The 144,179-nt window shown below is 40.8% G+C and overlaps 1 protein-coding gene across 5 annotated transcripts; it reads left to right on the forward strand.

The window, feature by feature from the left end:
* The first annotated feature begins 42,351 nt into the window (after positions 1-42,351).
* usp7 (ubiquitin specific peptidase 7 (herpes virus-associated)) lies at positions 42,352-120,221 on the forward strand. 5 transcript variants are annotated; one of them, XM_068003351.1, is made up of 32 exons: positions 42,354-43,050; positions 63,028-63,132; positions 69,968-70,166; positions 77,512-77,650; positions 78,696-78,784; positions 79,102-79,210; positions 80,792-80,922; positions 81,645-81,699; positions 83,285-83,365; positions 83,455-83,545; positions 83,631-83,713; positions 86,064-86,173; positions 88,797-88,953; positions 91,706-91,850; positions 92,706-92,836; positions 94,268-94,402; positions 96,345-96,446; positions 104,707-104,812; positions 105,015-105,107; positions 105,187-105,254; positions 105,975-106,075; positions 108,562-108,715; positions 109,688-109,755; positions 111,189-111,297; positions 112,386-112,463; positions 113,495-113,595; positions 114,434-114,533; positions 114,633-114,752; positions 114,938-115,009; positions 115,255-115,345; positions 115,543-115,578; positions 118,748-120,221. In XM_068003351.1, exons 1-32 carry the CDS (start codon positions 42,981-42,983, stop codon positions 118,852-118,854), a joined length of 3,336 nt encoding a protein of 1,111 aa, XP_067859452.1. In that variant the 5' UTR covers positions 42,354-42,980; the 3' UTR covers positions 118,855-120,221. The 5 variants fall into 5 exon arrangements, with proteins under 5 accessions (XP_067859457.1, XP_067859452.1, XP_067859453.1 ...); XM_068003352.1 differs by having other exon boundaries at positions 111,195-111,297; XM_068003354.1 differs by lacking the exon at positions 115,543-115,578.
* The last annotated feature ends 23,958 nt before the right edge of the window (positions 120,222-144,179 follow it).

A 144,179-nucleotide genomic window follows, 5' to 3' on the forward strand; every position in this document is an offset into this window, starting at 1 on the left:
AAGTGGCCAGGGAAAGGGAAGGAGTCAGGGCTAGAGAATGGAGTTTGTGGCAGCGACTGAAGACAATAGCTTTGGTCTTCCCAATATTTAGTTGGAGGAAATTTTTGCAATGGACTTTGGAACGAGGACAATAGGAGAGGAAAACATCTTTGTTAGGGCTCCCCTGACAAAGTTGGATTGGCAGTTTGTAAAACAACCTACATATTATTATAGACACCTTTATGTCGCTGCGCGCTTAGTTCGATCACAGGAGATCAGCCTCTGTGCATCAGCACCTTATATTTACATTGCTAAAACCAGGCCCCTTATCCCAACCACAGAATCACAGGTGCCTAAAAATGTAATGAATGCTTTTGGCGCTGAAGCAAGGGAGCCAGTTTTAGCAATGTAAATACAGAGAGTCGGCACATCGATGTTGCTCTTCTACAATCCAAACAAAAAAAGCGGCAATGTAAAGGAAACAAAGAAAGAAAGAACTAACTTGCATTTATATAGCACCTTTCACGACCTCAGGGTGTCCCAAAGCGCTTTAAAGCCAATGAAGTACTTTTGAAGTGTAGTCACTGCTGTAATGTAGGAAATGTACCACCGGGAACATACTGCATTTTCCTGGGGCAGTCCTCATTTCAAACCCAGAGGGAGTTTCCAGCAGTATTCCTGCTACTGACTGGTTTACCGCCATTAGAAGAGAAGGAAATGCAGTTTAAGGTGTAACATTTAAAAGGCCGCAGCTGTTTAAATGACCAGATTCACTTGAATTGGAGGAAAAGAGGCAGAAAATGCGTGGGAAAAGAGCGAGAGATTGAGCAGGAGATAAACAGTTAAGCAGAACCTGGTTTGCAATGGCAGAAGGAATTATTTCAGTGGGCACCTGTTGTGGCAAATGCTGCCAGATTTTCTGATGAATCAGTGGATGTATTATTGGCAGGGATTAGAGAAAAGGGACACCGGCTCCTTGCCACCCAAGAAGAGGGTGGCGCAGGCAGTCAATGCCACCATGACCACCCCACGAACAGCAACACAGTGCCAGAAACTGTTTAACCATAGGAACATAGGAACAGGAGTAGGCCATTCAGCCCCTCGAGCCCGCTCCGCCATTTGATAAGATCATGGCTGATCTGTGATCTAACTCCATATACCTGCCTTTGGCACATATCCCTTAATACCTTTGGTTGACAAAAAGCTATCTATCTCAGATTTAAAATTAGCAATTGAGCTAGCATCAATTGCTAATTTTAAATCTCATTGATTTTAAATCTCAACGATCTCAGGTTGAGGTTGGCCAAGTTGAGCCAACTCATGAGTACCCATACATATACCAAAGGACTGCAAGATGTATGACATACCTCCATACTCACCGTGCCTTCGCAGTGTAAATCAATAGATGGATGAATATTCACAAGGCACCTCACACCCCACAAATGCACCATTCCGCTGTGACTTATCCTTCTTCCTGAGACCAAGGGTGGAAGTGTCAGAGTGAAAAATGAAGCAATTGCTGTCTAGCCTACATTTGAAAGCATTTTCACCATGGAGGATCTGCAGACACCTGGGTTAAATTAAATTATTTCAATCAGGTGCCTTTCTCAATCCGTATTCTCCTTGTATATGTTTTACGATGCAATTTCCTCATTTACATCCTATTAAGATACGTCCGCTCCAAAAGTGCCAGGGTCTTTAATGGGGCTGAAAAGAGGCAAAACCTTGGTACCTCTGATTCTGTTCCAAATTCCACCACTTCCCATCCCCTGCTGGCAGTTCGCCATGAAATCTCCCTCCCCGGCCCCCAAAATGTCACAGCCAGAGGGTGTGAGGGCCAGGATCTCCATCACATGTCCATATAACCCAGATACAAGTTATCCACATCATCTATTTGCATAAATCTTGCTAATCCCCATTGGCAGATTCCATTTAACTGCTGTTTACTGCATTGGAAACAACCCCTTCACAGGATTAATAACATAAGAATTTTTAGGAGGAGGTGATGCAGCTTAGAAAAATAAAATAACAGACCATTTACTCAAGATGAGCATATGAATAACCTGAGGAAGGATTTTAACTTAAAATAAAAGTTTATAGTGGTTGTAACTGTCCTCTGCTTAAATAATGTAATGTAGAGCCTTCCTTGTTATGATTTGACATTAAAAAAAAATGAATACATTTACAATTTAGATGTCGATTTTGGTGACTGATGCTCATATCTGTAAAAACACTATTGCTTAGGTCTTTAGTCCATTTATGATTAGAAAGCTTTTATTGCATCATTAAAATGAAATGATAATGCACCATTTGTGGTTGCCCCTGTTAAAATGGCCAAGGACTGGCTTTTTGATCATATTCATCTCCAAGTAATAGTGTGTCACCAAAAATTAGAAACTACAACAGTGACTGCACTTCAAAAGTAATTAATTGGCTGTGAAGCTCTTTGAGACGTCCTGAGGTTGTGAAAGGCACTGTATAAATGCAAATTCTTTTTTTTTTTTCCTTTCTTTCTGTCATTACAGCCAGAGTGTGGAGGCTCTTCACTCCACCCCCTTGAAGCTGATCAAGACTAGTTTTGGCAGCGGCCTGAGAATAGACAGTTCTCTTGGCCATCGAAGCTGTATGGTCTGGCAGAAGTCGTGGGGGAGAAAATGTACATGGTCCCTCCAAAATGAAAAGAAAAGGAAGAAGAAGAATCAGTCGTTGAAGGTAACCACTGTTGAACCAAAGAGATAACCGTGTCATGAAGTGGTACTCAACATGGTTGAGTTCCACTGCATTAAGGTGGAGGACTCAGTACAGAGTTTTGTGAACTGTGAAGCTCTCTGAGTAATTGGGTCGAATACAGGCCGAGCAGGAAACATTTTTATAAATCTGTTGGCGTTAGCTCTGTAGTTGTAACCTCCTCCAGCCCAACAACCCTCCGAGATCTCTGCGCTCCTGAAATTCTGGCCTTTTGTATATCCCCGATTTTCTTTGCTCCACCATTGGCTGCCGTGCCTTCTGCTGCCTAGGCTCTAAGCTCTGGAATTCCCTCCCTAAACCGCTCTGCCTCTCTACCTCGCTCTCCTCCTTTAGGTTGCTTCTTAAAACCTACCTGTCTGACCAAGCTTTTGGTCACCTGTCCTGATATCTCTTTATGTGGCTTGGTGTCAAATTTTATCTGCTGCACACCTGTGAAGCATCTTGGGATGTTTTATTACGCTAAAGGCCCTATGTAAATGCAAATTGTTGTTGTTAGTGCAAAATTAGATGCATTGAAAGGAATAAAATAGATTCCAATCAGTCTATGAACAGGCCATCTATGTGGAACACAACGGTAACTAGTGTACATTCCCCAATATGACATTCATAGGATTGTCCTCTTGGAATGCCAGTTCAATGAAAGATTTTCCTTTGAGGCATCACTGTCACGTTTATAGTGAAATTATGTTCATTCTTTTTTGTCTATCTTTGCCATTTCCCCTTTTCTATATACGTGAACACAGTTAGACACATTTATACTGTGTTCATTCTTTTCCATATAACAAATATATGCCATAATTTGTATCTAATTTAAGTAACAATTAAAAACAATAGTTTTGTCTACTTTTCCAAAATGTGTGCCGTAGCACATGACATTGCACTCAGACTGGCAATCCAGGAGTATTAAAGGTACCACGGAGGCTTTGAAATACCCCAACGTACCTCTTTTAAAGTTGTTTCCGATTTTACCAGAATAATTTTTTTAGCCTCGTACTTCATAAAAATAGTATTAACTACAATGGCCGCTTATCAATATTGTACGTGACGTAGGACACTATCCAAGAGGGACCTTTTCTTGTTCCTTCAGATGGAGACCAATCTGGTTCCTTTTGGGAGTTGCAATTTAAAGTAAATGCTCGCCAATGAAAGGCAAAGAAATGATGATAAACGTCACACAAATGCGATGTATGTGTCTCCAGTCAGAGGAATAGCTGTTTCTCGATTTCAGTGCATAAATTGGAGCTAATCCTCATCATCTGCATGGAGAGTCAAACATGGTGCAGTAGTATAAGAAAGCCTACAGTGCTTGTAACAATGCTATCTGGGATATACTCAAGGTGATCCAGATAATGGGAGTGATTTTACATTTCCTGTGGAGTTTCAGTTCCACCACTGCGCCATATTGTGGCACCACCTGCTCTTTCTGCCATGGTTAGTCTAATCTTTTGGTCCAAATGTTTCACATCATTGCCATTTGCAAGCGCCATGTCGTGATGGCTTATTCTGTGAATGGATGACGGGTGACACCTTTTCTCAACATCTAATTTTCTGGAAAGCATTGGCGTAACTACGGCATAAGAGGAGATTGGTACCGGGTTTTGCTTTCAAGGAAATTCGTGCGTAATTATTTTACCCAGAAACATTGCCCTGCGCAAATTTCCTCCATCATTTGCACCGCTCCCGAGTTACGACCACCGAAACCTCACTTGGCTCATTAACATAGTACTGTCCCCTCATGCAAAAGACCAAAAAGTGCAAGTTTCCTGTATTCACGCCCGTTCTGACTTTATGCCCAAAATTTAGGCGCAGCAGGACCCAAAGCCACTATTTCTGGCATTTCATGGCGATTTTTTAAATTTCTCCTTACTGAGATCTGCACTGTATTTTCTACATCTTTGAATGCTTTTTATGGCATTAGAATCTGTTACATTAAAAAGAGAAAAGCTTGCACAATTGCATTTTCTTAAACATTATGCTAAATTTCAATAAATGATGGTTTCACGGCCTCAAGCTTTAATTTTCATAACATCAATAAGATAAAGAGGGAGATAAAGAAGGAAGATGGTGTATATTCCACTCTTTCCTCAGGCCTCGAATGTTTACACTAATTTCTGCTTGTTTTATGCCAGTTTTTACATTTCAGCATACGTTAATGCAATTCTCAGGAAATTTGGGCAAAAGTTCCCATCGGCAAGATGATTTAGAAACCGATATAATTTCCAACGTAATTTCTGCCTGAGTGCGAGCCAGGAAATTACGGCGTAACCCAGTTCAGAGTCAAAAATAGGTCAATGCATGCGGCATTATTCAGATTAGGTTTTTTCCAGGCTTTAATCAAAGAAATAAAAAATAATGTACAGTCCACTCTCAGTCAGCAACACACAATCCAAAATGATTAAAGGCTCTCTCTCTGCCCCTGAGACACAGGAGGCTGAGGAGAAAAGGATTTCCTGGAAGTCAGAGTCTCGCTGACTGGTTAGGTACTCGTGCATAGATTGGGTTAGATTTTGGCTTTGTGCGATAGTGTAAAATGGGTGATAGCGAATCGGCAGCTGAATTTTTATTTCCACTGAAGTCAGGGGAAAGGAAAATCGGGAGAGGTGTACAACGGGCGGCAGATCCAATATCGCCTGTTTTAAACTATCGTCAAAAGTGAAAATGGCCCACTTGAGTACTGCATCTAGTTCTGGTTGCTGAGGCACGTGGAAGACATTTAAGCACTGGAGACAGTGCAGAGAAGAGCCATGTGGGCTCAGTGACTGAATTATGAAGAAAGGCTGAAGAAACTTGGGCGTTACTGTCTGGAAAGGAGGCAACTGAGCTGCGATCTTACAAAAGTATAAAAGATAGTTAAGGGCATGGAAAAGGTAAATGCAGAATACCACTCTATGTTAAACTGCCGGAATAGGACAAGAAGAGTTAGGCCCCGATTTTAACTCCCCCCCCACTTGGTGGAAACCGGGTTGGCGGGTGGGAATTTAAAATAAGACTTACCCACACTGATCCCACTGTCTTCCCGCTTTGCCCTGATGTTAACTTGCTCTATTTTAAATATGTCAACGGGACCCGGCTACAATTTTAGTCGGAGGCCTGAGCAGGGGAGCAGTGATGGCTTCCCCGTCAGGCCAGACCTGCGGAGAGGGGGATCGTGGGCCAGCGGAATCATATAAGAGGACCCATAAACACTGAAGCAATAATGGCGATATTTTATTTCAATTTTATTATTTCATGAATTTGGTTAAATGTTTATGCTCATCAAAGTGAAGGATGTACTGGGAAATGGAACAGTTCACTACCCCAGTGTCAGCATCAAGTGTACACCATCACTCGTTCTATCCCTCCCAAGCACAAGGTCAGATGCATCCACCCCGGGGGGAGATTTAGATAGTGAGATAGGAGGAATTGCACTGGGTGAGACACAGAGCAAGAGAGAGCAGAAGCAAATTATGGTGGGAAAAGAGAACCCGTCCAGAGGTCTTCCTCGACTGATGAGCCCAGAAATGTGGACTTCACAAGGCTTGCTTTCAAAAGATTCTCATTGATGCAGCCACTGAGGACTTTGCTAAGCAGCACATTGGAGATGGTGACTCGTGGGGAAGAGCCTGTTAGCCGCAAATGTGCAGCTTCGCATGGCGGTTTCACAACATTGCAGTCTACGATAGAGCATATGGAAACTCTAGGCATATCTGCACCAAAGACCCCACCCCCCCACCCCACCGCCCCCACGTACCAGAGGCCCTAACATCCGTCAGTGATTCTCCCACAAGTGCAGGGTGGATTGAACTACCTTTGAAGGCTTTAATAAGCTTGGGGATCAGCTAGAGAAAACCAGAAGGCAGGGCTTCACTCATATCATTGGCGTCCTTTTTAGGGTTTTACGCTACATAATCTACACAGCTTCCGCATCGTTGATCATTGCTACAAAGAGGCCCCCACAAACCCCATGATCTGGACTGTACCTTTATCCGCCCAATATGATAAATGATAGCAAGATTCAGGGATTCAAACAGAGCCATTGCCCTGTATGCCGGCTTAAATTACTGACTGGAATATATCACGAGCCAGAATATGATTTTCCTTGTCTTTGGTAGTTGGATTGAATAGACATTCCATCAAATCGAAACTCAGGCTATGAATCAATGATTGACAATGAATTTAGTCAATTTATTTAACACTGAACAGGTAAATGAACCATAGTCAGTACAAGGCTATGTATTTACGGTAATTTGCAACATTGCTATCCTTTATGATATATTGAAACAATGCTTCCCCAACATATCAACACAAGGGGGTATATTTTCAACTTATCATCCAAGTGTAAAGCAGGCACTGTGAATTGGCTGCACATGATAGAAACTACCTGATTTCTATTTGGAAATGAAATTCAGGTGGTTTCTATATCTTGCAACTGATCCACAACACCAGTTTTACCAAGTTGAAAATCTACCACATGGTTTCTAATTTCTTACATGGCAAATTGCTGCCATGCAGCCAAACTAGTTGACTGGCTGTAGGCTGTAGATTGACTAGCTGGGCTCGGGCAAATGCAGATAAACCCCTAATTGGAGGCATCTGGCCAAAGAGTTGTCCATCAGGGGTCCACAGCCAATCATTGATCCTGCCCCTTCTCGTGGCTGTCAATCACTCCAGGATGCTCAGTGCTTTCACCTGCCAGAGGATGTCACCAACTTGTTTCAAGTTCCTGTGAAGACGAGTCAGAATAAAAGACATTCTTTAATTGCATAGATTGGCGGCCATACTTTGAATGCCTGCGATCGCTGCCCATTAGTACATTGTCCAGGCAGTTAACAAAGCCCCTGTTTGACAGAATTACACCAATGAGTCTGCATTCAGTCCATTTTAGCATGTTAAACTTTCTATTATTCATCAGGAACTGGCTATAGAATTATTAACTTATGTCGACACTGATATAGACAGCTTGTCCAGGTTTAGCTGCTGTATATCGCCTGGCCATTTTCTGGGTGAGCCTAGGCTTTTAACCTCCTCATCTCCAAATCAATAATCAGTTATGGACAAAAATATATTTTTGTCACAGTGCCATTAGATTTGCTGTCACATTTATCAGTGGCCACGGTGAGGTACAAAGTAAGACATCTATGCAGTTGTAGAAGTGGTGGAATATGCAGCTAGTCCATTGCAGGATTCAGCCACTGAAAGGCAAAGACAAACTCAATCCCAAAAGGCCATTATGTGCAAATGGCACCACCTCACAAACTCTGACTACTCAGGCAGCTCATAGACAACACAAAAGATGCAGTTTAAAGTACATGCATCATACACTGTCACCACGAGGTACTTATACACATCATGTTTGATTCTTAAAACGTTTGAGTTGTTATTTTAGATCTAGTATTGTGCAATGAGAAAGGGTTAATTAATAATCTTGTTGTAAAGGAGCCCTTAGGGAAGAGTGACCATAATATGATAGAAGTCTTCATTAAGTTTGACAGTGATGTAGTTCAATCTGAAACTAGGGTCTTAAATCTAAACAAAGGAAACTACGAAGGTATGAGGCACAAGTTGGCTGTGGTTGATTGGGGAACTACATTAAAAGGTACGATGGTAGACAGGCAATGGCTAGCAATTAAAGAATTAATGCAACAAATATGTATTCCTTTAAAGCACAAAAACCCAACAGGAAAAGTGGTCTAACTGTGGCTAATAAGAGAAATTAAAGATAGTATTAAATCAAAGGAAGAGGCGTATAAAGTTGCCAGAAAAAAGCAGTAATCCTGAGGATTGGGAGCATTTTAGAATTCAGCAAAGGAGGACCAAGAAATTGATAAAGAAAGGGAAAACAGAATATGAGAGTAAACTAGCGAGAAACATAAAAACGGACTGCAAAAGCTTCTATAGGTATGTAAAAAGGAAAAGACTGGTGAAGGCAAATGTGGGTCCCTTACAGATAGAGATGGGAGAATTTATAATGGGGAATAAGGAAATGGCAGAGAAATTAAACAAATACTTTGTGTCTGTCTTCATGGAAGAAGACACAAAAAACCTTCCAGAAATACTAAAGAACCAAGGGTCTGGCGAGAATGAGGAACTGAAAGAAATTAGTATTAGTAAAAAAAATAGGTCTAGAGAAATTAATGGGACTGAAAGTCGATAAATCCCAAGGACCTGATGCTCTACATCCCAGGGTTTTGAAAGAGGTGGCTATAGAGATAGTGGATGCATTGGTTGTCATCTTCCAAAATTCTACAGATTCTGGAATGGTTCCTGCAGATTGGAGGGTGGCAAATGTAACCCCACTATTTAAGAAAGGAGGGAGAGAGAAAACAGGGAACTACAGACCTGTTAGCCTGACATCAGTATTAGGGAAAATGCCAGAATCTATTATAAAAGATGTGATAACAGGACACTTAGGAAATAATAATAGGATTTGGCAGAGTCAAAATGGATTTATGAAAGGGAAATCATGTTTGACAAACCTATTGGAGTTCTTTGAGGATGTAACTGGTAGAATAGATAAGGAGAAACCAGTGGATTTGGTGTATTTGGATTTTCAGAAGGCTTTCGATAAGGTCCCACACAGGAGGTTGGTGAACAAAATCACAGCATATGGAATTGGGGATATATACTGGCATGGATTGGGAATTGGTCAACAGACAGAAAACAGAGAGTAGGAATAAATGGGTCTTTTACAGGTTGGCACATTGTGACTAGTGGGGTACCGCAGGGATCGGTGCTTGGGCCCCAGCTATTCCACAATCTATAGCAATGATTTGGATGAGGGGACCAAATGTAATATTTCCAAGTTTGCTGATGACACAAAACTAGGTGGGAATGTGAGTTGTGAGGAGGATGCAAAGAGGCTTATATAAACAGATATATAGACAGGGGATATAGACAGGCTAAGTGAGTGGGCAAGAACATGGCAGATAGAACATAATGCGGAAAAATGTGAAGTTATCCACTTTGATAGGAAAAACAGAAATGCAGAGTATTTTTTAAATGGTGAGAGATTGGGAAATGTTGATGTTCAAAGGGACCTGGGTGTCCTTGTATATGAGTCACTGAAAGCTAACATGCAGGTGCAGCAAGCAATTAGGAAAGCAAATGGCAAATGGTATGTTGGCCTTTATTACAAGAGGATTTGAGTACAGGAGTAAAGATGTCTTACTGCAATTGTATAGTGCCTTGGTGAGAATGCAGCTGGAGTATTGTGTACAATTTTGGTCTCCTTACCTAAGAAAGGATATACTTGCCATAGAGGAAGTGCAGTGAAGGTTCACCAGACTGATTCCTGGGATGGCGGGATTGTCGTATGAGGAGTGATTGAGTAGACTAGGCCTGTATTCTCTAGAGTTTAGAAAAATGAGAGGTGATCTCATTGAAACATACAAAATTCTTACAGGGCTCAACAGGGTAGATGCAGGGAAGATGTTTCCCCTGGCTGGGGAATCTAGAACCAAGGGTCACCATCTCAAAATAAGGGGTAGGACATTTAGGACTGAGATGAGGAGAAATTTCTTCACTCAGAAGTTGGTGAATCTTTCAAATTATCTATCCCAGGGGGCTGTGGAGGCTCAGTCATTGAGTACATTCAAAACAGAGATTGATAGATTTCTAGATATTAAAGGCATCAAGGGATATGGGGATAGTGCAGGAAAATAGCATTGAGGTAGAAGATCAGCCATGGTCTTGTTGAATGGCGGAGCAGACTCGAGGGGCTGGATGACCTGCTCCTGCTCCTATTTCTTATGTTCTTATGTTTGGGGAGCACTCTTAAATAGGGTTGTGAGTTGTGTGTAATATTTAGGGCACTGTAGGTGATATTTGTGGAGAGTATGGGGAACATGGGCTAGATGGGACTATTAATGCAGAGGGCACATTTCCAAGTTAACAGCAACAACAACTCGCATTTATATAGCGCCTTTAACAAAGTAAAACATTCCAAGGTACTTCACAGGTGCATAATCAGACAAAACTTGACACCAAACCAAAGAAGGAGAGGTTAGGACAGGTGACCAAAATCTTGGTTAAGAGAATAGGTAATTTTAACCTAACCCACCCGGCGGGACACTTACGCAGTGAGATCAGCCACCCATTTTACACGCTGCCCGATTTTACTTTGCATTGAAGTCAATGACTGCTGTTTGGGAGCTTGCCAAATGGCTCTTGCAGCACTCTTCTGCATTCTCTTTAGGCTGCTCCTGCTTCCTCCTCCAGGGCCTCCAAGGTGATTTGCCTTTTTGCAAGGCAAAGTTGTGCACCAAGCAGCACAGGCTACATTGCAGGACGCCCCCCAGATTTATCCAGAAATCTGCAGTGTTGCCCAGTCATCACTCAGGTGGATGCATGCACCTTATTATAGAGGTGTCCTGGCATACTGCAGTGATGTCATGAGCCTGTTGTGTATGAGTAGGCATTGGGTGTGACCAGGATTGGGCTTGTTTGTGATGCCCCTCATGGTTGGATAATCTGATTATATTTACAGTCAAGCCTCACACATGAAGAATGGCCACCTGGTTCAGGAGGAGGGTAACAAATGTTTGTAGGAAGCGTACCTAAGTAAGGAGTTAACGCCTTTAGGAGAGGAGGGGGTGATGGTAGGGGAGAAACCAAACAACAGAAAAATTAGCCCCGATTTTAACCAGGAGCGAGAATCAGACCAGCAGGGGGTGAGACAAATGCCAAACTCCCTTGACCTTGGCAGAGTGACCTCATCTGCATGCTGCCAGTCAGCTGCCCACCCGAGACGGGCTGGAAGTGGCAGCTGGCCAGCGGGCAGGAGCGAAACTTCAGGCGGCAGGAGGCCACCGGCCGGCATCACAGGAACAGTCACCGGCAACTAGGTAAGTTGCGGGGAGGGGGTAGGGAGGGTTTCGCGGGAGGGAAGGAGGGGAGCCCCGAGCAGGGAAGGCTTAAACATTCCTTGTGGGACCTGGAGGAGCAGTTAAATTTATGTCAGAGATTCTGTTATGACACTGGAAAGAATTAATATTCAGATATTTACAAAAATATATCTGAATGGATTTTTATTTCCAGTTGCTGTTTTCAACTAAACCAATTGTTGTGATCTCCTCAGACTAATACTTGGCTCCTAACTGCTACGTTTTCTGTAAATAAATAATTTCTGCCCACCCCCACGTCCTTGTTTAATCCCTCGTGATTGTGTGAAACAACTTTTTTTTTTTTTAAATATTTGGAATGCATGCATTTGTTTGCAATCTGGACTCTACATCAAAGATTGTTCAAGAACAAAAGGATTTTTATTCAGTTTTAATGGAAACAAATTAACCTAAAAATGTTGGCAAAATCTGATTCACACAGTTGGTGGAGGCAAATTTTACTTGTGACTCAAATTTGAAATCCTGGAATTCCACACTAAATATCATCAAAATTATCAACACTTTGCTGGTGATTTCTAGCACATTGGATGAGTGTGACTGAAACATTATTGAAAGATCACCACTGTGGGGCAGAATAACTTTACATTATTAGCATTCTGAGTAAATAGTAAAACATTTTTTAAGGTTTATGGAGGCTACGCAGCAGCTGTTTCAGTTACACAGTGACAGACTGTACAATTTCCCCATTAGGTACAGTTGAACAGCTGGAACAGTTACTAAGGCTGGAACAATTTGTAATACTGGCATGTGACGCACAGCAGAAACAGTGGTCACATTGGACCTAGCTGACTGTATTGGCACAGTTGACCCACACAGGACATGGTCATTTTACTGTAATGTAAATGTACTCTCAACCGAATAGTAAGACCTGTTTTCAAAGAACATGAAGCTTTCTGACAGATACAGGCCATTGAAAGGGGTCAAAGTACACGTGCATGAATTGAAGACAAAAGACAATGCACCTCAGGTGCTGGAGTTAGGGCGGGAGTCTGGCAGAACCCCCAAGGAAATTTGAGGCCAGGTTGTTTGGACACTCAGCTTCCATTTTTGGACAATGCCTCTGTGAAGCACTTCTGGATTTTTTTTCTATATTAAAGGTGCTGTGTGAATGTAAGTTGTTGTTGTTTCACAATGATGTGAAATGTTATGGTTTTGGAAGATGTGAGAGTGGCAAGGCTTCCAATTGAAGGTGTAGTCTTACTGAGGTATAGGTATGCATAAGATGCAAAGAGTGAGCTGTGAGGTTGCGTGAGGGCTTGGCACGGTGAGGAACACATGTAAACGGGCAACACTTTGTGACATGTAATCTTGAGCCATCTACAAGGTAGATGGTGTCATTCTATATTGTTTCCTTCTCAGGTCCCTTTCAAGTGTGCAGTCGTCTTCTGCATCTGTTCCCAGGTCCTGCAGGTATTGAAATAGCCTTGAACCCACTTGACCCCTCCTGCCTGGAACGTTGCACTGTTGCCCTCTGGGGAAGGTGCCCTGAGGTGCCAAATTGGGGCAATCCCTTTGCAACTACCTCAAGCAGCTCCAGGTTCATTTAGTCATCTGTCAACCAGGGGCTCAGATGCTGGATCATTTTGTTACTTGCCCACAGAATTTCTTTTGCGTCTCCACATTGGGTTTCCATTCACTGCTTTTACTTCCCCCTGCTCCAAGGCTGACAAATATTGAAAATTTACTGTGGAACTTAATTAAAGCTGAAATGAATATTTGTCCCCGTATACAGCCACTTACCTTTAAGAGTGCACATTCCTTTAATTTGAACCAGCTGGCCAGATGTTCTACTTTCTCCAATCGGATTGCTCCATTACAAGCCCAAAACTGCACTAGGAGCAATGACTAAGTATTAAAACAGGCTGAAGCACAAAATTAGGAGCAGTCAGTTCACTCACTATTGGCTCTCGTTGCTTCAACAATTGGGCAAGAAAGCCTCAATTGCACTGAGAGCAGAAAATTGTCCCTTATGTCTTTCCACTGTCTAATGTAACTAGCTGGAATGGGGTGGAACATCTTTCCATCCACTAGTTGTGCCCTTGACCCCATCCCAGTTTCCAGGGTCAGGGACATTTGCAGAGATCAGGTGGGCACCTGTGCCATTAACAGCACAACTGAGGCGCCCATCTCAGGAAACTCGCTGCTGCATCCGGGCGCATCGTAATGATGGCGGTCAAAATGAATTTCAAGAAAAAGAAACTGTCCCTTTCTTTTAACTTTAGTGCCCCTGCCACCTGAGGATCAAGGATGTCAGCGATGCTTTGGTGTGTTCTATTACCATGAGCCTCTTGAGAAGGAGGTGGCTCTCATCTCAGGGCTTCTGAGTCTTGGGAGAACTCTTCAGCAGGCTACATCGCCACTGTGAGGGCAGCCTGGATGCATTGACTTCAGTGGAAATAAAAATCGGGAGAGATGGAAAATGGGCTGCCGATTCACTATCAGACATTTTACACTATCGCACAAAATTAAAATTACCCCCAAAAAGTGAGAAAGAAGCGATCTGGAAGCTAGAAACTCTCCTGGCAATCCAAATATTAGAAAGATCCTCTGATTCAATTAGCTGCAAGTGAGTGCCCCTTTTAAATATTGTTTCGGTGGCTCTGAGACATCAACCTCGACAGGTTTTACTGGCTCGTCTGGCTTCGGGCGAGACTTTTGCGATTTTGGATTAAAATGGCTTCGGGATCCTAATTGCGTCACAGGAACCCAATTTAAATATATTCATGATTCCCCTACCTGTGTGTGGCAAGCACCTCGGAGGCCTCCAAAAGGGACACAGTTAAAATGGGGCGGACGGGAGCAGGTAGGGAACGCAGCAGTAAAATATACGACCGCTATTTTAACTACCACCGCCCGTCTCGTTCCCAGTCCCGTTGGGCAGTCGGGCTAAAATCGAGGCTCAGAATCAATAAGCAAATGTTGGATGACCAGTGTGAGCGGTTAAAAAGGATTTTGAAGATTATGCTGACACCAATTAGCCTTGTCAGTTCCAGTAAAGTTGACTGCAACAGACCCTACTGGAGAAGGCGTGGGCACCAGTCAGTCAAAATAACTTCTCAAATGCCGTTGCTTTGCTGAGAAGCCTCTGTTATTACTGCAGGAGTGTTCACCCTCTGAACACTCCTGCAGTAATAACAGAGAACCAGAAAGACATTCAATTAGCCATTGCTGTTTCCTCTCCCTAGAGTCACATCGATTTTTACCTATATATGCATCTGCGGAGAATGCACATATTTGCTATAACCATAGAACTGGAAAGGCTTTTCTTATGTAAATAGCGTGGGATGCTAAGAATATCACAGATGATTGTGCCAATTGCCCTGCAACACCAATCACTCTAATCCTTGCCAATTCTGGATTTGGCTGGAGGTTTAGGGAAGTGCATGGCTGCAAAGTAAAAGACCAGCCTACAATCTTAGTGTCTGGATTCTATACGTGTTCCCCTTTAATTTGTGCCAGTCTCTCTTTTGCTGGTGGCAGAGACTATTGTCTGAAACCGTGATCTTCCTAGCAATTATGTGATGTTCAGAAAAGGTTCAAATTGCTGATTTACAATGCGCTGCCACTAGCTGTTATGCAATATTTATGGTTGGGACTGAGCATCCAGCGATGATGTCAGGAATGAGTCATGATGGTCATCCACAATACCGGAAATATAAATGGTATTTCATCATTCCCCAATCTGCATTTCAGGTCGCACATGATAATTCGATTCAGTAAAATTTTAACTCTCCTTTTGGAACATGGAAGGCTATTAAGCTGCTTTACAGCAAGGTTTTATTATTCTAGCCCGTAAGATAAAACCTATTGAGTACATTGATCATGGCACGGCTTCCATTTGTGGCATATGGCCAGTACTTCTGTAGGACTGTTTAAATCACCTCCTTGCCTCATCAAAAGCCATTGTGAAAAGCTGCAAAAAGCAGTAGATCAGTCAGAGTCATTCCCCATTGCCACCCTACCCAAACAATGTTCAATAATCATCTGGAAAAGTTCAGCAAGTGAGGCAGCATCTGCAGAGAAAGAAGCAGAGCTAACGTTTCAGGTCGAAGACCTTTCGACAGAACTCGATTTGAAATAAAAACAGAAAATGCTGGAAAAGCTCTACTAGTGAGGCAGCATCTGTGGAGAAAGAAACCGAGTTAACGACAGAAGAACTGACAAAAGATCTTCGACCTGAAATTCTGTTTCTTTCTCCACTGCCTGACTTGCTGAGCTTTTCCAGCATTTCCTGTATTTACTTCAGATTTCCAGCATCCGCAGTACTTTGCTTTTGATTCAATAATCATCTTCTCTACCAACTTTATCCAGCTCAGACGTGCTACCAATCCTCTTTTCCATCACTACTGGCCAACACTGATGTATCTCTAATGTTTTGGCCCATTGCTGTTACTCAGACCAGACGCACCACTAATAACTTCTGCCCCAGTACTACTCAGCCCAGACTAACATGTTACCCACTACCCACATGTTATCCCAGAACCTACCACTGTCAGAAAAATAAGACCTGCGATCAAAATTCAGGTGTAAATATTGAAAATTACAGCTTTAACTACTGGTAGTAAGCTCTGTGACCATTTCAAATGATGTTTTCCGCTCCACCCCAGTGGTAAAGAATGGATAATGGCATCCGTAGAAGAAAATGGAATTTAAATCTAAATTCTTAACATTGGCTTTCAGCGTGCTTGTCAAACAATTTACAAATTACAACTCTTTTAGATGCAAAAGTCGAAATGTCTAACCATTGAAATTCATCATGGAGGTTTAAATATAACAGCGAAAAAGTTATTAAATGTTTGTCCTGTTACTTTATACATGTTGCAGAGTCAGCTATTTATGTGTACTGAATTATTACACATGCAAGTCTTCCAAAAAGTATGTGCCAGCAGTAGTCGTCTACGAACCTCCGTCATTGACCTTGCCAGAGTATTTGGGGTCAGGAGCAGATTCCTTCATTTGAATTTTCCTGGTGGGCATCCACGTCACTGTGGACACATCTCAGGCACCTGCCAAAAGGGAGAAGCTGTGCTGGGCAGCCGTTTGGTTTTTATCCAGTCTCCCAGGCCTACTGGTAAATTTCCAGACAGCCTATTGCAAATGGGCCAAGCAGGTCAGGACTCTGACAAGATTCTTTGCAGGTCTAAGCCTGGATCTAGGCATGGGCCTCCAATAAGTCCTATATCCATCGGTCGGGAGACAAGTACGCCTTCTTCCTCCAGATTTACTAACCACCCAGAGGAACCAGGCCAGGGCCAAGGAAACTCCCAGCCAGGGAGTTCCTGTCACCGGCCATGCTGCCTCTGACGTGAGGGATGTGTTTTGGGCAGACAGAGGTTCCGCCCCAAACAAAGCCCTCCTGAAATTGGTAGCAGAGGCCAGGTCCCAGCATGTTATGTCCCAGCCTAATTTACGGTCTGTTTGCTGTACTCCCAACCAACTTACTCCAGTAGTGCACTGAAGGGCCCACAGATTTCCGAGTCCTGGTCTGTGTGTAATATCTGCTAATTTGGTAATGTGGCGCGATACTATATTAAGTCCATTAATTAGATTACTGCAAGCCCTGAGATATCAACTTTTGTAAAATTGTTATGGTGCATAACTTGGTTTATTTAACTTATGACTATTCTCAGAAAACTATAATGATACTTTGAATTTTCCCATTCATTAAGCTGAGTAACATCAGTTCTGAGCTGGAGTTTGGTGCACTTTTTGTTTATACTCCTCTTTGTATAATGTCCAATGTATATGCTCTTGATTGGGCTTTAAAAAGCTCTTGATTACTGTCAATAAGCAAAAAAGTTGATCATTCCCCCCCGCCTTAATTTCCGTGAATACATTTTAGAATGGTAGCAAGATTCAGAGCAGTACAAACTGACAAAAAGTCTGTACCACTTTCTACGATTCTGTTTATATTTTTTGTTGTCAAAATTAACATACAAAAGAAAATATGGCTCTAAATGTTTTGGTGGAAAGAAAGGTGAAAGTGTGGTCAATGTGGATATAAGTGTGCCCTATCTCCTTGACCAGCACAAGGAGAAACCTGAACAAAACGTGAGGAAAAAGATCATTTTTCTTCCCAATTATCACCAATATTAAAGACATGCATTCCATGAATATTGATTCCACCAGTGGCTCTAATAAGGGCAGCTTTTGTGGATGCTGTTTGCAGCAGCAAAAGAGAGTCATGGATAACACCGTTAATAGAAGTGTCAAACCCCTGAAACTAGATCCAGGATCTAGTGTTAACATGTACACTATAGCTAACACTGAGACCTACATCAATTAAACTGAAAGCATATTCTGGTAGTGAGATATCAGTGATGCAGCAGAATACCATGAAGTGAAATACAGAATGGAGGAACACCATGCATTGTTGCTCCAGAAACATGATGACTAGAAAGCTGTAACCTTTGTCTCTCACTCTGCAAAAGGCACTGGTTGGAGATATGTGCAAATAGAGAATGAAGCATTAGCAATGATATTTGCGAGTGAACATTTCCATGATACTGTATATGGTTAGACTGTTGGAAAGTCAGGACTGCTCATAAGTCTTTGGCTGCTATTTTTAAGAAATCAGTCAATAGTCGCCCCTTAAGATTACAAAGATTACTATCTAGATTGCAAAAAACTGATCTACATAATTTACACAGCTAATAATTTGTCACAAGCCACTAGTAGAGATTTTTTTTTTATTCGTTCATGGGATGTGGGCGTCGCTGGCGAGGCCAGCATTTATTGCCCATCCCTAATTGCCCTTGAGAAGGTGGTGGTGAGCCGCCTTCTTGAACCGCTGCAGTCTGTGTGGTGAAGGTTCTCCCACAGTGCTGTTAGGAAGGGAGTTCCAGGATTTTGACCCAACGACGATGAAGGAACGGCGATATATTTCCAAGTCGGGATAGTGTGTGACTTGGAGGGGAACGTGCAGGTGGTGTTGTTCCCATGTGCCTGTGCTGTTGTCCTTCTAGGTGGTAGAGGTCGCGGGTTTGGGAGATGCTGTTGAAGAAGCCTTGGCGAGTTGCTGCAGTGCATCCTGTGGATGGTGCACACTGCAGCCACTGTGCGCCGGTGGTGAAGGGAGTGAATGTTTAGGGTGGTGGATGGGGTGCCAATCAAGCGGGCTGCTTTGTCCTGGATGGTGTCGAGCTTCTTGAGTGCTGTTGGAGCTGCACTCATTCAGGCAAGTGGAGAGTATTCCATCACACTCCTGACTTGTGCCTTGTAGATGGTGGAAAGGCTTTGGGGAGTCAGGAGGTGAGTCACTTGCCCCAGGATACCCAGCCTCTGACCTGCTCTTGTAGCCACAGTATTTATATGGTTGGTCCAGTTGAGTTTCTGGTCAATGGTGACCCCCAGGATGTTGATGGTGGGGCTTTCAGCGATGATAATGCCGTTAAATGTCAAGGGGAGGTGGTTAGACTCTCTCTTGTTGGAGATGGTCATTGCCTGGCACTTGTCTGGCGCGAATGTTACTTACCACATATCAGCCCAAGCCTGGATATTGTCCAGGTCGTGCTGCATGCGGGCTCGGACTGCTTCATTATCTGAGAGGTTGCGAATGGAACTGAATGCTGTGCAATCATCAGCGATCATCCCCATTTCTGACCTTATGATGGAGGGAAGGTCATTGATGAAGCAGCTGAAGATGGTTGGGCCTAGGACACTGCCCTAAGGAACTCCTGCAGCAATGTCCTGGGGCTGAGATGATTGGCCTCCAACAACCACTACCATCTTCCTTTGTGCTAGGTATGACTCCAGCCACCGGAGAGTTTTCCCCCTGATTCCCATTGACTTCAATTTTACTAGGGCTCCATGGAGCCACACTCTGTCAAATGCTGCCTTGATGTCAAGGGCAGTCACTCTCACCTCACCTCTGGAATTCAGCTCTTTTGTCCACTTTTGGACCAAGGCTGTAATGAGGTCTGGAGCCGAGTGGTCCTGGTGGAACCCAAACTGAGCATCGGTGAGCAGGTTATTGGTGAGTAAGTGCCGCTTGATAGCACTGTCGACGACTCCTTCCATCACTTTGCTGATGATTGAGAGTAGGCTGATGGGGCAGTAATTGGCCGGATTGGATTTGTCCTGTTTTTTGTGGACAGGACATACCTGGGCAATTTTCCACATTGTCGGGTAGATGCCAGTGTTGTAGCTGTACTGGAACATTGCGATTGTGAGAGCTCCAGCGACGATGATGAAGTAACAGTGTACGCACATAATTCAATAGCATCAGTAGCAGTGCCTGAACAGGGACTTGAACACGATCAGACAGGAAACCACTAAGGACAGAGATACGCAAATTTGCCAAGACACTTTACAAAATGGATGACCAGAGCTAAACCAGCCATGCTTCTACGAAACTCTGAATTACTGGAAATACAGAGGAGAACCCTCAGCGATTAAGGGACTCGTTTTCAAAAGCAGGGGAATTGTACTTCTTTGAGGTGTGTGTAAAGAATGTTACAGAAAACTCACACTGGATGTCTTGGTATTGAGAAATGCAAGCAAAGAGCCCCTAAGGTTATGCGTTGGTCAAGACTGAATCAGAGTATAAGCAACCTAACAAAATATTGTGCTTCATGTCTCATTTATCAGCATAAGCAGCCGGCAGAGCCATTCAATCTGCATCTGGTTACACAAGATCTTGGCTGAAAGTTGCTTCAGATCTCTTTGAATGAAAAAAAGAAAGTACCTGGTAGTTGTAGACTATTATTTTAATTATGTAGAAGTCCACGCTTTGGCAAATGCTAATAGTAAATTGGTCATTCAAGCAATGAAATTCATATCTTCTAGAAATGGTATAGCAGAAGGGATAATGGACCTTGTTATGATAGTTTGTGGAGGAATTGAACTTTAAACACGTTGGGGTAGATTTTCCTCTTCGCTGCCTGGGCGGTAATCAAATGGAATGAAAATCGCGCGGTATCTATAAAGGACAGGAGTTCCGTTCCGTCAGGTTACCACCTAAGCCTACCCCCTACCTCGAACCTATTATGTCCCAAATTAAATGGTGTTGCTGAACAAATGGTATGGACAGCTAAGAAAATGATTAGGAAGACAAGTGACAACGGCCCAAATCCACAGAAAAGTTTACGGCGGTAATTTTGGCGTTGTGTAAAGTGTAGTGTAAAATGTGCATTATTGGCTCGGCCACCCACTAAACACCTCTGCTGATTTTTATTTTTGTAAGGAGTCACACAACACCAGATTATAGTCCAACAGCTTTATTTTAAATCACATAATTTCAAATAAAGCTGTTGGACTATAACCTGGTGTTGTGCGACTCCTTACATTTGTCCACCCCAGTCCATCACCGGCATCTCCACATCATGATTTTTATTTTGATTGATGTCTTTGAACTGTAGGAGTGGGTGACACACAGTGTTGTGAGGTGCTTATTTGGGGATGACCTCCTTTTAGGTACTATGGGGGAACAGAAAATCTTTTACAATATAAACAGTAAGACACCCCTTGGGGCACAGCTTTTCACATTGCAGTGCTGCAATGCTCGTGTTGCAAGAGACTGAATGAGTATTTGATTAAGAGATAAGGAATGAAAAGCAAAGAATACTAGCCATGAGCTTGGAGCAGACCAGAGGCCTATGTCTTCCAGTGCCTCCTGGTGTAGAATCTCCAATGCCCTCCCTTCATAAGCAGTCAAGGCTTGTAATTTAGTTGACCCCTCCTCTGTCTGCGTGCACTGCCTCCTGTTATGTGCAACCTTCTCTCACAAGCATTTATAAAAGGGGTATATTCTGGGAAGAGGAATGTGGAATGTGATTATGCACTACCCAAGTTCCAGGCCAGCAGTCATATTATGTACTGCCTCTGATACTGCACATACTGCCTCTGATCTGTCACGCTGCCCGTCTCCGCCCCTGCCTCAGCTCATCTGCTGCTGAAACTCTCATCCATGCCTTTTGTAATCCAGATGTGGAGATGCCGGTGATGGACTGGGGTTGACAATTGTAAACAATTTTACAACACCAAGTTATAGTCCAGCAATTTTATTTTAAATTCACAAGCTTTCGGAGGCTTCCCCCTTCGTCAGGGGGAAGGGGGAAGCCTCCGAAAGCTTGTGAATTTAAAATAAAATTGCTGGACTATAACTTGGTGTTGTAAAATTGTTTACAATTTTGTAATCCAGTACTAGATGAGCAGAAATTTCCTCCATCTAAATATTGTGAAGACCGAAGCCATTGTCTTCGATCCCCGCCACAAACCCCCTTCCCTAGCCACTGACTCCATCCCTCTCCCTGGTCACTGTCTGAGGCTGAACCAGACCATTCACCACTTCGGCATTCTATTTGACCCTGAAATGAGCTTCTGGCCCTAAGTCTGGTCCACTATCAAGACCGCCTACTTCCACCTCCGTATGGCACCTTTAATGGCCCCTGCCTCAACTCATCTGCTGCTGAAACTCTCATCCATGTCTTTTGTTACCTCTAGACTTGACTATTCCAATGCTCTCCTGGCTGGCTTCCCATCTTCCACCCTCCATAAATGAGCTCACCCAAAACTCTGCTGCCCGTAACCTAACTCGCACCAAGTCCCATTCACCCATCACCCCTGTGCTCGCTTAGGTCCTAGGCAGCTGAAGGCACCTTTGGCAGCCATGCCTTCAGATGCCTAGGACCTAAGCGCTAGAATTCACCCCCTAAACCTCTCCACCTCTCTCTCTCCTCTTTTAAGACGCTCCTTAAAACCTACCTCTTTGACCTAACTTTTGGTCACCTGTCCAAATATCTCCTCATATGGCTCGGTGTCCAATTTTGTTTGATAACACCCCTGTGAAGCGCCTTGGGATGTTTTACTATGTTAAAGGTGCTATATAAACGCACGTCGGTGGTGGTGGTGGTGGTGGTGGTGGTGGTGGTGGTGGTGGTTGTTGTTGTTGTTGTTGTTGTTGTTGTGTGAGCGGGCAAGATTCGGGGACCTTGTGCGAGCATCTTGCTTGCCACCTTTAATGGGCCACAGGCTAAACATCTTCCTATGGCAGCATTACACAATGTTCTGGTACAATATGAACATACTTGTGCATGTATACAAAATGGGAATAGTGGCAAAGTGCAGTGCTATGCACTTCTGTGGTGATACACCAAGTATAATGTGCAGCACAATTAAATGTAAAATGAAAGCACATACCAGGACAATTACCTTGTCAACATTATGCAGTCCAGCAAGTTTCTTCTTCACCTACTCCCAGGTTTGGGCGGCAGGTGTGACAGCATTTATCCTTTCTGCCATCTTCATCCATTGCTGCTTTGTGCTGCTTTTGATTGCAAGGTGGCCCTCCAACTAGAGCCCCCCTCCCCCTGTTCTCTGGAAGAAATCCTGTAGCAGGACCACCAAAGCAGTGTCACTCAATGGTGCCATTCTCTCTCTGTGTCTCCCTCCAGATATTTTTAATTCCCAGTAGCAAGACAGCTTTATGAGCACTCAGCAGTTTTCTAAGAGCTGCTGGTACTAAATAATCCAACACTAATGCTGCGGCACTCCCAATACATCATGCATCAGGCATCGATGTATTTAAGGGGAAGCTAGATAAACACATGAGGGAGAAATTAATAGAAGGATATGTTGATGGGGTTAGATGAAGAGGGATGGGAGGAGGCTCGTGTGGCATGGACCTGTTGGGCCGAATGCCCTTTTTCTGTGCTGTACATTCTATGTAATTCTAAGTAACCAAGAGCTGACATAAGTTCTGATAAGGCCGTAGCTAAGACCGAAACCTTTAGCAGGCAAAGGTAATTGACTGGATGGAAGTGATTATCTTTGTTGTGTCTGAAAATAGCTCCCTACAGAGCATAAAGATTTTGTACGTAAGGTTTCTTCTTCCCAGGGAGGGCTTTCAAAGGTGCACTGGGATAAGGGTCTGCTGAAGTGACCTTGCAAGCGTTGGTGGCATATCCCGTCCATGGAAATGACCCAGTTCCCTAAGTTGGGATGGGGTCCATGGCGTTGTACTTGCGTGGACAGTGCTTCCGGAACGCTCCTCTGCAACTTGTGTTCCGACCAACTCTACTTTCTGATATCCAGCTTTGAAAAGAAAAATGATTCCATGGATACGACATCATAATGACAGAATGACAACACCAAGCATTTTCAACTCGCTTTCATGAGTTACAAAATCAATTAAAAAAATACTCATTTCAATTCCATTTTGTTGGCTGACAAACCTCACACAGGTGTGTTGTATAGAAAGCATCATGCTGGCTATGATCAGTATAATGTGTGCTAAATACTACTGAGATGACCTTAGCTCATTCATGACTTTGCTGTTTTGGAGTTATTCAGTCTGCCTCGCCCATGCAGGTATTTTCCCCTTTGTTCCCTGCTGCTTAGGGCAGGTTTTAGTAGCTTCAGAAAGTCAGTTAAAACTGCTTTGTGATGTCACCACGTCATTGTTATATCACACCTGTAGAAATGATTTTTTTCCCCCCTTACTGGCATTTCTTTTAAATGATCTCCACTGATACTGCGTCATCTTCAACCCTTTTACTGTACATCCTTCATATTCCAGCTTACATCGTGTTTGAGCAATCTCAACGTATTGAAAGGTCGCAGAGGAAGAGAGGGACAGGCCTGTGGTGAACAGGGGATCCGGTGCAAAAGGGATGATTGGATTACATGGCAGGGCCCTGAAGATTTTGATGGCATCTGAATCTGAAGAGATAAAGTTTGCATTAAGACAATAGGTCCAAAGATTTTCAAAGTTTCCGATAGCATGAATTTCTATTTGATTTCCTTGGTGCATTCAGGCAATCAAAGAGCCTGAAAATGTCATTTTTTAATATTCCTTAATATGTATCAGCTGAGAGTCTAAAATTTGACAGAGTGTGGCCTATTTATGTGTCACGGGCCAGAATTACAATTCTGAATGTGCCAATGGTATTGCTTATGGACAAGTAAATTACAGTAGATTTTATTTTAATTTTTGGTCATTTTATGTCAGTGTTTATGTTTTTAATGCTTGTTTTGGGACCAGTATAAGTTTAGAATTTTTTTAATAATACATTAATTATTTTATTTGTATTCATCATTTTTAAGTGAATTTCGTTCCTCTTTAGGTTCCTCTACCCCATGCGCCATTCCCTGACTGAGAGAGCAGGCTGTCGACCTGCTCCTACGCCTCTGCCAATGTTGCTTTGTAACCAGTTGCTAGGAGATGCACCAGAACTCGGGTTGAATCACCTTCAAGTTTTTCCTTGCTTCCCTGGGGAGAAGTGCTTCCCCAATGAACTGGCTGTAATTAGTAATTCAAGGTATGAGAAATGATAGCCATAAATCCCATATAATACCTTTCTGTGAAGTGGGACACCAAAACATTTTGCTAACAGATGCTATAAAGTGTGTGTTTAAGTTTGACAATGGGAGCAGATGTTCTGGTAGTGGGTGTTGGTTTAAGACAGCATTCTGATACTAGATGTTGATTTATGACAGTTTGTGCAGATGTTCTGGAAGGGGGTGTCGGTTTATGATAATCAGTACAGGTGTACTAGTTGCAGATCTTGATGTATACAAACATTCTAGTAATAAGTGTTGGTTTATGGCAGCAGTGCAGGTAACCCATTGTACTATCCAGTCTCAAGCCTTGTATCTTTTGAACTGGATGCCAAAACATTTTGACTGCCATTCAGTGGTATTTTTAACTATTATCTCCCCATCACATTTTGCAATTCACTCATGACAAACATCTAACAATCCATTTGTGTAGAATGAGGCACGAGAGAATGAAGAACATAAGAAGATGGAAACAAGAAGAGGCCACTCAGCCCATGAAGCTTGCTGTCTCTTATAGATTCGCAGACTATTTTCATTTTCCTCCTCCTTTAGTCTTTAATAGAATTCAGGAACTGTCCCTCTAGATTGGAAAATAGCACATGTCACTCCGCTTTTTAAGAAAGGAGAGAGGGGGAAACCAGGGAATTATAGACCAGTTAGCCTAACATCTGTTGTGGGGAAAATGCTGGAGTCTATAATTAAGGATAGGGTGACTGAACACCTCGAGAATTTTCAGTTAATCAGAGAGAGCCAGTATGGATTTGTGCAAGGTAGGTCGTGCATGACAAGCCTGATTGAATTTTTTGAAGAGGTGACTAAAGTAGTGGACAGGGGAATGTCAATGGATGTTATTTATATGGACTTCCAGAAGGCATTTGATAAGGTCCCACATAAGAGCCCCATGGAATCGAGGGAAAAGTACGGACTTGGTTAGGAAGTTGGCTGAGCGAAAGGTGACAAGGAGTAGGGATAATGGGTAGGTACTCACATTGGCAGGATGTGACTAGTGGAGTCCCGCAGAGATCTGTCTTGGGCCTCAATTATTCACAATATTTATTAACGGCTTAGATGAAGGCATAGAAAGTCTCATATCTAAGTTTGCCGATGACACAAAGATTGGTGGCATTGTAAGCAGTGTAGATGAAAACATAAAATTACAAAGGGATATTGATAGATTAGGTGAATGGGCAAAACTGTGGCAAATGGAATTCAATGTAGACAAATGTGAGGTCATCCACTTTGGATCAAAAAAGGATAGAACAGGGTACTTTCTAAATGGTAAAAAGTTAAAAACTGTGGCTGTCCAAAGGGACTTAGGGGTTCAGGTACATAGATCATTGAAGTGTCATGAACAGATGCAGAAAATAATCAATAAGGCTAATGGAATGCTGGCCTTTATATCGAGAGGACTAGAGTACAAGGGGGCAGAAGTTATGCTGCAGCTATACAAAACCCTGGTTAGACCGCACCTAGAGTACTCTGAGCAGTTCTGGGCACCGCACCTTCGGAAGGACATATTGGCCTTGGAGGGAGTGCAGCATAGGTTTACTAGAATGATACCTGGACTTCAAGGGTTAAGTTACGAGGAGAGATTACACAAATTGGGGTTGTATTCTCTAGAGTTTCGAAGGGTAATGGATGATCTAATCGAAGTTTATAAGATATTAAGGGGAACAGATAGGGTGGATAGAGAGAAACTATTTCCGCTGGTTGGGGATTCTAGGAGTAGGGGGCACAGTCTAAAAATTAGAGCCAGACCTTACAGGAGCGAGATTAGAAAACATTTCTACACACAATGGGTGATAGAAGTTTGGAACTCTCTTCTGCAAACGGCAACTGATACTAGCTCAATTGCTAAATTTAAATCTGAGATAGATAGCTTTTTGGCAACCAAAGGTATTAAGGGATATGGGCCAAAGGCAGGCATATGGAGTTAGATCACAGATCAGCCATGATCTTATCAAATGGCAGAGCAGGCACGAGGGGCTGAATGGCCTCCTCCTGTTCCTATGTTCCTAGAATTAGAAATCTATCTGTTTACTCCTTTGCATGTTTCACTGTGTCTGCAATTACTTCACGAGGTGGTAGTTTACTCCTTAGGATAATGGTGCCAATTTCAGTCATTTTTATGTTCCAGAAACAAGCTCAGAAGGGATGTAATGATGTATGAAATTAGGTGATCAGCTCAACAGATCTCTCAATTTCTGCACATTTTATTTTCTGGTGAATCTAGGCTAGGCAGGCAGAAACTCCCATCCAAAATAAGTAGGAGCTTCAAAATCATAGTACATTCAGCAGGAAGTGATGTCATTCAGACAGTTCCATGAGTTTGTGATGCTTACAGCAGGATTACACTCACTTTTTAATCGCTCCCAGATAACCTGGGCGTCCACAGATCCAAAGCATATTGTTAGAATGCAAATGCATTTAAAGGGACATGCAACTGTTCCCTGTTTGGAACTTGCTTCTCTGGTTCTTCTGATTAAATTTTAGCTACTGTTCTGCACTATATGCAAAAGGAGGAAGTATAGTGACTCCACTTTTGAAAGCTTCATATCTCTTTCAACTATAGGAGCCCCTTATGGGAAACCCTCTTTATTTGGTTTAGAGGACGACAAGGAGGAGGAAGAATACAAGGATGATGCTAAAGGAACACCATGTAGTAGAAGGATAGCTCTTACCCACCTTTACTTTCCCAATTGAGTATACAGGCCAAGGCGCATATACGTGGAGCTGTCGAAAGGGCAATGCATGCGAAGGCTATACTTCATCGGGGAGACAGTAACAATTTTCTGTAGCATATTGCAAGAAAACCTGCAGCCTACCTCCAGGACAAGCACAGCATTGCCTGTTGCTATAAAGGTCACTACAGTGCTAAACCTTTATGCCTCTGCGTCATTGCAAGCTTCCAGAGGGACATCAGTAACATCAGCCAATTTACAGCCGATACAATTATAAAGCAGATGACCGATGCATTTGTTTGCAAACAACTTCATTACTTTCGTACTGGAAACAACCAGAAACAGCAGGAGAGGACCTGGGGTTTCATCAAGACTTCAGGATTTCTCAAAGTCCAGGGTCTCATTGATTGCACACATGTTGTCCTGTATGCTCTTGCCCACAATAGTTGAGCCTTCGTGACCAGGAAGGCTTCCATTCGATCATTATGCAGGTCGTCTATGACTTTCTGCGCAGGGCATTGTAGGTGAATTCTCACTTTCCCAGCAGCAGTCATAATTCCTTCATTTTATGACAATCCACCATTACCCCATTGTGTGACCCTGGACAAGAAGTGCAAAGTTGGCTGCTTGGAAAAGATGAGGAGGTGGAAATTGGTTATGATCCACTTCCGGGTCCATAATCAGCGGTGCACCAACAGCACGTACCCCAGCCAGGAGGCTCGAGGCTGGCCCGATATTGGTCCTCGGGCCTCTTAAACAATTTTTGTGTAAGCTGTCAGCGCTGTCAGCACTTCCACAGGCAACTCACGCATTTCACTAAGAAGAATATAAGACCGCTTGCCTTGCGGCAGTGGCCTGAAGATAATTCCCAAGAGTTGGAACAGCAACTGGGCAGGCTGACTGTGAGGATCGTGGAGTTTTAAAAAAACATTATTTAAAGAACCTTACCTTTTGTTGATGGTCATAGCTTAGGCCGGGTTTATGACATTTATGTTGCATCCATAAATACCTGCTGAACTTGTATCAACGAGAGCCTTCATCAAGCACACTATATGAATGGTGAAGTAGAGATTCCAATGCCTTGTCAGGTCTGCTATCTTCTTCCAGTAAAGGTCAACCCAAATGTTGTGCATCGTCACGGTTTGCTGCCCAACTTTACTGTCCAACACTGACCTGCTTGGAGAGGAGGGGCCTCAGAATTCTGACGGTGAAAACACATAAGAGATTGAGGATACTGAGCATGCCACTGGTGAACCAAAGAGCTATCTGTTTATGGTCCTTCACTTTAGCCTCCTTGTGTGAACAGTCTTCTGTACATCTTCATCATTCCCGAAAAATTGTGCTCCCATTACCACAATTAACCACAACCATTAAACAGTCCATTTATCTAACCTAAGGTTCCAATCCGCAAGATTACAAGAATACTCTGTGGACACAATGTAAACACCATCAAATTTTATTTCCCTGCATTTCATCTGTATCTTGCCTTGGTACCAGATGGGATTCTATTCCAGAATCCAGTGCTCTCCCACTGACTTCAGCATGGAGGTGGCTGACTCTGTGTTTCAATTATAGGCTCTTGAGATGGTAATGGTCGTCAACCTTTGTGAGGAAGGGACTGAGATGGCCCATTTGCAAGCTGCACTATTTCAGCAAGTGTGGGGACAGCCTGGTACTGCCTGATTTCTGGCACATGTGCAGTTGTTGGATGAGGGCAGCGGAAAATACTGAGGTGTTGTCATTAATAGAGACAGCGACATCAACCATGCCCATTCCGTGCCGACTTCTAGGATCTGTCTCAATACACTCGCTGACGAAGAACAAGCTCAAGGAGAGCATTGAGTTTACTGAAGACCTCAACCATGGCTGTCTCAATATTTCATCCTCCTAGGAGGTCACATTGAGACAGCCATGGTTAAGGTCTTAAGTAAACGCAATGCTCTTCTTGAGACTGTTCTTCATCAGTGAGCGTATTGAGACAGAACCCAAAAGCAGGCACAGAATGTCACTGACTCTATGCATAATGATACTATGCAGGCCCTGGGCTTTATTATCTCAACCTCCTCGGAGATCACAATCGAGCCCAGGGCTTGCATAGTAACATTATTCCTGAGAGAGGCTCCGATTGGCATTACAGGCTCTGTCATAGGGGCTCTGCTGCAGGTTGGCCCAGTAATGACCATATCTTCTATGGTGGACTGCCATGGAACCCCATATGTGGAGAGCTGTGGAATCCTCCACATTAGTCACCATGTGCTGAAAGTTCCTTGGGACTCTCTCCAAAGCCTCAATAATCAATCATATTCAGAAAACATCCTTCTTTTAAAAGCTGGGCATCTGAGGTTTGCATCCATGTCCTCTTCAACAAAGAATGGACTTGAGCTAAAGCTCTGACCAATTGGCTCCTTTCCCTCCTGTGCCACTGTTACCTGTTCCTGTTCACTTGTGCTCCATCCCTCAACCAGTGCACTCCCCTCAAAGTTGCAGTCTATTTCCCACAGGATGGATATTGTCTTCTCTCTTGGCGGCTAGAACATCAATGTCCCTTTAGGCACTTACTCTGGCTCCTTGGCATAACTCCAGCAGCATCCAATTTCCTGTTCACAAGTGGACGAACTCTAGTCCCAGGCATGACTCACGACTGCAGCTCACTGACAACATGGAAGTTTGGCTAAACCTAGAAACAATGTGATCTCCTAGGAGGATGAGATATTGAGGACAGCCATGGTTAAGGTCTTCAGTAAACTCAATGCTCTCCTTGAGATTGTTCTCAAGGACAAGCTGAGTTCAATACTTGTGGACATTCCACCAGTTCCAACGGCAGACACTAAAATTGGCCCCAACAAAGCTATGTGAAGCAGTCACTCTTTAAATCACATTGAGCTTAAAATGTCCTTAATAATCATACCCCCCCCATTCTTTTCCGCACAAATAAGTTCTCCATATCCACCTCATTCATTCCTTTCAAGATTTACTAAATTTATAGGTTGGGATTTTCCACTTTGGCAGAATCCAGTGCATCCTAGTTGGGGCAGGAGTTCCATTCGCTCCAATGGTCCATCCTTATGTCAGACGATTTTCTTTCAGGCTATTTTGTATATTTTAAGCAGGCTCCCCTGACTCCTGGGACCAAGCAGAGAATGGCTGCAGCAGCCGTCGACCACCAGCCATAGTGTGCTGTGGCTGACAATCTGAGGGCTGCCCCAAAATGTTTTTACATTTTCTTAAATACTGCCTTAGCCTGTGCAATCGATCACCACAGGCAAACTGTGTTTGTCAATGGTGTTTGCTGAGAGATTCCTTTAATTTTTAAATCCCCCCGCCCCCTGCCATTGCCATAGCGAAGGTATTTCCCATCATTTATATGTTACTACAGCACTCCCATCCATGTTTGAGTGGATATATTGTACATCCGCTGTCACTTCCATCAAAAATTCCAGAATGGTGGAGGACAGTGGGGGGGGGTCAGTATAGTGGCTCCAGTAGAATTTCCCACCACATTGTACTGGAGATATGCCAGGGAGTTGGTGTAACTGCAGTGGAAAATCCTGACCATGGTGTTGCAGGATTTTCATGTTCTACAGGAAGAGGGATGTCAGTGATGGACAAAGAGTACTTCTGGTTAAAGGACACTGTCCTAGCATACCTTTCCATCCAGTCAATCAGTTCCACATGGCTGCTACAATCATAGTGGACTCAAAATAAGATGATGCCATTTAGGACCGAGATGAGGAAAAATTTCTTCACTCAGAGGGTTGTGAATCTTTGGAATTCTCTACCCAGAGGGCTGTGGATACTCAGTCATTTAGTATATTCAAGGCTGAGATTGATGGATATTTGAACACAAAGGGAATCAAGGGATATGGGGAAAAGGTGGGAAAGTGGAGTTGAGGTCGAAGATCAGCCATGATATTATTGAATGGCGGAGCAGGCTTGAAGGGCCATATGGCCTACTCCTGCTCCTATTTCTTATGTTCTTATGCCAGCACTTTGTTTTATGGCACCCTGTCTCCAAACTTTATAATTTAAAAACTTTGATTTCAAACCTTGTCACTTTTCTTTGAATCCCCTTCTAATACCTGTGTCTTTCACAAGTATGATCATCAAGACTGATGTAAAATACTCCCAAGTGTAATTCCCCCAATGCTTTGCAAAGCATCAATGTTACCTTACTGGAATCAGACACCAGTGATTCATCTGGGCCTAACTAAAGAAGTTAAGGATAGTATTAGGTTAAAAGAAGAGGCCTATAATGTTACCAAGAAGTGTAGTAAGCCTGAGGATTGGGAGAGGTTTAGAAACCAGCAAAGGATGACCAAAAAAGTGATAAAAAGGGAGAAAATAGAATATGAAAGCAAAGTAGCAAGAAATATAAAAACGGAATGTAAGAGCTTTTACAAGTATGTAAAAGGAAGAGAGTAGCAAAAGTAAATGTTGGTCCCTTAGAGGCTGAGACAGGAGAAATTATAATGGGGAATAAGGAAATGGCAGAGATGTTAAAACAAATATTTTGTATCTGTCTTCACAGTAGAAGACACAAAAAACATACCAGAAATAGTGGGGAACCAAGGGTCTAATGAGAGTGAGAAACTTACAGTCATTAATATCAGTATCAAGAAAGTACTGGAGAAACTAATGGGACTAAAAGCTGATAAATCCCCTGGGCCCGATCGTTTACATCCTAGGGTTCTAAAAGAGATGGCTGCAGAGATAGTGGTTGCATTGGTTGTGATGTTCCAAAATTTTCTAGATTCTAGAACATTCCCAGCAGATTGGAAGGTAGCAAATCTAACCCCATTATTCAAGAAAGGAGGGAGAGAGAAAACAGGCTAGTTAGCCTGACCAGTCGTCAGGAAAATGCTAGACTCCATTATTAAGGAAGTGGTAATAGGGCACTTAGAAAATCATAATATGATTAGGCAGAGTCAACATGGTTTTATGAAAGGGAAATCAAGTTTGACACATTTATTAGAGTTTTTTGAGGATGTAACTTACAGGGGAGATAAAGGGGAACCAGTGGATGTAGTATATTTGGATTTTCAAAAGGCATTCAATAAGGTGTCACATAAAAGGTTGTTATTCAAGATAAGGACTCATGGGGTTGGTGGTAATATATTAGCATGGATAGAGGATTGGTTAACAGACAGAAAACAGAGAGTAGGGATAAACGGGTCATTTTCAGGTTGGCAGGCTGTAACTAGTGGGGTATGGCAAGGATCGGTGCTTGGGCCTCAGCTATTTACAAGCTATATTAATGATTTAGATGAAGGGACCGAGTGTAATGTATCCAAGGTTGCTAACAAAACAAAGCTAGGTGGGAAAGTAAGCTGTGAGAAGGACACAAAGAGTCTGCAAAGGGATATAGATGGGTTAAGTGAATGGGCAAGAAAGTGGCAGATGGATTATAACGTGGGGAAATGTGAAGTTATTCACTTTGGTAGGAAGAATAGAAAAACAGAATATTTTTTAAATGGTGAGAAACTAATAAATGTTGGTGTTCAGAGAGATTTGGGGTCCTCGTACAAGAAACACAGAAAGCTAGCATGCAGGTTCAGCAAGCAATTAGGAAGGCAAATGGCATGTTGGCCTTTACTGCAAGGAGGTTGGAGTACAAGAGTAAGGAAGTCTTACTACAATTGAACAGGGCTTTGCTGAGACCTCACCTGGAGTACTGTGTACAATTTTGGTCCCCTTATCCAAAGAAGGATATACTTGCCTTAGAGGCGGTGTAACGAAGGTTCACTAGATTGATTCCTGGGTTGTCCAATGAGGAGAGAATGAGTAGAATGGGCCTAGACTCTCTGGAGTTTAGAAGAATAAGAGGTGATCTCATTGAAACATACAAGATTCTGAGGGGGCTTGACAGGGGAGATGCTGAGAGGTTGTTTCCCCTGACTGGAGAGTCTAGAACTAGAGCGCATAGTCGCAGGATAAGGGGTTGGCCATTTAAGACTGAGAAGAGAAAGAATTTCTTCACTCAGAGGGTTGTGAATCTTTGGAATTCTCTACCCCAGAGGGCTGTGGATGCTGAGTCATTGAGTATATTCAAGGCTAAGATAGATAGATTTTTGGACTCTAGGAGAATTAAGGGATATCGGAATCGGGCGGGAAAGTGGAGTCAGGGTCGAAGATCAGCCATGATCTTATTGAATGGCAGAGCAGGCTCGAGGGGCCATATGGCCTACTCCTGCTCCTATTCCTTATGTTCTTATGGTTCATTTATACACTAATGTTATACTTGTTTTGGTAATTGCTGTAAATTTCAAAATTTCTTCAACCTCCATAAAACCTTCAAGTATTTTTTTTATTGCATATCGAGTCTTAATTTTTCTGTGACACATCTTATCAAACGCTTACTGAAAATCAGGATAAAATGTCTATCACCTTACTCTCATTCACCAACTCTGCTACATTCTCAGGGAATTCCAAATTAATTTCTTGGCCACATGCTGCCGTTCATAAATCAATGTTATATTAGAATTATTGTCCTTCATCTTGTTAGATACTTCTGAATTATTTTCCTTGAAATAGACCCTAACTAAATTAATTGAAGGAACATAGTTCTGAACTGTGTTTTGAATTGCATTTGCCAACGTATCTCCCCAAGCACCCTTAACCTATCTGTACTCTCTGATAGTCTCCTGCATTCTTCCTCAGTTTCCCAAGCATCCTAATTTGGTATTACAAGCAAATTTTGATATTGTTCCCTTAATGTCCGTGTCCAAACCATTTATGTATAAATGAAGGTAAAGATGCAAAAATACGGAAAATAAGTCAATATCAGAAAAAGCAAAGATTGGAATCATATTACGTATCTTCAAATTCTAAAGACCACCTTTGTATCCACTGGGTTTTGCAAAACTTCTGCCAATGCACCTCTTACTTCTTTATTTTACTACCTTTGATTCATTCAAATGCTCAAGTTTCTGTTGATCATTATTTTCTCTTCAAACCTGGGCTTACCTTCATTGGAACATGACTTGACATCTTTTAAAGAGACAGCTCTGTGAAAAGAACCCATATAAAAGCATCATCACACTGCCAGACTCACCATTAACTCACCTCTCTTACCCTTAAAGGATCGAATTACTTTTTAATACTTTGTCTGCTACAACCACACACAAGAATTTCTTTCATTCTTTCCTCAACTTCATTGTGATTTGCATTCTTTTTGTCATTTTAGCCTTTCTTACTTTAGTTTTATATATTTTCAAATTTTCCATAATTTTTTATTTTTCCTTTATGCTTATCTTAATCTTACTACTTTTTTAAAATTCGTTCATGGGATGTGGGCGTCGCTGGCAAGGCCAGCATTTATTGCCCATCCCTAATTGCTCTTGAGAAGGTGGTGGTGAGCCATCTTCTTGAACCGCTGCAGTCCGTGTGGTGAAGGTTCTCCCACAGTGCTGTTAGGCAGGGAGTTCCAGGATTTTGACCCAGCGACGATGAAGAAACATCAATATATTTCCAAGTCGGGATGGTATGTGACTTGGAGGGGAATGTGCAGGTGGTGTTGTTCCCATGTGCCTGCTGCCCTTGTCCTTCTAGGTGGTAGAGGTTGTGGGTTTGGGAGGTGCTGTCGAAGAAGCCTTGGCGAGTTGCTGCATTGCATCCTGTGGATGATACACACCGCAGCCACGGTGCGCCAGTGGTGAAGGGAGTGAATGTTTAGGGTGGTGGATGGGGTGCCAATCAAGCGGGCTGCTTTGTCCTGGATGATGTCGAGCTTCTTGAGTGATGTTGAAGCTGTACTCATGCAGGCAAGTGGAGAGTATTCCATCACACTCCTGACTTGTGCCTTGTGGTTGGTGGAAAGGCTTTGGGGAGTCAGGTGTATACCTATTCATTTAGGTATAGGATTTGATATTATGCTCTACTTTCTTCACCTTCCTCTTGAAAGTATGGCTTGTGCTGTGATGTGATTCCACAGGTGGTGGCCGTTCTCTAGTACCTCACCTATGTAGCTATTTTTCTTGGGTGAGCATCAAGTGAGTGTCAACTGTTGGGGGAATTGCACCCAAGCCCAAACCTGTCTTCACCTGATTGCCATAGTCAGCACTTTCCAACAAGAGTCACTGGATAGCAATAAGAAGCAGACACTTCTACTCCATAGACTAGAGCCATGACCACCTGAGCTGAGACTCACAGAGTCTGGGAATCGAGCCTGCCTTATATGCATTGCTCACTTTCACACTAATCAGTGCACTTACCAATTCAGCCATCAAGCCAGGATACCCTCTGCTTCCACCTGATGAATACCTAATTTACACTTGCGCCTTGGGACGTTTTACTACGTTAAAGGCCATTAGACCATAAGAGATAGGAGCAGGAGTAGGCTATTCGGTCCCTCGAGCCTGTTCCGCCATTCAATGAGATCATGGCTGATCTGATTTTTACCTCAACTCCATTTTCCCGCCTTTTCCCCATATCCTTTGACTCCCTTGCTGATCAAAAACTTGTCTAACTCAGCCTTGAATGTATTCAATGACTCAGCCTCCACAGCTTTTTGGGGTAAAGAATTCCAAAGATTCACGACTCTCTGGGAGAAGAAATTTCTCCTCATTTCCGTCTTAAATGGGCGACCCCTTATTCTGAGATTATGCCCACTAGTTTTAGATTCCCCATGAGGGGTAACACCCTCTTAGCATCTACCCTATCGAGTCCCCTCAGAATCTTGTATGTTTCAATAAGATCTCCTCTCATTCTTCTAAACTCCAATGAGTATAGACCCAACCTGTTCAATCTTTCCTCATAAGACAACCCTTCCATACCCGGAATCAACCTAGTGAACCTTCTCTGAACTGCCTCCAATGCAAATATGTCCTTCCTTAAATAAGGACACCAGAACTGTACGCAGTACTCCAGGTATGGTCTCTCCAGCACCCTGTACAGTTGTAGCATGACTTCCCTGCTTTTACACTCCATCCCCCTAGAAATATAGGCCAATATTCCGTTTGCCTTCCGGATTACCTGCTGCACCTGTATGTTGACTTTTTGTGTTTCATGTACGAGGACACCCAGATCCTTCTGTACCGCAGCATTTTGTAGTATTTCTCCATTCAAATAATATTTTGCTTTTTTATTTTTCCTCCCAAAGTGGATGACTTCACATTTTCCCACATTATATTCCATCTGCCAAATTTTTGCCCATTCGCTTAACCTGTCAATATCCCTTTGCAGACACTTTGTGTCCTCATCACAACTTGCTTTTCCACCTATCTTTGTATCATTAGCAAATTTGGCCAGAAGACACTCTGTTCCTTCATCCAAGTCATTGATATATATTGTAAATAGTTGAGGTCCCAGCACTGAGCCCTGCGGCACCCCACTAGTTACAGATTGCCATTTTGAAAATGACCCTTTTATCCCGACTCTTTGTTTTCTGTTAGTTAGCCAATCCTCTATCCATGCCAGTATATTACCACCAACACCATGAGCTCTTATCTTGTGCAGTAATCTTTTATGTGGCACCTTATCGAATGCCTTTTGGAAATCCAAATATACTGCATCCATTGGTTCCCCTTTATCCACCCTGCCCGTTACTTCCTCAAAGAACTCTAATAAATTTGTCAGACATGATTTCCCCTTCATATAGCCATGTTGACTCTCCTTGATTGTATTATGAGTCTCCAAATGTCCTGCTACTACTTCCTTAATAATGGATTCTAGCATTTACCTGATGACAGATGTTAGGCTAACTGGTCTATAGTCACCTGCTTTCTGTCTCACTCCCTTCTTGAATAGGGGTGTTACGTTTGCGATTTTCCAATCCGCTGGGACCTTTCCAGAATCTAGTGAATTCTGAAGATTACAACCAATGCATCCACTATCTCTGTAGCCACTTCTTTTAAGACGCTCGAATGCAAGCCATCAGGTCCAGGGGACTTGTCAGCCTTTAGACCCATTAGTTTACCTAGTACTTTTTCTCTAGTGATAGTGATTGTTTTTAGTTCCTCCCTCCCCTTTGCCCCTTGATTTTCTACTATTATTGGTATATTATTAGTGTCTTCTACTGTGAAGACAGATACAAAATATCTGTTCAATTCCTCTGCCATTTCCTAGTTTTCCATTATTATTTCTCCAGTCTCATCCTCTAAGGGACCAATGTTTACTTTAGCTACCCTCTTCCTTTTTATATACTTGTAGAAGCTTTTACTGTCAGTTTTTATATTTCTTGCTCGTTTACTCTCATAATTTATTTTCTCCCTCTTTATTATTCTTTTAGTCATCCTTTGCTGGTTTTTAAAGTTTTCCTGATCTTCGGGCTTACCAGTAATCTTTGCCATGTTGTATGCTTTTTCTTTTAACCTGATACCATCCTTGACTTCCTTAGTTAGCCATGGTTGGTTCACCCTTTTTGTGGAGTCTTTCCTCCTCAGAGGGATCTATTTTTGTTGCAAGTCATAAAATATCTTTTTAAATGTTTGCCACTGCTTATCCACCATCATACCATCTAATCTATTTACCCAGTTCACTTTAGCCAATTCCGCCCTCATTTTTCCACTCTCAATTGCCCTCATTTAAGATTAATATGGTAGTTTCAGACCCAAGATCCTCGCTCTCAAACTGGATGTGAAATTCTATCATGTTATGATCACTGCTTCCCAAGGGATCCTTTACTTTGAGATCATTAATTAATCCTGTCTCGTTACCCATTACCAGATCCAAAATGGCCTGTTCCCTGGTTGGTTCCCCAATGTATTGGTTTTAAAAACAGTCCCTAATACACTCTATGAACTCCTCCTCAGGGCTATTTTTGTCAATTTGATTTGTCCAATCTATGTGAAAGTTAAAATTGCCCATGATTATTACATTACCTTTTTTACAAGCCCCCCTTATTTCCTGATTAATATTTTGCCCTACAGTGTAGCTACTGTTAGGGGGCCTATATACTACTCCCACCAGTGATTTCTTTCCCTTGCTATTTCTTACCTCCACCCAAATTGATTCGACATCTTGATCTTCTGAGCCAAGATCATTTCTCACTATTATACCAATTTCATCCTTTATTAACAGAGCTACCCCACCACCTTTACCTTTTGTCCTATCCTTCCGAAATGTTAAATAACCCTGAATATTTAGCTCTCAACCTTGGTCACCTTGCAACCACATCTCTGTAATGGCCATGAGATCATATCCATTTGTTTCTATTTGTGCCGTCAATTCATCTATCTTATTACGAATGTTGCGCGCATTCAGATAAAGAACCTTTAATTTTGTCTTTTTACCATTCTTTCCTACCCTGGCCCCATTTGCTAGTGCACTCTTATGTTTGTACATTCTGTCCCTTCCTGACACACTCTGTTTATCATTACCCTCATCACTTTCCTGTACTACTTCCTTGTCTTTTCTCTTTATCAATCTAAACTTCGCCCCACCTGAGCCCTCCCCCCCTCTATTTAGTTTAAAGCTTTCTCCTAGTTATTCGGTTTGCCAGAACACTGGTTCCAGCATGGTTCAGGTGAAGCCCCTCCCAACGGAACAGCTCCCTCTTTCCCCAGTACTGGTGCCAGTGCCCCATGAATCGAAACTCACTTCTCCCACACCAATCTTTGAGCCACGCATTCATCTCTCTGATCTGATTTACCCTGTGCCAATTTTCTCGTGGCTCAGGTAATAATCCGGAGATTATCACTTTTGTGGTTCTGCTTTTTAATTTAGTCCCTAGCTGCTCAAACTCCCTCAGCAGAACCTCTTTCTTAGTCCTACCTATGTCGTTGGTACCTACCTGGACCACGACAACTGGATCCTCCCCCTCCCACTCCAAGTTTCTCTCCAGCCCTGAGGGGATGTCCTTAACCCTGGCACAGGGTAGGCAACACAGCCTTTGGGACTCTCTCTCCTGGCTGCAGAGAACAGTATCTATCCCTCTAACTATACTGTCGCCTACTACAACCACATTCCTTTTTACTCCCCTCACTTGAATGGTCCCCTGAACCATGGTGCCGTGGCCAGTTTGCTCATCCTCCCTGCAGTCCCTGCACTCGTCCACAAGGGCTGCAAGAACCTCGTATTTATCAGACAAATGCAGAGGCTGAAGCTCCTGCAATGCTACCTCCTGGATCCCCGTACCTGCCTCACTCGCAGTCACACCCTCCTGTCCCTGACCATGTGCCAATTCTACAGTATTTAGTCTAAGGGGCGTGACTGCCTCCTGGATCAAAGTGTCCGGGTAACTTTCTCCCTCACTGATGCCTCGCAATGTCTGCAGCTCGGACTCCAGCTCCTCAACTCGGAGCTGAAGTTCCTCGAGCTGCAGAAACTTACCGCAAATGTAGTCGCCCCGGACAAAACTGTCCAGTAGCTCCCACATATTGCAGCTGCAACACATCTCCTGCCCTGTCATAACTATGTATTTATTTATTTAATTAATTACTACAATGCCAATCAAATTATTTTTAGGTTGAACTATGTTCTGGCCGTGTTTAATTTATTAAATTAAGTTTAGTTTTTTTTTAAATTAGTTTTATGCTATAAGTTACTTAGCCCACAGTCCTAAGAAAGAAGAAAACAGAAGAGATACTCACCACCAACCACCTACCTGCCTTACCTGTGACGTAACACTGCAGTTTGGTTTTATTGTTGCTGTGACCCGCTCTTGGTACACTCCTCTCTGCTGTCTAAACAAATGCACCTCACCCCTTACTGCACTGAATCCGCTCACTCACCAAATTCCCAATTATAGACTCTGTTGAATCCAGACTCCGTCGATAGCTGCTACTCCGTGCTCCCTCACTCAATATAAGGCGTTATATAAATGCAAGTTATTGTTGTTGCTCCAGTATATCCCAAAGAGAATTTAATTCTTGTTTAATGTTACCTACTATTAGAACATAAGGTTGTTTCTGAATAATTGTGTTTAAAAAGTTCCTCATCTTCACATGATCTTGTGGTAATAACCATTTGCTTTAATATTTTTGATTGGCTATCAAAATGTCTTTGCTTTGATGAATATTAAATGGTTATCATGAAGAATTTATTTTTGTTTTTCAGTTGCTTTCTAGACTTTAAATGCCTGTTCAAGTTGTAGGTTCATGATGTAATTTTTCAAATAGACACGAATTGTTGTGAGAAACTTCTAATTTCTCTATTGTCCGTCAAAGTGTTTTTCAGGATGCTCTTGGAATATGCTAAACCATGATGATAGGTTTTCTGTAGCTTCCTGTGGCTTTTAAGAGATTCACTGTCAGTAATTTTAAAAAATCAATTGCAAAGAGTTATGATTCACTTTAGCGTCCTTATATTTTCTCCCTAATTCTGCTGACCTTTTGTTTTCTATGTTTGATCAGTGGATGCTGAAGATGCCATTCTGTGATTCCCACCTTGGAGAAACGGAGCTTGACAGTTCTCGTGAGTTGTGCATATTCTTCATATTTCACATGTGGTCAAATAGCATTCTTGTTTAACAGGTATTTTATATTGGGTCGCGATTTGTACCTGTTGCAATCAGGAACTACTTATATAAGAATATGCTTGAAAGTAGTGGCAGCTCAACTTGTCTTACACACACAGCATCAAGTCAGTAACTGGCATCACAAGTGCAAGTTAATGAAATAATTTAGGTAGTTTTGAAAAAAGGAATGCTGAATGAAAAAAATATTGAATTAAGATCAGTATTTTCAGGTACGTATAAAGCTAATTTTGCTGCAGATCAGAAAGTTATTAAACCCACAATGATGCTTCATCATATGCAGTTGATATTTGTCTGTGAGGTCAGTTCCTAAAGTAGGATATTATTAAAGATAAAAAAACTAAGATGAATGTCATTTTAAGTGGAAGAAAATAACCAACAAACACACTTTAGTTATATTTCATACAGGGAAAGGATGTTAGGATAAGGTTTTTGTATTATGCATACTCAGGATGTGCACATTGCTGGCAAAGCCGACATTTATTGCCAATCCCTGGTTGCCCTGAGAAGGTGGTGGTGGGCCTTTTTGTTGAACCGCTGCAGTCCCTATGGGGACTGATGTTAGATAATCTCTGTCGCAGTTTCATACAACTGAATGGCTTGCTAGGCCACTTCAGAGTGCAGTTGCGTCAACCACGTTGGAGTGGGACTTGAGTCACATATAGGCCAGATCAGGCAAGGATGGCAGGCATCCTTGCAACTCGAAGGACATTCGTTAACTGGTTGGATTTTTGCAACAGCTTCATGGTCACTTTTACATTTTCAGATACATTTTTTTTTAAAACCGAATTCAAATTCTCAAACCGGCAGGGTGGAATTTGAACTCACATTCTCTGGATTCTCGGTTCTGGCCTCTGGACTAGTGTAGTCCAGTAGCATAACCACTACACTACCATTTGCGAACTTAACTTTGAAGCTATCAAACTCTTAGAAAAATAGTCATTTACTTAGAATTAACTCTTTCTCTCAAAATGTCAGGGGAGAAATAACAAACAGGTTTTGTTTTTGCTTGTGGAAGAAGGTATTTTAAGCCTGTGGAAATCAGTTCCATTAAAAACCTATAGTCCACATTGTCACCCTGCTCTTTTTTTTTCTCTTTTCTTTTTTTTTTCAAATTAGGCCCCCCTTTTATAAGAAGGGGGGGGGGTGGGTGTGGGGTGTGCTTATGAACTAAAAACCCAAAGAAACCAAAACCAAGTTGTCACCCTGCTCTCAGTTGCTGTCTGGGACCTCCAGTCGTTTGAAATGAGATGATCTTGTGTTGTTGTTGATGATGATGATGACGTCGACGGCGACGCGCTGGGTGCTTCCCTCCCCCCTCCCCTCCCCCACGAAGCTACGCATGCGCCTGGCGGATGTGACATCTGCGCCGCGCCGCCATTTTCTACACGGTGCAAAAACAGCGGGCTTGAGGGGGTTAGGAGGCGAGACCAAGAGCAACGTGCAGCCAGAGAAGGGGGAACCACAAGGGCCGGCGGCCGCCACCACCATCACCACCAGCAGCAGCGACGACGACAACAAGTCACAATCAGTGAAAGTGCCCGTCTCCTCCCCGGTCCGGTGCCCGCTTACCTCGGGTTTGAAGCCGCGTCGATTTTTTTTTAAAAAAACAACCTCCCTCCTCACGTTTCCACCGAATAAAAAGCCGCTAATTTGATTTTTCCCCCCCCCTCCTTATCTTCCCCCCCCCCCCTCCTTATCTTCCCCCCCCCCCTCCTTATCTTCCCCCCCCCCTTCCCCTCATCCCCACCCCCACCCCCTCCTTCCCCTCCTCCTCGGGAGGCGCTGGCTCTCCCCACCTTTTTTCGGTGCAGGTCGAGGCGAGTTCCCCCTTTGCCGTGACGAGCGGAGAGGGGGGAGCTTCGAGCGCACAACTCGGCCGAGATTGGGCGAATAGCGAGCAAATACGTCCGGGTTTCCGTTCCTTCCAGAGAGCCGTCTCTCACGTCCAACCTCCCGGCTGCCGACGCGAGAAAGGCCGAGGCGGAGGCCGAGTTGGAGACCATGAACCACTGCACCAAGCCGGAGCAGAATGAGCAGCACCTCAGCGAGCCCGAGGAGATGGAGATGGAAGGTAAGAAAGCCTGGGAGGGGGTCGGGGCCGGAGCTAGGCCCACCCCCTCCTCGGGATGTAGGGGGTCGCCCGGGGAGGAGGAGGAGGAGGATTGGGGAGTTGAGGGGGGGGGGGTCGGGGGTCTCATCCCCTTTACTTTCTCTCTCTCGCCGCATCCTAGTGGACTCCCCCCGGGGCCCTTTTAGTGGCGGAAGCCTCGCCGTCTCTTTCTATTATATTTTTTTAAAAACATTTTGTTAGAAAGTTTTTTTAAAAAAAATACTGACGGTTGGCGGTAGGCCGCAGGGCCGCACGTCGAGCGCGGGGTTTCTCGCCCTCCTTTTCCCTCCACCACTGCCTCCTTTAACGGGAACCACGCGTGGGCCCCAGGCGCCATGCCGGCCCCTCGCTTGGTTCTAAATTTAAACCGATCCGACCTTCGTGTCTGTGGGGTTATTTATTTATTTATTTATTTTAATTTTTTTTTTCTCTTTTGTGTTCAAAATCAAAATTTCTGACGAATTAATTTTTTTTTTAAAAAAAGAAAAGACGAACCGAGTCGCGTGGTTTAAGTAACCGAGCTCGCTGTGTGTGTTTTTAAATATTTTGTATAATGTGTATGTGTGTGTGTTAAGGTTGATTTGAAAGCGCCACAAACACAAACAAGGCCCGTGGTTTTGGAGACCCGAGGGGGGAGGGGAGGGATCGAGAGGTGATGGAGACTGACTCCTCTCAGATCTCTGCAGTATTTGCTATCTCATGCTGGCCTTTCCGAGCTATCTCATTTCATCTGCCATTGATTTTTTTTTTGAAGTTGGGACCTCACAACGGCGGAGTATAGTAATAGACCTTTAGTCAAGTACCTTTTGAAGGGAGGTGGATATATGGACTACAAACGAATATTTGTTTCAATTTTTCTGCACCACGTTAAATGCTCCTATTAACCCAGAGAGAGCTCGGCCATTAAAACTTTATTTTGTCTTTGTGACGAATAAAGTGTGATTTTCTTTCAGGCCTATAATTGGCTGCAATTTAACTTCTGAACAGTTTGACCTGTATAATTAACATTTGTTCAATTAAATCACCCATGCTAATGACTATTGGTCAGTGTTCTTTAAACTAAACAGTTTGTACATATTCTACGACTCAGATTTACACTCAGTTTGCGAGATAGAATCCTTAGAAAGAGTTATCCAGGCATTTTCTCAAATCTGAGTGTAATATCTAGCAACCATGTATATTAAGATTTTTATTTCCCCAAGGTGAAGCTAGCCTAATTTGAAATGTGTTGTCAACAGTGTAAGTTATGGTCTGTTTTGTGTATGGAAATAAACTAATATATGTTTAGCAAAGTTCTTCAGAAATTGGGTAATTTTGAGTCCTAGAAATTACAGTACAGGGAACCATTCAGTCCATAGTGTCAGTGGTAGCTATTAATTCTTTTCATGCTGTGCTATCTTTTTTCTTATCCAGTTCTATTTTATATGTTGTAGATGTCTCAGCAACCACTGTGCTAAAATATTCCATTTTCAAATAACCCTCTGCAAAAATGCCTTAATCCACCCTTCTATCCTGCTCATAACTCTCAATATATGCCACCTTGTAACTGTTTCACAAGCGTTTGGAAACATCCTTCCATTGTTTACTCCCAAAATCATAAATGCATCTTTTTAAAGTATTTTAACCCAAAAATATTGAAGTAAACTGTCCATGTGATATACTTACAGAAATTTTTATTGAGCTGTTTAGCCATTGGCACGAGTGTATGTAGATAAATGGCCATTGATGTGGTTCAGGGCTTGTAATTTACTTGAACATTTCAGATATTGTAAACATCAGTGGAATGCCATTAGAACCCGAAATTTAATTTACAGCTGAATAGTTTTACATTTTTGGTCAGGGTTATGCATACAAGCCGTGTGATGTAGGTGAAGGAGTAATAAAGCTGGTAATGGTTTTGTAGTTATTGCAAGTTTTTTAAAAATATTTTCATTTGTATACCACCTTTCACAACCTCTGGATGTCCTAAAGTGCTTTATAGCCAATGAAGTATTTTTTGAAGTGTAATCACTGTTGTAATGTAGGAAACGCAGCAGTCAATTTGCACTCAGCAAGGTCCCACAAGTAGCAATGAGATAATGACCAAATAATCTGTTTTAGCAATGTTGGCTGAGGGATAAATGTTGGCTAGGACACCAGATGAATTTGGTGCTCTTAAACTTCAAATAATGCCGTGGGATCTTTAACGTCCACCTGAAAGGGCAGGCGATGCCTTGGTTTAATGTCTTATCTGAAAGATGGCACTTTGTCAGTGAAGCACTCCCTCAGTACTGCACTAAAGTATCAGCCTGCACTATGTGCTCAAGTCTCTGGAGAGGGACTTGAGGCCACGACCTTCTGACTCAGATGAGAGTGCTACCACTGAGCCAAGACTGACACAATAATCATATTTAGCATAATATAGCATGTTTTCTTTGGTTCTTAAAATGCAGATTACCAGAAAACAAACTCTTCAGTATATATTGTCCTCATAGTATGAATTGTAGCAGAGACTTGTACTATTTGGGTTTGCAAATGCCATGTGATTGCTTTAGCATAGGGACAGCATTGTACTTCTGAGCAATCAATGAAATAAGTAGAAATGTGCATCTTCCAGTGTTCCTTCTAAACTCAAATTTTGTATTTCTTCCAGTTAATCTTTTGTTCAAAGATTCAATTGTATCTGAATAATTCAAAAGCTAGTTTCTTAGTGAGCATAGTTTTTTTCTAATTGCAAAATTAGTTCCACGTTTAGTTCTAAAAAATGCTGACAAAATGGAATCAACCAGGAGCCATTTGTACCATGTGACTGTAAATGTCAATAAAGTAAACAAAAGGAATGTGAAATTGGGGAGGGATGGTTGGGTAAAAATTGGCAGTTCAGCTGTACTTCCTACCCTTTCTCTTCCTTCCCCTTTCAAATACAAGAGCTAATTGAGTTCCTAATGAGTGGAGCTGAGATAGATTCCATTGCAACATGGGGCTTACTGTGTATTCTAATTGAATCTTCATCTTGGCTCAAGGGTTTGATAACCTAATGGTTCTTCTGAACTCAGACTAAATAAATGTCTTTGGATTTTCTAGTTGTACCTGTTGTTCTCAGTGGGTAAGTGCACTGCCGAGTATGGTACTGAGCAGTATTGATCAGGAAGACCCTAAGTTTATGCTGTTCACCAAGGGCTTTGATGCCAACTCTACAGGTTGTCTCCATCTCTGATCGGTGAAGAGAAAATAAAACAACCAGTGGGCCCCTCTTGATCACTATCCAGCGATTGCTTGCTGGAACGTATGAACGAAGAATGACCACTTTAGATGAGACACGGAGGACTGCTGACACCTGTGAAGCCAGTGTGTTTGAAAATTGGGTAGGGGTGGGATTGCTATTCCCATTGATTTTTACATTGAGTACTTGAGTACTGAAGGGGCTTGTCAGAGCTGTTCCACTTTCTACTGTTTATTGGTCATCTGCTTAATGGCAAGTTCATGTTTTTTTTCCCAAGTATTTACCAAACACTAATTTATATATATGTATTTATTTTTGCTCCATTTTTTAATTAAAATTTAAAATAAATTATACTGTGCATCATTCCTTAGCTGAGATGTTGAGTAGGTAATACCTTCTCCAAGTCTCTGTAGTTCAACTTTGAAAGTTTGAGTGTTACCAGGGTTGACTTCCCTCCAGACAAAAGTTCTGCTTGCTCTTCCTCTCCTCTTTACCTTTTCACACTCTTCTCTATTTAACCCCCCCCCCTTAACAAATCTTGAGATTGTGACCTTGTTTGTGGGGAATTGCATACCCAGTTTTGTGATGGTCTGCTTTGGTAGTTAGTACACCAGCATACTGGGTGGCAAACAGGCATCAGTACTCTTACAATTCAGGTCAGTCATAAATATTGCTAGTAATTGAACTAGCCTTCCAGAAGTACTGAGCAGGCTGATTTTTTGATATACATGATTTTTGGCAGAAAATCGTAACATTTCATTGAGGGGGTAAGGAGAGGGCAAATGTTGCTTATTGTTACTTGGAGGGAGTAAGCGTGTACCAGACACTTTGTCCTTAAAGTCCTGTGACTCTAATGTTTTATAGGAGTACTCCTTATGATAGTGGGACTTATGAAGAAAGATTTTTGAAGGTGCACAATTTCACAAAGATTAACTTACTTGCCTTCTCAAACAAAACATGAGCGTATTTTTATCAGGACTCGGGTGAGGAGGCTTACTGAACATGGGAAATGGTCATATGCTAGGTCATCCCCTCATCACCTGAGCATTTGCATGCAATCATATTCCCCCAACTGATCGGTTTTCTTGTTTTTAGGCAGATATTCCGTGAAATTATAAAATCACGCCATCAGAATTTTATTTTGTAGTATCCCTGAAGTTGTGGCGTAATAAGGCTTTAAAACAATAAATGTGAAAATTACAAATTATAGTTCCACCAAGCGCTATGGCAATTTGACCAAGGCTAACATTTAAATTGTGCAACCCACCAAAAATACCAGGAATATTTATGTAGTCAAAACTGTTAACTAAACCCCATTTTACTGTTGCCTAGCTTTTGTTTTTGTGACCTTGTCCATTTTTTATTAGTTGTCAGCTGTGGCTCATTGGTAGCACATTCTCGCCTCTGAGTCAGAAGGTTGTGGGTTCAAGGCTCACTCCAGAAACTTGAGCACATAATGCAGGCTGACACCTCAGTGCTGCATGTTGGAATAGCTTTTGGATGAGACGTTAAACTGAGGCCCCGTCTGCCCCCTTAGGTGAACGTTAAAGGTCCCACTGGCACTATTTCGAAGATGAGCAGGGGAGTTCTCCCTGGTGTCCTGGCCAATATTTATGCCTCAGTCAACTCCACTACAACAGATTATCTGGTCATTATCATATCGTTGTTTGTGGGACCTTGCTGTGCACAAATTGGCTGTCACGTCTCCTGCATTGCAACAGTAACTACACTTCAAAGGTATTTTGTTGACTGTAAAGCGCTTTGGGATGTCCTGGGGACATGAAAGGCACTATATAAATGCTTGCCTTTTTTATTTTTTATCAGATTTAGTCAAGCTAATTTTACTTGACTGGAAATACCTGTGGCAGATTCCCATACCTTTCCTATCCTTTTAACTTATTCATTGTGTGCTTGCATACACTATTTGTTTAGAATATAAAATTTATAAAAGGTACTACGATTTGTAGCTTGATACTTTTTTTTAGTATGGCATTTAAGTTGAAGGACAATTTGAAATGATCATTAAACCTGTGACCCCTGAATCTAATCACATTATAGCTCATCTATGCAGCCCAGAAGAATTATTTGAGTAATCCTGAGATGAAACTGACTTTTTCAAGTATGTTTTTATGACGTAATTAGCTGGAATATTATTAGTTGATCTGACATTGCTCACAAAAATAAAAATGATCTTCCTGTAACTGTCTCCAACATTTTAATTATTTTTCTTCCATTCTTTCTTTATGCCTCTTGCACATTTTCTCGTTGCTGTTTCTCTTAATCTTTGTTGCCTTGTTCTTTCTATGATTCTCTTGTCTGTATCCACTCCTTTCTGTATATTTAACATTTTTTTGAAAGTTAGAGCATGCAGCAAGATGAGGGGAACATGTATCTAGGCAGAAGTGGGGAGAGACCAGGGCTAGGTAAAGAGGATGTCTGTGTTTCTGTATTCTAATCCTCACAGGTGCAAGAGAAACTGGGGGTTAGCAGCTGGGCTATGTGGAGCTGTGTGACCTGTGCTGATGCTGTTGTTGTTGCAGCGGACTTGAAGTTGTGACATTAGCAGTGGTGCAGGACAGTCTGAGGTCCGAAACTGCCACTGTCCTGAGCAGTCAGGTTGGGCCTGGGAGGGAGGGACTGGAGCAGAGCTGAAGTGTTCAGGATGAGTATGAGCCAGAGCAAAAGCCAGATGGATTGGGTAAAATGCATCTGAAATGACAGCTGAATCATAAAAAGTTACGACGCAGAAGGAGACTGTTCAGCCCATCGTGTCCAAGCCGGCCGATAGAGCTAGTCAGCTTAATCCCAATTTCCAGCACTTGGACCGTAGCCCTGTAGGTCACGGCACTTCAAGTGCACATTCAAGTACTTTTTAAATAAGTTGAGTGTTTTTTCCTCTACCACCCTTTCAGGCAGTGAGTTCCAGACCCCCGCCACCCTTTGGGTGAAAAAATTTCCCCTCAGCTCCAGTCTAATCCTTCTACCAATTACTTTAAATCTGTGCCCCCTGGCCACTGACCCCTCTACTAAGGGAAATAGATCCTCCCTCTCCACTCTATCTAGCCCCTTCATAATTTTATATACCTCAATTAAATCTCCCCACAGCCTCCTTTGCTCCAAAGAAAACAACCCCAGCCTATCCAATCTTTTCTCGGAGCTAAAATTCTCCAACCCTGGCAACATCCTCGTAAATCTCCTCTGTACCCTCTAGTGCTATCACACTAGAAAATAGGTTATTTTTTTCCCCACAATGTAATCTGTGGTTTTGCTTGTGGTTAGCATGGACCACTGTTGGGATCTGATTGGTCCATGCTAACTACAAGACACCATAGACTAAATGGTAATGTTACAGGCTTACTACGACATTATAATCTGCAAATACAAAACTTTTACTTATGTAGATATGTAAAGATGCAATTAACTTTATATTTAAAAAATAAAGTTGTCTTAGTTTGCTCCATTTTACTCAATTGAATTAACATTTGCCTACATAATAGATGAATTGTGCAATCTAGAATAATTCGCCTTTATTGCAAGGGAGTTGAAGTATAAGAGTAAGGATGTCTTGCAATTATATAGGGCTCTGGTGAGTCCACACCTGGAGTACTGTGTACAATATTGATCTCCTTACCTAAGAGAGGATATACTTGCCTTAGAGGCAGTGCAACAAAGGTTCAGTAGATTGATTCCTGGGATGAGGGTTTTCCTATGAGGAGCAATTGAGTAGAATGGGCCTATGTTCTCTGGAGTTTAGAAGAATGACAGGTGATCTCATTGAAATGTATAAAATTCTTAGAGGACTTGACAGGGTAGATGCTGAGAGGTTGTTTCCCCTGGCTGGAGAGTCTAGAACTAGGAGTTCTCAAGAGGTCAGCCATTTAGGACCAGGATGAGGTAAAATTTCTTCACTCAAGGTTGTGAATCTTTGGAATTCTCTACCCCAAAGGGCTGTGGAGGCTCAGTTGTTGATTATATTCAAGATTGAGATTGATAGACTTTTGGACACTGAGAATCAAGGGATAGGGTGGGAAAGTGGAGTTGAGGTAGATGATCAGCCATGATCTCATTGAATGGCGGAGCAGGATCGAGGGGCCGTATGGCCTGCTGCTACTATTTCTTATGTTCTTATGTATGTGTATTTGTACGGGAACATCCAGCCTTATCTATCAGGCCATGTTAGCAAATTGCAGAGCTTTACATCTTGCACCGCTGCTTTTATAATTTATTAGACATATAGAAGTTTCTATAAAATAACTACAATAGCTGGTCGACACCATAGCCACCAAAGTTTGTGTTTTAGCTTATAGGTATTCATTCTTTTTATTTATTGCAGGATGGTAGAGAAAAATGTTTGCCAAGTGGCAAGTGCTATAAGCTGTGCTTGCATTTTATATTACTGCTCTTTAGGATGTAGTGGAAAGCCAAATGTAGATTTTTAACAAGTTGAATCTTTGTCCTTGTGCTCAAAATTTTGCCTGTGGGGAAATTTGAAGTCAAAGTTTTTAGGTACAAGAGAATCTGGTACAGATTCTTGCTCCCCTTCACTATGGGAACTCAATTTTCACATTGCAAGTTTTTCCTCATGATTTTCACTAGCCTCGTGGAAGAAACCCTATCAATGTTCCTCTCTCTTTCACATTGTTAATGTTCTATCTACAAAAGTAGAGTCCAAATTGTAGGGAAATTCTGATATTGTAAACAGCTTTAGTATTCTACTATGCTAGATACTCCAAAGAAATTTTACATGAATGTGAATTATCGTGTTCAGAGTTTTAGAAGTAGGTCATTAGTATGCATTACAGAACATACTGGTTATTTAGTTGTAACAAGTATCTGCTACAGAGAATCCATCTTGTTACAAAGCTCTAGAGTTTATTCTTCAATGCAAGTTCCAGCAAAAGGGCATATTCCATTATAGAGTTTCAAGTTTAGGTGGTATTTTAAAATAAGTTTTATTATGCATGGAATACCAATGAGATTGAATTGCAGAGCTGGTTCTGTACTTCGCATTAAGTTATCAGTATAATGTATGCAATTTAATATTCTGTTCTCAAAAATCTGTCCATAAACTTCATGTAAACTTTGTAATTTTGCACTTGATGTTAAGACTCAATCTACATCTCTGATGTCCAGCCTCTGATACAGCACAGGCTATTTTCCACCTTTTTAGTATGGGAGGAGGATAGGAAACATACTGGTGCACGTGGTCTTGAGTTTGTTTTAACTGACTACGTACACCTATAACCACGCATGCTTAGTCCAGTTAGTATGGGTCTAGAATTTGTGCAGTTACTGTCCTAGAACCAAATAAGACTGAGTACACTTGTGGCCATTTGTTGTAGTGTGTATGTATGTCTTCATCAGTGAGAGTATACCAACATTATAACTGAAGAAAATATGCTGTGGAATGCTCTTATTTTGTTTCTGGATATCTTAGTTACCCCATCAGCGTGTATAATAAGACCAGTGAAATCTTTGCTTGTCAATCGTATTAAGAGAAATAGATCCCTAATATGGAATATGCTATTGTAATTTAGTGTTCAGATGTTATCAACTCTGGCAATACTTGAATAGCTTGAAGATGTCTTTTAGACCTAGAACTCTGGCTGCAATCTTGCTGACACTATCTGTTTGGCTCTCACCATCTTCCATCTTGCACTGGTTTCTTCACCTTCCTTGGATGCTCATTCAGTCTGAGTCAAGTGGTGTGCAACCTTGGTTTTTTGTTCAGGTATTCTTACATCAAGTGCTTTTGTTCTGGTTGGGATAAGGAAACCCACTCATGTTTGGCGTCTGGTGTCCCACCAAAGAGACTTCAAGATCCTCTCTGTTCACTTTTTTTTCAAATTCCTGCATGGCCTTCTCATCCTATTTGGAAAGTCTTTTCCAAATTGCAGACTCCATTCCTCTGATTGTATTATTGCTTGTTTAATGTGTATCTTTCTCTTTTTGCCTTGCTACGAAAGTGTGTCTCGCTGCTTTCAGATTCCTTTACTTTCTGCTTGGTCTCCACTCCTTGTAGAGGTCTGAGATATTTTAGATGAGGACCCCTATAAGTTGCAATTACTGTGTTTTTTAAAACTACAGGGATTGTAGGGTGCAGCACTGGCAAAATAAATGGCTTTCTCTACTTAACTTGAAAATGTGTACATAAAGATAACTTCTAAAAATCTAAACCAGCGTGTGAAACAAATTCTTTGATATCCAACAAGAGAGATCTTGCATACTTTTGTATTAATAGAGCAGTAGCTTGTTGGCTGTCAGTTGAGCAGAAACCCACACCTCAACTCATTGCAGACTTTAGTTTCTCTATGGCAGGATGGTACTGGCTGTCAAAACTTGCTCCTCACGGGTAGATTTTCAAGTTAGCGTTGCTTTGAAAGTACATTTCTCTCTTCTCCCCCCGCCCTTCACACACCCACCAGTACAAGTTTCCTTTTATTGTGGTCATCAACTGCCTTTTAGGTATTTAATGTAATGCGATCGAGTCTTGTTCTGCAATGGATAGGTTGAGCCAGCTGTTAAGTTAGAAGTGTCATCAGTTTATGAACTGCGTAAGAATATTGAATAGTTGCTGGAGGATTTTGTTGGTAGGTTTCAGATAGTGCCATAAATTGCTTCAGTAGTTATTTTGGAATTCGACTGCAGTAATGCCTTTAACTCTATGATGGGCATCTATCTGGAGTTAGTCAAAATGATGGCAGTTACTGCATTCGACTAAGGGTACTCCAACTGTTAACGTTGGTGAGAAACAAATTTGGCTTTGCAGGATGTAACTCGAGTCGGGCATGTTTAGAGCTCTTTCCTAAACAGGACAATTGAAGTTCCAGCCATGCAGTATAAACTGGGTTCTGTTCTGATGGAATCCAAGTTGCATCTACTAGACTTAGACTGGTAGCCAAAGTGTTAATGTACTTTTAGAACTTTGTAGGTTACTAGATTATTTTGGGTAGTAAACTATTAAGAATTCACCTTCCTTTATACCATATGGTCTTTTAAATAGATTGAAGCTGGTAATTGTTCCATACTATGCATTTTATCAATACCACAAGTAAAAATTGTAGCTTCATTAATTCATGGAATCTAATTACTTTTAAATGTGTTGAATACTGAAGGCAGTTAGACTGTTTTATGACATGAGAAAGTTGTTCTGGCACCAGAAAGGCTGTTGCAGAGGTAAGAATTTTCAGCTGGCTTGATAAATGATTGTCTGCGAGACATTTATTTTATTAAAGGAAAGTTTAAGCAGTGCTAATGCACTGCTGTTTATTTACTAAGCATGCAGGTTTCTCGTGACTCGCAGCTCTTCTGTTACTATGGCATAAAGAATTGTTTTCATTGTGGACAGTTTAGAATGTGAATTATGAAAATTATGGAATGTGGAATAAATTCATTTCACAATACAGAAATTTAAGTTCATTGCTGCTGTTGGATGTGAGGCTCTTACCTGGAGAACAGCAGGCAGTCAACAAAACTATGAAAAGTAAGTGGATGGGTGTAATGTAGAACTGTTTCCTCAGGTTGAAAAAGCTGATGTTGTTTTTAAAAGTCTAATTGGAATGTTAGGCAGCCATTATGATGGGGTCAAGGACATAGAGGTGAACATATACCTTCTGGTTATTCCTTTTGGACCTGCTCATTTTCGATTGGTTACAGGTTATGTATCGCATTACAAAATGGGCAGTTAACTGACATTTATGATGTAAAGAATACACTCCAACCACTTGTTCCATATACAAGCAGTACAGACTGAATTATTAATTATTTCTGTTTAGAGATAGATAAAACAAAACTGACAGTTTGAAATGCATTACTTTTATTTGAAGGGAAGAAAGAATATTTATTGAAGTACCAATACAAACGGACCAGAAGGATTGTAACAATTGCAAAACGTTTAGAAGAAACTTTTCTATTGTCAGTAAGTACAGGGAATGATGGGTCTGCAGAGACTTTTGTGGCCAGGTAAAGTCTTTTGGTACAAGATGGTGATGGTTGTGGTTTTTAGAATGAGGGGATTTGATTAGCTAAACCATCAATTTGAGCACGGTAATGGAACCAAAATTCCCTTGTGTTGTAAAATTAATTTTCTTGTGATAAAATGCAAATCATTTTTTTTTCCTCACCAGTTTTCTTAACTGCCTCTCCTGAAGCAGTCAACTCCTTGTTGGGGCACGGCTCCACGAGTGTCCCGAGCCCTTCGGCCATAATTCATGTGTGAGCCTTAACGGTGAGTGTCAACAAGCTATTTGACTACAAGGGGCATCACAACCAAACACAATCTTATCCTTGCCTGATGTCCATGTGTGTACATTTTGTAAGGGTTGCTGGATAGCAATCAGAAGCAAGGACCCTAGCTCTTTCTCCCCTCTCCCCCCCCCCCCCCCCCCCCCAACCTTGGGAAATGAATTCAATTTTAGTGCCCTAGCTGAGAAGTAACACAGCACAGACCGGGATAGAACCTGTGAACGTCCTGACCTGTGTAGCTCGATTGTTCATTGGATAAACTTACTGAGCTGTCGGGAAGTTCAAATCAGAATCTTGAAACTTAATTTGTCATAGGATTTGACAGCCAGCTGTTCCATCTGGTACTTGGGCCTTGTATAAACAGCAACAGTGTCCTATTACAAAGTTCTTGCCAGCAGCAATCTTTTTGACATTTAAATAATTCAGTCACTTTGAGTATTCTTGAATTTTTTGTTGAGCTGAACAAGATATAGACTAGAGAATGAAACTGCACCCTGGTAAAGGAGTGCTATAATTCCCTCAAAGTTCCTATTAAATTTATTTGTCAAAGTTTTGATTTTATTTAGTTACCAATACCTTTTGCCTTTGCTGTTTGCCAGATGTTCGTGGCCTGCTGTGGCCCTACCTTGGATGGATCATAATCATTTGATGCCAGCACCTGGCTTTGAGATCTGTACTGGATGTTGTAGATCCTTTGTAGCCACCAGAACCTGTTTTCATTGTCTACTGACTTGTAATTTCCAGCACTAGGGAGCTTGTGCAATGTTCAGCAAAAGTACTCGTGAATATCTTATCTACTGGAAAACCATCCTGTTGTCAAAAATGTCCAAATTTGGTTCATTCCTGTATTTGTTTCAATCCTGGAGCTCAGCATTCTAAAAGAAGCATGCTTTCATCTAGTGCAAGTTATTGCTCCAAGAAACAGCTTGAAGGGAATACAGTTAAAGCAGGTCACAACATTTCTTGGCCTCTGGGACCTATTGACGAATGCTGGAACCTCAAGTGCTTTGGTTGTAACTAACTGGTACAGAGAGTATGTACTGGTGCATCATGAAGCAATGCTTTTTGGCCTCAATCAAGAAATGCATGACACTATAATACTAATTATATCACGAGTCCCCTGCTGAATGATCTGTTCAGCTTTTCTTGTAAATGCAAGGCTAAATCATGGAAGGAGATCTGAAGGGGTCTCAAAAGTGTATCCTTTGCAATTTCATCTGATCTAGAACTTGGTTGAATTTATTCAGTCATTTTAAGAGCCTCCATTGGTTTTAGCTATAACATCTGATCCTCTACTACTGTTCAAATTGCCCCAGTCTAGTGGGTATCTTATTGAGCATGGATTTTTAAAAAAAAACTAATGGACAGCTCTTTCAGAGAGCCATCACAAGTGAGATTGGGCCAAACAATCTTGTGCTGTAAATTTCTATGATGGTGGATCGTTGTGGATCAAGTAGCCAATATTTCAAAAGCTTCAAGGCTAGAATAGGAATCATTAAAGATCCAGAAAGAAAAATCTGTTTGCCTTCACCTACCCAGCAGTGACTTCCAGTGACTGATTTCAAATGGTTGTCTTTGATTAGCAGTTAGGCATCAGGCTACTACTTTCACAAGGACTTTCTCAAGGCACTTGAGAATTGAGGATAGTTCAGATTTAGACATAAAGACCAGATACATTTAGACCAAGGAAACCCCAAGTTTTACTTTGCAGTTCTGAAGAAAGAGAATACCAGCCTCAACCTCTGTTGCAACTATCCTTGGACTATGGCACTTGTATACCCTCCCTTTGTTCATTCCCCTCACTGGAGGATGGGTAGACATCTGGAAGGAGCATGCACCTAATCTGTATAAATTCAGCCGTATTTCCTAGGGCATATGTGAGCGTAAAGTTTAAGCAAATTGGTTAGCTCTGTTATCCTTGCCTTGAGAGAAGGAATGTTGAGTGCAGGCAGCAGTGATTGGGTTTGGTAGCACAAATGAGCTACATAACTAAAGTTGTGTTGTCCTTAGACATGATTGTTTGCACAGTGCAAGAGGAGGGAGACAAGAACCTTGTTAATTACTGGTTAAAATAAATGAGTATCGCCAGTAACCAGTAACGCCGTAATTCGTTGTTGAAAGAACTGACCTAATCAGACTGGTGGTGGAAGCTGCCTGAATTGCACATGGTTTAGCTCTAAAAGTTTAGTGCTGGTTAGTGGATTTATCCCGTTACTGTCGCAACTATGGGTTGTTAATCCATCAACAATAGCTTGATTCTAGCCCAGGTGGTTATAAAATAGCAAGTTTAATAGATTGACTTACAACAGAGTTGCACTGCAGCTGTCTCAACATTACATTCAACGGTATTTTAATTATAATACCACTGTCCACAGATTACATTAGACAAGCAATCAATACCATCTGTCCGCCGAATCCAAGTTGATCAGATTTAGCCTTCGCGGATTGCCTGTGGCAATGGACTTTCGACCATCCCCTCTTGAGCTCCCACTTTCCAATCCTCCTTTAACTTCCTTCTCCCTTACCAGTGTCTTCATCTTAGTCTCTACCTCATTAAAAAGTCTGACAGAAATTCCTATTTTAACTCCTCGTCCTCCTGCACAATTTCTTTCCTATTTTCTCAAGGGTGTGCATGACCCTAGTTTTGACTACTTCACGTACATGTGGATTGTCGAGCATAAACCATCCAGTGCACTCGCCATGGTTTATTCTGCCACGGGCTTGAGGTGTGGCTACCTCACTCGGTCAGTACCACATCCTTCCCTTCTCGTCGGAATACAGTCAATTCTCTTAACACTAGCTACCTCAAACCTTTAAAACTCGAGCCCATCCAGAGACGCCATTGTTAGCGGATTTCTCCCGTCACTATCGCAACTATGGGTTGTTAATGCAACAATAACCTCCGCTTGATTCTAGCCCGAGTGCTTAGAAAACAGCAAGTTTAATAGATTGACTTACGACAGTTGAACTGCAGCTGTCTTCAACATTACATTCAACAGTATAATAATACAACAGTCCACAGATTATATTAATGACAAGCAATCAGTATAACCTGATCTGTCCGCCGAACCCAAGTTGATCAAACTTAGCCTTCAGGGACTGCATTGGACCTCTGACCGTCCGCTCTTAAAGAGCTCTAATTTTTGGGAGGGAGCATGCTCTATCATTATATTATTTGGCTGCATTGTTCTGTACGTAAGCACTGCCGGTCTTACTCATGGTTGTAAACCATCCCACTTTGCTGACGCTCAGAAACCACCAAGAATTGTTTGTCTTAGTGTTTACGTAGCCTTTTACTGTTATCAGGTCTTAGTATGTTTATACTAGGTTAGGGCATCCTGTCTTGAATCTTACTGTTTTTCACTATTCTAAGGCCCCAGCATTCTTTCAATGACCTCTTGGGTTTCTGTAAGTTATCCTCACAGAGATGTGGACCTTTGCCATCCTATTTTCTATGCTTGTTTTAAACCATATTGTTAGTGCTAAATGGAAGATGTTCTTCACTTGTGGTATAATAATCTAGCTCTGCTCAGATGTTGCTTAAATGAGGTGTCTTGCCCAGTTCACTTAGTTTGAAATGAGCTTAGATCATCTTGAAGTGGGAATTTTGTTACAGAACACTCTGTTCTTGAGGTTCATAAGACATTTAGAAAGTTGAAGGGGAAGGAAGGCTAGCTATGCTAAGGTAGCTTTTGGGCTAATATATATGGTGCTTTAAAAGCTATGTAACTTCAATGTTTTCGCTAAGTATTGCTGCATTAGTGCATTGTAAACAACTTGGCTTTGATAAAGTGCACAAAGCTGGGCTGCACATTTTGATGAATCCTACCCTTTTTGATTATCCAAACTTTGTGCTTTGGTGAGTGGATTTCAGGGTGTTGCCGAAGTTAAGCATGATATACAATTGGTATGGCTTACTTGGTCAGTGTATGTAGTTCAGAGCAACTTAGAAAACTTCTACCTCCCTGGCCTTTTATTTTTCTATCTCCGGTACTGTATGTAACTGTTCTTAAAGTTTGTTTGTGTATCTGCACTCATTAGTTCTCTGCTGCTTTTGCAACTGAGAACTTGAAATGCAGCTCAACTGAGTTGTTGAATGGAGTGACACAGAATGCAGCCATGAAGTGATTTTACCTTTATGGTGCAAGCCTGGGGAGAATCTCAGTTGGAGACCTGTGACTTCTATATTCCGCTCTCACTGATATGTTACAATCTCCCATCGCTGCTTAGAGCTGTTGGGTGCTGGTTTGCATGGGTGAGGCCAATTTAACAGATCCATTCAGTAAATTAGACTTTTGTTGCCCATTCCAAGCTTGGAAGTGCATGGTGTAATTATTCCCTACATTCAACAGTTTGTACAAGAGTTTGTTCGAGGCAGTTAACATAATGGTTTGTGATCATAAATTTCTTTAGAAAAATGCAATTATTTGAGGCAATCTCCTAAAACTAAAAGGAGTACAGTGGATGTTTTTGGATTATTGGACTGTGTTTGATAAGGTGCCATGTAAAAGACTGGAATTAAGGGATGACTAAAAGAGCGTAGAGGAAAATGGATTTTTTTTTTTCGAACTGGTGAAATGTGAGTGGCGGCATACCCTTGGGATCTGCTGGACTTGATGTTTTCTATCTAAATGATTTGGACGTGGCACAAGAGAATGGCATTGAAGTTTGCTGATACATAGCTAAATTATGGGACTTGACAAACCACAAGGAAGTTTGCAGGAGTGGGCAAGTTCAAGGATGATGCAGTTCAAGGCAAAGATATATGGCAGTAAATTTCAGGTGAAAGGAATGTCATTAATGGTAAGATTATTAAGAATAGAAGAGTATAAAGATCTTATGAAACATAGGTATTTAAGATGGGCATGCAGGTAGAAAAGGCCAAAGAATGAAAATTGGATTTTGGGTCTTCATAGCACGGAATAGCAAAGAAAAGTAATACATTTATACAAGAAAACAAAAAAGCTAAATACTGCAGATGCTGGAAATCTGAAATAAAAACAAATTGCTGGAAACACTCAGCATGTCGGGATGCATCTGTAGACAGAGGAAGGTAGGGTTAATTGACCATTCATCAGAACTGGGTGATGTTACAGATGAACAGCTCATGAGAAACAACAGAGGCAGGAAGGAAAAAAATGACCTGTGATTTAGGTATTCTGCAGTAACCATTTGCATATCTTCTGGATCTCGGATACACTTTTTATTTAATGTCATTATTGTTTCCTTTTGTTTTTTGCACCATTATCGCATTTGTCATTTGATCATCTGTCCACCTAATCACAGATCGTTATTTTCCCCATCCCACCCCTTTTCCCTGGTTCTCTTCCTCCTTACCAGCTGTTGATCTTAAACTTTTGTCAGAACTGGGAGATGTTAATCGACCTGAAACGCTAACCGTACCTTTCCCTCTCTACAAATTTATACGACCTGGGTTAGGCCACAGTTAGAATATTGATAGGTTCTGGGAAGCCATTATAGGAAATGTATTGGAACCATGGAAAGGGTACAGTGATTATTCTTGAATAATATCAAGAATGAGAGATTGTACTTCTGAAAGGCTCAATTTTTTCCCCCATTGGAAGAGAAAGCAAAGGGAGCAGACCTAATGGAGATTTTCGAGACCATGAAATGTTTTAAGAGGGTAATTAGTGAAAGATTATTTCCACTGTTTAATTAGTAATAAGGGGTTAGGTATTCAGGATTACCATTAGAAAAATGAGGATACACTCTCAACCATTTGAGAATCAGTGTATAACAAAAGGAATCATATGCATTTTCGGAAGGCATTTGATGAGGGTCAAGCACGAGATTTATCAACATTAAGCCATATGGTATTTTGGGGAATGTAGCTGCATGGATAGAACATTGAAATATTTGTCTCAATAACCACTTGTGAAAGAGATCATAATATTTAAAAGGGAATTAGCTATGTATTTGAAAAGGAAGAACATAAAAGATATGGACAAAGGATAGGGTAATGGGATTACAGTGGATAACTTAATTTGAAGAACTAGCTTTGGCTCATGGAGCTGAACAGCCTCCTGTATTGTAATTTCTATGATTGTATGCTAGCAAGATTAGTGACCTTGATGAAGGTGGTTGACCTACCTTGAGTTTGGCATAGTTAGGGCAGTCTTGAAGGCCAATTCTGGAATTCATGCCCCAAATTGTTTCATTTGTTTAAGTTACAGTGCTGGAATTTTGTCCTTCAAAACATTTTTCCCTTGAAAGGGAAGTATCACTTTGATCAGGGCTTTACTGTTCAATGTAATGAGCCAAGGGCATCTGCTTATCTAGGCAGTTTTGCATTTGGTAACAAAGCAATCAGTAAGCCCATGACACAGCAGTCTGACTAAATGGGTTGTGGAATATATTTTGTTGTGATAGCTGCTCCAGAACCATCAGGAAAACTTGAGTTCAATCTTTGGCTGTGATGTAACCATAATAGACAATGTGCAGTGGGTTCTTTTGGCACTGTTTGCAGGGCAACTGCATGAAATAACTTGCATGCTTTTACATAGTTACTGTCTTGACCTAACATCTAAAGCCAACAGGCACTTTGCTTCTTTGTTCCAAGGCTGAGTAACTAGAGCATTTCTCTGCATGGCAGAAATTATGGCTATCAACCAAATTAAAAGTGTGGTGTGCTGGATTGGGTCTTCTGGATCTTAGTCCCAGGTTGCCATATGACTTCAGGTTGCTGATATCAGCTTGGTTGAGTTGGTAGCCTGAGTCAGAATGTTACGGCTTTAAGCACCACCCAAGGACTTGAGCGCATAGTCTAGGCCACCACTTAAGCACAGTACTGAGGGAGTGCTACATTGTTAGTGGTGCTGTCTTTCAGGTGAGGCATTAAACTGGGCTTGTTTGGGTAAAAATCCAATGACACTATTTGAAGAGGAGCATTGAGTAACGTGTTTTGGACAAGATTCCTCCAAGAACAGAATAACTGACTGTTGTCTCATTTGGTGTTGGTGGACTCTTGCTGTGTGCCGATTGGCTGCATAGCTGTGATTACACTTCCAAAGTCATTTCTGAGGATGTTATGGCACTGTATAAATGCCTGCTCTTTCTTTCATTAGTGCTTAGTGAGAGGCTGCAATAAATACATGTTTACAGGAATGAATTTCAAAACTTTGAAGAAACTACTTTGCTAGCAAACCTGTGAGATTTAGTTTTTTGGTGAAATATAGTAGTCAGAAGCTAGAAATCTCCATCATTTTATCTGTGAAATTGGAACAAGTTTCTGGGTTACGTATGAGCTTCAAGGACTTTTATTTCATATGTCTGCAAGTAAAATACCCAGAACCCTTTTGCAGTTGGGCTGCTGTGAGCATAGTACAGATTCCAGCATTGTAATGCCTGTTTTATCCCAATTTTGTCAGTGTATTCCCTCCTTTTTAAAAAAAATGTATAACTAGAATCACAGTCAACCATGCAATTCTGATTCCACGTGAGTTAGTTGTAATTGTGCTGCCAATTGTGCACTTTTAGGAGGACTTCCCTCCCTCCTGGTATAAATACTCGCCCCCCCCCCCCCACCCCTTGCCGGCCCACCCAAAACAAGAAAAAGGCAAGTGGACAGAGTATGAAAGTGATTGTCACTGTTTATTACAGATCTGCCAGCTCTATCTTCCAGACTGTAACTTGGGAGAGAGCACTTTCCTGTGCTTGTGTTACGGCCTATAGCTTTGGTGTTTTTTTTGGTGGGATTAGGGGTCTCTGAGGAGATAATGCTGTTGCCTCCGTATTGGTGCCAATGGAATCAGAGTTTCAGATCCTTCCTTAGTCGGCTAATGGAGGGCCAGTAGTTACCAAGGAGTTCTGCAAATTGACAAGACAACCTCCTTCAGTCCAGGCTCTCAGATCATGCAAGTTGAAGCACTTGGGATTGCAACCACTCTGGCAGGAAGTTGCTGCTATCCCGCATTCCATCCACCACTTGCCACCCCACTGCCAAACGCAACTGATCTCAAATAACCTTTTAATAAGGAAAAAAACACTTCTTCAATCCACAAGGAAATCCAGACAGTGGTACTGACTAATTGGCTATCTTGCTTTGTTATTTCTTGGCTGCAGGTTTAAACATTGTTTTTATTAAAAAAAGGACAATGTTAGTTTACTAAAGAAGAAACGAGAGCTTAAAACAGGTGTAGTTGCTTTGATTTGCACGCACTTGTCTGTGAAGGTCATATTCGTTTTCCTGTTTGGAGCATCTGTAATATGGTGGCATTGCTACATTAATTTGTTAATGCTAGCCTAATTTTTAGTAAATAAGTTGTAACTCAAAAGTACGTTCAATGGCGTATATAATATAGGGGCTGTTGGAAATGTGCAGCTACTATCTACAGATTTGTATGAAAGAGCTGATGCATAGTACTTTAATTTTATTGGTCTAACAGTGTAATACATAAGAAAATCTTCAAAATTCTGCAGAGGAAACAAGACGTTTATAGTCTTTAGCAATGATGCATTTCATTTTCTTTCAGCTGGGGATGCAGATGATCCTCCACGAATCACCCCTAACCCAGTCATCAATGGTAACGTAGCAATGGCAGATGGGCACAACAACACAGAGGAAGACATGGAAGATGGTAATGTTTTGTTTATCTGTTTAGTATGGAAAAAGTCCTTTTTTTATAGTTGGGGAATTTATAGTCTTTAATTGGACCAGTACCCCCTTGACATGTTCACTCGTTCCACGATTCTGATTGAAACCTCTACTCCCGTACAACCATGTTTGAACAATACATTTTCAGAAATATCTCCTGACATTACATAGAAACAATGTTTTGATGTAAGATTTTAAATCTATAAAAAGGTTTGAATTTGAATTGGGTGAATGAATTTTTTGCATATCGAAATAGTGATAGTGCTAGGAATGAAAGCATTTTATGCTTTGTCTGGCTAAGGATGTTTGGATGCCTGGTTAAAGCTCCCTCCTCATTAGAGTGCCTTGTACTACAGCAGCCATCACTGCGTCCTGTCCACAAATTGGTGCTGAATATTGACAGTTTGGTGTGGACTTGGTCATTTGATTTGATTGGACTGCACTGTAACTCAGTACCTGATGTTGAAAGACTTATTTTTTAACCAGTTGTCTTTATCCTTCCTTCCTTTTCATTTTCCGATCCTCTTCTCCCCCCGCCGCCCCCCCCTCCAAAGAGAAAATCAGTCAACAATTGTGTGCTTGAAATGGGTTTCACCAAAATGTGCTAATTTTTGATCGGTAATACTGTGTTGTGACGGGGTCTTTCAGTGATTTTTTAAAAAAAAATCTCTATGCTAGGTGTTGGATAATATCATGTACAACAATACACATGGTTGTGTAGCCCAAGACTCTACAATTGGTGTTTCTTGATGGCTTTTTCTAAATCATTTACATTTATGCAACTGATCAAAGATGGAATAACTGGAGACATTGAAACTACTTTTGTAGCAGCTGAAATGAATTTCCAGGTGCTATGGCAATAAAAAGATCTAGAGACAAGATGTATTTAACAGTCAAAGTTAATTCCTTTTATGTATGAGATAGGTTGGCTCCAGTTACTTCCATTGTTGAATGTCATGGAAGTTTGCATTAAAGGACTGCAAAAGGAGAGATTTTTGATGTAGGAATATTGTATACATTGGCAAGAGCTCTGAGAGGGGTGTGCCAACTGGAAGAAAAATTATTTTGAACCAAGGTAGTAAATATGATCCAAAGTGGTTGGTTTCTGGTGATGAACCTATTGCCTGCTTAGCTCCTAGATGTGCAGCGGGAATGATTATAACAAATGACTGGATGCTATGATATCCTATTGTGAAGCTTTTAAGATTAAAGTACAATTTTGATCATAAACAGGACTAATGACAATGCTGTTGGTTTATATTTTGCTAAATCTTTATTAAGGACCAGATTTATTACACATATTCTCCTCCAGATCAGATATTCTACAAATGAACACTTATGGGTTATATATGCCTGCGCAGCTAAACGGAAGATTGAGAATTGCACACAGTTCTAGCAAGATGCCTCCCCATGGGGTAGGTGCTCTCTAAATAAAAATCCTGGTCACAAGGAATTTTTTTTCCTACTTGGAGCATGTTACGAGAGATTCCTCAATTCTTCCTCATTCATTCAACTTCTGCATATAAATAGGAATTTCAGTCATCTAACTGTGGGGGAGGTGGGAAAAAGAATGACCACTTTAAGAAATACACCATTGCGCTACCATTTGGGTCAGATAATCTTTCCTTCACTGATTAAGACTTTGTTGTGTACCTTTTTAGTTTTTCTTGTCAGTGCTGATTTTTTTTTTTGTTGGTATGTAAAATTGGTTTTGGAAGTGTCTTATTATTTAAAAACAAAATCACTTGTCTCAGCTGATGCTTTTCAGTATCAGCCCCTAAGGACTACTTTGGGTTTGGTTGCAATGCTCAATTTAAAATTTGTGGAACACAATGGATCCTTCTCCAAACCCATGACCTACATTTAGCCTATCTTCAACATTGCAAGAGTTTCAGAAATATGAAGCCTATGTCAAATCTGCAAAAGTGTTCAATGAAATGGTCATTTGCTGCATTTCGAACCTACATTCCTCCAGGTGCAGGGCTACCCAGGTCAGTCAAAGAATTGAGTTGAAACCAGTTGTGTGAGTGGCAATGTATTGGCCATGCTGTGTTCTATGCTAACAATCAAGGAGAAAATGCTGAGGCCCTTCATGACTTGTGCAGTCTCCTTCAGAACTTGTCAAAAATTTTATCATTTCTGTTTTCGGCAGCCAAGCAAGTACTGCCCAATGCTAGTTCCAATCAAGTGATTACATCATTGAAGTTTTTGACCAGCACCTGGGCAGTGCTACTGTCTTTGGTGTTCATCAGCACAGCTCAATGAGGTAACCTCTTTCCTTTCGTTCTTCGGCTATGGGTGTTGCTAGCAAGGCCAGCATTTTTTGCCCATACTGGATGCCCTTGACAGTGTGGTGGTGAGCCACTGCCTTAAACCACTGTAGTCCATGTGGTGAAGATGCTTCCACGGTGCTGTTAGGTAGGTCATTCCAGAATTCCGACCCATCAACGATGAAGAAACGGTGGTGTATCTAAGTTGGGATGGTATGCGGCTTGGAGGTGATGATGTTCTCGTGCATCTGTTGCCCTTGTCTTTCCAGGTGGATGTTGTGGGTTTGGGAGGTGCCATTGAAGAAGCCGTGGTGAGTTGCTGCAATGCATCCTGTAGATAGTACACACTTAGTCACAGTGAGCTGGTGGTGGAGGGAGTTGATGTTTAAGATGGGCTATCAATCAAGCAGAGTGCTTTGTCCTGGATCATGTCCAGCTTCTCTGGTGTTGTAGATGCATCCATCCCGGCAAGTGAACAGTATTCCATCACCCTCCTGACATGCCTTGTAGGCTGTGGAGAGGCAATAGGGAGTCAGGAGGTGTGAGCCACTTGCCACAGAATACCTAGCCTTTGACCTGCCATAGTAGTCACGGCATTATCTGGCTAGCCCAGTTGAGTTTCTGGTCAGTGGCGACCCCCCAGAATGTTGATGGGGGATTCGGCAATTGTACTGGCATTGACTGTCAAGGGAAGATGTCCAGACTCTCCCGTTGGAGATTGCCTGGCACTTGTGTGGCATGGATATTACTTGCCACTTATCAGCCCAAGCCTGGATGTGTCCAGGTCTTGCTGCATGCAGGTATGGACTGCATTATTGTTAATGTAGAGTAGGTTGAGCAGATTAGGGTAAACTTTCCACCGGCACCCCCTTCTCAAATGTAAAAGCAACATGTTGTTCGAGGAATCTTCTCTGAAAATTTCTGTAAGACGACTTTGGGATGTTTCCTGCCTTAGAGGATTTCTTGCAATATATGGCTGACTTGGCTTGCCCTCCATTTATGGCAGTGACTGACGATTAACCGGTACCAGCTCCTTTAAAAGCTAGTGGTACTTTGACATCGCTGGTGGTTCTGATTGACACAACTGACTACGGTAGGTTTTGAACTTAAAGAATGCGTGTACCCTCTTTCCAGATGAAATTGAGCCTGAATAAAAGGGGAGCAGTATGCCCTTTTCCAGATAATTCTATTTCTAATAATGCTGTCATTTCTCTTGGATAGCCCTGATGCTGTCAGGAACCAATGTTATAAACCTAGTAATAAATATATTAACAGGGAAGAACATCCCTATAATTACCATTTTCCCATCACCCCTTTTTTTCTTCTCCACTCTCATGGGTGGTCATGATGTCACTTGTTGTGGACTTAACACTTTGTGTGTGTGTGCAATACTGAACTGCCACAACAGTCTACCCAGGCCTTGCAGCTGGTTTGGAGATGGCTGAGTCCCGATACACAACTGGAAGACTTGGACTGCAATGTAAAGCGACGTACGTCTCTATTTTCTGAATTGGCCTCCTCCAATAAGTCAGAGTAGAGGCACAGAACATAACATAAAGGGAGAGCAACGTTATGCGCTATGTTTGTCACTCTCTCAAAACCTGGGAGAAAAGCTTATATGGAGAAAACCAAGGCAGGTAGCATCTGTGTCCTCTGGACTGATGGAGCTTAATTATCATCATAACTCTGGGGTTTAGACTAGGGCATAGAAAATTGCCTAGCTGTTTTCTTCATGCATTGTATAGAATGTTTGTTGTGCAAGGCAAAGCTTTGTTTTGGACACGAGTTTTCAACCAAGATCTAAATTATCCAGCAGGGGCAGGAAGAAGCTCTGCTGCCATCCTTTCTGGCCCTAGCCAGTGACTTGATGGGGAACCACATGTTACAGTAGATGGGGGAAGAGAAACCATCAGGAATGCTATACCTTACACTTCACCTCCAAAACTCAGTAATGTTTTCCTCCCAGTGTCCCACCTTAATGTGGCCAGAATGTACAGAAGAGAGAGGGGATGACAAGTGAGTGCGAAATAACTTAAGTTATTGAAAGGATGTTGTCTGGCTCAAAAAAAAAATTATGATTTTACTTCAGTTGCATTGTGAAAGTACTTTTTGAGACTGAGAATCAGAAGATCTCTCACAATACTTGAGATTGAATTAGTGCTTTGCCAGTAAAAAGAGCTCTGGCAAAAAGTGCTCCTCAGCATGCATTTTCTGTATGTTTATACAAACAGTTGGCTGGTAAGTAGAATCTCCTGGGACTCTGAGAAGACATCCATAAAATAAACTTCTTGGTGATATTACATTGCATGATATTATATGGAGTGTTTTTGTGTATTGCAGTTTATATTTCCACTAGTGTGGATGGCTGCATAACTTGACGATGACTGTCCTTTAGAGCAGTGAAAATCTTGTTACAACTTCTTAAATACTATTCCAACCAACAGCTATTACCTTTTACCTTTTTGGTTCTATAGTCCTCCTTCATCTATTGACATTCTTGACATCTCTCATCTGATGTCAAATGGTACTCCCGTATTTCTTTCATCACTAAAACTGCCACAAAAGAAGCTCAGTTGCCTCTTATAAACAACTCCTTATTTTCCCCTCCACAACTGTTAACACTCTTAAACACTCAAACTCAAAAGCTCTCACATATATGTGAGCCTTTATAGCACACCTTTCACCTCTGGACAGGACACAAAAAAGGCTTGTTTGCTGGGCAATATCTTTCTCTGACCTTTATCTTCCAATCTTTCTCAACTTTTCTTGATTTTGCTGATTCTTCTGAGCATTGATCCTCTAGTTCTACCTTAGCTTCAAATAGGCTTTCTACATTCTTATCTCCTCACTGCATTGCATCTTTACCATGTTGAGAATGAAACTCCATAGCACTGTTGTCTTCTCCAATTTATTCTTTTCTAGTACCTCAAACTGAAATTCCTTGCCTCGTATAACATGCAGTCTTTTAAAACCTAAGCTTCACATCCCCTGGCCACTACAACTTCATTTATTTTGTTTCTAATTCCTTCATCCTTGGACTCCTACGCAATGGATCTAGGCCCTTTACCTATGTTTCACAATGACAAGAAAAACATATTTTGTCTTCCACTTGTTACTTACCATAAGTCTGGCCTTCCTCGTTCTTACTTATTTCTGAAGAATTTTTACAAGTTTCCCCACTGAACTTAATTCCTCAATTGTGGAACTTACACAATAAAGTACTGCCACCATGAAGGAAAATGCATCTGGGATATTGTCCTTTTAAGAAAATTGCACCGCATAGCTTTCTTTTTCCCCTTCCCTATCTGCTGTTTGTAAGGCTTTGTCCTGCACCATGATACCCCCTCCTGTTATTGAGACTGATATGCAAGGCATTAATCAACCTCCAGTAATATGCATGCTTTAACTAAGTGTTATCTTGAATTGTATACCAAGGATGTCCAGGCACCAGACATGGTCCTGTTGGAGAGAGGATATGAATCTTTTGCTTTGATGCTGCACTGCTACGGACTAAACAGATTGTGTACTTCCTCAAAATTTCACTGCCAAATTTTTGTACTGCTTTGCTTTACTGCTATTTTTATGTGGAGGTTGAACGTGAGGAAAATAGTAATTACTACAGTAGTTGTGGTCTTAAATTTTTCAAGAGATTCAACCTCTGCATGCAGAGCTCCCTACAGGCCTAATCCATACTTCTGATCTTACTATTTTGCAGTTATATTTCAGTGCTCTTGCTGTTGGCATCTTAGTGCAGCCTCCTGGAGGCAGAGAACAAAGCCTTGTATGCAGCAGAGTGGGGAAAGATCACTTGACAGCTCAGGGTGAAATGTTTTTAAGAGGAGCAGTATCCCAATTATTCAATTTTCCGCACTCTTAAAATTCTATTTGTACAAGGAATCTGAACTTTTCAAAGAACAAGGAAGTCATTGCTTATGGTAAATAACATGGGCAAATAATGCCACTACTATGCACCCACAATTCTTGGTGCAAGCAGACTCTTTTGGATGGCATTTTCTTTCAGGGTGGTAATGAAAAAGTTGGCTGTTAGTGATTGTTTTATCCCTAAGTGATCACTGTGGCTGTATACTACTTACACCGTGGGGCTTTTTGCGAACCGCCTATACATTTTGTGCAAATTTGGGCTCTTAACAAATGAGCCCCACTTGCACCCGATAGCACTCAATATAGACTACTGCTCTAAATTCTAAAGCAGTTTCCTCGTCTTGCTTCCCAAAGAACAGAAACTGTGTAGGTATACAGTGGCCTATAAGAAAAGCTGAAATCAACATTTTTTTCTTGGAAATATAAATGTAGATGTTACAATGTCCAATTGTAACTGAAAAATTGAGTTTCAAGACATGCAAGAATTGTAATGGTGTCTTGCTGGTGAAAATATTTTTACACTACATCAGAGGATGATATTTTGGCAGTTGTAACATTTTGAAAGCCACAGATCAGATTTAGGCGCCATTCAACGAGACAGAACTGTAACCTTAAAATTGGTTTTAGTTTTATTTTAAACATTAAAGTTCTTTTCGATTTTGACAGACACCAGCTGGCGGTCAGAGGCCACATTTCGCTTCACTGTGGAACGGTTTAGTAGGCTTAGCGAGTCTGTGCTGAGCCCTCCTTGTTTTGTGCGGAATTTGCCATGGAAAATCATGGTAATGCCTCGCTTCCATCCTGATCGGCCTCATCAAAAGAGCGTTGGATTTTTCCTGCAGTGCAATGCTGAGTCAGATTCCACGTAAGTAAAAGCTCACTTTCTTAAAAATGGAAACATTCACTACATGAGAACAGCTTATGAATAGTCAGCCCACTTTACTGTGTACAGTTTGATGAGAAAAAGTAAACTGAATAACCAAAACCACTAAGTTCCTTTCATGAAGTCTTTATTGATTTTAATGTATAAATGGTAATGCAAGGAAAGTGAAATGTGTTAATTAGTGCTTTGAACCTCCCGAATCCCCTCCACTTCTCTCTCCTTTAAGACACTCCTTAAAACCTACCTCTTTGACCAAGCTTGGTCACCTGTCCTAATATTTCCTTATGTGGCTCGGTGCCAAATTTTGTTTGATCACTCCTGTGAAGTTCCTTGGGACGTTTTACTATGTTAAAGATGCCATATAAATGCAAGTTGTTGTTGAATGGGACCAAGTCCATTTGATTGGCTTGTAAGTATTACAGCTTTTCCCCCCCTCAGTTAGGGCAATGGGTTAAAATTAAGAGCTGGGAGAAATAAAACTGCTATTAAACAACTATTAATAACTTAAACTAGATTATTAACTTTTAATAAAACTATTATTGGTATAAACCAATTGAATAAAAACTTTTTTAAAAAACTAATTAAATAAAACAAGGTTAGATAGAGATGGCAGGGCAGTTGTTTTGTAACTACAGCATATGGGAGTTGATGGAGATCAGTGAGATCCCGAGCGACCACATCTGCAGTAAGTATCTGCAGCTTGAGGAACTTCGGCTGTTGGGCTGGAGTCCAAGCTACAGACATTGCGATGCATCAGGGAGTGGGGAGAGTTACCTGGACACTTTGTTCCAGGAGGCAGTCACACCCCTTGGGTTAAGTAGTACTTTAGAGTTAGTGGTCAGGGACAGGAAGGTGAGACTGCGAGTCAGACAGGTATGGGGACCCAGGATGTAGTAATGGGGGAGCCTCAGCCCTTGTCCAACAGATATGAGGTACTTGTTATCTGTATGGACGGAACAAGGACTGCAGAGAAAGTGGGCAAACTGACTACGGCACTGTACAGGAGACCATTCAAGTAGGGGGAGTAAAAAGGAATGTGGTAGTATCTATCAGAAGATACCGTTCTCTAGTCGTGGTCGAGAGTTCGAAGGCTGTGTTGCCTACCCGGTGCCAGGGTTAAGGATATCTCCTCGCGGTTGGCAAAGAACTTGGAGCACGAGGGGGAGGATCCGGTTGTTGTGGTCCACGTAGGAACCAACGACAGAGGTGTAGAACTAAGAATGAGGTTCTGCTGAGGGAGCTCGAGGAGCTAGGATCTAAATTAATAAGCAGAACCTCAGTGGTGGTAATCTTTGGATTACTACCTGAGCCACGTGCAAATTGGCATAGGGTCAAACAGATCAGAGTGTTAAATGCATGGCTTAGAGTGGTGTGGGAGGAAGGGGTTTCGATTCATGTTGCACTGGCACCAGTACTGGGGAGAGAGGGAGCAGTTCCGTTGGGACGGGCTGCACTTAAACTGGGCGGGTACCAGTGTCCTGGCAAATCTAATAACTAGGGCTGGAGATAAGGCTTTAAACTAAAAGGGGGGGGGGAGGGATCAGGTGAGGGGAAATTTAGAAATCTAAAGAGAAGACAAGGCAATAGAGCAGTGTAGTGATTTGGATAAGGGTAAGCAGAGTGTGACAGGAAGGGACAGAGAGCTTAACAGAAATCGTGCATTGACGAATAAGGTCAAAGCAGGGAATAATAGTAAAAAGTTAAAATTAAAGGCTCTTTATCTGAATGCAGGAAGATTTTGTGACAAGATAGATGAATTGGCACAAACAGATAAATGGGTTTGATCTAATAGCCATTACAGAGACGTGGTTGCAAGGTGACCAAAGTTAGTTTTTGGAAAGACCGGCAGAATGGAAAGGGGAGGGGGGGGGGGTAGGGGGGGTAGTCCTGATAAAGGATGAGATAAAGACAGTGGCGAGAAAGGATCTTAGCTCGGAAGATCAGGAAGTAGAATCAATATGGGTTGAGATAAGAAATAACGAGGCAGAAAACATGGAGTAGTTTGTAGGCCTCCTAACAGTAGCTATACTGTTGGACAGAGTAATTAACCAAGAAGTAATAGGAGCTTGTAACAAAGGTAATGCAATAATCGTGGGGGACTTTAATCTTACAGACTGGGCAAATCAGGTTGGCAACAGCAGTCTGGAGGACGAGTTCATGGAATGCATTTGAGACCGTTTCCTAGAACAATACGTCGTGGAACCAACTAGGGGACAGGCTATTTTAGATCTGGTCTCATGTAATGAGACAGCGTTAATTAGTAATCTCCTTGTAAAGGATCCTCTGGGGCAGAGTGCTCATCATGATATAATTTCACGTTGAGTTTGAGAGTGATATACTTAAGTCCGAAACTAAGTCTTAAACTTAAATGAAGCCAATTACATAGGTATGAGGGGCGAGTTGGCTAAGGAAATTGGGAAATTAGATTAAAAGGTACGACAGATAAGCAGTGGCAGACATTTAAAGAAATACTTCAACATTTTCAACAAATATTTTTTTATTCATTCATGGGATGTGGGTGTCGCTGGCAACGCCAGCATTCAATTGAGAAATAAAAACTCCACGGGAAAAGAGTTTAACATCTTTAGTTGGCTAACTAAAGATGTTAAGGATAGTATTAAATTAAAAGAAAGGGCTTATAATGTTGTGAAGAAAAGTAGTAAGCCTGAGGATTGGGAGAGTTTTAGAAACCAGCAAAGGATCAAGGACCAAGAAATTGAGAAGGGAGAAAATAGAATGAGAGTAAACTAGCTAGAAATATAAAAACTGATTGTAAGAGCTTCTACAAGTTTTTTAAAAAAGGAAGAGAGTAGCAAAAGTAAACATTGGTCCCTTAAAGGCTGAGACAGGAGAAATTATAATGGGGAATAAGGAAATGGCAGAGATGTTAAACAAATATTTTGTATCTATCTCTACAGTACAAGAGTCAAAAAGCATACCAAAAATAGTGGGTAACCAAGGGGCAGATGAGAGTGAGAAACTTAAAACAATTAATATCAGTATAGAAAAAGTACTAGACAAGCTAATGGGACTAAAAGCCATCAAATCCCCAGCACCCGATGGCCTATGGCCTAGGGTTCTAAAAGAAGTGGCTGCAGAGATAGTGGATGCATTGTGATCTTCCAAAATACCCTAGATTCTAGAACGGTCCCAGTGGATTGGGAGGTAGCAAATTTAACACCGCTGTTCAAGAAAAGAGGGAGAGAGAAAACGGGGAACTACAGGCCAGTTAGCCTGACTTTAGTCCTTGGGAAAATGCTGGACGTAGTAACAGGACAGTTAGAAAATCATAATACGATTAGGCAGAGTCAACATGGTTTTATGAAAGGGAAATCGTATTTAACAAATTTATTGGAGTTTTTTGAGGGTGTAACTAGCAGGGTAGATAAAGGGGATCCGGTGAATGTAGTATATTTGGATTTCCAAAAGGCATTCGATAAGGTGCCACATAAAAGGTTGATACGCAAGATAAGGGCTCATAGGGTTGAGGTAATATATTAGCATGGATAGAGGATTGGTTAACGGACAGAAAACAGTAGGGATAAACGGGTCATTTTCAGGTTGGCAGGCTGTGACTAGTGGGGTGCCGCAAGGATCAGTGCTGGGGTCTCAGCTATTTACAATCTATATTAATGACTTAGATGAAGGGACAGAGTGTAATGTATCCAAGTTTGTTGACGATACAAAGGTAGGTAGGGAAGTAAGCTGTCAGGAGGACAGTCTGTGAAGGGATAAAGACAGGTTAGGTGAATGGGCAAGGTGGTGGCAGACGGAGTATAATGTGAGGAAATGTGAAGTTATTCATTTTGATAGGAAGAATAGAAAAGCAGAATATTTATTTTTTTAATGGTGAGAAACTATTAAATGTTGGTGTTCAGAGGGATCTGGGTGTCCTTGTACAAGAAACACAAAGTTAGCATGTAGGTACAGCAAGCAATTAGGGAGGCAAATGGCATGTTGGCCTTTATTGCAAGGGGGTTGGAGTACAAGAGTAAAGAAGTCTTGCTACAGTCGTACAGGGCTTTGGTGAGACCTCACCTGGAGTATTACATCCAGTTTTGGTCTCCTTATCTAAGGAAGGATGTACTTGCCTTGGAGGCAGTGCAATGAACGTTCACTAGATTGATTCCTGGGATGAGAAGTTGTCCTTTTGAGAAGGAGATGTTGAGTAGAATGGGCCTATACTCTCGAGTTTAGAAGAATGAGAGGTGATCTCATTGAAACATAAGATTCTGAGGGCGCTTGACAGGGTAGATGCTGAGATTGTTTCCCTGGCTGACGAGTCTAGAACTAGGGGGCATAGTCTCAGGCTTAAGGGTTGGCCATTTAAGAGTGAGATGAGGAATATTTTCACTGAGGGTTGTGAATCTTTGGAATCCTCTATCCTCGAGGGCTGTGAATGCTGAGTCATTGAGTATATTCAAGGCTGAAATATATAGATATTTGGACTCTAGGGAATCAAGGGATATGAAGATTGGGCTGGAAAGTGGAGTTGAGGTCTAAGATCAGCCATGATCTTGTTGAATGGCGGAGCAGGCTCGAGGGGCCGTATGGCCTACTCCTATCTCTTGTCATTATGTAAGTCGTAGACCGAGAAACAGATTTAAATTTTATTGTCCTGTACAAAACTCTACAAACCATTATAACTTTTTAATTTGCTCAGGAGGAATAAAGATGGCAAAAAATTGTCTGTCTTAATACAAATGTGCTTAGTCAAGTGATTTAAATGGAATTGGCATTTGCTGAATCCAAGTTTTGATGAGTGTCAAAGCTCCACAACTGCTACTGTAAATGATGTCTTGCATAAGAAAAAACACCTGAAGTTGCAAGATTCTCATGGAGAAGGTTGAAAGTTAGATTTAACACATTAGATCGATAGGTTATTTTTCACTCTTGGATTGGGGTGTTGCTGGGAAGTCCACAGTTATTGACCAATCCTTCATCAAGAACACGATGGTTCAGTCTTCAGTAGCTACTTTTTAGACTAGGTGGCTTGCTAGGTTACTTCAGAGAACATTGAGTCAGCCATGTAGTGTAGGACTGGAGTAGGCCAGACCTATTAGGGGTGATGGGTTCCTTTATAGAATCATAGAAGTTTACAACATGGAAACAGGCCCTTCGGCCCAACATGTCCATGTCGCCCAGTTTATACCACTAAGCTAGTCCCAATTGCCTGCACTTGGCCCATATCCCTCTATACCCATCTTACCCATGTAACTGTCCAAATGCTTTTTAAAAGACAAAATTGTACCCGCCTCTACTACTGCCTCCGGCAGCTCGTTCCAGACACTCACCACCCTTTGAGTGAAAAAATTGCCCCTCTGGACCCTTTTGTATCTCTCCCCTCTCACCTTAAATCTATGTCCCCTCGTTATAGACTCCCCTACCTTTGGGAAAAGATTTTGACTATCTACCTTATCTATGCCCCTCATTATTTTATAGACTTCTATAAGATCACCCCGAAACCTCCTACTCTCCAGGGAAAAAAGTCCCAGTCTATCTAACCTCTCCCTATAAGTCAAACCATCAAGTCCCGGTAGCATCCTAGTAAATCTTTTCTGCATTCTTTCTAGTTTAATAATATCCTTTCTATAGTAGGGTGACCAGAACTGTACACAGTATTCCAAGTGTGGCCTTACTAATGTCTTGTACAACTTCAACAAGACACCCCAACTCCTGTATTCAATGTTCTGACCAATGAAACCAAGCATGCCGAATGCCTTCTTCACCACCATATCCACCTGTGACTCCACTTTCAAGGAGCTATGAATCTGTACTCCTAGATCTCTTTGTTCTATTACTCTCCCCAACGTCCTACCATTAACGGAGTAGGTCCTGGTCTGATTCGATCTACCAAAATGCATCACCTCACATTTATCTAAATTAAACTCCATCTGCCATTCATCGGCCCACTGGCCCAATTTATCAAGATCCCGTTGCAATCCTAGATAACCTTCTTCACTGTCCACAATGCCACCAATCTTGGTGTCATCTACAAACTTACTAACCATGCCTCCTAAATTCTCATCCAAATCATTAATATAAATAACAAATAACAGCGGACCCAGCACCGATCCCTGAGGCACACCGCTGGTCACAGGCCTCCAGTTTGAAAAACAACCCTCTACAACCACCCTCTGTTTTCTGTCGTCAAGCCAATTTTGTATCCAATTGGCTACCTCACCTTGGATCCCATGAGATTTAACCTTGCGTAACAGCCTACCATGTGGTACCTTGTCAAGGGCTTTGCTGAAGTCCATGTAGACCACGTCTACTGCACAGCCCTCATCTATCTATCTTGGTTACCCCTTCAAAAAACTCAATCAAATTCGTGAGGCATGATTTTCCACTCACAAAACCATGCTGACTGTTCCTAATCAGTCCCTGCCTCTCCAAATGCCTGTAGATCCTGTCTCTCAGAATACCCTCTAACAACTTACCCACTACAGATGTCAGGCTCACCGGTCTGTAGTTCCCAGGCTTTTCCCTGCCGCCCTTCTTAAACAAAGGCACAATATTTGCTACCCTCCAATCTTCAGGCACCTCACCTGTAGCTGTCGATGATTCAAATATCTCTGCTAGGGGACCCGCAATTTCTTCCCTAACCTCCCATAACGTCCTGGGATACATTTCATCAGGTCCCGGAGATTCATCTCCCTTGATGCGCGTTAAGACTTCCAGCACCTCCCTCTCTGTAATATGTACACTCCTCAAGACATCACTATTTATTTCCCCAAGTTCCCTAACATCCATGCCTTTCTCAACCGTAAATACCAATGTGAAATATTCATTCAGGATCTCACCCATCTCTTGTGGTTCCGCACATAGATGACCTTGTTGATCCTTAAGAGGCCCTACTCTCTCCCTAGTTACTCTTTTGCCCTTTATGTATTTGTAGAAGCTCTTTGGATTCTCCTTTGCCTTATCTGCCAAAGCAATCTCATGTCCCCTTTTTGCCCTCCTGATTTCTCTCTTAACTCTACTCCTGAAGGATATTAGCATTATGACAATTTGGCTGCTTTGTGGTCATTTATTTTCTGGTGCTAGCCCACAGATTACCAAATGCTTTCAATTCAGTTTGACAACTTGGTGAGATTTGAACTCTTAACCTCTGGGCTGCTGATCCAGTAATAACCACTACACTGCCGCACCGAGTGTGAAGTCGTGGTTCACGTTTTGCTATTCTACAGGTCAATGGTGTAACATCTGCATTTGTAGTTTATCCATGAATTGTGTGGTTTTTTTGTGTGCTCATGTGAATTAACCCCTTAAACGAAAAACATAATTTATCTAGTGTTATAAAAATTCTTCCTGTTTCCTTTTATAGGTCATGGTCCTGTCATGCCCAAGCTGTATTGAAGATAATCAACTACAAAGATGAAGAAAAGTCATTCAGTAGAAGGATTAGCCATCTTTTCTTTCACAAGGAGAATGACTGGGGGTTCTCTAATTTTATGACTTGGAGTGTAAGTGCTGAAGATTTACTTTTTTTTTTCTCCAACCATCCTTTTTTTTGATTTGTAATCCAAGTTACACTGCAAATTTGAAATGTTAGTCTCCTCTTCTGTATATTTCAAAACTGCTGCAAGAAAATAGGGTGGTTGTGAGGGAGCATGCAGGGGACTGACTAAACATTTAGAAACTTATTCTAGAGCAAAAATGCTACATTGCCACAGGACATGCTTTCATCAACCCATAATATTGAATTATCCTTTCTTGAATATTGTCATGGGATTTTAAATTTGCTGCTGATCCATGACTCATTTAGCAAGCTTCCTGTGTAATCCAGGGTTGTCCACATATCCAGGTACTTGTCATAGTCTTGTTGGTGTGAGGGCTTTCTGGCTGGGCCACCCACAACATCTGGAATCCAGTTCCTTTCCTGCTGTTAACTCTTTCCATTGACTGGTTTTTAGTGTAAGCCATTTTTGTTTTGCTTTTTCCTGACTTATAAATTCACCGACTTCAAGTTATAAATTCCAAGTGATCTTGAGCACAAAACTGCATCCCCTCTTCCCGTCACTTCTATCTTCTTTGACAAACCTGTACCTGTGCATGTTTAATTTGTTTCTATTTTTGTAGGGAGCAATCCCTGTGACATAATTTCCTTCTGCATATTCCAATCCTCGCACAGGGAGCGGTGTTCATGTAATAGAACTTGCATAGTTGAGTTTTTAGATCATTTTACTGGCATCAACCCAGCTCCGTAGGGCCTAGGTGGGTTGTGAATTATTGGATTTCAAAGAATGTATTCTTGTAGTTTCACCAAAGGTATCCCTGATCTAAAAATGAAGTCTTATGGGAAAGCAGGAAGTTCAGTCCTGTCTTGTGTATGAAACATTGAATTGTTTGCTACATTGCATAGATTTTACCTAGTCTGTTTGTGTTTTTGAATTCAGATCTCATTAAAATTGTCAGGCCAAATGATGAGTTATAACAATTATACTAAGTCATTTGAGGTAGCTATGGAGTGAACCACATTAATTGAATAGTTATTTCAAATCTGTCTAGGAAGCAACTGATCCTGAAAAAGGTTTCATAGAAGATGACAAAGTTACATTTGAAGTCTTTGCTCAGGCTGATGCACCACATGGGGTGGCGTGAGTATTGTATTTAGAATTATAAAATCTTGGGTAGTTTGGAAATTGACTAGATTAAGATGCATTTTACATGAATAATTTGTGATTAAGCAAATTGTTCAGAAAACAATATTATGCAATGGCTTTGTAATTTCTCACTCTGTAATCTTCAGGGAAAAGTGGGAAACGCACCAATCGCATCCTCTGGATGCATGAGATGGGGAGCAAATTGGGGAGTGCTGAATTTCTGTACTTTTTGTTTGCAAGTATTTCAAGGGAAGCCATATATATTGGAAGGTTGTGAGTTAAATGTACTGTTTTTGAAAATTTAATTCTAGGTGGGACTCTAAGAAACACACAGGCTATGTAGGATTGAAGAACCAGGGAGCAACCTGTTACATGAACAGCTTATTGCAGACATTGTTCTTCACAAATCAGCTGCGAATGGTAGTGTGGACATTATTTTGTTTATTTGTGTTCATTGCTGTGGTGTGTTCACTCTGCTCAACCCTGAAGATAAACGGTTGCAAGGAGCCTGAAGATTGTTGCATGCTGCACCTCTTCTAATTTTGTTCTTATGGCTATGAAGATGCCTTAGTGAGAGCTGGCAATGTAAACACATTCTTTAAGAAATTATGAAATTGAAATTTTGCTATTGCAACAGCTGCATTTTTAACTTGAAATTAATCTTGAGCTCACAAATAAGTATTACAGCGCTCCAGTCAATTATATTTCATATGGTGGCAGCAGGGGCACAATGATGGGCCTCAATGGATGACGACAGGAACTGTCTTGGCTGTGATGCCCCATGATTGAATAGCCTGCTGAAACAGCTGTTCAGATTCTCGCATGAAGATAGGCTACATTGATGAGATTCCAAGGAGCTATGGGCACCTGTTTGGTGCTGTGTCTACCCCACCACAAATCAATGCCATTGAAACAGTAGAGGATGAAATTAGGGAGGCAATAACTGCGACTTGGTGTTTCTTTTCCTCTGTATTAATCCTTTTAGCCCATGTTTCTTCAGCAACTTGTTTTGTGCACACAGTAAACTAAACGTGTTTTAGCCATTTATACTGTATTCTAATTGTCCTTGTTTTAGTCTAAGTGCTACACAAGATGCTACGGAACAGTTCTATTTGGCAATCAGCCTGTGGTGTCATGGGCTGATATCTTGTGTGACGAGCATTTTCAAAGTGCTCATTTATGGCTGAATGACATTTCAATGTTTATGTGGGCTGGGTCGAAGCCACACCCATTTGTGGCCTGGGGGTCGTAAAAGTAGCTTATGCTTCAACGTGTCAGGTGGCAGTACATGTCTTTTTGCCTTGCACTTTATATTAAAATAACAAGTTGCTGGAAGAAAGTACCGTAGGAGATGTGATACAGCATTAGGTAAAACATACAAGCTGAGCACATCTGCTTCCCAGCAGTGATGGAAGTTTTAAACCACCGATGAGTAATTAAGCCTTTTAATTCTGCCCATAATTTTAATTGTGGAGTTTTTTTTCTAAAAAGGTTGCAATTAAGCGGTTCTGTGACTTGATGGCTAAATCCACCATGATGTTGTATTGAGTGGTATACACCCCAGAATATCCCAGGTTTGATTCCAGGCTCACCTTGATCTTGGCTGTGATTTTCAGGTTTGTCCTGGCAAGCTATCCAATCTGTCCAGCATCATGTATGAATAGCTACCTCTGTAAAGGGCTGCAGGGCTGCTGGGGGCCTGTGGAATTATACCCAGCATGAGTCATCAGTCAATTTCAGAACAGGAACAAAACCTGGATGGGATAGGGTGTAGGAAGGCTTGCCATTGGCCTGAAAAAACAGACAGTACATCCAAAGGAGCGTGTGGCTGATGTCAGTGCAAATATAGGAGATGCTGTGTATATTAAATTATACTGAGCTTGGAAATGTGTCCTCCAACAAAACTGGACTGACTTGCCAGGACTGAATTTTTGTTCACTTTTGTTTGTCATACTTTTCATAATTCGAATTATTCTGATTGATTTTCTTTGCTTTGCATAGGCTGTCTATATGATGCCAACAGATGGGGATGATTCATCAAAAAGTGTCCCTTTAGCATTGCAACGGGTGTTCTATGAATTGCAGCACAGTGACAAACCAGTTGGAACTAAGAAACTGACAAAGTCTTTTGGGTAAGTCGGAATAGATACTTGTACTTCCACATGAAAAGGTTTGCCCTTGTGTTTGTCTTCCCTTTTAAGAATTAAGGCTGCATTTTTGGGCTATTTAATCAGCATTGCATGTCATTTTGCACTTCAACCAAGTATTAATGCTCTGGGTCACTCACCAGTCCCCACACAAATAGGATACTAGCATTGTATGGTGGGTGATAAATAGTGCAGTGATTAAAGTGGTATGTCATTCTAGTCCCTAAACAATCTTATCTGACTGAGTTACTCTAATCAACATGCAACTTAAAAATTTGGCCTTCATTGCCCATTTGTATCCCCCAGTTATCTCATGGCAAAAAACATTGGTGCAGATTGAATAGACTGGCTGGTTCCCTATCTAGTTTGTACTTCATTCAATGAGTGAGGAAGATGTGAATATTTGCAAGTGGGGAGGGGCTGCCATGTTCTACAACATTACTTAAAGGTTTTGTGGTTACTGACAGCTCACAATTGGTACAAATTCTGCAACCATTTATACTATTTTTTAATTCGTTCATGGGATGTGGGCATCACTGGCAAGGCCAGTGTTTATTGCCCATCCCTAATTGCCCTTGAGGTGGTGTGTATCTGGTTGAAGTTATAGTATAAAATGCAAAACCTGTGAACATTACATTAATACAATTCATAAGTGTTAGTCAGTGTTGTCCTAAAAACAAAAGGTGTATTAATATTTTCTCCTGTAGGTGGGAAACACTAGACAGTTTTATGCAACATGATGTTCAAGAAATGTGCAGGGTGGTAAGTATTTTTCCTGTATAAATTCATCATTGTACATTTGCTTAATCTGAGTACATTAATCCTACAGCTCTATCAAGGTAAACTCATTGCCAGATTCCAAGATGTGTCTCTTAGGCAGTGTGAACCCATATTTTTAAAATGTTCCTGATTTCAAACATGACATAAATGAATTATACATGAAATGATTTGAGTTTCAACTTTAATTGTGGTTGAAAACCCCATACTTGGGTGGGGAGGAGTAAGCTGCACTGCTGTAAGTATTCATTGGCTCATCTTGCCCTTCTAGTCCCACATTCTTTCATATAGAATACTGCAATAATTACCTTTTTAGACTAATTTTAATAAGTGCTTTTGAAAACGGTATAGAAAATGTATACTCTAAGATTCAGCCAAGGTTAACACATGGGATGTCCAAGCTAAATTTTTGAAATGAGATAGTAATTACTATATTAACAGCTTTTATCAAGTCTTGATTAGTGCAGAGCCAGTACACTCATCATACCTCATTTATAGTTTTGGGGTTGATCAAACTTATAGTATTGTGAATGACTTGGAGGCCATTGCCAGCTAACTTGTTAAAATATCTGCCATACCTTCTCAATCACTACCATACTTGCTGCCACATTCTTAACCTGTGGAAATGAGAGGTTGTGCAAGGTATAGAATTGACCATTGTTGCTATCCTGCTGTCCTCAGCCAATAGGAGGTGCATTTCTCTAGGGCTGGGCTGCTGCATTTCCACTGAAGTCATCATAGTTTGTTGGAGATGGTGAAACTTAGCTATTGAGTGGAATTTTGTTCAAATGATATACTTTAAACTTGAGCTCTGAGAAGGAATCATAACAGCCGCAAGGTTTATTTAGTATTGATTTTTTTTTTAGAAATATCAAAAATGGGTATAAAGATATTGTAGCTGGTAAGTAGAATGTTCCACTTGGTGGCAGCAGGGTGCTCAGTGAAGTGTATGAACCATGAAGTAAATTGAAATTGTGTATGCCTGTTTTCTGTCAGCAGCTATTTGTTGCTTACTGAGGACTGCTGGTGGCAAAAGCTAGGTACTGCAACACTATCGTACTAGTTGGAGAATTATATGGTGCACAAAAGCCTGAAGATTTTGACACTAGGTTCTGGATCACTATACGTGTAAAGTTACCAATGTAATAAGGAAACCAATGTAATGTAATTTGGCAACAAAGTTCTTTATGGCTGCTGATGCGAGCACAAAATGTTTTTAATTCTTTTCCAAACAGAGCAGTTCCACTGCCAGTGTAAACAATCATGTGTAAAGAATAATTTTACAAGTCAGCACTGCCCATGGAAAGCTTCACCTGTGGCAGCAAATTGTATCCACGCTTTCCTAACCATTATGGTTGGAAAATCATGAGCGCCTGCCCGAATTTGATATGTACTGCTAGTGGCAAGGTTCGTTGCCGGCAGCATGGATTTGTAAAACTGGCCCAAGTTCTGTTAATAGCATTTTAGATTTTTGTTTCATCCGCATTGTTGAGATATAATCTAGAAAATTTTGCAGTAATTGTGTTAATTGATCTGACAATAGAATTCTTCAACTCTAACTTTTTTCTAGCTACTTGATAATGTTGAGAATAAAATGAAAGGAACCTGTGTAGAGGGCACAATTCCAAAATTGTTCAGAGGAAAGATGGTGGTAAGTAATGGTCAATTACTCAGTCATGGAATTTGGATGAATTTTGTTGCTCTTGACATCAGTTAACATTTTTCCTTTTGTTTTTAAAGTCATATATTCAATGCAAACATGTGGAGTATCGATCTGAGAGAATAGAAGATTATTATGACATTCAACTCGGTATAAAGGGAAAGAAAAACAGTGAGTATAACTATATATACATTTCATACATAATTTACTGCAATTCTAAATTTAACAGTTTCTTCTGACTTTTTTTGTTCTGCAGTATTTGAGTCTTTCAAAGATTATGTAGCAGTGGAACAGCTGGATGGGGAGAACAAATATGATGCTGGCGAGCACGGTTTACAGGTATATTTCTGACATTGATGTACATTGTATCAGGAACTGTTGGTAAGATTTACAGACTAATAGATGATTTACTGGTTAACAACAATTTAACAATGGCAAGTAGATTATTATATAACTGAAGTGTGGAGAGAAACGAGTCAATATGAATACAAATTAATGTAGATAAGTTTTATTGCATAAGTAGTTCAGAAATTAGTTTATTAAAAACGCTGATTTACTGTGTTTCCCTGCTATTTTTCTTTTTTAAAAAGCCACAGTCAGGGCTTAAGATTTTTGAGAAATATTTCAAGTTTCAGTCTGAACTTCCAAATGGAGGTGTTAAGTGCAAAAATTTTGATGTGTGAACTTTGTTTTCGTGTACGGGTCAACTAGCATTTCCGCATTTCATTGTATATAAAATCATAGCAAAGTTGTAGTTTTATTACAACTGTCCTGTTATCTGCTCCCCTTTTTGTGATGTTTCTGATCACGTTTTACTCTAGGCACATTGAGGACTACCTGGACCAATTTGGTCCTAGTTGCCAATAGCTCCTGCCTTTGAAATCTAATCAATGTTATGGATCCGTTCCAGTAGTTAACTCGTACAACACCTGTATTTGCTGTCTTCCATCATTCCAAAACTCAGTTCAAGGCAGTATTTCTGTGGATTATAGCACCGACAGGTTTGTAGTCATTTGGAAAAATTCCCAACTGCATCCGATACAAGACACGTCACTTGCTGGTTTGCTTCCAATCTAGGTACAGCATGTAGGCCCCCAAGCATTGAATAGATATCGCAGGCCTGATGCCTCACTCAGTTCTCATACAAGGGGAAGTTATTCTGATTCAGAACAATTTTTAGTTTGGCACAGAGGTCGCAAGAGCATGCAACTGGTTCTTGAGGGCCCAATTTGAGTGGGGGAGGCTCGTAGCAATTTTAATTCTTACTATTTGACCTGTAGTGTTGTGCAGAGTTTTTTTTAATGTGAAACACAAGGACGAGGGATATTCAGACACAAGGAGAGGGAGCAAAAAGGGGGCATCTGCTTAAGCAGGGAGAGCTGGTGAGCTGTTCTTTCCTCCAAACCAGGCATGATTTTCTTCAGTAGAATGGTGAGCTAAATCTTCCCTCCAAGCATCTCTCCCTTTTCTCTTCCCTATCCCCACTGATCACATACATTGTAAGGGTGGGGGGGCGTTGCTATCAGCTAAAGATTTGTTCGCCTGACACACACATTTCTGTTAAGGGGTGGGGGGCGATGAGCTTTACTTTCCTGCTCTCAGGTCCTGAAATCACCTGGGGGAGGAGGAACGGTTGTGGTTAGCATTCTTTTGTCTGCACCTCATCCAGCGGCCCCATCGACCCACACCCACTCCCCCACTGTAATGAGAACTGTGGATAAACAGCCAAAACAGGCTTTTAAAGGGGCAAGAACTTCTAAATTGTTACAACGCTGAAGGAAAAGTAAGAGTTCCCACCTTGCATTTCAGCAGGGAATTGTTGGGGGGTGCGCGCACAGAGGCCTTGATAGAAATATTCTACTAGGCTTGATTTCCTGGCAGGGAGGCTGCCTGTAATTTGGCTTAACTGTCATTAGCCGCTGGAAGTAAGCGTTACAAAGCCACAAGGTGGCTATGTCTGGAACCACAGGACGTTTCCCAACTTTTTTAATGCCAAAATGTGATTTTCCACCGACTGTTATGACTTAAGGAGATTGGTACTGCAGATTGATGTTGACTTACATTGTTTTCATTCCATAGGCAGAGCTTGACATCAGAATTTTCCGAAAAGTAATTGCAGAAAGTGCTGGAAACACAGCAACATCTGCGGAGACAGAAACGCCAGGTTAACGTTTCAGGGTTCTGACGAAAGGACATTAACCTGAAATGCTAACCCTACATTTGTCTCCATAGATGCTGCCTGACTGCTAAATGTTTCCAGCATTTTCTACTTTTATAGGAATTTTCCACATTTTTTGAAACAATGTTCTGACCAACTCACCATTTTTAATATGTAATGGATGTTGATTTGGACTTGTCTACATATGAATAAATATTACAAAATTTCTCCAGCATCAGTTACAATTCTGCCTGATGCGCCAGCTGTATTGGACGTGTTTTCTATTATCTATCTCCAGGTACATACATATGTATCCTAGCATTAAAAGCCACCAAAAATAGGGAAGAACTCAAACCAGTGGCTTTACATTTAAACGTGTAATTAAAACATTTGAGTATCAATGTTTAGATGCAATTATTGATACTTTTACAAATTAACGAAAATTACAACTTTAGTCTCATCTGCATCAAATACCCGATGGTGTTAGGCTCATAATTTTGGGTCATATATATTTATATATTCTTTGTACAGGAAGCAGAAAAGGGCGTGAAGTTTCTTACCTTTCCACCAGTGTTGCATCTTCAGCTTATGCGTTTCATGTATGACCCACAAACTGATCAAAATATCAAGATAAATGACAGGTAGGGAGACTTGTATTTTTGTCCATATTGACTGTGCCTTTGTGCTAGACAATAGTTTTGTGCATTAAACAGCCACAACCCCTCTTGTTCCAAAGATAACCTAACCCTGAATTCTGATGATGCTTCCCAATTGTTAATTGACATCTATACATCTTCATGGCAACACGATTAAAAGTAGTTTATAATGACTTGTCTATTGAAATTACTGTTTTTGTTATAGCTGCATGCTGTCTTCTGATTTATATGGTGAAAGGTACATGTAGCAGCAGTGAGTTTTGAGTCAGTGCAGATGTAATTGGATGTATCCTGCCTTGTTACATTTGGTTTTATTTTCTATATTCATCCTGTTGTCTCCCTTTTTTAAAAGGTTATTTGATCTAACTAGGTTTTATAATCCCTATTATAAAGTGGCAGAGGAACAGTTGGTGCATTATTTTTGTTTTCTTAATGCCCCTTAGTTTCCCCATGCCATGTACCTACAGTCATGGGAACAGGGTGAAGACCTAGTGTACAGGCTCCATCAGTCCTGCACCGTCACTAACCACTAAGTGGTATGTGAATGACCTTGGGTAATTACCCCATCATTGTTTCTGTCCTTCTTTCCCTGGGAGAGGTGGGGCATAGTAAGATTGAGAGCGCTGAGGAATGTGGCCAGAAGAAAGAATAATTTATAGAGGAGAGTTGGAGTATTTAATGCAGGAGAGTTGAGTACTTCCAGGGGAAAATGGAGCTACTATCTGGTATGAGTGAGAAACAGTTGATGCATGTATTTCATTATTTCAGCATAATGTACTAAATACTATTGATAAACCCTCTTTGAAGAGTAGCTTGTTTACTATTGCATGTTTGTTTCAAAAATGTGTTTTGGTTAATTGTTCAAATTATTATAGTCTATGAATCCCATGTACATTTAATGGACTGTGAAAATGCAATCCTTATTTTCTAGGTATTAATTGTGAGAAAGCAAAGTGAAGAACACTTATGATAAAACTGCAGTTTCTTCACAGTTCAACTTCAATCACCTGGCTTTGTCTTCTAATTTTAAAAAGTGCAAATACATGAGCAAAATATGATTTGCAGAAAGTTCATTTTGTTTTGAGCATAAGATATTGAATATGCTGAAAGAGCCTTGGGAATAGAAACATTATCAGTTTTTGAAAGCAAACAAAGATTTTGATTTTGTTTTGATGTAGGTCTTGTTTTGATTCATAATGGTGAGAATGTCATTGTGGGTGACCTATTTTATTTGGGGGCACTGATTTAAGGTGACTGAATAAGTCAAATTCCATTTTTGTTAGTAGATTGCTGGAATTTCACGTGTTTGGAAATCACATTCTGTGATTCTGTCCAGTTACCGAAAATCTGGACCCTTCGTTTATAATTCATATTTTGACCAGGCATAATCACTGTTCAAGCAAGATGTAGACTATACATGCAAGGCGTGACTAATTTTCAACTTCATGTCATTTAGAAGTTTACGATTCCTTTTAATTCTCATTTGTGCCACCTTTTGTTCACTGTATTCTCCTTTGTATGTTCCATACATTTATAGACATTGATCGACTATCTAGATAAAGTATCCTGCTTAATTGAAGATTTTTTTTAAAAAAGAGTCATGAGTATGACTTAAACTATGATCAACCAGTGTGCTGGATATTTCACTACATACAATTTGAAAATTGCCTCAATGTCACTAGCAGTAGGATTTTAAAAGATTTTATGCAAGAATAAAGTGGACTTTAATCAATGTTCTAGATTTTGTAAGATGTGGAAATTGAGTCTATTTTATCCTGTATACAACCATCTCCACTTAGAAATAGGAAACAGTTCCTGTAATACATTCCAATGGTAATCACACAATAAACATATTTGTATCCCAACTTTTCAACTCTTCTGCTGTGACTGAAACTGTGAATTTTTCTTGACTAGGTACTGAATCATGAATCATTTACTTTTTTAAGAAAGAACTTTGTATCTTGCAGATGCACTAAAATAAATTAAGTGAAAAGTGTAGTTCATCTACATTTAAAAGTGCTTTTTTGGTCTTTTTGAAATAGTTTTTACACAAATTCTGAATCTTTGGGATTGAGCACACCATGAGTTAACCTGATCAGTGCCTCCTACTTGTGCAGCAGGATTCTTCCCAATTGTCCATCAGTTTCTTGGAGAAAGTCCTGATGGGGTGGTACCAACATTTTGAATACTTACATTTCAGGAATCTTAGGCGCATCTAGAGTTCAAGTACAATGGCAGTTATCAATGCTGAACAAAATGGTTGCACAAATTACGGTCAAGTAGAACTAGCATTTTATTATAAAGACCTCTTGTATCATGTAACCACTGTCTTGTATTATCCCTATTGTTTCAAAGAACTAATGCAAATGATCTCCTGGGTGGTTTATGCCCTACCAGCATAGTTTCTGTTCACTGTATTTTGGGTCTGTTTTCAGTTAATGAGTTACACACAGTAAAACTGCAGTACTAGCAATAGGTTATTAGTACAGAACCCAAATTACCCCTTTGGACTTCCAATTCACTTTAAGCACTTGCTGAAATATTAAAATGTGCAGTTTTCTACTCAGTATTATATTTTTCTAAGGGCACTTTAATTTTATTTTTTAAGGTTTGAATTTCCTGAGTATTTGCCCCTAGACGAGTTTCTGCAGAAACCAGATCCCAAGGATTCTGCCAATTACATACTACATGCAGTGTTGGTGCACAGTGGAGATAACCATGGTGGACATTACGTAGTCTACCTGAACCCTAAGGGTGATGGTAAAGTGAGTATATAAACCATTGATGCAGTAGCTACACTTGGTTGACGAGCAAGCCAAAGTAACTGTTCCGGTGTGTGTAAAATGTTGAATTTGTGTAGAAATTTGAAGAAACCGTTTGATATACATTTAAGGTAATTGGTTACAATTTTGTAATTGGCCTAACAGAGTTTAGCTCCTGATTAGTTTGCTAGGACCACCATTTTTAGTTCTCTGGGTGGGAGAGTCAACCTCGGACACATCACATTTACGACTATTCCCTCGAGCAGCTGGAATTTTAAGTTTTGGGTCGTTACGTGGATCATTTTTAAAAGCTAGAAATAACTTTTTTTTCCAGCGAAGACCAATTTCTTTTTATATATCAGTTAGCTACAAACTTGCAGGAATAAAGGCTCAGTGAACAAGTTATTTTACAACTTGTCCTTTATTCTATGCATATATTTAATTTTTCAACTTGCATAGTTATCCATTTATAGCTATTGAGAACATATAGTGAAATGTGATCAGGGACTTGAAGCTGTAGCTCAACCCGTTACGTAGCTGGGAAAATAGCTTTTAAAAAGGTTGTAAATTTCATGCCTAATAAATCTGTCATTTCTTTATGTTGAATCCAACTTTGCTTCAAATTGAAGGATACTGCCTTTGAAGGGAAGGGGGCAGTGTGTGCACAGTTGAGGTGGGGGCGTGCGTAGTCGGGGAGGGGGAGAAATGTTACTCAATTGTGGGATTGTAGGGGTGGCTAGGATTTTACATTTTTGTTTCTCTATTTTTAGGGTAAGAAAACAATTTGTCTTTCAAATACTAAATATGAAATAGATCTGCACTATTTCAGACTTCATTTTTGAGTGTGTTGAAGGATCAACATGCATTTCCAGTTTCTTATTTTTTAAACTGACAAGATTGTAAAAATCATGGTGGCTGATGCACCTGAGTGCTATATTTCTTTAACAGAAGTTTGAGTTGGAGTCCTGGGGCTGTTTGTCATTCAAGCTGCCTCTGTTGATTACTCATCTGTTTTGGGCTGCTGTGTAGAAGTGACACAAACATCCCTTGCAAGAAAAACTTGTCTTTAAATTGGCTTTCTGGTGGCTGATCACAGTTGCAATTGAGCAGAAGTTACACAGCTCTGATCATGTTTGCTTTCTCAGTCGGGCACTTAATTATGAGCAGCTTGCAATGGAAGAAGAATATTTTCATTGTCAGTCTCTTGAACTTATGTTTAACAAATGTTCAGACCTCAGTTCTGTGCATGTCTTTATGGCCAGCAAACCTTGGGGGTAGAGGAAAGGAGGTGTGTGACATTATGGAAATTATTGTAAGTTATTCTGGTCTGACATGCATCATTCAGCTATATTTTCTTTGAAACCTTCGATATGCAAATTGTAAAGTTCTTTTGTCAATGAATGAAAATAACCAAATAATTCTAGAGGAAATGGTGATAAATTGATAACGTGTATAAGGTGACATACTTTGTGAAATGGCGTGAGAATTTTAGGCAAGTTTCTTTCCGTGCCCCTCCTTCAAAATATCAGCCGTAACAAGAATCCAAATTAACTTCGATACCTTTTTATGTATTTTTAATGTGCTAGTTTAGAGGATTTACCAATGGAATAAAGGCATGGACGTGACACCAGCATCAATTAATGCAAGCATTAGTCCAAAGCGTTTCAATTGTTTGTGTTCAGTTTTTTTTTCATACCATTTAGGCTCTAATTCCTCCACGCTATTTCCGCAGTGTCATCAGCATTGTCTTAAAAATAAAAAGGAGCAATGGCTCTGTGGAGAAATGCACCATGTAGTATTGTACTGAACCATCCAGACCAGGAGATTCCCAGGTTTTGTTCGCAGTCTATGCTCCCCACCCTTTTTGTGGCAGAGTAGATCTCACGTGAAGAATGGCCATCTAGGGGGGGGGGAATAAGTGAGTCACTGCCTAAGGAGAGCACGGGACTGAAGGGGAGAATCATCCAAATTCATTGGCTTAATTTGTAAACTTTTTTTTGAGTATTTTGGTGTTGAGACTCTTAACTTCACCTTAGTTGCTTTACATAATCATCATGCATTGGTTTAAGATATTTGTTTTGCGTGCCTATTTTATGAATTGGAAGTACTAAAGTTTTTGATTTTATTGTCATGGTTTCAATTCAATGAAAGAAGCTCAATTTATTGAAGATGAGTTTTCTGCATCTTTAATCCTACCACCCAATTTAATTGCCTTCCTGCTCTTATATCATTTTAGTCTTGAACCCAGAAACGCCCATTGATGTAACTTTTGATCATTGTTTGCTTTTAACCCTAGAGCAGCGTATTTGGATTGACTGTTGGAAAATTGTTGACTTGAGGTTTTCAGAATTGGTTTAGGGTATTATTTTGCACTCATTCCCTTTTGTAATTAGGACAGTGCTTTGGCTTCTTTTGGACTTTATTTTAGTAGCACGGTTTTAAAAAAAAATCTTTAATGTATGAACCCAACAGCATGCAAGGTCAGGATGGTGCTCCACTTAGTATGCTATCTTTTGACAGTGTGATTGTGCACCGTAATGGTTACACTTCCTTTAATTATTTTTATAGTCTATGCTTGGGGCTTGCATGTGCTATTATCTGATCTGCCCTGTTGACCTGTTGGTACCACTCATTGAAGGAATAATGAAACAAAATATTTGCCTGTAACCATGTTTTGTTTGCTTTTTTGTTAAAGCCATTAAAATGATTTGGGATGGAATAAAGTGTTTAATTCTTTTCTTTCTCTCTTTCTAAGTGGTGTAAATTTGATGATGACGTTGTATCAAGGTGTACAAAAGAAGAAGCAATTGAACATAACTATGGTGGTCATGACGATGATTTATCTGTGAGGCACTGCACCAATGCCTACATGCTGGTGTACGCTAGAGAATCAAAACTAAGTAAGCAAGTTTTGAATGCAGAATAGTGAACTGTCTGTTTTCTGAAAATGTTTTGCAGATGTTTTAGTGCACCTATCAATTAGCAGATCTTTAAAAGGTGGTTAGTCATTAATAAAGGGGCCTACATTTGTCACAGGACTTACAAGCCATTTCTTCTCAGACCAGGCACGAAGTTCCTTTCAGGTATATGCCATGGCATTATAGTGATTGGATAACAGTTTCTGCAATCAATCAATCTTATGGGTACATTGATGGAGGGTTTTGATTTAGAAGAATAAATTCCTGATTAACAAATGGGACAAACTTCCTAAGTTTGTCTAGAAACTTATTTTGTCACAAATTTAATCAGTTAATCTTATTTTGTGTGCTTTCCAACATCAAAAGCAAACTGCTTCCAATTTTGACACTCGAGCATTACTTTTGTTGAGGCAGTGCTGCATTGTCAGAGATGTCATCTTTTGGTTGACCTGTTAAACTGAGGCCCAATCTGCCAGTTCAAGTGATGTTAAAAAAAAATTCACTTATTTGAAGAGCAGTGCGTGCTCCAGGTGTCCTGGCCAATATTCCTTTGTGAACTAACACCAACAAAACAAACTAATTTGTTATTTATCTCAGTTGATTGTGGAATCTTGTTTACAAATTGGCTGATGCATTTGCCTGCAAAACAACAAAGAGAAGACTTTAAGTAATTTATTGGCTGCGAAGCACTTTGGGTCATCCTGAGGGGGTGAAGAGCACTTGGATTGAATTGACTCTAATAGTTTTGCTTTTGATATTTGTCCCATTTTAGACTTGTGTTCTCAATTTGTAGTCACAAATTGCCTAACGTATGTGTTCAAACAACTCTGTTTAAAGGTGAGGTTTTAGAAACTGTCACAGACAACAACATTCCACAACAACTAGTGGAGCGTCTGCAAGAAGAGAAGAGGGTGGAGGCTCAGAAAAGAAAGGAAAGACAAGAAGCACACCTCTACATGCAAGTGCAGGTACTGTACCACTCCTATCTCATTTAAATCCATGACTGTGTAAATCCTGATGCACTAGCCTGTCACACTATACACTCTCTGCTTTTGGTATATAGACTTCATGCCTTTCTGTGGGTTTGGGAACTAACCAGTACACCTGAAAACTTGAATGTCTGCAACTGTGCAGTTAATCTCAACCAGATCCTCTTGTTTCGAAAAGTTACTTCACCCACTGTACTTTTTGATTTCTCCATTATCCAGTTAAACTACATTTATATTTGTATAAAAACAATTGTAATTATTCTGAGCTGAAATATGATGTGTCACACTATATGATGTGACACATCATATTTCAGCTCAGGACTTGATGCCAGTGTTCTCCATCGCAAGGTTCTTTGCTCCTTGTGTCCAAGCTTAGGACAGCTTTTTCACAGAAGATTAGATTGTTTTAATGTACATCTAATCAGTTATTCTGTTATCTAAACTGACCTGTCCAGCTATATTTTTTTACTTCTGGTTTTCTGGGAGCCTATGGAATTGACAGGGTGCAACAAAAATCAAGTAAAAATTTGAAGCACAATAACCCTGTACAATTTTCTTTCCCCCTCCATCTCTCTCAACATTTTTTAAGTTACGGAGACGCTAATATTCCACCCCTGTAAGCCCTGCAGATTTAAGAGTTTTGGTGAGGGAGAGGTACGACATCAGTTCAAAACAAACGGGCTTTGTGGTGTGAATTGGCTGGTTAATTTCAGTTTAACTTGGGGTCAAAACTGGCGGAGGTCCTGAGCATGCTTTTGAATTTGCATGCAATGCAGTCTATCTACAACATTGATACATTTGTATATGCTCATTGCATGATTTTTTCAGATGTTGGCTATAAAGGCACAGCCTAGTTTGCTAAGCTATACCTTTATGGTCTGTGAAGGATGCATGTCATTTATAGAAGGAATATCCTAATTTTGTAAATGGGGCGATAGGCCAGTTTGAGGAGAGTTTTAATGCACCAAAATAAACACTAGATGAAGGCAAATTTGTTAGCGAACATTCTGCTAGTAGTTGATTGGGAAAAATAGGTGAAAATGATCTAGGCTATTCTCTGACAAACAATATTGCATGGTTGCAGTTACCTGCTGGTGTCAATAAACTGCAACATACCCTGGAAGAAATTGTAACGGCGGGGAGGCAGTGAAATTGATCTTGGGCGGCAGTGCAAAACCAGCGATAGCGAATCGACAGTCTGCATTTACACCTGGCCCAATTTTTTTCCCCATTGACTTCATGACCAATGTCACCCCATAGTATTAGATGAATTGCATTGCTTAATTTAATTTTAATTAAGTGGCTGAGATGAAGACAAATGCAAACAGCTTTTTTGTGACATGAATTATTGTAAAAGTTTTTTTCCAAATTAAAATGTGACCATTGACTCCTGCATTTTATTTACTTTAGATAGTAGCAGAAGACCAGTTCTGTGGACATCAGGGTAATGACATGTATGATGAAGAAAAAGTAAAATATACAGTGTTCAAAGTTCTAAAAAACTCTACACTTGCAGAGTTTGTTCAGAATCTGTCGCAAACAATGGTGAGTATTTCAATAAGTGTGATTGACACTATAAAACTAGAAAGATATTGCTGCATAAAAATTGGTTTCTATTGTCAAATGGCTTATTTTGACCAAATAATTGAAATTGCTATGAATTTAAAATATGCTTTTGAATCGACTGGATCAATGTTGAAGGTTCACAACAAAGGGTACTGGGTATTGTGACACAACTTAAAGAGCAAAATAAGCTGTATAACATTGAGCAATATTGCCGTTAGGATTAGAGATCAAAAGATTTGGTGGTATTGGAAAGTAAGCCTACTTCATGAGTTGTCACAGGTGGTAGCACCCTTATCTAAGTTAGAAGCTCCTGAGTTCAAGCGCCACTTCAGAGACTTGAGAACATAATCTAGGCTGACACTTCAATGCACTACTGTGTGTGTGTTTTGCACTGTGGAGGTGTCTTTTAGGTGAGACATTAAACTGCAGTCAAGTTTGCCCTGTCGGGTGGATGTAAAAGATCCCATGGCAGTTTTAAAAGAAGAGCATGGGAGTTCTCTTGGTGCCCTGGCCAGTATTTATCCCTTAACCAACACCACCAAGAAATAAATTATCTGGTTATTTCTCATTTCTGTTTGTGAAACCTTGCTGTGCAGAAAATGGTTGCCCCATTTCCCTACACTTAAATACTTGGTTGTGAAATGCCTTTGGATGTCCTGAGATCATAAATGCTCTTCTTGATGCTCTTCAGAGTTGGAATGCATGTTAGATTTTTTTGACCTGCATTGTTTGATGCTGTTGCTTCTCTGCCTTGATTGGAGATGGTTTTTAATGTACTAAAAAGCAATGCAGATATCTGATGCAAAGCACAGCATTTATAGTGGATGTGGTTTCTCTAGACCGTTGGGTAAACGGGACACACCTCAACTACCTAAACGTAATCAATTTATCTGGGCAACTGTCATACTAAATGTTTTCAAAGTCTCCCAGATACGAGTTTTTTTTTAACTAATATAAAACAACAGAGCCCATGTTTCACAAGCACTCCTGATAATCTGGTGTCCGGTGTGGAGGACGAGAATGAGGAACATCATGGATGATTAAGAGTACATTGTTGGCCTGGTTGCCATAGTGCTATAAAGGAGCCATCAGTCATGACATGGAGATGTCAACATTCATCTCCATTTACAAAGCTTGACTTTTTTGAGTGGCTTCTGTCCCACCATCTGAAGTTTAATTCCCCATCAGTGCATGTGGAACTGAGCACAGGTATTTACATTTTCTCATTAGAATTAGTGCTCAACTGTTTCATTTTTAATCAAATGTAGGTGGTCTAATCTGAATTATCAGTACAGATCAGACCCTTGTAAGCAGCTAACACTTGTTTAAATTTTTCAAATTATTTGGGTAAGAGCAATTAAGCTAAATAATGCATATGCGCTTGTTTAATTACCCTGCTTAAGTGACCCATTTTTCATGTGAAATTTAAGTTTTGTCAGGCCATTCACTGGCGAGCATCACAGCCAAACCAGATCCTGTTCTCGCCCACCACCCCCACGTGCACACTTTCCAGCAGGCCTCACCAAATAGAGATCAGGAGTGGGAATTCCTGTTGCTCCTCATTCCCCTCAGCCCAAGGAGACAGTTCTAACACCCTAAATGATACCCTGGTTGAGATCACTATCTCATCATAGACCTGAGACTTTTTGGTGTATATGGCCTTTATCCTCTAGGCCATTGGGAAAACATATCTCCTAGGTTCTGAGATGTAGGCACTCTTCCAAATTGAATGGAATTGTTTGTTTTCATGTCTGTGAAGATTGTACACTGAAGGATTCAGTATTAAATTCTCTATACCAAGGAATTAAGTAATGTGTTGCTTGAAATAGTGTACTAATTTGTAATGTTACACACAATACTTTGGGTATAATTGCGTCACAGCTTTTGCCTACATTTTGATCCAATACTTGCTTTAATCTAGGGATATCCACAGGAACAGATACGATTGTGGCCAATGCAGGCCCGGAGTAATGGGACTAAAAGACCAGCAATGTTGGACTATGAAGCGGACAGCAACAAAACTGTAAGTGTGTATATTCCAGGTTAAATTCTCGTATGGAAATCTTGAAGTAGCGTTGTGACTTTTCCTAGAATGACCCGATGAAAAGATTTTGTTGGGTATCAAGATCTCAACCTCAGTTCAAATAATATACTCTACTTAATTTCGATTCTGGCCTCTTGTGCATCGCTCCCTCTTTCCGCTCGCCCCATCCTGGTGGCTGTGCCATCAGTGCCCATGCTCATTCATTCCCTAAACCCCTCTGCTTCTCCACCTCCCTCTCCTCCTTTAAGACCCTCCTTTAAAGCATGATCTGATGATAATTCTGTCGTACTGGAGTAGATTGCTTAACGTGGCTTCTCTAAATTTGAAGTGTGTAAAATTGGTGCTAGTTGAAGATGAAAATGAGTGTTTCAGAATAAAAACTTATGATGGGGTGAAAGTAATGTAAAATACAAGGCTTTTCCAGAGAGAGCATGGCAAAACTGTTTTTACGCTTAGTAGTGTCATCGTACAGGCAGTTCAAGATTGAACCTGTAAATTGTTTGTTCAATCTCTTCACGAAAGGGGGCTGTAGAAACCAGGCTGAATGCAAAACCTGTTGTGATGTTGTCAGCTATTTGGAAAAGCAGCTATGACCGACTGCTGGAATCATGATACCTTTTAACTGTACAAAATATTTACATCAAGTGCATTTTTGTAATCCTCTCTTGGGTGTTACTTTTCGATGAATGGCTTTATTAAAATTTAGCAAGTATCAAATTGGCTGGGTTTGGGGGGAGGGTGGGGAAGCAGATTATGAATTTTAAATGGTGCGCAGTTTTACAGCAGTACAGTTATTGCACATGAATGACGTATTATATGCAGTTGTGATCATTATCCAAACAAGTATCAAAATGCTGTAAGTGCTTTATCAGTAACTGTGATGAAATGGAGCTGAACAAAAACACTGTTTCCTGCTTGCAAATCCAATGATAATATTGGTTGAATGCTGTATGAAGGGAAACTGCAAATCCAGATGAGAACCAATAATTATAATGCACTTATTGGAGTGTCTTCTAACTGCAGACTGTAGTAACCCTATATAAACTGGGTTAGAAATCAGCAAAATCTATGTGCACTCCAATATTAAAGCAGAAGAATAGCCGTTTTGATAACATTCTAACAGTGATAGTATACTGTGCCTGCTTTTGCCAAGGAAGTGATTTTAACCTAACTCTGCAATTAACCACTGACTTAAGTTCACAGATGCTGAACATAATGCAGAACTTAAAGCTCGGTATGCTGAACCTTTGCTTTTGCAATATGAGTAATCACTACTCTCATTGAACTTTTAACTTGTCATCCGGAAATGTGACACCGGGAGTGAAGAAACAAAAATTTATTCAAACATGAAGATTTCCTTTGAAAAATATTCCAGACTAGCTATATCACTTTGATGTGGAGATGCTGGTGATGGACTGGGGTTAACAATTGTAAACAATTTTACAACACCAAGTTATAGTCCAACGATTTTATTTTTAATCCCACAAGCTTTCGGGGGCTTTCCCCTTCCTCAGGCGGTGTGGAAGTGACAATTTCGAATCCTTCGCATTTTAAGATCACATCACTTTCAGCAGTGATGGGTATTGTGGCTTTGTATTACTCTTTCAGAAGGTCCTAAGAATTGATGTCAAATAAGGGAACTTCTGTCTCAGTTGTGAGATAGAATACTTTCATTGTATTGCTTTTCTCTTTTTTAAATCATTATGGAAGTTGTTTTTCTGTCAGACCACGCTGGTTATTTGGAGTATATGGGTTGCCATCTTTTAAAACTAAGAATAGCTTAAATTTTGAATTTCCCATTCCTTTTGTAAAGCTCTACCATCAGTGTTATTTGAGTAATATCAGGAGGAGTCAGAGGAACTAGAGTTAGGGATTACATTTGTAATATCCATTAGGAACAAAGATAAACATTGCATCACATGGTCACAGTATTGTACATAACTAGATGAATAAAAACTAAGAAAATGTCACCTTGGGTTGAGTTTTCCAGATTACTCAGTTGGTGAGTTCACTACCCATATGAAACTGTCAAGCAGACCAGGAATCCCTGTGTGCTGATTGCATCCATAGTGTAGGTAGGGGGCACTAGAATTGCATCAGTGACTTTGTCAGCCAGGGTTCCTGTTCCTAGTCCATGTTCGGTCACCTGATGAAATGTGTGTATATGTATATATTATATGAGGTGAGGACCGGATTGGGCTGGGCTGTGATGTCAACACTCTCAAACCACATTCTTCTGTTTAAACTTAATGCTGTCCCTGTTAACATAGTCGATAATTTGAGCCTGGTCACTGTTTTCTGATTTCTCATAGTGGAACACAATGTCTCTTCTCTAGCAGCTTAGCAATTCACTACTACTAACAGCGTAAACTGTATGTTACATGCCTTAGGAAGAAAAAATAATGTATGTTTAGGGCCTTGGACAATAATGTAGTTGTTTGTGCCTTAATGGAATGGCCATTCTTTGCCAATGGTGATTATTACCAGGGTAGTTCAACTTTTGGGGAGGGCAATGGAGAAAAAGTACTGCGAAACCTGATCCAGCCCTCACCTGATGTCTATATGTGTATTTACTTTCCGTTGGAGATCATTGTACAGCAGTCAAGAATAGGAACACGTGATCTTTTTTTCCCCATGTCCTCAGGCCTCTGTTGCTTCCCTAGCTAAAGCCAGCTAATTAATACATTGATAGTTTTGTGCTCCTGCAAGTGAGGAGTGTTGATGGGGAGTAAAACATTTTTCAATTCAGGCATGCAGTGTCAACACCAGGCTCCTCCCTGGTTAGGTATTTCTCGGTTAGCTGCAGAGTTCAGTCACAACCTTAGAGCACCTGCTGCTGGTACCAGTGAGCCATTTTTCACACCAGCCATTTATGGTCTCTGACTGAGGTTGTAATTAGTTTTGAATTAGGAGCAGTTTTATGGGCCTATGTCTGCTAGGAAGTGTATTGAGACCATGCAAGCTCATTTCATGTATGATGCCTACTGCCATTAGACAAAGATGACTTTCAGACAATTAGTCTGATCCAGATTTGTACCCAAGCTTTGAAGTAGAAGTCAGTGTCTAAGGCACTGTATATCCAGTATTTGGCATAATTCTAAACTATAAACTAATGAGAAAAACACTGCTAGCTTATTTACATCAATAAACCTCCAGTGGGAGGCATTAAAAAGTGAAATTCTATGGGTACAATGCAGACATGTCCCCTCAAAGAAAATGGGTGGCACTGCCAAATTTAGAGCCCCCTGGTTGACTAGAAATATACAGGGCAAGATAAAGAAGAAAAAGAAAGCTTATGACAGTCACAGAGAAATAAATACTGCAGAAAGCCTAGAGTATAGAAAGTACAGGGATGATGTAAATAAGGAAAGCAAAGAAAGGGCATGAAAAAATATCAGCTAGTAAGATTAAAGAAAACCCATAGATGTTTTCAGTACAAGGTACCGCATGGTAGGTTGTTACATAAGGTTAAATCTCATGGGATCCAAGGTGAGGTAGCCAATTGGATGCAAAATTGGCTTGACGACAGAAGACAGAGGGTGGTTGTCGAGGGTTGTTTTTCAAACTGGATGCCTGTGTCCAGCGGTGTGCCTCAGGGATCGGTGCTGGGTCCGCTGTTATTTGTTATTTATATTAATGATTTGGATGAGAATTTAGGAGGCATGGTTAGTAAGTTTGCAGATGACACCAAGATTGGTGGCATTGTGGACAGTGAAGAAGGTTATCTAGGATTGCAACGGGATCTTGATAAATTGGGCCAGTGGGCCGATGAATGGCAGATGGAGTTTAATTTAGATAAATGTGAGGTGATGCATTTTGGTAGATCGAATCGGGCCAGGACCTACTCCGTTAATGGTAGGGCGTTGGGGAGAGTTATAGAACAAAGAGATCTAGGAGTACAGATTCATAGCTCCTTGAAAGTGGAGTCACAGGTGGATAGGGTGGTGAAGAAGGCATTCAGCATGCTTGGTTTCATTGGTCAGAACATTGAATGCAGGAGTTGGGATGTCTTGTTGAAGTTGTACAGGGCATTGGTGAGGCCACACTTGGAGTACTGTGTACAGTTCTGGTCACCCTATTATAGAAAGGATATTATTAAACTAGAAAGAGTGCAGAAAAGATTTACTAGGATGCTACCGGGACTTGATGGTTTGACTTACAGGGAGAGGTTAGACAGACTGGGACTTTATTCCCTGGAGAGTAGGAGGTTAAGGGGTGATCTTATAGAAGTCTATAAAATAATGAGGGGCATAGATAAGGTCGATAGTCAAAATCTTTTCCCAAAGGTAGGGGAGTCTATAACGAGGGGGCACAGATTTAAGGTGAGAGGGGAGAGATACAAAAGGATCCAGAGGGGCAATTTTTTCACTCAAAGGGTGGTGAGTGTCTGGAACGAGCTGCCAGAGGCAGTAGTAGAGGCGGGTACAATTTTGTCTTTTAAAAAGCATTTGGACAGTTACATGGGGAAGATGGGTATCGAGGGATATGGGCCAAGTGCAGGCAATTGGGACTAGCTTAGTGGTATAAACTGGGCGACATGGACATGTTGGGCCGAAGGGCCTGTTTCCATGTTGTAACTTCTATGATTCTATGATTCTATGATTCTAGTACATTAAGAACAAGAGGATAGCTAAGGAAAAGGTGGGACCTATCAGGGATGATAAGGGTAACTTATGTGTAGAAGCAGAGGATGTGGGTAGGGTTTTAAATGAATATTTTGTCTCCGTATTCACAAAGGAAAGGGATGATCCGGATGTAGTAGTTAAAGAGGAGAGGTGTAAAATATTGGATAAGGTAAACATAATGAGAGAGGAAGTACTAGAGGGACTGGAATCCTTGAAAGTTGATAAGTCACCAGGGCCAGATGGATTATTTCCTAGGCTATTGAAGGAAGCCAGGGAGGAAATATTTCACACCTCTCCTCTTTAACTACTACATCCGGATCATCCCTTTTGTGAATACGGAGACAAAATATTCATTTAAAACCCTACCCACATCCTCTGCTTCTAAACACAAGTTACCCTTATCATCCCTGATAGGTCCCACCTTTTCCTTAGCTATGCTCTAAGGATCATTTTCCAATCCTCAATAGATACAGGGGAGGAACCAGAGGATTGGAAGACTGCAAGTGTAGTACAATTGTTTAAAAAGGGTATGAGGGAAAGGCTGAGCAATTATAGGCCGGTCAGTCTTACCTCGGTGGTGGGCAAACTATTAGAATCAATACTGAGAGATAGGATAAACTGTCACTTAGAAAGGTATGGTTTAATCAGGGATAGTTAGCATGGATTTGTTCAGGGAAGGTCATGCCGTACAAATCTGATTGAATTCTTTGAGGAAGTGACGAGGAGGATTGATGAGGGTAGTGCAGTGGATGTTGTCTACATGGATTTTAGTAAGGCATTTGACAAGGTCCCACATGGCAGACTGGTCAGAAAGGTAAAAGCCCATGGGATACAGGGAAATGTGGCGAATTGGATCCAAAATTGGCTCAGTAACAGGAAACAAAGGGTAAAAGTCGATGGATGTCTTTGCGAATGGAAATCCGTTTCCAGTGGTGTGCTACAGGGCTCAGTGTTGGGTCCCTTGCTGTTTGTGGTATATTGGACTTGAATGTAGGGGACATGATTGGCAAATTTGCAGACTACACAAAAATTGGCCGTGTAGTTGATCGTGAAGAGGATAGATGTAGACTCCAAGAAGATATCAATGGGTTGGTGGAGTGGGCGGAAAAGTGGCAAATGGAGTTCAACCCGGAGAAGTGTGAGGTAATGCACTTAGGGAGGGCAAATAGTAAAAGGGAATACGCAGTAAACGGGAATATATTGAAAGGGGTAATGGAAGTGAGAGACCTTGGAGTGCATGTGCATAGGTCCTTGAAGGTGGCAGCACAGGTAGATAAGGTTGTGAAGAAGGCATACAGAATGCTCCGTTATTAGCCGAGGTATAGAATACAAAAGCAGGGATGTAATGATGGAACTGTATAAAACGCCGGTAAGGCCACAGCTGGCGTATTGTGTGCAGTTCTGGTCACCACGTTACAGGAAGGATGTAATTGCTCTGGGGAGAGTGCAGAGAAGATTTACAAGAATGTTGCCAGGGCTTGAAAATTGGAGCTACAAAGAGAGATTGGATAGGCTCAGGTAGTTTTCCTTGGAGCAGAGGAGGCTGAGGGGAGACTTGATTGAGGTGTACAAAATTATGAGGGGCCCAGATAGAGTAAACAAGGAAGTACCTGTTTCCCCTAGCGGAGAGTTCAAGAACTAGAGGACATAAATTTAAGCTGATTGGCGGAAGGATTAGAGGGGACATGAGAAACTTTTTTACCCAGAGGGTGGTGGGTGTATGGAATTCACTGCCCGAATTGGTGGTAGAGGCAGGGACCCTCAACTCTTTAGGTCCAGGTACTTAAAGTGCTGTAAACTGTGGGGCTACAGACCGGGTGCTGGAAGGTGGGATTAGAATGGGCACCTGGTTGTTCTTCGAGCCGGTGCGGACATGATGGGCCGAATGGCCCCCTTCTGTGCTGTCTTTTCTATGGTTCTATAACCTCCCTTCCTTCTCAATTCAAAAGTGTTTTTGTTGCTTCAAAGTTGTTAAATAACCAGACATTAGTGTTGTAGTTGTTGGCCCCCACCACAATGCTGAGCTGTTTGTAAGCAGTGCAGAGCATGCTTTGTTCTGTTTCAGGACTTTGCCACTCAGTAGCAAGTAGGGTGTTCTGTAGCAGTATCATGCAATTGGTAGAAAAAGCACCATGCCTTCACTCTGAAGGTTCGGCTGCAGTTAAAGCACCATGTGGAGTTGTGTGCTCAAACCCATGCTGCATAGAATCATAGAAGTTTACAACATGGAAACAGGCCCTTCGGCCCAACATGTCCATGTCGCCCAGTTTATACCACTAAGCTAGTCCCAATTGCCTGCACTTGGCCCATATCCCTCTATATCCATCTTACCCATGTAACTGTCCAAATGCTTTTTAAAAGACAAAATTGTACCCGCCTCTACTACTGCCTCTGGCAGCTCGTTCCAGACACTCACCACCTTTGAGTGAAAAAATTGCCCCTCTGGACCCTTTTGTATCTCTCCCCTCTCACCTTAAATCTATGCCCCCTCGTTATAGACTCCCCTACCTTTGGGAAAAGATTTTGATTATCTACCTTATCTATGCCCCTCATTATTTTATAGACTTGTATAAGATCACCCCTCAACCTCCTACTCTCCAGGGAAAAAAGTCCCAGTCTATCTAACCTCTCCCTATAAGTCAAACCATCAAGTCCCGGCAGCATCCTAGTAAATCTTTTCTGCACTCTTTCTAGTTTAATAATATCCTTTCTATAATAGGGTGACCAGAACTGTACACAGTATTCCAAGTGTGGCCTAACTAATGTCTTGTACAACTTCAACAAGACATCCCAACTCCTGTATTCAATGTTCTGACCAATGAAACCAAGCAAGCTGAATTCTTCACTTCATAATGCACCACTTGAGAACCAAACGTTACTAAATTTCTGCAACAGTTTTTTTAAAATTAGGAAAAATAGTTGGTTTTGAGTCTGTTTTGTGGTATTCTGAATATCGTAACATTGCTGGTTAGGAGAACAAATTATTAAAACTGGTCTGTCATGCTCAACAAAACAATCATGTATTTGCATCTAGCATGTCTGTTGCATCTTGAAGTGTTGTACAGACAAAATGTGTCTCATACTTGCACCCGATTGGCTCAAATATGTTCATAAAACAGCAAATCACAATTGAACAAGTAGCATCTTGAGTAGCTTTTTTTACAATCTACCGTGAGCAGCAGCAATTTATTCTGACCTCAGAATACCTGTTTATAGGACGTTACTCCCTACCCTACAGGGAGAAGTTGTAGATGAAATTTCTGCTCTGCTTTCGTTGGACATTGAGACTTCAAAGGGACAGGCCTAGCTAAACACACACTCTACCTTAAAGGCAGACAATTTTTGTCAGTGCAATGCCGGAACACTCCTGTTGTCATGGACAGCTTATCCTCTGACTTATCGGAAAGTGATGGGGAATCCAATTGTATTTTTAAGTTTAACTACATTGCCTGCAGTAGTGATATTGTGCACCATGAATCTGTAGATCCAGGACCATCTGTTAGTACAGATATATTGAAATAAATGGGGTCTTTGAAAATAGATATTAATGCAACATGAACTAAACTTTTGAGATCAATGTGCTCTAACAATCCAAACTTTGTTTCCCCACATAGATGATTGAATTGAGTGATAATGACAACCCGTGGACAATATTTCTAGAGACGGTAGATCCAGAGTTAGCCGCCAGTGGAGCAACGTTGCCCAAATTTGATAAAGATCGTAAGTCCATATTAACAATGTGTTATTATGCTAAGTAATGATCATATGATTTGTGCAGCAGTCATGTTTTAGTTACCTTAATTGCTTTTATCCATATTTGAGGTCAAACCTTTGAGTATAACAAAATGCTCCATAATTGCATGTCAATAATAAAGAAATAGGTTACAAATGTACAACATAGTAAGGCTTTTTTTTTCTTCAGATGATGTAATGTTGTTTTTGAAGATGTACGATCCCAAAACTCGGAGCTTGAATTACTGTGGACATATCTACACCCCTATTTCGTGTAAAATACGTAAGTTGAGAACTGTTAATGCAGATACCAATTTGTACAAGCATTCCAAATGATTAACTGTTACATTTATTTTGTGCAGGTGATTTACTGCAAATCATGTGTGAGCGAGCAGGGTTTCCGCTAGGAACTAACCTTATCCTCTATGAGGTATAGAAAACACTTGATGTTCATGTTTACTTTGTAAAACATCAATACAATGTTTCATTAAAATACAGCATTGCTGTAAAAATCTGACTTCAAATATATTTTCCTTGGACGTTTAAATTTTTTAAAAAATTGAATCGATTATGGCTTGAACCATGCTGTCATTCACTCGGAAGGCATTCAATAGCCATTTCCAACACCGAGCCAGCATGTTACTGGTATCTGGAGGGTGAGAACATATACAAACAAGTCACGGAGGATTCAGGATCACTTATGCAACCTCCTGATTCATAATGTAGTAGGCAAAGCTGATTGCAATGCTACAAGCAGGACAATGGAACAATTTATGGGTGAAGCATGCACAGTTGATCCAGGATCCTCTTGGATAGAAAGGAGCACTTGTATAGGAAGGGTCACTGTGTCCCCCACCATCTTGGACACAATGTGTGCTCAGGGTGGGGAAGGAGGGCTAGAAGAAAAAATGTTGGGAAGATTTGGTTTTATAAGTTCAGGAAGAATGACAGCTGGGTTTTAGTATTTTCCTCAGATCTATTAGTCATTAGTCATTAAAAAGAACACATTTTTAAGATCATCAGTTCCATTTGTAGTCTAGCCATTTGGTTGTCTGGCAATTATTTTGCTTTTATAGTCTTTGCAACAAATAAGTGATTGCTTATGTTAATTTGTAAAACTATTTAGTTGATAAAACTGTCTTTACTTTAGGAAGTAAAACCCAATTTAACTGAAAGAATTCAGGATTATGAAGTGTCCCTTGATAAAGCACTTGACGAGCTCATGGATGGCGATATTATAGTATTTCAGAAGTAAGTAATGTTTTAGCAGCAAATTAAACTAAAAGATTAATTTTTCTTAATGCAGCTCAACTCAGTGTAACTTTTTGAAATTCTGATATGCACCCTTCTGGTTTGTATTGGGAAAGTGGTTGTAAAATTCCAGAAAATGTGTAGTGGTTGTATTGCATTATTTAAGTGGGGGGAAATTATTTTTTTTTTACCAGTGTACAGCCAAAGTAACAACTATATGAAACATATTCAAACTCACCCAAGATACAGCAGAAGTTCATCAGCAGGAATTTTAATTTAGAATAAGAAAGCAGACCTGCAGTGTGAAAGACTGGAACAAACATTCCATGGGGGAAAAACAGTTTTAATTGTCCAATATCCTTGTAAAGCTGGTAATATGGTGGAACTCCTCCAATCTTGCCATGACTGTCATCCTGATATCCTTCATTGATCTAGATGGCCCAAAATACACCAGTCACTTAAAGAAGTAATTTCCTAGAAGAAAATTTCCATGTTAGACATTGTTTCCTTGAATACAAAAAGCATGTTGCAACTGGAGCAACAATATTGTGGGTCCATGTGTTATATCAATGCATGATTCCACCCATTTAGTATTGGACAGCAATTCATTTTAATAACATCTTTGGCATTAATTTTTCAGACAATTTTATATTGTAAAAATTCATTGTGCCCTTTTTTTGAAGTGTTTCTCCAGTTCTCTCCCTCTTATGAAGACATTGTCACTTGGTGGGGTAAGATACCACAGGTGCCCAACAGTGTGTTACCCAAATGGCCCATTGTTGGGACAGATTATTCAACAGTGGAAAGCATTCCAGCTAAGCTGTCCTTGGTCAAACTCTCCTTGGGGGAACTTTCCAGCAAAGGTTACTGGATAGTATTCAGTATGGGAATCCTGGCTGGTTCTCTTCCCCCTCCCTAACACAAGGTCCCTGAGGATAATTGTCATGCCCCAACTCCTGCCCCACTGTGATCAGCTAACCTGGGTATGGAACAAGAATTCAACCTGGGATCTTGTGATCTTTTTAACTACTTCTTTACTCGGGCCATCAAGGGAACTTAATATTTCATTTTAGAAATCAGATATAAACGGTGACATTAAGGTGATGCCCCAAAGAGTTAATATTGCCTGTGGATTCATTTTTTTGCCTGTTCTGTTGGTGTCATCAGTCTATATAACTATGATTTGAGCTGGGGGACGATCTCTGGAGATCTGCAATGAATGCTACATTTCAACAAAAACTTGATGTTCTAGTTAAAGTCTGCAGTGATGCTACCTACAGTTTGGTTTTCTCTTTAGTGAGTTTTTCAAGAAAATGAAACGGCAACTGTAAAAAGCGGCACTGTAAACTTGTAACTACTTGATTTCTTTCCAATCTGGAAGCTGAAAGCATATTCCACCTTATTTTTCCAGTATTTTGCAGATACCAAAATTTGCTACCCCAGCTCAAAATGTAATCCGTCCTGCAGATGCACAAAACACCAGTGTGAGTTACTGCTCATTTGTGACAGGCTCCAGACCACAGCTTGCTTCCACATTGGGTAATGAAATTGCCTAGCCTTTGCATGTTCCTCCTTATAATTGGCAAGAGGTACTATTCAATGCTGGAGGGAGAAATGGAGACCAGAAAACTATAGCTAACGAGTCGAGCTACAGTATTGTGGTAGATGTACATTGGAATGTCTCATACCGTCCGTTACTATTTATCTTCCTTAAACCTAACTGTATACCAGAAACTTTCAATACCATATAATCTAGGGTCCTCCTATTAAAATCATGCATGCTTGTAAGATATTTGCTGATGCCTTTTAATGGTCTGGATACATGACTGTATGCTGGCGAATACTAAGTGGAGTTTGGGAATGTTTGAACTAATTCTTGCAGATATCTTCAATTTTTGCAGGAGATTATCACCATTTCCTTTTAAAACTGTGCAGTTAATACACAGAACTAGTGGGTCTGTGCTCCTCTAAATCTCATGATATGGGATGTACTCTTACTCTATCTGCACTATTTTTTGTAACTTGGCACACTTGTCTGTGGCTCGTGTTTTGTTTCTTCATTACTGCACGTTGCCGTCTCCCTTCTAATTTTTTTTGTCCTTATCCGCTGATGGTAGTGACTCATAGTGGGGTTGCGTTCCAGACAGTGATTGTCAACATGCTGTTCAGCTGTGGGGTGTCATAGTTGAATGATCCTGCCCTACATGATCTCCCAACATTTTCCAGTGAGAGTCAATGGACAGTGGTCAGAATCAGGCCGCTGCCACTCCACATCTTCCAATCCTCCCCTGCAACAAAAGCTGTTGTAGCAACCAGAATCTGCCTTGTCCCTCTCTGTGGGGTAGATCCCTTATGTGTGCTTTAATTTTCACATTTCTTGAATGGTATTGTTTGTTTTGCTTTTAAATTGTGTTGGTCTCAATTTTGTTTTTTTTCTTTGTTCCCCTCCGTCTCTGTCACTATAATGCTTTCTGACTGATTTTCAGGGATGACCCAGAAAATGACTCCAGTGAGCTACCAACAACAAAAGATTATTTCCGAGATCTCTACCATCGGGTTGATGTCATCTTTTGCGATAAGACTATTCCTAATGACCCAGGCTTTGTCGTCACTCTGTCTAATAGAATGAACTACTTTCAGGTACGAGAGCTTTGACATTTGTTCACTCGTGAGGGGTAAACTAGAGGTGTATTAAAATCAGGCTCAAATGATCTTAGTGTGACCAATTTTATGCATGTTTAACCAGAACTGAAAAGTGGAGTGATGTCCATTTAGTTAGAAGTTAATTTTAATCTAGAGATGAACAATTGGGGTTTTTTAAATTGAGATGCCTGTTATGTATGTGGCTTGTGTGATGTAAGTTGTAGATTTTCTAAATCACTTCGTGTTAGGTTTGGTAAGTATACCCTTCGCAAATAAAGGGAGTATATTGCTTCTGCCATTGTGTATTTGCTTCAAAGAAAAGCTGATCTTTGATAGCGATCTTAATGGTTGTGTTAAATGGCTCAAATTCAGTTGTGTATTTTAAATGAAACATTTACATTAATGAGATACCAGTTTAGGATTGTCTTCAGCTTCAAAATGTGACATTCCACTAGTAATTTAGTGTTGTGTGTAATGAAGCTAATTCATTTGAATGTACAGTACTCAAATGGCCCAGTCAGGTGAATGTAAAATGATTAAAGACTTAGTACAAAAAATACTGTTGCCAAGACTTGTTTCCCCATGAGACAGTCTGACCAGTAGCCCTATTGTGCAGCTTGACTATCCTTTGATTTATTTTGAAACCTTAAATAACAGGGAAACATTTAGCATGGAGAACTGATTACATTTACTTTGTTCCTTTTATTTATTTTTGCCAGTTATTGATGATAGGGATGGGGTAACAAACATTTACATTACAAATCCTTAAATTTTTGATTGGTACATAGAGTATTTTGTTTGATTACAAAAAGGTTCAAAATAAAACATGCATTACTTCTGTTTAGTATTCCATTATGAAAGTGTTCCTACTACAGTACTGTGGATACTGCTTTGTACCACCCATTTTTTAAGGAATTCCCGCTTATAACGGGCAGTTTGACATGTTCTGATGTGATTTCTTTTTGTTAGGTTGCCAAGACCGTTGCACAGCGATTAAACACTGACCCAATGTTGCTTCAGTTCTTCAAGTCTCAAGGGTAAGACTACGTAACTTCGTAGTTTAAATTACTTTCTCAAAGACTTGTGTAAGTGGATATATTTGTTTTCCTAACTTTCATCTCAACAGCGAGTCCTTTGAGTCATGATTTCAGTTATTTTCACATTGTTAGCAATAGTAGCTGATTAGAGTAGTAGAATGAAAAATCCTTTGTTTGAAATCTACTGTTTTCTGGTAAGCGCTCTTGATCACACATGCCAATTGTAAATGTAGGTCTTGTATCATCAGTCTATTAGAGCATCAAAACAATGAACTGAATAAAAACTTGCACACACAATTAACTGTCATCATTCAGTCCAACATGGATGCTTCCTAACTTGAGAGCAGACTGGAGTGGCATATCTGGGACCTGGGCTCAAATCCACCCTGTACTGTTGGGATCAAATTTGTCTTTCTGTTGATCTGTAAAGGTCCTTCATATGTGAAATGAGTTTGGTCAATCTTGATCTAGTTCCTACTGCACACAAATCCATTATATAGAATTGATTGTAATTCAGCACAAATTGACACTTAAATTTAAAGCTTTACCAAGATAACAATGCATAACTAATATGTGAAATGGAGAGAAAAAAAACACTGCATGGGAAGGCTGAGGGGACTTGATTGAGGTGTACAAAATTACGAGGGGCCTAGATAGAGTAGACAGGAAGTACCTGTTTCCCCTAGCGGAGAGCTCAAGAACCAGAGGACATAAATTTAAGCTGATTGGCGAAAGGATTAGAGGGGACATGAGGAAAAACTTTTTTACCCGGTGGGTGTATGGAATTCGCTGCCCGAGTTGGTAGAGGCAGGGGCCTTCAACTCTTATATATTTTTTTTAAAGTACCTGGACCTGCACCTAAAGCGCTGTAAGCTGCAGGGCTACAGACCGGGTGCTGGAAGGTGGGATTAGAATGGGCACCTGGTTGTTCTTCGAGCCGGCGCAGATACGATGGGCCGAATGGCCCCCTTCTGTGCTGTATCTTTTCTATGGGTTCAGAGGGTGTTGTAAATCACATTATTGGGACAAAGGTACAGCATAGAGGGAGCAGTACTCTGCAGTCTTGCTGTACTTAATCTGGAGCACCCAATGCTAATGCAGGATGCTCAAATTATAAAACTGTTTCATTTTAAGAGAGAATTTGTGGTATTGTAAAATAATTATTTGCCAGTGAAGTTGTGATTTTTTTTTTGGGAGTGAGTGTGGTGGAGGGAGTGGAGTTATACATTGTATGTGCAAAAGAAAAGTAACCAAGATCATTTCCCTCCTTCACCTGTGTGTCTATGCGTTTAATATACTTTGTTAACTGAGTCAGTTTTTGTTTGATCTTGCATTCTGTTACCTATCTTTTAAAAAAGATTTCATTCATTGATATTAATGTAGTGCTCTTGCTTAAAAAGATTGCCAGAAATTAAAGAAGTTTATTGTTAAAGTTACAGGGATGGGCCTGGTAATCCTCTTAGGCATAATTATGAAGGCACACTTAGAGACTTGCTGCAGTTCTTCAAGCCAAGACAACCAAAGAAACTCTATTATCAGCAGGTAAGTGTGTTTGTACTCAACCTCTATGCTACATGTGGAAAAGGCTTGAGGTAAACTGGTGTTAAACACAAGCTTATCATTTTCAAATAAAGGTATATTTACTCGCATCTATCCTGGAACTATAACCTGTTACTGTTCCAATTTTGCCAAGCGTTAAAACTTTTAATATCCTTGTACACTACTTCTAATTTTGTTTTTACTGAATACTGTCAACTTGTGGAGCAATTTCATCTTCAAGCTTATGGGAATTTATTGCCATTCTACCTTCTGTTTGTGTAGTTACAAATCAATGTGGAATTACTTTTTGATTTTAAGACATGGATATCAGAAATAGGCAAGCACTTTTAAAGGTTGTGGTTTGTTTGCAAGTGTGATGGACAGCATGTTCAAAATAGGCAAGAGATTTATTTTTAGGCTGATTCAAAATTTTGTTTTATGGGCCTTACCCTCAAAACATGAAAGTGATTTTTCTTTAAAGTTCAGCTTCCTTCTCTGGGCCCACTGTCTTAAATTACTGCACTGCAATTTAAATGTTTGCAACTTATTTATGCATGCTTATTGTAGCCACATCTCTGGCTAGCCTAAGAAATACAAGCAAAGAGTTTTATAAGAATCTATGAAATTGCTGCCTCTTCCGAAATTACTCTCGCCACGCCAAAAAAGATGGAGTTAGGATGTAGCGGAATTGAAACAGTATAAATACCTAATGAGATTTTGAGATTTGTTTTTTGGAAGGGATAGGAAATGGGATTAAAACCTGAAAAGGGGAGGGAAGTTTTTAATGATTTAGGTTAGTTTCATGCAATATTCTAACTTTTTAAAAACGGGTACGTAGGAAGAGGTAGAAGAAATCAAAGTTCAGCAGCCCAGTCTCTGATGCATTATTTATTATGGGAGACAAATGCAATGTGAGTGACTTGTTTGTATTTATAGTATTAGAGACTTAAAAAGGGCTTGTCCACGTAGTCTGCTGTTTAATTCAAGTCACAGTTAATGTTTTAATATATAATCAATTTTTTGCACATTTTATACTGCAAAGACAATGCAATAAAAACTTGTTTTCCATTAATACACTTTTTTTTATCTAGCTGAAAATGAAGATCACAGACTTTGAAAACAGACGGAGTTTCAAATGTATTTGGCTCAATAGCAGTTATAGGGAAGAGGTGAATATCAATTTTTATGCTGCATTAAGATTTAATAGCCAGGCACTTCATAATGTTGTAAAATGAATTTGCCATTTAAACAGATTTGATTGTGAAAAAAAAATTCAAAGTAAAATCTTGTGTAGCTGGGGATAAGAACTATTCTTTGCCTTCATGCACACCATTCTTCACCTGCACACACTTTCCAGCACTCGCACATAAAGGTATCCAGTCATTGAATAGGGAGGGAGAAATCACCTCGTAATACAATGGGAAGCTCCCTCCTGCGGAGGCCCAGGCACTCTTTCCCTCCTTCACTGCATAACTACATCTCCAGATAGGGAATCAAAACAACTGACCATGGGCAAATAAATATATTTGTGAGAACACACACCTGCATATGGCCCCTAATCAAGTACACTGGGCCAAATCTGTGCAGTATATCGAATTTGAATTAGATCCTGGCTGCATTGCTTTTTTTTTGTTTAAGAATGTATTATAGTTATAATCAGATTCCCAGTACTGAAGAGAGGAAGAATCTTCAAAGGACCTTGTTTGGTGTCCCCTGCACGAAAGTATGTATACTTGGATGTCAGATGGGAAAAGAGGAAGACTTGATTGTGATCTTTTTCCTCTCATCTTCCATGGTCAAATAGTACGTTAACATTAGGGATGGCATCTTAATACGGCACTGGAGGATTCAGCACCAGCACAAATTGGGAAGAAAATTTGGTGGGGGGGTGTGGGGGGAGAATCGTATCTAGAAATTCGGGCACATGACTATATAGGATTGTTTCCTTTTAAAGCATTTCAATATTATAAACTCAGGAATTCTTTAGTTACTGCCAAAGTATAGCCCCAAAATAAGGGTACCAGTCAACTGATTAACGTTCACTCTAGTAATTAAGTGATGAACATCTACCAATATTGTACTAAGAAACTAGCTCAAACCATCCTCTACTTGTTAGTAGTGATGTTTTGTTGTTACTAGGAAATAAAATTGTTAGAAGTGTATTCAGCCAAATACTGATTGAATAAATATTTAATTACAGGAGATAACACTATATCCAGATAAGCATGGCTGTGTACGTGACTTACTGGAAGAATGTAAGAAAGCTGTAGAATTGTCAGAAAAAGGATCCAGCAAACTAAGGTAAGAATCTGTGTAGCGAGTATTCCACAGAGCATGCTTTGTAGTGATACCTCCACTGTTAATATAGGCAGTGCAGATTAGTTGTAGAGTGTACTACATTGTTCTAGTATGTAGAGTCTTGGAAGGCATCCACATTCAACTGTTCTGCCTTTGGAAGTTCACTTCGATGCGGTTGGTTTCAGCAAACCCACAATGTATTGTGTGAAGGTCTGCAGAAAATAGTTTCAATTTTGAGCTGACAATTGGCATAATCGTTCTTTAAAAATTGGTATGCACTGCGTACAGATTTTAGTATAAATTCAATTATTTTTTCAGTCTCTTATCCCAAACCAACTATTCTGTTGAGGCAAATTAGATAGGTTGTGTGAGCGATGGCAACTTAAGTGATGACGAGATACTGCATTAAGTTTGTAAGATATATGATAGTACAATGGAAAACATCTACCAGAAGTTTAACTTTTAGGATTTCTCAATATAGTAAATTTGTTAGAACCATAATTAATATAATGTTCCTCAAAAGATTTACAAACAATGAAACTATTTTAATTATAAATTTATCTGTATTTTTAAGGTGCCTTAAATTGCTATCCAGTCATCGCTGATTCCATGAGTGGCACTAATGTATGGCATGACATTCCTGGCACAGTTTCTGAAAACATAGTGCCTTAAAACGCGAGATGGGGAATCTGGCAACCCAGACCTGTTCAATTGGAGGGACAATCATCTTAGGCTCGTGCATCTCTGAGCAGTCACCTCTGGGTCCTGAGACAGTCTGGATTAAATGTAAACACCTTGACAGTTTGTAGTTTTTTATGCTGTTAATGTGTTTTTACTTTAGGCTACTGGAAATTGTAAGCTACAAAATAATTGGAGTCCATCAAGAAGATGAGTTGTTAGAATGTTTATCTCCAGCAACGAGCCGCACATTCAGGATAGAGGTATAACATGTATTTGATATCAAGCTATTCTGTGGCAATCCTTAAACTTTTATTTTAAACAAGTTTCCAATTGGTACATTTATTTGAACATTTTTTCAGGAGGTCCCACTAGATCAGGTTGATCTGGACAAAGAGAATGAACTACTGATCCCAGTGGCACATTTTCACAAAGAAGTTTTTGGCACTTTTGGAATTCCATTCTTGCTACGGATATGCCAGGTAAGATGTCAAATTGTATTGTCCCTGCAGAATATTTGATTGATAAGCAATTGTTTTCTCGGCTGTCACCTATTTACAAAGCTTTAGTGTGAAGAAATATTGACGAAGAAGGTTTGAGAGTTTTGTTCAAAAATATTGCTGGTTTAAGGTTAATAGGAGTTCGCGCTTTGTTTTATAAATTTCAGGGCGAACTCTTCAGGGAGATTATGAAGCGAATTCAGGCCATGCTGGAAGTTCAGGAGAAGGAATTTGAAAAGGTAAAAGCAGCTTATATTGGCAGTCTTTTTGAGAGTATTTTGCTTGTAATAGACTTTCTTTAAACAGAAGCTGAGATGGCAATAAAAACCCATGGCTGTTGGTTGTTTGTAATCTAAGTCAGTCTTTAAAGGACCAGAAGATTAATATTGAGCAAGAGTAGGTTCCTGCAGTCATTCGGTATAGTGTTCACTCCTCTCCTATTGTTTGGAATGGTTCCTTATTAAAACTTAATTCTCTTTTCAAGTTCAAGTTTGCAATTGTGATGATGGGTCGACACCAATACATAAATGAGGATGAATATGAAATCAACCTGAAGGATTTTGAGCCACAGCCCAGTAAGTAGCAAAAGAATTTGCAAATTTATTTTCTCACTATTGAGTCGGAAGGAATTGGTTTGAATGTCTTAAGTGCTAATAAATTAATTCCCATATTTTTATGACAATAACCTGTGGGGATATAATGTCTTAAAGAAATTCTAGACAGTGAGGGTTACCTTTTTGTGGGAGTTTTATATACGTGACTTTTTTTGCAGAAGACTGGTCAGTTCCAGATTCTCTACAGTTAACGGGTAAGCTCTCGAGACTAAAGATAGTTAAAATTGCATCTGTATGTGTGAACATGTGACCTGAGTGTTTGCATGAGGATCTGTATTTAAATTAACAGTGAAGTTTTAATATAGTACAATTCTGGCCTTGACAGGTGATCCCAAGCCAAGATGTATAATTATGCAGGTGATGTCAGGGTTTTAACAATAGTGATTTTATTTGTTGAGGGTTATTTTCATGACTTAGTAAATTGCAAGTTATTTTAGAGAAACTCTCAATTAAAACTTCTGAGACAAATCCAATTACAAAAGCAATTTCATTATTTCAGGCATTGGCATTAACACCAAATGTGCCAGAGCATTAGAACTTTTCACTGTACAGCAATTTTTTTTATTAGATGTTCACTACATAAATTTTTGATCTAAATTACCTATTTACTGTGCAAACCATATCGAGCTCCTGTTCAGTCCAAGTGCTGCATTTCCCTTTGTTTTTAAATGGGGGTAGCGAAGGGAGGGATCTGGGTAATAGTATACAGCTTACCCAAGACCGACTTACAAGGGATAAAATTTTTAAAAATGTGCAAGAGCTGAGACCAAAAAACTTGTCTTTTTTCTCCCTCCCTCCCTTTCTTTCCATAATGCGGCAGTTCAGGTTTAGGTACAGTTTGGCCCGGTGCCTTTCCTGAGCAGACAATTCATGCGAACCGAGATAGTGTTAGGTTTTTAAATTGTTGAGGGGATCACAAGCTGAACCATGGTATTCACCTGACAGCACAGATGTACACTTTCCATGAAGGATCACCATATAGCAATTGGGAGGAAGCTTGGCGAGACTAGCCAACTCAGGATGGGCCGTGGGTCAAATCTGTATGGCTAAGTGCTAACCATGTGGTGTGCTTACCTACTGAGCCAGTGGGCAACCCTATTTACAATAAACATAATTGCTACGAATCCTGTACTGTCTTTCCTGTGCTGATGTCAGTGTAAAAGTAGTTAATGACTCAAGTTCAGGGCTGCAGCCTCAGAGGTATCTGCCCTGGAATTTCCAGCCTAAACCCCTCAACCTCCTTTTTAAGTTGCTCCTTAAAACCTCCCTCTTCGACCAAGCTTGGTCACCTGTCCTAATAACTCTTTGTGGCTCGGTGTCAAATTTTGTCTGCTAACATTCCTGTGAAGTGCCTTGTGGTGTTTCTAAATAGAAAAACTTAGGGCAATTTGAGAAGTAGAGTTGGATGGAGCATGGGAGTTTCTCTGCAGTACTGGCTGAAATGCTAGGAGATACAAAATTAAGGTGCTACAGCATCACTCTTGGTGGAATAATATAATTATAGCATGACCAGATTACATGGGCAGTTTCCATTATAAATGTGGAAATAGAAATTTATAATGGGAAATGCTGACAAAGATGTGTTAAGTAAGATTTTTAACTGAAATACTGCAAATAAACAAAAATGGGCAGCATATGTACTCCATGAATGAATTCTGAAGAGTCGAGATCTTTGGGGCATTAACAGATGAAATGTTTAACATGTACAGTCACTCTGAAACAACTACTAATGAACCAAATTGAATGCTGAACTATATGCCCAAAGCAAGGAGGTCACACTCAACTGCACAGTGCTCTGATCAGACCACAACTTGACTGCTGCTTCCAGTTCTGGTCATCAAGATACAAGGGAGAATTCAAACTCTGGAGATATTAGAGAAGAGCCACAGGACTGATCCTTAGTGTCAAAGGGTTGAGTTATGAGGAAATGTTGGAAAAATTGTGTTTTTTAGCTTTGAAAGATGACTGAGAGGGGAACGCATGAAGATAGAGTATTTTTTTTTGGTCAGCCAGGTGTTTTGACACACAAACCCATGCCACATTTGAGTTTCCAAACCAAGCTACTGAGAAATCTACACATAATTTCTGTTTACCCAATACCGACTGCAGCTCTCCCCTTACAGGCAAATCCCAGTTTGCTGAGTCCAGATAGTTTGGATGCAGGCTTGGGGAGCCCCAAGTGTGCAGAGGGATCACACTACCAGTTAGAGCATTGACTTGCCGAGTTATTTGGAGTGGAGTGGGAAGAATAGCACCAACCATTCATAGCAAAGCTGCAAAAACTGAATTTTTGATATCCACCATAAGTTGTACCAGTGTGAAACTAAAACTGATATTTAAAAATGTAGCTATCAAGTACTCTGGGTATGTCTCCATAATGTGTGACAAAATGTAATATTTTATCCATATTGTATTTCCATTCTGTCTTTTTGCTACAGCACCTTTTGGGATTAAAACCAAGTTTGCTTAACATAATAACCCAGCCTGGGAGCTGCAAATTGCTGACTTGGATGAGACCAATTGGTTTTAATATGTTAATTGCACAGCTATTTGGTTTGAAATCACCAGAAGCACTTATAGATAGATAGCAGTGTGCTTTGTTTTGCAAATGCTCCATTAAGATAAATGGATTTAAGTCTGATGTTCACTTGATGCATCCTACTGGGAGGTAGTCCCAGGAACTGCAGGCATACACTGTCTTTATATGTATGATTGGCAGCTTTGCTTCTTTTTAGAAAGATATATTTAAGATGTCCATTGTTCCTGGTTCAATTTCAAAGGGTGGAATCTAGAAGAGAAATATACGAATGAATTCTTGGAGAATACGTGGAATGAGCAGTTGTGTATTCAAAAAAAAAGCATGCTTTTGTCCATAACTATGGAATCTGCATCATGACGTTTTGCAAATGTTAATTCATATACTAGAAGCCTGCAAATTGAAAAGTTGCTATGGAATCCTCCTATTAAGTACTTAACAAATGTGTGAAGCTCTTCCAGCAGCCTTGTTTATTTGCATGGGGCTTTATACCAATGGTTGTAGTGATTTAAAAATGTCTTTTTCTTAGATACCATAATTACAGTCATTGATGCAGTTATTGGAGTCTACAAATTTTGGGAATATTATCGCTTAATTTTAATGCTACTGGTATTAGCTTTATTTGTTATGTTTAGTTGGAGACCCTTATGACTATTACGTAATGGGTTGTGACTTTTGCGCGCGCACACACACGCGTACGTTAATTGAGTTGTATTTCACACTGATATTTAACTGCATTTAGCTTGAATTTAACTCTAATTGAAAGAGCGACCGTATATATCGGTATTAATGAAGTGATATTTAACTTTTTCTGTTTTTGTTCCCAGGTAATATGTCCCAGCCAAGGCCATGGTTGGGGCTTGATCACTTCAATAAAGCTCCAAAGAGAAGTCGCTATGCATACCTGGAAAAAGCGATCAAGATTCACAACTGACACCAATACCTGACCTAGTCAGAATTGTGTGTCTTAAAAATTAAAAAGACATTGTGTGCACCTATTCAACAACAGTAAAAATGAACTTTGGTACACGTGCACCTTGTCAGAAGTCTTCAGCGACAGGATTTGCTGCTGATGCTAATTTTATTTTGTTGAGGCTGTTCAGTTTGGCTTCTCTGTATCTATTGACTGCCTATTTTCCAGATGGAAAGAGGAAATGGTTTTATCCTTTTCAAAAGAGCAATGCAGTTGGATGTGAATTCTTGCTTGTTTTAAAGATGAAAAGATGTTGTGGCAGGAATGTGGCAGCATTGCGAAGGAGCTGAGTAGTAAGGAAACAGCTAGTCATTTGCTAAATGGTTCCATGCCTTTAGAATAACCCACAGCAGATGGCATAGGATTCACATCTCTGGCTGTCTGCTAATTATAGGTGTTTGTGAAACTTCACAAACACTTGAAGCAGTCAGCCTGTTCATGTTTACAGTCATTTGGATAGTTTTTCTTTATTTAGGTAGTTTGGATGAATTCAGAATTTTTGTGAATTTGTAAACACCACCGACTTTCACAGCATTAATAAATGGTGTCTGTACTACATCTTGCACGTTGTTGGCACTTAATATTAAGGAGATGCATTTTTTTTCTCCCAGCTGAATGTGGTCTTTGATTTGTTTTTAAACATGATCTGGGTTTTTGTTCATCCCATACTCTTTGTAGAACACCTTGGCAATAATAATAAATCAGTACTCATTGTATCCTGCCTGGTGCGAGTTTGTAGATCTGGCTATGCTTGTTTTATTTTGATGCTATGGCCATTAGTACTTCCTAATGGTAACTGGCTGGAGTAGGTGGGGTTTACTGTGCTGCCTGTGGGGGAAAACAGTTTTAAAACAATGGTGGCTGGAAAGGGCAAAGTTGAAAAATCTGAATGTCTTCTATTTTGTCATGGTGAGATGTGTAAAATTATAACATGACAAACACAGCCTTTAGCACAGAGGGCATGCTCAATAACGTAAGTAGTAAGCTGTTGACTTTGTAAAAATTTTTAAAAATACAAAAAAATTGTATATTTAATGATGAACATGTACAATTTAACACTCGAAGGATAAAATTTCCCAAGGAGGAGTCTGCAGGTAAAGTCACTGATGTTGATATTCATTGCGTGTAGTTTTATTTCAGACTGGTTTTTTTAAGCTAATTGCAGCAGCGTGTCTAGTTGAGTGCAGTAAAATAGAATCTGCAATTCACAACTTTAATTTCTCTTCCCTCCTATCTTTTTAATTCACGTAGCAGTGTATGAAATCTTTTCCTGTATATTGCCTTTTTGCTGGAAAATGTTGTATGTTGAATAAAATTTTCTATAAAAATTGTGTTGTATTTGCTTTGTGCACCAAAAACGTAAGATTTTGTTTAGATATTTTTGTTTTGGTTAAGCATTTCAACCTGCAAAAACATGTTGATAGGTTGGCAGATTTTTCTGTAATGCTGAATATTATAAAGTAGATTTAGACCCAAATATGGACTCAAGCAGCATTTTATTTCTTAGATTTAATTGCTAATGGCAGTGATGTAGATATCAAGTAATATAAATTCCTTAGCTGCTTTTTCGACTTTTGCTACTTGCTGTGATTACTTGCACAACTCAGCATTCTACTTACTGACTAAACTTCTTATCTATAACACAGGCACTTTCTTACACAGTTGTGCTTGTCTCAGTTCTTCAAGCATCCAATTTTAATTTTGTTAAGCTAGTAAGATCTGTTTACAGTCCTTTGGCAATATTTTGACTGTTCAGATTGGTACTTAATACTGAAAAGTTAATAATTGTAGATCAGGAGCATATCTGTCTGTCTTCCTGTGAATTCCTTATTAACTGTGTAGGGCTATTTAGGGTCTTATTCTCCTAAGTGGTTGTTTCCAAATGTCAGGGTTGCTAAGAATCTGCAGTAAAGAATGGGGTACACTAAGCAACTGTTGTCTTCCACAAAAAGAAAGTTCTACACCATTTACTATATTGTTTTTGCTACTTTATATTTTGACAGGCAATAGAGATTTTCTGGGTGTTTTTTCAAGGACAAAGTCTGTAAACCAATTTACCTACTATCGATGAATGCCAAGGCCTACTAGTTTCCTCTCTCAATCACTGACCAGTGACTTGCTGGAAAGTGTATGTGTTGATGCCAGTGAAGAGAGGTGAGGCTTGCTAGGACACCTCTTCCCCCAGTTAATCAGTAACTTACTATCAAGCCTCAGACATGAAGATCGACTGACCAGCGTGCCTCCATCAACCCCAGCCTTTCAGCAACTTCAAGCTTTGTATTGAATACCAGGGGTCCTACCCAGCAGCAAATGTTTACAATTTTGTTGCTTTTCATCATTTGATGTGAATCATTTTCCACTCTTGCTAAAAGGCTAAGCTTCCATTTTGTGCTCTTTTCTCCCTGGTGTAGATAATTCTCTTGGGACTGTGACAGATGAGGGATCAACTGCATGATGAACTGCAAAAGCACTTTCTTGAGAAACTTGGAAGTTTTGTCCAGCAAAGAACTTCTAGGATTTTACTCCTGTTACATGGTTGTCCCCAAAAGTACCATTGTGACCTTTGGGGCTTTTGAAATCTTCAAAATGGTCACTTGAAGCAGGCATATTTAAATGCCAGAGTCAAAGGCGGCAATATATCAACGCAGGCAGAGAACACTCCCAGAACTAAGGTATTTGGGCTGATTTCCATCCCTATGGTTTTAAAATGCCTTTGCAGCAAAGTAACTACAACTTGAGCATAATTCACTTACGGAACTCGGCAGTGAACTTGCATTAAGCAGTTCGCCTTACTGGGGCATATACAATTCATAATCAAATGAAAAAATCCCAGCTCTGCCTGGCACAGGACTTTTACTACTTGAGTATGGTTATGGTTTTTTTAATTAGGAGATGGTGAAAATAGTTGTGTATTGCAGATGATCAAAATTGCTTCAGTTCACATTGGAACCAGTTTTTCCTTGTTGCCTGAAACTCATTGGGTCTAGTGGCTGGGGACTGAATTATTGCCAATAATGTCCAGGATGTTTCAGCTGTCCATGTTGCCAGAGGGAGAGGATAAAGGGCAGCTGATGTGTTGGAATACTGTGAGCAATTTTGGACACTTCAAAACAAAATTTAAAGAAAATATTGCACTAGCGAGTATGAAGGAAGACTTGGGATTTTGGAGCTCTACTACAGGACAACCCAATAACAATTTGTACTTGTATAGCACCTTTTAACTTGAAAGTCCCAAGATGTTTCCCTGTGGAAATAGAACAATGGCCCATGGATAAGGAAAGTAAGAAGAGTAATTGAAAACTTGATCAAAAAGATGGGTTTTAAGTAGGTTTCAAAAGTGCAGAGGCAGAGGGGTTTAGGCAGGAAGTTCTAAAGTGTAGGACCAAGGTGGTTAAAGGATCTGCCACCAAAGTCAGTCACAAAATCAGAGTGTGGGAGATGATACAAGGCTGGAGAATGTTGCAGAAATAGTGGGGGAAGGCCATCGATGGATTTGAGGATTTAAAATTCAATTTGTTGGGGGACAGGGAGTCAATTATCAAGTATAGGCATAATTTGGGTCAGGGATGGGTTACAGGCAGCACATTTTTGGACAAGCTAGAATTTGAGGAAAGGCGAGTTTAAAAATGTACACTTTTGTCACCTTTTGGACTTGGGTTTCCAGGGTCGAGGTAGCAATAACTGTTCTTAGTAATGGATAGGGTGTGGGTTTGAAGCCAGGTTCTGGGTCGCAGGTTTTGCACAGTCTAGCTCAATCTGAGTGTAGTTGGGAAGAGGGATGGAGTTGGTGGGACAGAAGCAGAATTTATGATGGCCAAAAATCATGGCTTTGGTCTTCCCAGTATTCAGTAGAAGTAAGTTTACCTATGGTAAAGTCAGACATGCAATATACAGAGGTGGTCAAGGGAGGTGCTGGAATGGTAAAGTTGGGTCTTGTAAGCATTCTTGTGGAATCTGCCCCCATGCCTGCAGGTGTCACTGAGTAGTAACATGTAGATGCAGAAGGGGAGATTTGAGGTGTGAGTGGGGTGGGATGTGGAGAAGAAAAGCTGCTGCTGGAGGTGTGCTGGCCATGTTCAGAAAAGAAATGTGGAACCAAGCAAGGCAGGACAGTGGAGGAGGATGATCTGGTTTGACCGTATTAGACACTGAGAGGTTGAGGAGGACAAGGAGCATTAATGCATTACTGTCAGTGAATGTGATTTTGGCCAGGGTCATCTTGGTGCTGAGAGAAGGGTAAAAGCTGGACTTGAAAGAATTTGTACATGGAGTTTTGAAAGGATCAGTACTAAACTGGGAAGAGGAAGAGGAGGTTAGAAATGGGCTGGTAGCTGGAGTACACCAACCATTCAAGGGTGTGTTTTTTGAGAGGGGGATGATGGTTTTGAAAGAGGGATGGGACATAAGAAATGGGAGCCATTAATCATGTCAGCTATCATAGGGGCCAAGGGGGGAAGTTGAGTGGGGAAGGTGTCAACGGAACAGTTTATGGGTGTTTCCTGGATGAATGTGGGGAGAAGTTGCAGGGAGACTGAAATCAGGAAGATGGATGGTTTCAATCTTTAAGATGAAGAAATCAGTGAGCTTTCTACATTTGGCATTGGACATGAGATTGGGGAGGGACTTAAGGAGAGAGCCTTATGGATGATTTTGTAGTAGGTTTTAGATAGCGAGGCATGGTAAAGCTTGACACGGTTGAGCCAAATTTGGTGGTGAGTGACAACCGTTTGTTGCCTGCCATGTGTGCTTGAGTTGATTTTTGAAAATGAGGGCACAAAGATGGGGCCTGTATCAGGTAAAACTGCAGCAGTGGGAGATGGTATTTGATTTGGTGGAAATGAGGGCATCAAAGACAGTAATTTAGCAGGTACATAGCAGAGGTGTCGCAGGTGGAGGGCCAGAGGAGATGGAGTTTGTGAGGGAACTGATGGAGAGTTTCTTATGCCTGAGGTGGATCATGAGGCTTATAGGAGACATGGGGATGTGGGTGGAAAGGAAGATGAAGAAGTGACCTTGTCAGTGATAGAGATGAGGAGGTTGGGACGTTGCTGGGGAGAGTTAATGTGGAGGATGAGATTGAGAATAGAAAGACATTGGAGGAGAGCGGGCTCGGGGAAGTTCAAATGTAGGTTGGAGTCATCGAAGAGGTGTAGCGGTTAAGGGAATCGGCATGGGGCTTAGGAGGACAGCATGCGACGAGCATTTTAAATGCAAGGCCGAAGGGGTGGACGAGGGCAAGGTGCTCAAGAAAAGAAGGCACCAAAGGAGTCAGTTTAACATTTGACAGACATTATGGCAGGTGTGCACCCAAAATAATGCCAGTGACACCACTTTTAATGTTATTGCCAGTGTAAGGAATATTACCAAGCTCTGTGCTAATTATGCAGAAAATGCGAGCTACAATTTGCAGAGTATGATGTAAATCAACAGTGGCTGAACTTAATTGCTAAAAGAATTGATTTTTGCTTTGCTTAGAGGATATCAGATTGATTTTTTTTTAAAAATACATTTAGACCAGCAAAAAAAACAATTTTTTGATTTTTAAAAAAATTCTGTTTGGGATTAAAGCTAAAACATTTTTCTTTTTCTTGATAAATTCAGCGTGTGTGATCGAGGATTCCTCCATGCAGGATATTTATGGTTTTTATATTACCTGTACTGTGTTGCGAACTATAATGAGTAAGCACAGCTGTTTATGCCTGAAATAAACGGCGCACTTAAGACACTAAGACATTATTGCTTTTTGGCCAATGTAAGCAACTGCCTGTTTTAAATGTGGATGTTTTTAAGTGGTGGGGACTGTATCTATTTTGTACTCTATCTGATTCATAGTTATAGATCTCCTGCTAATTTGATAATCTGTAAAGTTTTCCACACAGTTAATTTGGACTAGAGGCCTTCATATCTCAACTTTGTCTCTTTTTATTTCAACTTTGACTCTGCATTATCCTTTTCTAGTTTTATATTGGACCTAACATTAATTTACCCCCTCCCTCCCAAAAAAAAATTGGTATCAACAAACTTTGGGCCATAGGCACAAGGGGAATATATAGGCAATCACTTATATAAATGATTGGTATTTAGGAACATAGGAATTGCTAGATGAAAAAGGACCAAGGTCCATCTAGTTCCCCTTCTATCCTGGTAGAACATCCCAGCATAGATCTCAGGAGCACACAACAACCCACATCCTGGAAAACATCCATTTATCCCCTAATCTCTGCTTTCTGTTCTCCAGCCATCCCTTTTTGTAACAACTCTTATGTGGCACCTTATCAGAATCTTCTGCATTCCCTTTATCTATATTCTCTAAGTCCCTTGAAAAAAATCAATTAAAATAGCCAAGCATGGGTTTTGCTTTACAAATCCATGCTGACTTTCCCTGATGTGTCAATGTTTTAAGTGTCCATTAATTTTAGCCCATATTGTGGACTCCAGAAGATTATCCACAACTGAAGTTAGACTAACTGCCCTATAATTTCCTGGTTTACCCCTTTTCTTGCCACCCTTCAAATCCTTTGGCATAGTTCCTGTTTCTATTATCTCTTCCCCAACCTCCTCCAATCTTCTAGTTGCATTCCATCTAAGCCTACTGCCTTTGTTATTTTTAGTGCCTTTAATTTTTTTAAAATCCAATTTACTTTTGAATACTTGTTTCCAGCAGTGCTGTTCCACATCCTCTTCAGATACTCCTATGATTCAACTTTGACTTCAGTTTTTGCAAAGGAAGGTTAATGTATGGAATAGGCTCCCTAGGGAGACGGTGGAAGCAGTTAGTATTGATTCATTCAAATGCAAATTAGATCAATTTGTTTCAAAATAACTTTGGGATACAGTATGAGTATTTTGAGACATGGTATGTGGTAAGTGTATGCTTTGGGATTAACAGGTGACTGGACCTATGGTTCCCAAAACTCTCCAGCCTAGGGCTTTGTCATGTCCGGGTCTGTTGTAGACTAATTGATAGAGATTGAGTACCATGATTAGTCAACAACTCCATTATTGTATCATGTGACTACCAGGATGGTAGAAACTGAATTAAATGGATCTTTTTTCGTCTAGCAATTTCTATGTTCCTAAATACTTATTAAGCATTTCTGCCATTCCTCACTCTCAAATACAAGGTGGCCCTGTTCATCTCTAAGTGAACCTACCCTTTTAACTATCCTTTATACTTATAAAAGCCCTTGTTATTTATCAGTGTTGGTTGCCTGTCTTTTATATTCCCTCCTGGTCTTCTCATCCTCTTTGCTTCCCTTCTATACGTTTTATATTTGTTTTTTTCTGCATTATCCTCATGCAGCTTTTCGCCACACGGTGGCATACTTGCTATACATGTATTTCTTTTAATAATGCAATGTTTGCAACTTATCAAACACTTCTCCCTCCATGACTGGCTGGAACATTTAAATACATAAACTGAATGTCTTGTACAGTGCACATCCTGTGAAAGTCAATAGGTTGCTTTCAGTATGCTATTTTGATCCCAGAAGTGTGCTAATGTCAATCACCTGCATAAGTAAGTTAAAACTCAGTTTTCATTTAATCACCCAAGTAAATACTGTAGTTTAAACATGCAGAATGCTTGCATATGTCACCTTCCCAATTTCACTTATTTTCCCTGTCTTACCCACACAGCAGTTGCATATACTGAAGCTAATACATCTGTTGCAGTTATTATCTACTTTTTCATAGCCTGGATTTGTAACTTATTGAAGTATTTACACATAGTTTCCATATTACACTAGAATTCACCTTCAGCAAAAAGATTTCTGTGAAGCCGCTTCTAAAAAGGCCTAATTACCTTTCCCTTTTTGAATATTTCCTTCTAATTCCTAATTGTATTACCCAAATTAATCAATTTTTACTAAATTAATGTATAAATGCACTTGTATTTGAATGAAACCAAAGGTGATTATGGTGCAGAAACCAGGCATTCACTTTCTGGAATACAGATATGAGAATCTGCCTGGAATTTTACGTCTCAATTGTTGGGAGTGTCACCATGCGATGGGTGTCTACAGCCACCATATCGTCCAGGCTTTAGAAACTGGAAAAATCAGCAAATTGCAGAAATTATTTGGCTAGGAAGACAATCAAGAATTAAATTATTGTAGCGGCACCAGTATATTTGTATGCTGGTTTTAGTTCATTACTTACAAATGTACAATCGGTATGAAAATCACAGCTAATTTTTGGGCAACTTTAAGTCCACACCTAGACTATGAGCAGTTACTATGTGAGGTAACACCCTTGGCCTTCATGAAACTTTAGAGTCAGTAGGCAGTTACACTTTTGCTTTTGCTCAGATTGTGGGCTTCTAGCTATCCCTAGAGTTAGTTAAATAATACCATCTCCACTTTCTTTTGATCTTAAAGCAGAGATCTGCTAACTCATTCTTCAGGAATTCCTTCCCAAAATGACTGGTTTTCAGTGTTGCCAACCCTCCCGGATTGCCCAGGAGTTCCCTGGAATGAGCGATCGATGTCTCGGGATGTGCTGCTGCTGACCCGGGAGGAGAGTACTTCCGTGGCTGGAAAGAACAGAAGTCGAAGTTTCAGGTACAGTCCCTTCCAGCATTCTGAGGAGTTATTCCAGTGTTTTCAGTTTTTGTTTCATTTCTTTCAATGCTTAGAAAACTCTTAGAAAGAAGTGGAATAGGTATTTGTGCAGGTGTAGACTCGACAAACCATTAATGAACCATGAAGCGCATGCAAGCTTTTTTCTTTTTAAAAAAAAATGTAACTATCACATGTAACCATCACACTGATCCAAGACTTGTTCAGAGCTGTTGACTCATTAGCTAATTGTTTACAATGAGAAAATGTCAGTGGATGTACAATCTGTTTCGCCAGTTTTAGTTCTCATATGTTGACCTGATCATGGCTCGTGTGCCAAGCCTGTGAGATTTGAAAACCTATGAATCTAAATATTTGAGAGTTGACTTTGCTGGTATTAATGGACTTTGTAATCAAATAGCATCACAATTCTATCACCACTGCTTTCACCCATAAGGTAATCTGACAAAACACCAAATCCTTTACTGGAAAATATGTTTATGCAGAGACAAAGTTTGCAGACTGCAGGGAATGTCATGTGGTTGAAATTACTACAGCGACTACATGTTAGAAGTACTTCAATTGGCTGTAAAGCCCTTTGGGATGTCCTGAGGTTATGAAAGGCCCTATATAAATGCAAGTCATTTTTTTCTTTCTTTGAACCTCCAGGATTAGGTCCAATGAGAGTTGGCAACCCTATTTTAGGTCATTATCATGCAGGAATGTGCAATGCTTTCCCAACAGTTTGGTTACACATGTACTTTTATCGTTCTGGAGAATGTCTTTGAAAGCATGTCCATCCATAACACCATCAACAAAAGGAAGATCTCCTAATGCTGATGCCAGCAGCTGAGGGACAGAGGAAGCCCCTAGAATTCAAACCCTGGGCTTTTCAAAGAACCATGGGATTCCAACAGCAAATGCTGTAGAACCGAGGCCCTGTCTGCCCCCTCAGGTGGATGTAAAATAATCCCATGGCACTATTCAAAGAAGAGCAGGGGAGTTCTCCCTGGAGTCCTGGCCAATGTTTATCCTTCAACATTACTAAAACAGATGCTCTGGTCATTATCACATTGCTGTTTGTGGGATCTTGCTGTGCCCAAATTGGCTGCCACGTTTCCTACATCACGACAGTAACTACACTCCAAAAGTACTTCATTGGCTGTAAAGTGCTTTGGAACGTCCCGAGCTCGCGAAAGGCATAATATAAATACAAGTTCGTTCATTCTTTAGTTATTATTCACAGTTACGTCACATTCAGGAAAGATCGGGTTTTAATTCATCCAGTAACAGCATGCTTCACCAGCACTCTTACATGTTTTCTCTTTGTGGTTCTGAGAGTAATGCAATTGTCTAAATCTTCTCAATGTAGCTATTGTCTCATTATCTCGAAACTGATGTCAGCTACATCACTTTCTCACAATTAGTGGGCTTTTTTTTTACTGGAAATGATTTTTTTTTTACTTGATTTATTGTGAAGTAAGGATTCATCAAGCTGAGTTATGTAGTTTTGAGACACTTTAGAATACCATAAAAGCATTAAACTAATTATAGTTAAAAGGAAAATGTAACTCCGTGCTTAAACATAATCTTGGAGAGAGAGGGAGTAGAAAATGCAGTTATAAGTAATCAGGGAAGTGTAAAGTTCAACCATAATACTTGTATTTATGTAGTGCCCTTCATATTGCAGCACCTCAAAGTGCTTCACCCCATGAATTAATTTTTGAAGTGTAGTGACTTATTATGTAGGCAGATTAACAGAGCTGCTAATCAATGAAGAGGACCTATCTATCTTTGATATATTAAATTTGTCGAGTTAAAGAACTTGCATTTATATAGAACCTCAGGACACCCCAAAACGCTTTACAGCCAATGAATATTTTGAAGTGTAGTCACTATTGTAATGTAGGAAACACGGCAGCCAATATGTGCACAGCAAGGTCCTACAAACAGCAATGAGATAATGACCAGATCATCTATAGTTTAGTGATATTGGTTGAGGGATAAGTATTGGCCAGGACACTAGGGAGAGCTTCCCTGCTGCTCTTCAAAATATTGCCATGAGATCTTTTATCTGACTGAGAAAACCCAGACGGAATTTCAATGCCACCATTTCCTCTAATTGTGAACAAGGCCGTGGGAGATTCACTAGTCTTCATAAAAAGTCTTGCATCTTGTGTACATTTTGTCTGATACAATTCCTGTGACACGCTTCAGTCACGATATCTGTACACAAATTTATGTCATACTTAAAACACCAATAAATTACAACTGTCGAAGCAGGGAAGACACATCAAAACTGAGAGGCTGATGGGAAACTATCAATGAGGAACTGCAAATTCATCAGTATGCATCAATGATACTAGGTAAAATATTTGCAGTATAATACCATCTTTGTACTATTTCATATTGTCCTACTACATCTAGAAACTGTGTGCTGAAATCCTTATAGACTTCTGCTTTTCTTTTCTGAAGGTCTCTTATATAAAAGTATTTAATAGAGATGCTATTCTCTATGCTCATTTCAATTAGAATATTAATAAAAGGAGATTATCACTTATTGGGGCTGCTCATCTATAAGGGAGGATTCTAGTGCAGTGGGACAATTTGCTGATATGTAAAAACAGAAAATTCTGGAATACAGTATTGTAAAGAGAAAAGACAAATTAATGTTTCTGGTGTAAGATGCTTTCTCAACTGAAAACTGAAAGAAATGATAGTCTGATTTGAAGGAGTTTCTAAAGTCCTTATCATTCGGGGAGAATTCTCCTTTAATCTGGTTGAAGGATTTCAAAGTGTACAGATAAAAAGATCACCAAAGACTGATGTTCTTATCCACTGCTGAGAACGTTTCTTTTTAAAGAGGACAGTGTTGGGCAAGGTTGAAATTGTAGGTTATTCCACACAGCCGAGGCGGGAGAAAGCCAATGGGGATCTATGTGCAGCGGCTCCGCCCAGGACAGCGCAATATTGCCTCAAAATGGCATCAAGTCCCATATTTGCAATTGCAGAGGGCCAAATGCCTGTTTCGGGCTCAGGCCCTGGTTGCCTATTTTATGGCAGGTGGCACACTTCCAACTCGTAATGAGCTTACGCTTCCTGCCATATTGGAGGCTTTAGAGACCTGTTTAGCGCACATAAAATGGGCTCATCGACTCCTTTTTAAGGATTTGTGAAGAGAATGCACTGAAGAGGGGACTCCAAGATGCTATTTCCATCTATTGCCACACAGCATCTGTGTTATGAGACCTGAATTGACATGAATTAGTTCAGGCACATGAATTAATGTGACCCAGTTGAGGGACTGAAGGAGAAAACTAATAACCTGAAATCTATTTTGTTTTACTATGAATATAATGACCAAGATTGTAACTAGGGATATGTTTTAAATTGGATTAAAGTTCATATACATTAATACAAATTAGGATCAAATAAACCCAAGTTTGTTTGCATTCAGAATTTTTAAATTAGTTTACAAAACAATCCCCTTATGTAAACAATTTTTTCCTAATTAGAGTGATGTCAAATTATATAATGGAAGTGGTGCATATGCGGCTGACAATTATTACTATGGCAACGAGCAACAGGAACACTGTAGATCTAATTGTGTCACCAGAGGTGAGTATACACACACTCATTTTTAAAAATTCTGTTTTCCAGAACCCATTTTTTTTCTGCATTGAATGTACGTATCTCTTCAAAATTAGACACTTTCCATATGGTAATATAGACATTCATATGCCAATTCATTGCAGAAGAATTTCCCCGACTAAAAATCAGCTAGTTCAGAAGAAAACCTTTTTTATTAATGTTGTTGTAATTGAAATAAGCAGAGAATAGCATCTTTATTACACTTGAAAGTGAGACTTTCAGAAACAAAGAAAGCAAATCTAATTCTGTAAATCTGGTTTCATCACAGATTGCTTGTTGCTCTGTATAGCAATGGCTGCTCTTAGGATACACTATTTTGTAAATTGCAGACTCAACTGGATAGAAGAGGTCAGTATGTTCAGATATGGCCATGGCATAGTTTTAATAATTTTAAAACTATATAATTTCCCTTACAAAGGGAAAACAATGATGCTAATATTGTGAAATATCTGAGATACTTAATCTGGCTGTAGTCAATGCACCCTTGTACATAAACATAATCACCCTTGTACATGCCAAGAGCCCTCAGTTGTGTCCGGAACCAAAGCAGCAAAGTTGGGTGAAAGAAGTTTAAAAACTTAAAGTGAAAGCTTCTCAGCCAGAGAGTGAGAAATATTTGCTTCCTTATAATTTAGTGGTGCCCATCCAATTTCTGGGAGCGCAGCGGAGGAGGGATATGTATGTTCAGCCTTCTTCAGGAGGCAGTACTTCAGGCTAAGCAAAGGTCGAGGCCTCTGAAACCAAAATTTGAAGCGTTTTATCTGCTGATTCTGACCCGTTCATTAAACAAACTTTTTAGCCACCTAACTGTGATTTCCCATTACAACAACAACATGTGCATGTATATAGCACCTTTTTAACGTAGTAAAAATTAACGCTGTATTCCCATTTACGAACAGTGTTTGCTGAGAGGAAACTATTCCATGAAGTTTGATTCCGATGACCGTGCCTTCAGCCACCTAGGCCCCATGTTCTGGAATTCCCTCCCTGAACCTCTCCACCTCCCTTTTCTCCTTTTTAAGGTGCTCCTTAAAGCCCACATTTTTGACTGAGGTTTTGGTCACCCCTCCTTTATATCTCCTCCTTTGTCTTGGCAGCCATTGTTTTCATTACACCTCCCATGAAGTGCCTTGGGATGTTTTTCTAGATTAAAGGCACTATATAAATGCAAGTTGTTCTAATTTCTGAGGGCAGTGAAACTTAATTGCACAAGAAGCAATTCTCCAGGAAGATATATGGATTACTGATAAATAATGAATAGTAAATAATAAAAACACTTCTGAGGTGCATATCTCTCTTTTATTGACAAATTTGTTGCAATATTCAAATAATTAACTTTGGTGGGAAGGGGTTTCTGCACTAGCAACATATTGAAATATCAATTAGACAACAGATAAATGTCTTGTGTATATCATAAGGGAGATTCACAATTATGAAGAAATTCTATTCTAACAAACAGGAAAATAGTACAACATAACCTCTGTTTTAAAATAGTATAAGGACATCGGTTCCAAATTGACTTTGATTCTGAATGCTGTAGGCTGAAGGTTATTTGTTACAAATAAGTATAGAGGAAGTCTCTATTTAAAATGTATTAAATTTACAATAAAGCAAAATTTACTATACCCTCCCATGCCTCAAAGTGGGTAAGAGCATAGCCTGGTGGAGGACAGTGCAATGCAAACCAGAAGGTCTGAGTTCAGTTCTGAGTTTTAATTAGCTGATGTCTTAAATTGTCCTTTCACCAGTTATAGCCTGTGCTTCTTTATCATAGTGTCTTGGTTTACCTTGAAATAGTGCTCTGGGTTTATTTTACCTATACCATTTACTATCTTGTATACTTCAACGTTCCCCTCTCAGTTGCCTTTCGTCAAGGCCGAAGAGCCCCCGTTCTCATAACTCGATTCCTGAATGCCAGGGATCAGTCTCATTGCTCTTCTCTGCACTGCCTTCACAGCTTGAGTGCTTTCCTTAAGTCTTAGTGACCACAACTGACCACAGTACTCGAGGTGCGGTCTAACCAGGACACTGTACAGTTTTATCGTGACACTCTTCAACTTACGCTCGACTCTCCTAGCAATGTATATTAAGCACCCTATTTGCTTTAAAGTCCTCCTGTGTCATTGTGAATGCTGTTGATTTTGTCATTCACTCAGGTGCCTTGATGTGCTGTGGATGACTCCAGTTCATGGGAGGGTATAGTATGTATTCTAGGGTCATCTTGGTATTCAGCTATTGATGTTGCTTACAGAATTTTGTAATTCTGACCCGCCCAGTTAAAGTCACGAGGGGGTGTGAATTACATCATAGGTCCCCAATTTGCAATTATGCACAAGGAATCTGCCTACTCCTGGCAGGTGTCTTAGCCACCTAAATGCAGTCAGGCGTTCAAAATGTCAGCTGGAAAGGGTGGGTTAAAATCGCATCCCCCCATTGTCAAAATCAACACAGGTCCCTGGATGAGTGTTCAAAGCGTACATTTTCATGAAGAGTGAGTCGTCTGTAAGCCAGTCACAGCGGTAGCAGGGCCAACAGAATGAGACTTCTCTGCATAAGCAAATGGTTATAAATCAAAATGTTTGACTACTTTGAGAACTGTGCTGCCATTCATGGCGATAGCTATTTCTCTCAGCATGTTCTGACCCAAGATTAAAAAAACAGGAGTGTTTTGCTTCCTTGTACTTGTGTCTATACAGGTAGTGGCCTGGCTGATAATGCAGAGGCTGTAAATGCCTATCGGTTTCAGTTTCCTGACAACATGTCTCAATATTTAGAATGATCAAAAGGTAAACATAGCAAAATGCCAGGCAGTCTAAAACTTTATTCCACTCCTCAGGGGGATAGAAGAGACAGAATCATTCCATGAATCCTTTTGTTTTCATCTGGAGTGGATTCAAATTTAGGTCTCAAAGAAAAGATATTAAATTCATCCCCTCACAGATTGAACTTTGTAAGAAGCTGCCTCAATGGTTTGAAAAAGTTGAGCAGTTCAAAGAACATGTTAAGCAAAACCAGTCTTTTTTTCTGGCAGGTTAGGTACGTATTTGAAAAAATATATAATTTTATCGGCTTGATGTGCTGTGGATGACTCCAGTTGTAGTTGGTTTTGTAAATGATAATTTCTCGTGGAAATGTTGTGCTAACTCTAGGGGAGGGTCAGACACTGGAGTGATATCAGCTGGGCATACTATTCCATTCAGGAGAGTATTTGTAAATTGCACTTTTGTCATGTTTAGAAAGCAATCCTCTCTTACACCTGATGCTGATACACTCAAAATTCCATCAGTAGAAGTCATCAATATTTCACTGATGCAGCATTATGTGGCAATAGTGATATTACTGAGTTGAAAACTTTACTTCACGGTGTTAAATGGGTGTCACCTGCACAATTATGAGAACATTAATGAGGTAATTGCTGAATAACAAAACAAAAATATGAATAGGCTATAAAGGGTACGCATCAGGAACTCTGAATTACAGAAAATTAACCATTTAGTGATTTGGGGGGGGTGTAACTCACAATTAATGCAGGGGTCAGTCAGTTGTGGCAAGTGTGTAATAGTCATTAAATGTCCAGAATATGCCATATGATGAAGCCAAATTCAGGGACTTTAGGTTATCACAAACTTTTAACTCATTCTATTTGATCAGTGTATAAATGTCTTTTTTTAAAAATGGATGATTTTTTTCACAATTGAGGGCGTTATGCTGAGAGGTTTGGGCCCTGAAATTCTGTGGAGCTGCCTCAGTGTCTCACTGTAACTCCAGCAGTAGACCAGCAGAAACCCCAGAGAAACGATATAAATGGCAGCTTTCATATGGGAACATAGGAACAGAAGTAGGCCATAGATCCCCTTGAGCCTATTCTGCCATTCAATCAGATCATGACTGATCTGTGTCTCAACTCCATTTACCCGCTATTGATCCATATCCCTTGATACCCTTACCTGACACAATCTGTTGATCTCAATCTTGAGAATTTAAATTGACCCAGCATCGACAGCCTTTTGGGGGAGAGTTCCAGATTTCCACTGTCCTTTGTGTGGAAAAAAATGCTTCCTGATTTCACTTCAGCCATTTACATCAGTCTCCTGACAGTTATGATGGGAGTCTAGTGCTAGCCCTATGTTAGTACTGGGCCTTTGTGTCTGTAGCACAAATTAAGGTTTTATTTGGGATGAAAGCACACTATGCAATGAATGGGCTAACATTTCGGATGAGGGCATTAACCTACTTATTTAAAATAAATAGGCTAATGACTTTGTTAAATCAGCGCACAAAAAATTCATATGAACACTTTAATGCATTCATGTGCTAATATCACATGACACAATTTCAATTCCAAATAATTTTAAAATTTCCAATCCTGAAGTAAAATTATTGAAATGTGCCTCCAGTCCAACTCTCTCGGGGCCAGTCCTGACCCACTTTTGTTACCGAGTCAAACCCAGTGCTCTACACGGAAAAAGGAATGTATTGGGAATGAGTGCAACCAGATCACATGTCACACTGGAAAGAATCTCGATAGTATGAAATAATTGTTTTAAACTGCTGAGCAAAGAACATGAATCTAATGAGTGCTTCTGTTTCATGTACAATAAGGTCTTACACTACTGTTAGGGGAAACAGCCTGGTAGAGAAACTACCCATCAGTGATATCAATGCAGTACACTGCAATGACCTGAGACCATCTCTCAAGCCTCAAACAATCACATTCCTTGCATACCAGAAACAGAGGAGAACAACTCAGCACTGACCCTTAAAGGAAAAGGGAGATGGCCTCTGGCTCCAGTATAAGCACACACCCTAGCATGACCAAACTCAGCCCTTCCAAAATTAATTCCCAAAATCATATTGCTATGGGGGAGGCCGTCCCAAAGAGCTTATCCCACAGTCATCAGATATTTTGGTGCCAAAATAATTCCTTGCCCTTCATCAAAAATCTCCTAATATGGCCGCTAAACACACTGGACTAAATTTTCATCTTCAGGCCACACAACTTGGCCTCCAGAAAGAAACAACTGTAGCTACTTATCATGGAGGCTCCAGGTCTGAGCACACTCCAACATTGCAATGCCCTCCGCAGATTCCAAGAGACAGGGAATTCTACATATTTGCCAGTTATTTTGTTGTGGGAGGAAATAATGCAAAAAACATATCTAGGTTTATATGAGGCCTCCATTAGAGACTGAGGAAATTTAAAGTGGCTAACAGGAGGGGATATATTATATCCAATTTCATTCCATACATTGAGCAGAATTTGAATGGTTTCTCTTTGTTTTACAATTAATTCATTTCTTTAATATTTTGCAGTGTAACATGTGCTGACTGCTGCAGCTCAGGCGAGACGGGGGAAAGAGCACAAACTGTCAGTGCCCAGCAATGGAGTGTGAGAAAGTCACCCTGTCCAGGGCTGAAGGTTCCACTTTTGACCACTGACCCTGCATTTTTTTTCCTCCCCTCTTCCCACTAATTTTCTCCCCACCTGAAGATGTGGGTTTCTGGATGCTTTCCAATCCCACAGGTGAAGGACAGTTTGTAAAAGGACTAACACGGCCTGGAAGACTGACTGATCTGTTCCCGTGCCCTTACCCTGACACAGGTCCAATCTGAACTCACTGGAGAGTGACTCCAGCTTCTCTGACGAAGCACTGTCTGTTTACAACCCTCCTCTTTAAGTATCAGCAATTTCTTGTTTAATTATACAAAAGAGGGCAGGAGAAGGAGTGTTTTGGTGCAGAAGTAAACATGCTATGCGATGTTCCCCAGCATCCTGTGTGACACTCACACTCTTCTCAGGACGATGCCAAAATTCTCTGTCTTGATACTAAACCACAAGTGTAGAAAGTCATTGCTGAGAATAGGGAGAAGATAAGGCTAAAACTGTAGCTGAGCTTATCTCTACCACCCCTTACTGATTCCAGGGCGCTCTCCTGCAACAATAGGCTTCTCCTGCTTCGCTACAGTGGGCCCAGCAATCGAACCCCCTGAAGCCTGGCAAAGTGGAGCAGCTGCAGCATGAAGTAGGTGTGTGGATGTTTGCCTTGCTTGCAATTCTTGGACACCTTCCCTAGAGGACAGCAAGCCTGGGAGGTGCTTTGGTAAGTTCTTTCCCAGGTTTTCCCAAAAAGAAAAGGAGGGCCAAATGAGAGGGGCAGGGATCCATCTCCCCCTCCGATGTTCCCTTGCACCTTGTTCGTGTTGATTACGGAATGGGGTTGGCAGAGGTTTGCAAGGAAGTTGCATACAGGATAGTGTAGGAAGTCTGCAGAAGAACAGGAGGAAAGTAATGCCATCTTCTAAAATTATAATTAGTGAATCAAATTACTAATGTCCATCTCCCTTCCCTGCCCCCCCCCCCCCTTCCAGGCCATCTTGAATGACATGCAACACTGAGTCTATCACATCTGTTGTCTAGCAACCTGGGACTGGCCCCAGATGGATGGGAACACCTGCAGTCTTCCAGGTCCCCACACATACATATGACCTGACTGGTGAGGACTAAATGTAATAAAGATCTCATGACACTATTCGAAGAAGAGTGAGGAGTTTTTCCGGTGTTCTCACCAATATTCCTCCCTCCAGCAACACCACCAGGAATGAATTATCTCTCTTTATTTGCTGCTCGCGGGGCCAAAGTTTCTCACCGAGATATCTTCACTGCTTTCCTCCCTCAGCCTCTTCACCGAGCGACTTCTCATCCTCGGTGATTTCAATCTCCATCTCAATTCATCATGCTGTCTCTCCTCTGAGTTCACTGCCCTCCTTTCCTCCCTTAATCTCTCCCTCCATATAAACTCCTCTACCCATATTCACGGCCACCCATCTCGTGGCCTCGCTACTCCAGTCATGTCAATCACGGATAAGGCCATCTCTGATCATTTCTTTGTATCCCTCTCCACCCACATCCCACTTGCCCCTCCCAACCTCACTTCTGTGTCCTCCCCTGGAAAAAAAACTCTTCCCCCAAGTCATTTACAACGGCACTTTCAAATTCCCAACTGTAGCCTTTGGCCCTCCATTCACCATGAGGTTTCTGTAGCTGCCGATCTGTTCAATCACACCCTCAACTCCAACTTTGATGCCCTTGTCTCTATTAAAACCGTTACTCTCTCACACCCTGGTCGTTCCCCCTGGTATGGCCCTCATCTTTGCTCCCTTAAGTCCAAGGGATGCAAATTTGAATGTTTATGGCGGACAACTGGTTTAGCCATTCATTGCCAGGTCTGGCAGGACCACATAAAGCACTATGGGGTCCTGCTCTCTGCCAAAACTGCTCACTATTCCAGGATCATCCTGGATTGATAAGATAACCCCCTGTTTCTCTTTTCCACTACAAACTGTTTTCTTAAACCCCTCTCCCCTGCCCCCTCCACCTCACCTCCAACGAAAAGTGCGAGAAACTCATGGAATTCTTTGTCATTAAGATTGAGACCGTCCGTTCAGCTGCCTCTGCCATTTCCCTCCCTTCCCCTAACCCACCAACCCAAACCTCCCCTAAGGTTTCCCCCCTGTCCTAGCCCTGAACTCACATTTTTCTCTCGTTTCTCTCCTATCTCCTCCCAGGCCCACTCCGAGCTCATCTTGACCATGAGACCCACCTCCTGCTCCCTCGACCCTCTTCCCACTAAACTGCTGACCACCAATTTCCCTTCCTGGCCCCCATGTTAGCTGATATTGTTACCAGTACCCTCTCCTCAGCTACTGTCCCCTCCCCTTCAAATCTGCCATCATCACACCCCTCCAAAAAAAAAAACACCCTTGACCCTTCTGTCCTTGCAAGCTACCCCCCATCTCCAACCTCCCTTTCCTCTCCAAAGTCCTTGAACATGTTGTCTCCTCCCAAATCCGAGCCCATCTTTCTCACAACACCATGTTTGAATCCCTCCAATCAGGTTTCTGCCCCTGCCACAGTACTGAAACGCCCCTAATCAAAGTCACAAATGCTATCCTATGTGACTGTGACGATGGCAAACTATCCCTCCTCATCCTTCTCGATCTGTCTGCAGCCTTTCACATGGTTGACCACACCATCTTCCTCTAATGCCTCTCCTCCGTCGTCCAGCTGGGCAGGCCTGCGCTCGCCTGGTTCCATTCTTATCTATCCAATAGTAGCCAGAGAATCACCTGCAATGGCTTCTCTTCCCACTCCTGCACCGTTACCTCTGGAGTCCCCCAAGGATCTATTCTTGGCCCCCTCCTATTTCTCATCTACATGCTGCCCCTCGGCAACATCATCTGAAAACACGACGTCAGATTCCACATGTATGCTGACGACACCTAGCTCTACCTCACAACCACTTCCCTCGACCCCTCCACTGTCTCTGATTTGTCATATTGCTTGTCCAACATCCAGTACTGGATGAGCAAAAATTTCCTCCAACTAAATATTGGGAAGACCGAAGTCGTTGTCTTTGGGCCCTGCCACAAACTCCGTTCCCTCGCCAACGACTCCGTCCCTCTCCCTGGCCACCGTCTGAGGCTGAACCAGACCGTTCGCAACCTCGGCATCCTATTTGACCCTGAGATGAACTTCCGACCACATATCCGCTCCCACCAACAAGACCACCTACTTCTACCTCCGTCACATCGCTCGTCTCAGTCCCTGCCTCAGTTCATCTGCTGAAAGCCTCATCCGTGCCTTTGTTACCTCCAGACTGAACTATCCCAATGATCTCCTGGCTGGCCTCCCATCTTCCACCCTCCATAAACTTGAGCTCCTCCAAAACTCTGCTGCCCATATCCTAACTCGCACCAAGTCCCATTCTCCCATCACTCTTGTGCTTACTGACCTATATTGGCTCCCCATCCGGGAACGCCTTGATTCTAAAATTCACATCCTTATTTTCAAATCCTTCTATGGCCTCGCCCCCTCCCCATCTCTGTAACCTCCTCCAGCCCTAGAACCCTTTGAGATCTCTGCACTCCTCCAATTTTGGCCTCTTGTGCATCCCCGATTTTAATCGCTCCACCATTGACAGCCATGCCTTCAGCTGCCTAGGCCCTAAGCTCTGGAATTCCCTCCCTAAACCTCTCCGCCTCTCCACATCTCTTTCCTCCTTTAAGATGCTCCTTAAAACCTACCTCATCTATCCTAATATCTCCTTATGTGGTGTGGTGTGAAATTTTGTTTGATAACGCTCCTGCAAAGTTGTAAACAATTTTACAACACCAAGTTATAGTCCAGCAATTTTATTTTAAATTCACAAGCTTTCGGAGATTTTCTCCTTCCTCAGGCAAATGTTTCAAGATCTCCTTGAAGCCTACGCATTTATACATATTGAACAATAAAACATGGTGTTTACAGACTGCCCCTGCAACTGCCCGTTGCCAAGGCAATCACCGTGTTCAGACAGAGAGGTGTTACCTGCAGAACCTCCGAATACACATTCAACAAAAAAACAAACAGGGAAAAAAACAGAGAAAAAAAACACAGAGAGAGGCAGAAACATCCGGAAGGCAGAGAGAGCCAGCAAATGACCCATTATATTAAAAACAGATAACATTTGTTCGCTGGTGGGGTAACGTGTAGCGTGACATGAACCCAAGATCCCGGTTGAGGCCGTCCTCATGGGTGCGGAACTTGGCTATCAATTTCTGCTCGACAATTTTGCGTTGTCGTGTGTCTCGAAGGCCGCCTTGGAGTACGCTTACCCGAAGGTCGGTGGATGAATGTCCATGACTGCTGAAGTGTTCCCCGACTGGGAGGGAACCCTCCTGTTTGGCGATTGTTGCGCGGTGTCCGTTCATCCGTTGTCGCAGCGTCTGCATGGTCTCGCCAATGTACCATGCTCTGGGGCATCCTTTCCTGCAACGTATGAGGTAGACAACGTTGGCTGAGTCACAGGAGTATGAACCATGCACCTGGTGGGTGGTGTCATCTCGTGTGATGGTGGTATCTGTGTCGATGATCTGGCATGTCTTGCAGAGGTTACCGTGGCAGGGTTGTGTGGCGTCGTGGACGCTGTTCTCTTGAAAGCTAGGTAGTTTGCTGCGAACGATGGTCTGTTTGAGGTTGGGTGGCTGTTTAAAGGCGAGTAGTGGAGGTGTGGGGATGGCCATAGCGAGGTGTTTGTCCTCATTGATGACATGTTGAAGGCTGCGGAGAACATGGCGTAGTTTCTCCGCTCCGGGGAAGTACTGGACGACAAAGGGTACTCTGTTGGTTGCGTCCCGTGTTAGTCTCCTGAGGAGGTCTATGCGATTTTTTGCTGTGGCCCGTCGGAACTGTCGATCGATGAGTCGAGCGTCATATCCCGTTCTTACTAGGGCGTCTTTCAGCGTCTGTAGGTGTCCATCGCGTTCCTCCTCGTCTGAGCAGACCCTGTGTATTCGCAGGGCCTGTCCATAGGGGATGGCCTCTTTGACGTGGTTAGGGTGGAAGCTGGAAAAGTGGAGCATCGTGAGGTTGTCCGTGGGCTTGCGGTAGAGTGAGGTGCTGAGGTGCCCGTCTTTGATGGAGATTCGTGTGTCCAAGAAAGAAACTGATTCTGAGGAGTAGTCCATGGTGAGCTTGATGGTGGGATGGAACTTGTTGATGTTATCAACAAGTTCCATCCCACCATCAAAGTTCCAACAAGGTGCTTTGCTCCTGCAAAGCACCTTGGGACGTTTTACTACATTAAAGGTGCTACATAAATGCAAGTTGTTGCTGCAATTGCCCACAAAACAATGCTGACTATACTTCAAAAGTAATCAGTTGTGTTAGCAAGTGGAGGTTCTTACTTTATAAGTTTGTTATTCCACAAGATAATGAGGTTTGGAGGCATTTATTGGCTTTCATAGGAAAAAGTATACAATAACTATTACCAATAATTACACATATACACTAATAACTTAATAATAATTACACATACATACGGTCACACAAGGACAGAATTCACCACGTCACAGGTTTTGTGCTCTAAGGTTTAACAGCTAGCCAGGCTTGTCGATTTGAGGAATCTATTCTAACACACCTTTTAAACCTTTCACTCTGACGATGTGAGAATCTGCATGTTGAAGCGTATTGGGATATCCAGATGATCTGAAAGGTGCGATATAAATGTTAGTTGGCTCATCTAGTACAGGCTTCCATTTAATAGCAGTTTTTTTTCAATGGGTCACTATTGACCAGAAACTTAACTAGACCAACCATATAAATACTGTGGCTACAAGAGCAGGTCAGAGGCTGGGTATTCTGCGGCGAGTGACTCACCTCCTGACTCCCCAAAGCCTTTCCACCATCTACAAGGCACAAGTCAGGAGTGTGATGGAATACTCTCCACTCGCCTGGATGAGTGCAGCTGCAACAACACTCAAGACGCTTGACACCATCCAGGACAAAGCAGCCCGCTTGATTGGCACCCCATCCACCACCCTAGACGTAAACTCCCTTCACCACCGGCGCACAGTGGCTGCAGTACGTACCATCCACAGGATGCACTGCAGCAACTCGCCAAGGCTTCTTCGACAGCACCGCCCAAATCTGCGACCTCTACCACCTAGAAGGACAAGAACAACAGGCACATGACAACACCACCTGCACGTTTCCCTCCAAGTTACACACCATCCCGACTTGGAAATATATCACCGTTCCTTCACTGTCGCTGGGTCAAAATCCTGGAACTCCCTTCCTAACAGCACTGTGGGAGAACCTTCACCACACGGACTGCAGCGGTTCAAGAAGGCGGCTCACCACCAACTTCTCAAGGGCAATTAGGGATGTGCAATAAATGCTGGCCTCGCCAGCGACGCCCACATCCCATGAACAAATTTTTTAAAAGTTTTTTTTTTCAAATCATAGAAAGTTACGGCACAGAAGGAGGCCATTCAGCCCATCGTGTCTGTGCCGGCTGAAAAAGAGCTTCCAGCTTAATCCCACTTTCCAGCATTTGGTCTGAAGCAGTGTAGGTTACGGCACTTCAAGTGCACATGCAAGTACTTTTTAATTGAGTCTGCCACTCTTTCAGGCAGTGAATTCCAGACCCCCACCACCCTCTGGGTGAAAAAAATTCTCCTCAGCTCCTGTCTAATCCTTCTACCAATTACTTTAAATCTATGCCCTCTGGTCACTGACCCCTCTGCTAAGGGAAATATGCCCTCCCTATCCACTCTCTCTTGTCGCGTCATAATTTTATATCCCTCAATTAAATCTCCCCTCAGCCTCCTTTGTTCCAAACAAAACAACCCCAGCCTATCCAATCTTTTCTCATAGCTAAAATTCTCCAGCCCTGGCAACATCCTCGTGAATCTCCTATGTACCCTCTCGTGCAAAAATAATTTATTTTATTGGACAAATTGTTGTCAATAGACCTGAAATATTAACAGCTGTGTCACCAACACCTGCCAAAATAATATATTCAGCTACTTTAAAACAGAAACACCGAGATTATAATGTTAAATTACTACAACCAGCCAAATTGCAAACAGAATAACGACTTAATAATACAATTTATCATGAAATTCCCCACAGTTATTTTGTCTGAGTAATACATATCTTCACACAATTAATCTGTTCTTGTGCCTTTGTTTCACCCTGCTGAAAGCATTCAGAACTCAAGGGGATTCTCCTCACGATGAGCAGACCGAGGAAACAGTTATTAGTTTCAATTCTTGGCATCAGATCAATGAAGAGCAGTCAGGCAGCACTACAGGACATCTAGCACCTTGTTACAATCTGGCTCGTTTAACCACAGACAAAATGTGTCCGACCAGAGCTGTGATGTATTGCAAAATGGCTGGAACAGGATAAGAGGTGAAATCTGTGTTTACCCACAGATGATGTTAATGTTAGGGCCTGAAGATTTAGTTGAAGGGTGAGTCAGCATCAGCCAAAACTAGGAGTGAACACTGAGATCTGAAATGGAAGATATAACCTGTGGACTTGCAACTTTCATAGTTATTAATGTTGTTGCTGTCGTTCATTACTTATGTAAATGCTGATGTAAACTATGGGTAGGTTGCTACACAGTGTATGCACTTGCTGAAGTTTAGTTTTCAGTTGCCCAGTTACTGTCCTTAAGAGAATTGAAGCTTTGTGTAGCGTTGACTGAATTTACACATGTACTATTATTTTTCAGGATGAACACTGGCAGT

Source organism: Heptranchias perlo, chromosome 22 (genome assembly GCF_035084215.1).
Source record: "Heptranchias perlo isolate sHepPer1 chromosome 22, sHepPer1.hap1, whole genome shotgun sequence".
NCBI lineage: Eukaryota > Metazoa > Chordata > Chondrichthyes > Hexanchiformes > Hexanchidae > Heptranchias > Heptranchias perlo.

Coding starts and splice junctions, on each gene's coding strand:
- usp7 (XM_068003351.1), top strand. CDS start 42,981: ATGAACCACTGCACCAAGCCGGAGCAGAATGAGCAGCACCTCAGCGAG. Junction 63,133..69,967: donor AGAGGAAGACATGGAAGATG/GTAATGTTTTGT, acceptor CGATTTTGACAG/ACACCAGCTGGCGGTCAGAG. Junction 83,546..83,630: donor TATAAAGGGAAAGAAAAACA/GTGAGTATAACT, acceptor TTTGTTCTGCAG/TATTTGAGTCTTTCAAAGAT.